The sequence below is a fragment of the Zootermopsis nevadensis genome, unplaced genomic scaffold, assembly GCF_977971745.1.
Source record: "Zootermopsis nevadensis isolate Lab colony 2312 unplaced genomic scaffold, Znev_1.0 Znev_ptg000011l, whole genome shotgun sequence".
In the NCBI taxonomy this organism is placed as follows: Eukaryota; Metazoa; Arthropoda; class Insecta; order Blattodea; family Termopsidae; genus Zootermopsis; species Zootermopsis nevadensis.
In genome coordinates, this window is record NW_028259143.1 from 12,700,736 (window position 1) to 12,844,914 (window position 144,179).

A 144,179-nucleotide genomic window follows, 5' to 3' on the forward strand; every position below is an offset into this window, starting at 1 on the left:
GCAGGAGAAAGTAAAAAATTTTCAGTAGTTGGCCCCCCTGATTTCAAGCTTATATATACCCTTGCATTTCCAACTGACAGTCTCTCACCCACGGTTCTGGAGTTCGCAGGTACAGACGTTGCGACTATAGCTCGCCGAGACCAGCTACGGCCACCGAACAACGGGATCAATAGCTAAGCGCAAATTCTACTCCTGTGAATAACAGCACCTAGTGCAGTGTCACTTCAAAAGTCTTGTCATATACCTTTTCATTTTTAATTCTGAATCTAGTTTGAACCATTTGACTAAATGTATTAATTTCCCTGATGCCACTGATGATGACCTCTTGAGGTCAAAATGCGTATGGCAATAGTGTCCATCATAGTGTTAATATTTGTTGGTTTGTTTACTCTATATTCTAATACACTAGACGGTATGCAAAGTATTAAGACTGGTATAAGTTTACCACAGTTTCAGAGGTCTTTGCTGCCTCCATTATCAGGCCGATGAGTAGCCATCACCTTGATGATGGAGGCAGCAAAGACATCTGAAACTCTGGTAAACGTCTACCAGATTACAAGGTGCTACAATCCAGAAGACAGCCATCTCTGTACTAACCACTGTGAGAGAACCTCACATCCTACAAGGTGGTAATGCTTTCTATGCTGCCACTTTGTCCCCGCAGATTGAGATAGTACGTGTCTGTAGACTCTCTCCATCGTCAGTTGAGAGGTGGCAGTACTTTTGTGTATATGAAAGGCCTTGCCATTCAGCCCTGAAGGTGGAGACTATTTTTCTCTACTGATTCTTGTAAAAAAATAAGGGCTTGAAGATGGTGACAGTATGATTCTCCGATTCTACAGAAGACTTGATACAGCACAAATCTCAGAACAACATCACAGTCATATAAAGGAGAGAGCAAATTTTGAATTGGTTTTCGTAGAATGTTTGTTCTCTGTAATATGGTTTGACCTAAGTACTTTTTGGGGTAATCTTTGGAAGCCAATTGTTAAAAATCTTTGTTCTTATGTATATCATTATGATGGTTTTTCACTTAATTTAACTGGTGTTATTAAATGCATATGGATTTCAATGTTTTTAAAAAGATTATTTTTCTGGTTTGATTACCTATGTAAAAGATATTGATTCTGTTTGTATTGACAAGGAATTGTCATTAGAATTCTGTAATAAATCTTTTGCCTTACATATATTCGCACCATATGGTATGTGTTTATCCCATTCACTGAATACTACGTACCTGTTCATCTGTGTCTAAATGGATGACAAGAGTGATCTGCGGTAGTGTGTTTCCTGTAAATGTCAAAACTAAATCTGCTTTCTTGGTTGTTTGTGTCAACTTGCTGTTACATGAGGTGTCATGGGTTGATGTTCTGTAGGCCGGCACCAAGAATGGTATCCTCTCATCCCAGTCTGGTGCATTAAAAGACCATCCTCGTATGCTACTCAACCATCTTCACATAGTATGCCATGCTGTCTGACGGCAAGCAAATAGGGGTGGTCCATGTCATGTTTATCCCAGCTGATAATCAGAGTTGTCCCTTGTTACTGTGAAGCTCTCTCAGGACCCTGAAGTATCAGCATCTGGTTCCTGGTTCTGTCTTCTCGGATATTGTGCCTTGTAGAAATTTACATATGTTTCAGACGTTCTTACTGGCTCCACTGCCAAGGCAATTATGCTCATCCTAATGATGAAGGTAACAAGCACCTCTGAAACGTCTATCTGTGTCTACCAGACTGCAGGCTGTAACAACTTAGAAAAGTACCATTTTAAGGAAAATAATTGTTTAGAGATAATTTGTTGAGGCATTAAAAGAGTATGCATGACTTTTGATCAGATTAATTGGTTAATATTTTCATTTGATTCAAGAAAGACTGTTTATTGAAGACAAGTTTTTGATAAGTAGTTCTGACTTATGGCTGTTATAATTTCCATACTACCACATCCCTTTAAGTGCCTCAAACAAGCCCTCTTTCAACAGTAAATGTTTACTAATTAATAAGATATTCATTTAACCACAAGGCAAGCATAAAAAGCTGTACTTTGAATTCTCTTTCATGATGGTAACTGATAAAATATTTAATTTAGATTGGTTGCAGATGATAACAAAAACATGCAAATTATAGGAAACACATTTGCTGTTTATTAGCAACTACATACATCTTCATGATATCAAAGATTTGAGGTCGTATCTGCCAAGATTTAATTTGGTAATAATCAGTACTAATGAATGTTATGCACTGAAACCACAAGATTGCATATTATGCAATTATAGTATCCCCACTAGCCTCACCATATAGATTGAAAAACTTGAAGGAGAAAAGGCATCTGAATTTATTTCCTAAACTGCTTCAACAATAACATGGTCACAACTATATTTATAGTAACATTTGGTTTACCTTACATCCTGAGCTCATGAAGAAGCTAGTTATAGACTGGTCAACGGGGATTTGATTACTGTCAGCAACACATATTGATCAGTGAAATAGAGGACCAAGTTCATCACACCCTCATGTAACTTTTGTATGCATAGCATATTTCTAACAGATGTAACCTTGTTCCCACATAACCTTAAATTCTAAATTTACAAAAGTGGTGAAATCTAGTATTAATGCACACCAAACATTATACATTAAAGTAATTAGAATGGGCTGAAGCAATTTAATTCAAATACTAGTCAATAACAAGAATGTCTTGCTTCATTTTGTCAAAACACATAAAGTGCCGTTGATTTTAGTATTGATAAATATTATACTGCCTTTTTGTATAAGCATATGTAGGATTTGTAATCTCGGTGTAGCAAGATTTCATACAAACACAGGCACCGTTTCATTTAATTTACAACACACAATTGAAATATGAATTTTTTTGTGGGCTTAAAACATGGTGTTTGATTTAGAGAAAATGGACGGTTTGCTCTTCATAAACTGAGTCACTCAGCCATTCATGCAATTGCCTACCTTTTAAAGATCACAAACATCTACTACAATGAATCAAATCCTCAGCCAGATGAATCCAATCCACCCATACCCTCATATTCTATGCTTCGCCATGCGCAGTGCATGTGTCCATCCCAAATGATATGACAACACGAATTACACAAAATATTAATGTTCATTATGAAATTTTCTGAAATATCATGTTACTTTTCCATGCTTAGTCCAAATACAACATGAACATATGGACCTACTTTTCTGTGTATGTTATCCTCATTGCGCATTGTAGCCGAGACAGCGTTCCATTGTACCTTACGTTGTTAGCATTAAATTGAAGTACTAGTATTCAAAATATAGTGGAAAAGCGTAGGATATAGTACCCAATATAAGACACGGCCGCGGAAGTGTTATCTCATAGAAACGACCCAAAAACTGTAAGTAATGGGCGACCAAAACCAAACAACGTGAAACAATACAGTAGCTACCATATTCAATAGGTATAGCAAGATGCCACAAGCAAAGAGCATAGACGTCAGTATTAGGTACCATGACCAAAGATAACTCAAACATGGTTGTAGACCACTGCGATATATGTAAGAAGGATGTGAGCAACAACGACAACTCGATAGAATGCGAGCACTGTCAGAGATGGCAGCACTGCGACTGCAGCGGCCTCACCAGAGGGGAATTTGATATAGCAAAAAGAAAGAACTGCAAGCTGACATGGTTATGCTCGGATTGCAAGCCGAAAATAATAAAGATGACTGAGATAGAAGAAAAAATAACAGAAAAGCTGTTATTACAGGTACAGTCCAAACTGGATGCCATGATGACTAACATCAAGGCGGTAATAAAGGAGGAACTAAAAGCTGCAACAAGCCTAGAGCTAAGACCACATAAAGTCCTTTCATCTGACATATGAAATTGAAATTGTGTGCGTGTTCGCTTGTAGCTCGAGAACGGGTAAATCGATTGCATTAAATTTGGGGTATGATATCAGGAAGAGAACACAGAAAGGTTAGAACTCCAGAAAATTGTCCTCAGTTCGAGTCCTGGTCAGGACGCTTCCAGAAGCTCGGAAACCAGGCACAGTTGTTAATTTCGAAGGTGTTCGGTTTAAGAATGATACTTCTTTCTGTGATATTCAAAGTTTTTTTTTCGCCTTTGTTGAATAAAGACTAATAAGAGATGAAAGCATTTATCGAATTTCCGTCCGTAACACTGCGGACATACTGCTAGTTTAATAGTAAATATTAAAAAGTACTAATAATTCCTAAACAATTTTGCAACTTTGAATAAGAAGCCTCACTACAACCAAAAACGAGGTTTTTTTAACCTATCGTTTAACGGGACTCTCCTTAGTAAGTCAGTGTCTTCTATTATATTAATGCCAACTAACATTACTTAAGTATTAGGGCCACGACGTACCTGGAGGCAGATATGAACATAAGCGAAAGTTGGTCTGAACATAAGAGTGAAGCTATTAGTTTTCTAAAAAATTCATTCTAAAAACTGCAGAAGGATAATTCTGCAACCATCAGTTTCAAGGCAGTACAGTGAAGTCTGCTGTCGCTTTCTTAGTTTCGTATCCACAGCAACTACCCAATGTGCGTTTCCATTAGTGCCAATATTTTCAAATAAGATCGTAAACAAATAATATAATGATTTAAATTATGTTTCACATTCAATTATTCACACTGTTTTGGTCATTTCGTTGGATAATCAAATTTGTGATCTAAGGTACTTACTTCATAATTTTTAGTAAAAATTTCCTGAAAATCTGCACATCACTTCGCAACTAATTAAAAGACAGATTGTGCATAAGAGTGTCAAAGTGACTCTATGAAAGGTTAATTAGTGAGCAGTGTTCTGTTTTGAGTGTTTGTGTGTTTTAGTGAAGTGATGTGTTTAAATTTTGTCGATAGTGAAATTCTGGTTGTTTCTTGTGATCAAAATTATGTATCAACATGATGTCCCTGTATAGGACGATTAAAGGTACAGGGACACAGCAGAGGTCCAGAGATAGAAGGTAAGGATCTTCATAGTACAGCAAGACAAAGAAAATAACACCGGTCCCTTGCCAACAGCCGCGATTTCTTTTTGAGACTAATACACCGTGTTACGTGTTCGAATTGGGGGGGGGGGAGCATATAATAAGATGCTGCAATAATTATTCACTATTTAAAATTGTATTTAAGCTGCTAATATAATAGAAAAATGTATGCATTCAGATATAAGATAATAATGCAAACTTATTACCACCAAACTTGGCGAGACAGATGAGGGGAGGGGGAGGGAAATAGGTGAGAACAGACAAAAATGGAGCCTATGTGGGATCTTTAGACAGAATACAAATTGAGGAATGAGGACAGGAAGAAGAAATAAGAAAACGAAACATAATTAAAATATATAATAACAATAATCGAGACTTGCAATAACAGAGGAACCAGCTCTTGTAAGTGCCATCAGGACATCAACATCAAAAATCACATAAAACATGTGGCAGAGGTTTCCTATGGTCTTCGGGGAGTGGATTTCAAGACCACACCAGGCACAGGCCGTCCTCCTGTTCGTAAGGCGTAGCTTGAACTCAGCATCCCCTCTGATCATTTGGCCCAAGTTTCTACTGAGCTAACAAGTATTTATTTAGATTTAGATTTACCCAAAACCGCTTATCGGAAAGTCCTTTTAACCCAAAGCAGGTGAAACACTAACTGCACAGAAAACATATGTGAAAAGTGAAGAGAGATCGGTAAAAAATAGGAAGCAAACAATACTTTTGTTGCAATGTCTTTATTTTAAACATCTCTAAAACATTTGGCAGCCACAACAAATACGATGTGAGGTCTGCTCTGTCTCCAATTGCTTCCAAATTTTGCAGAACTAGTAAATAAGGTGGTTTTGTACTCATTAGCTGGGACCCGGGTGATGTAATATTCATGGTGAATAATTACCAAATTTGTTGGTTCTGCTAAAGTGTTTATAGATGTTTAAAATATATTTTCTGTGCAGTTTGTGTTTTACCTGCATTGGGTAAAAAGGACTTTCTGATAAGCGGTTTTGGGTAATGAAGGGAAAAGGTTTGGGAATCAGTGCCCTAACAACACGAGCCAGAAAGACGACCTCCACCTGAACCAATTATGGAAGTCCCTTATAGACTGTCAGAAGTAACGAAGGAAGCCTCTGACTCAGTGGCATTGCTGTCATGACCTGGTCCTAGGCCAGCAGACATATCATTCGTTTCTTCCAGTTTTCTTTCTATAAGATTTACAAACCGACGGGTCGCTTCTCCCAAGACCAATTCCAAAACTGTAAAGAGAAACAAAGGAATAAGAAAATGGGAAATAAGAGAACGCAAGTGGATGTTACCAAGCAAGAAATATCCACAAATGTACATACCTCAGTAACCACTTTGACTATTATAGAAATTACCTGCTTGCATGAAAACCAAAGGTCCATTGTCATATTCACAAAATACCGCCATTGTGCCCTGTCATGAGTAACGTAAATCTATTCCTCAGCCTCAAGCCATATTTCTTTAAAATATAATATCACCTTCCCAATTAAACTTCTGTTTCTGAAGTAAGAAGTTCTTCACCAGAGATTACATGGGTAGAATTTGGTACGATTTTATCAAATTTTCTATGTCTGCATGCCCTATCAATCTCATATTTGATTTAATCACCCTAATACTACTTGGTGAAAAGTACAACTTATTTCGGCAATTTGTTCTCAAACACTCGAAAGTGATTATAAAACCAAAATCATATCACACTTTCAGGAGTTAAGAATAGTGCAACAAATGCATTAGTATGAGCAGTACTTACGAATAAGATGGTCGGTAATTGTAATGTAGTTTAAGGATGCCTCAATGCTGATATGACTTGTTATATAGTAAATGCACGAGATATCAGTGTACAAATCTTTCAGCAGAATAATCCAGGAAACCCACAGGCCTGTTCGCACCCACTGCGCTTGGCCCTAGAAAACAAAAATATCATATAAGTGAGAATTCATGTTTTCATGACAGCAAGTATTAAGAAGGAAGTCTCGTGGGTTGTTGTGAGGAATAGACTGGTAGAACTTTAATAAGGTTTCAGATATGCTGATGATGGAGGCAACAAGGGCCTCTGAAACGTCATTGGGCACATTACTGACCGTGAATATTCCATACAGCATCATAGATCCTGTCAGGATTCTCACAGCGGCACACAGCAAAGACACATCCTGCACCACCTTACGGACTGGAAGAAAAAAAATCTCGATTTTAGAGTTTACACAAACAGCAATTTACTATAAAATAATGTTAATGACCAAAATATGTTTGTTTACTTCTAACACTTTAGCCTGTGTGCTACTTGACTTGTGTCGTAAAGTTGCAGGTCTGTATCAAAGGAACGCACATCAAATGCGAGTTTAAGTCTCATCACAAAACCGATTACGAGAAAAGCAGAATCACAAATAGTACTGATGAGTTTTTTAAAACTCTATAAGGAGAAATTTGGATAGATTTTGACGTGAAAACGTCTTTAAAATCGATGCCGGGTGTGGGGAGGCAATCGCGCCCAAATGAGCGATAGTTTCTGTCGAAGTAATTTCAAACTTCAATAACTCAGCTAAAAATAGACATAGCGCCGCCATCTTAGTCTCGTTTTAAAGAAGAAGGATGACAATTTGTGCCAGTACCGCTCCGACATTCGTGGCGGCCGGACGTCGCGAACTGCGCACGCGCAAAGTGAACCCACGATTTTCGACTTTCCGGATTCGACACGGGATCATATCTCAGAGACTAATTATCCGATCCGAGTGAACCAAGTGTTGTTTTGAAGAGGAGTGTATATGTTACAACTCATCCTCGCCTCCAAGTGTGTATCTCAAAAACTCAAAAAGATACGAGGCTGTGAATTTGAAAAAGTTTGAAAATTTCCCGATTTTCTTAAAATGTCGCGATATATGAGGGCAAAGTACAACCAGAATTACAAAAATCGGGCACGAATGCGTAGAGCACAAAATTCTAAAGAGAATGACACCGAAAACGCCGGGCCCGGACCGAAAACCAACGCGCAGTACTGCCGCGAATATAGGCAACGTAAGCGCGCTCTGACAACTCAGGCGGCATCTGACGAGCCTGGATGTGGATTTCGTTACTGATGAGATGGAGAGTGCAATGGAGGTCGACCCAGACCCATCGGGCCCACTTGGCATATCCAATATGGCGACGAGGGCCCAAAATTGGACTTGTACCGGGGCCGACAACTACTTTAAAATTTTTGTTTAATTTCAATATACTATACACGATTGACGTTTTCACGAAAATAACTGCGGCAGTGTCCGACACTGCCTATCAATTTTTTTACTCAAGAAGTTAACTGTCGCGCCTTTGTCATTGATGTACAAAATATCGAAGTCTGACCGCAGACAATTTTATGTAATATATTATAATTAATAATTCTCGAATGAAGTGACCTTTTTGGTTATACTTATTTTTGAAACAGCGCAGACCTACTACTTTTTATTAACATCGCTGTAACTGGATCAATGCATTATGGTCTCTCGATACGTCACACCCACAAGCATCATGAAAACATACAAATTTCAACCAAAACGAACGGCTGGGTGGCGAGATTTCAATTGAGACAGAGACTTCATCGCTCTCACAAGCCAGATAACAACTGGCCTTTGGCATGATACAATACGTACCTGGCTGCGGGCCGAAATACTTCTCCCACAAGGATATTTGCCTGTCTGGGCAGACGATGCTGCCATCGGAGAGAAAAATCAAATCACTGTGACCACCTGATAACTCATGGATGGTTTTCCCCTGCACACCAAGAACATATACACTTAGAGATGCTTAATTAGAAAAAAATAATATTCCATACAGTTATGATAATGGTATTTTAATTATGTAATTTTAAATTTGTAATTACGAAAAACAAACACTACCTCCGTTATTTGAGTTCCCTCTAATCAAAGAATGTACAGTAAGCAATAATAAAACAAGCACGTACCAGGGTCAAAACAGCAAAGCAAATTACCAGCAATCTGCAGAAATCTACTTCATTTATGTTTGAATCCGTTTTCTCGGGTTTTCTTTCTAGAAGATTTACAAACCGACGGGTCGCTTCTCCCAAGACCAATTCCAAAACTGTAAAGAGAAACAAAGGAATAAGATAATGGAAAATAAGAGAACGCAAGTGGATGTTACCAAGCAAATAGTATCCACAAATGTACATATCTCAGTAACCACCTTGATCTTCTGCTCGACTATTACAGAAATTACCTGCTTGCATGGAAACCAAAGGTCCATTGTCATATTCACAAAATACCGCCATTGTGCCCTGTCATGAGTAACGTGAATCTATTCCTCAGCCTCAAGCCATATTTCTATAAAATATAATATCACCTTCCCAATTAAACTTCTGTTTCTGAAGTAAGAAGTTCTTCACCAGAGATTACATGGGTAGAATTTGGTACGATTTTATCAAATTTTCTATGTCTGCATGCCCTATCAATCTCATATTTGATTTAATCACCCTAATACTACTTGGTGAAAAGTACAACTTATTTCGGCAATTTGTTCTCAAACACTCGAAAGTGAATAATAAAACCAAAATCATATCACACTTTCAGGAGTTAAGAATAGTGCAACAAATGCTTTAGTATGAGCAGTACTTACGAATAAGATGGTCGGTAATTGTAATGTAGTTTAAGGATGCCTCAATGCTGATATGACTTGTTATATAGTAAATGCACGAGATATCAGTGTACAAATCTTTCAGCAGAATAATCGAGGAAACCCTCAGGCCTGTTCGCACCCACTGCGCTTGGCCCTAGAAAACAAAAATATCATATAAGTGAGAATTCATGTTTTCATGACAGCAAGTATTAAGATGGATGTATCTTGGGTTGTTGTGAGGTATAGACTGGTAGAACTTTAATAAGGTTTCAGATATTCTGATGATGGAGGCAACAAGGGCCTCTGAAACGTCATTGGGCACATTACTCACCCTGTATATTCCTAACAGCATCATAAATCCTGTCACCATTTTCAAAGCGGCATACAGCAAAGACACATCCTGCACCACCTTACGGACTGGAAGAAAAAAAATCTCGATTTTAGAGTTTACACAAACAGCAATTTACGCTAAAAAATGTTAATGACCAAAATTTGTTTGTTTACTTCTAACACTTTATTCTGTGTGCTACTTGACTTGTGTCGTAAAGTTGCAGGTCTGTATCAGAGGAACGCACATCTAATGCGAGTTTAAGTCTCATCACAAAACCGATCACGAGAAGAGAGAATCACAAATAAATAAAATAAGGAGAAATTTGGATGGTTTTTTTACTCAAGAAGTTAACTGTACAAAATATCGAAGTCTGACCGCAGACAGTTTAATGTAGTATATTATAATTAATAATTCTCGAATGAAGTGACCTTTTTGGTTATACTTATTTTTGTAACAGCGCAGATCTACTACTTCTTATTAACATCGCTGTAACTGGATCAATGCATTATGGTCTCTTGATACGTCACACCCACAAGTATTATGAAAACATACAAATTTCAACCAAAACGAACGGCTGGGTGGCGAGATTTCAATTGAGACAGAGACTTCATCGCTCTCACAAGCCAGATAACAACTGGCCTTTGGCATGATACAGTACGTACCTGGCTGCGGGCCGAAATACTTCTCCCACAAGGATATTTGCCTGTCTGGGCTGACGATGCTGCCATCGGAGAGAAAAATCAATTCACTGTGACCAGCTGATAACTCATAGATGTTTTTCCCCTGCGCACCAAGAACATATACACTTAGAGATGCTTAATTAGAAAAAAATAATATTCCATACAGTTATGATAATTATTTTAATTATGTAATTTTAAATTTGTAATTACTAAAAACAAACACTACCTCCGTTATTTGAGTTCCCTCTAATCAAAGAATGTACAGTAAGCAACAATAAAACAAGCACGTACCAGGGTCAAAACAGCAAAGCAAATTGCCAGCAATCTGCAGAAACCTACTTCTGTGAAAAACGACCTCATCTGAAAAAGAACAGTATTTCAGTAAGATACAATGTCTTATTTTTTGTTGCAATGTCAGTTTCTCAAAGTCAAGACATGCGACAAATGAGTTTATAGCGCATGCATTTACAAATACTTTTGTATGGAGTCGATTACTTAATTATAATGTAGCGTGGGTCGGTATACAACCTTGATTGTCAACCCTTAATTTCTTGTGGGGTCTACTACCTCAAATCCGATCTCAGTTGTAAACTTGGTTGGATTGTAAGAGACCACAAAGTCTTCCAGCAATAATGAATTTAATCAACTAAAACGTCTTTACAGCACAAAATTGTCTACTCCACGACGCACTTCTTCTACAACCGATTCACAGCTCAGGTCTTTCCGCAATATTTCTTCCACATTCTCACCTACTACACTACTCTCAAAGCAACCAACCAACCAAAGAAGCTAACTGAGGGCAGAGGCCTGCGCCAGCGCAAGCATCGTCCCTACCTAGGTGAAACCATTCCTGCGCACAAGACGCATTGCTGGAAATGGTAAACGGTCGTAATATAAGAACGGAAATTTTGCTAACGCTAACGGGGTTTCGTCGTGGCGGGAGCCTCGACCATTCAAACTGGGATCTGTTGCTGCTGATGGGAGGTTATCCTGTCAGGCAAGTTGTCGAAGGAATTTGGTTGGTTGGGTCACTGGGGTATGAACCCAGAGAGGGAGGGGCCGTTTCGGCTGAAGGCCTCTGCGGCATGGGGGGAAGATCACTTCAGCTGATGGCCTCCATGATCGGGGGGAAGGGTGGCGGGCCGTGCCCCTATTAAGTTATACCCTGGCATTCGCCTTACAACTGAGGAAAGCACGGAAAACCTCAGTCAGGGTAGCCGAGTAGTCTAACCACTCGTTGTGCTGACTTGGCCGTCTTTTGGGGACGGCCTCGGCTGGCCTGCTGAACATCAGTCGCCCTCGGTTGCCCTTATGCGACCTCTGGCAGCCCTCATTCGGCACGAGTGCCTTCCGAGTTGCCGAACTAAGGGGTTCCCCACACCAGCTAACCTCGAGTCAAACCTCTCAGTTAGTGCTCTGATGTGGTCGGCAAAGAAAGGGACCCCCAGATCCTCATGTATTTGCCTGTTACTAACGTACCAGGGCGCGTTAGTAACAATGCGAAGACACTTGGATTGCAGAACTTGCAGCTTCCGGACGTGGCTGCGGGCAGCTGACCTCCAGATCGGGCATGCGTAATCCATTATGGGACGGATGAGCTGCTTATAGAGTAGTACACCGTTCCTGATTGACAGGCCACTTCTCCTATTGATAAGCGGGCCTAGCACACCTAATCGTTGCGCTGCCTTCTTTCCCACTTGGTTGACGTGCGCCGACCAAGTAAGCCCGGCGTCAAGGGAGACCCCCAGATACTGCGCTGTTTTGACCCATTGGATCGGCTGTCCGAGGAACTGCACTGCTCGGGGCTGTTGGATGTGTCTTCTCGCGGAAATGAAGAGAACCGCGGTGCTCTTCGAGACGTTGATAGCAATCCTCCAGGCCCTGAGCCAGAGCTCAAGTCTACTGAGGTAGGTCTCCAGATACCTGACGAGAAGCGTTGGGCTACGGGACGTGACTACTAGAGCCGTGTCGTCCGCGTATTGTGCTAACTCGACGTGGCGGGACGGTGTGGGTATGTCGTTGACATACAGACTGAAGAGCACAGGGGAGAGAATTCCGCCCTGCACAACTCCAGCCCGCATGGTACGACGTGTGGACGTGGCCGACTGGAAGGATGTCTGGAATGTCCGGTCAGCGAGGTAGGAAGAGATGGTTTTTACCAAGTACGACGGGAAGTTGAGGACGGGAAGTTGAGGACGGTCAGTTTGTATAGGAGGCCTTGGACCCAGACTGTGTCGAAGGCTTTGGCCACGTCCAGGAAAACCGCGCCGGTTAGCCGCTTCTCATCAAGGTTTCTGTTGACCCTTTCGACGAGGCGAGCCAGCTGTAACGATGTGCTGTGTCTGGGTCGAAACCCAAACTGCTCGTCGCGCAGCAGCCCGCGTTACTCTCAAAGCCGATTGTCAATCGGCTTTTATACAATTACAACAATGGCTATGCAACAATGCCAATAAACAGACGCAACAATGTAAACGCAACAATGCTAAACGCAACAATGCATGAATACAACAATGTCATTAAACAGTTCAACAATGCCAACCCCAACACATCACAATAATATAGTTATATCCACAACTAGACGCACCAATATAATCTAGTATTTTGAAATATCAAATCTAAAACTTCTTGACGATGGTGAAGAGTCAATTGAATAAAAATTTACTTGGATATTATCCATCGTCTAGTAAATATAAAACGTAAAAACGTAAAACGACGTTTCGGAGATGGGACTCTATCTTCGTCTTCAGGTTCCTACACAGTTGGGCCCACTAGATAGAGCTAATCCCTATCTCCGGACAAAGTAAATAAAAAGGCATTACCACACCATCCATCCGTGGGACGTAAAAGAATAGTATGTAGAAATCAAAATTCATAAACACGATAAAAAGAACTCACAAAAGGTGGGAATAAATACACATGAATATTAATTCGAAACTCAATGCCCACCTTGACAAATGACAAAATACCGACGTGCCTAATGAAGAAACTCCAGTAAGAAGAGGCACTTTTGACAATTAGTAATAATTAATCCGGGCAACAAATTAAACAACTTTTATGGGTACCGTAGATTAATTTCCCTGTTCATAACAGCTCCTCCCACTCACACACAACGTGACCCAGATAAATGCAGTCCACACCCTGGCATTCTACGTCTTTTAAGATACTTTTTAATATTATCCACCCTGGTGGTATTTTACTTTAGGTCTTCCGACTAAAATTCTATACTCATTTCTCCATTTTTCCCTTGTGTACTACATTCTCCGCATGCCTCGTAAAAACCTTGTAAGTAAAGCTAACTAACCAACTAACTAACTAACTAACTAACTCCCTGGTAGCAGAACCCGCAGGTTCAACACCGACAATACCAAAGACCGCCACCGGCCACGATCCTGAGCCAGCTCCATCCATTAGCCATCGTCACAGCCCAACTCCCGAAGATCCATCTTGATGTTACCCTCCCATCTCCTTCTTGGTCTGTCCGGTGGTCTTTTCCATAAGGATTTCTTACCATAAATCTGCATGCACACCTTGCCTACCCCCCTCCCATGCGCGCTACATGACCACTCCATCGGAGCCTGTTTTCAAACACTTGTAATCTACGTTCTTCCTTCAAGATAAGAGACCACGTTTCACAACCATACAAAATTAGTGTTTTACGTATCCTGACCTTCAGTATTTTGGGTAGTGAATACAATCGAGCGTTTTCCGAATGAATTCTACTCCTAATTTCATCATGGACCTCATTTCTATTTGTTATTGTTGTTCCCATTGCATTTATAAAAATTTAAGCTTCAATTAAACAATAATTGTTTGTCATTAGAACATGCTTTGGCGTCAGTGACCGTCTTCAGGTAACGGGGAACTGACAGCATGACGCACTGGTGCAACGTGCTCAATACACAATGTGGATCATTTTTACTTCATTTTCACAATTATCGTTTAGAGTGGCAGTACTGTTAATTAAATAACCAGGAAATAACTTCACCACCTGGAGCGGAGTCTGCTGTTATGCACAACCTTCAACTCCACAACAATGGCAGCCTTTTGGTTTGTCGACTTTTGGTCAGTGCAGTTGTGCCCTTTCTCCTTCTTATCGCATAAAATGTGCATATTTATCACCGAACAACTAATACGCCGTTGATCATGACCTAGGCGTATTCGTTACGGTCTGGACAATAACATTATAAATCTGATTCAAGTACATTCTCATATGTAAACTACGTAGACATTAAGTATAAAATATCAATGTAATCTATAGAGTCTTAGATGCATCTACTCTGGTGAACCGATTTTAAAAAAAATACGAAAAGAATATGCCATAGAAATTGCGTGACCTTTGATGCAGAACCAGACACTTAACAAATAAATTTTGAAAAAAGAAAATTACGCCTTTTCATAAGCATAAAATTTTCGAGTTATTCTCTCCCTGTAGAACTAAAATTGCTTAAGAGCTTACGTGATTAAGGACTTTCCTGCCTAAGTTACATATTTATATAAACCACGAGCACAAAATGTATTTTAAATTTATCAATTGAACGCGAAAATTACAGTTGGACAGTCACAAAAACTCTAAGTTGTTCTAACGCATGCGTAGATCAGGCCTAAATCACGCTACTCACACACTGCAATGTACAAGATATTCTGTGAAAAGTCGATTGGTACTCGGCTCGTCAAAGAATAGCCCACTTCCTTTACTGAACCAGAAGATTCATTATCGTGTTCACAAAAGCCCGCCACCGGGGTCTATCCTGAGCCAGTTCGCTCCATCGAGTCCCATCTCCCTGAGGTCCATCTTAATGTTATCCTCCCACCTACGCCGAGGTCTTCCCAGAGGTCTCCTCCCTTCAGGCCTTGTAAGCACCACTCTCCTGCCCTCCGCTACCCCCCCCCCCCCCAACAACATCGTGTGAGGAGCTCGTCAAGCACTTTTCTCTATTATCTGTCCCACCCCCATTTTGGGTCCAAACATCTTCCTCAACACTCTGTTGTCAAAGACCCTCAGTCTATGTTCCTCCCTCAAAGTGAAATACCACGTTTTGCACCCATAAATACTTTGCACTCAATAATAGCAAAAATTCCCCGATTTAATCTGCTGTTGTAGGGAGATAATAAGAGAGAGATTCGTCGATACATAGGCTTGTAAAACCGAAATAAAAATTCGAAATAAAACGCTTTAATAATGTATCAAGAACTGTAAAGTGTTAGAATTATTGTTCAGACTATATACCCCACTGTTAGCATCCACGTATTTTTATTAAGATTCTGGGCTGCAAAACACGTTTTATTCCTTTAAAATTGTAAAATGTTAATTGCCTACTGGAATATTATTTTACTATCAATGATGCCGTGAACAAAGAGAAGTCAATCCAATATTACTTGAAATTGTGTTAAAAAGAAGATAAGCCTAATTCTCTTACACGAGTTCACAAATGAAGATGAAAACATTAAATGTGATGAACATTAATAATAATAAATAGGAATCCTTACCTCAAACTTCGCTCAATTGTAAGAGACCACGATGTCCACCCGCAATAACCAAGATTTCTTAATAATTCTTATATAAGTAATTGTGATATTCTAAAACGTTTTTAACAGCACAAAATTATCTACTCCACGACGCACTTCTTCTACAAGTGATTCACAGCTCAGCTCTTTCCGCAATAACTAAAGCCCATTGTTGATGCCAATATATACTAATGCAACAATGCCGAGTAAACAGATGACGCAACAATTAGTTTCTTAGGTAAAGGAATGGAGTGCAATAAGGTTCATTCAGGCTATTATACTGCATGCATAATAAACGAGAAAAGTGCCTTACGGGATGCTCAGGCTAGATTGTTGCAGGTGTGGGTTAGAAATTCCAATTCCTTTTCTTACATTGTTATGCAAGCAGGTGTTCACGTAAAAGCTGACCATTGTCGGTCAATATCTGCATATTGTTGGTAGTTGAAAAAACAAAACAAAGATAATTACTCTAGCTTATAATTTGTTGGTATTCAGTCATAATAGAAAGTACTTTCCCTATAAGGAGAGAATAAATTTAAAAATATTCGGAAGAGACATGAAGAAAAAACTGCATTTCCAATTGCCCTTATTTTAAAATAACGTCCGTTTCAGTATAATTGATTAATTTTAAAGATGATTTTTGAGGGGCCCGGGCGCTGGGCCAAAGATGTTTTATGTTGTTCGGATAGCAAGCACTAGGGACGAATGGCGCTGAGGCAAATTATGTTTTTGTTCCTGGGAAATGATTTGACTGACTAAAGTCACAAGCCCGAAAACTGTCTGAGACTCAGAAGATGAATTTGTAAGAATCTGTCGTATTTCCCCTTAGTAAATACCGCAGTGTTCACTGGTCATGTGTGAATTCAAAATTGAGGGTTGACATTTCTTTACTCGTTCGCTTGTGGCCCGTGAAGAAGAAACATGGCGCGATTATTCCTTAAGACACATGAGAGAACACTGGAAGTTCAGAAGACTGGGAAAAGTGTCCTGAGTTCGATTTCCGGCAAGGGAGCTTCCTTTAGCACCGAAACTAAGCGAGACAGAAGAAGGGCGCCAGGATCAGAGTTTTTGCTTCGAAGAGGAGATTTCGGAAACGAAGGCCTCGACACTGAGTTCGAGTCCCAACAAGGATGGTTTCTGTTGACGGGAACGCTACCGAAATAAAGGAACGGCGCCAAGACAAAATTCTTTCGTTTCGGAGAGGAAATTGCAGGGTCTAAGGTCACAGACAAGAATACACAGTCCTCGGTTCGAGTCTCTGTTAGGATGTTGGTTTCTGGGGTAATTTTACGGCCGTATTAAACGACGCACGTTTAATGATGAGGCCTGTAATTAATATAATTAATCTGCTGATTTTGTGTGGTTATAGTATACCATGTATTTTTATTTATTCACAGTTTATTTCAGTAGCTCCGAGTAGCACACGAGCATTAAATCCATTGATAAATCCTCGTACGTAAATAGTTTTATTATTTGGAAACACAAAAATAGCTTCATTCTGTATTACTGTCGACTAACACGGATGCCACCAGATGTCTCAAAAGTAAAGTGCTGTATAATTTGTAGGGTTACCCAAATATCAGAAAAGTTTTTGTGGTAACATGGCCTCCTTGACTGTTTTCAGGGATCTGCGGACATTGGCCATGAGGGATGAGGTATACGCAGTTTGATGGGTAAACCAGTTAGAAGGCGTTCAACATGACTGAGAATATAGTGATTTATTCTTGTTGCTTCAACACTCTATCAACTGATAATGTTGCGTATACATTATTTAAATATGACAGGATTGTTATGAATGATAAATCGCGGGAGTACATTCTGTGCTTGCTTTAAAGTAACTGAGAAGAACCAGGAAGCTGGGGATGGCTGATACCAACGTGTTAGTTTACTGCGGTTGGATGAAACGGCTATTTTTGACGTGTTTTAAGAGGGGGCAGGAATTGGATCTAATTTTTTCTTTTTAAATTATGGTGCCACAGAGTTTCAATAATCTCACAGGCGGCTTCAAATGGCGGACGCTAAGTTTGTTATGAATTGTGAATGGGACAGGGTGAATGTGTAAATGGATTTTAGGAACTGCTAAGGAATTTGCCTTCGACAAGGTGCTGATTGTGTCGTTGTACAAGATTCGAACTGAATATCGCTTGGATAACCTGTCAGCTTTGTCTTGAGTACGTCATGTTTTTACTTTCGTTAAGTTAGATAATTTTCTGGCGTTGATTCCGATTCTGCCTCAGATAATTCGTTGTTGCGATAATTGTTCCTGTGCCCAAGCGTCATCTTCACGCTTCGGCCTGCTTGACCCTCGATGGTCAGGGAATACCAGGCTAGGTGAGCCCCAGAAACAAGAATGGCTGCAGAGAGGGAGGGAACTTTGGCCCGTAGTCCACACAAAACCAGGATCACGATTGACTATGGCCGCCATATACGGAGTGTTTCGAACAAGAATTCGCGTACAGCCGACAAGGGGTGATTCTGCGACTTGTGGGTTGGACGTGGGGCTAACATTTCCTGATTGTGAGAATAATAAATTGTTCCGAAATGTTGCGCGTGGCTTCTGACTGGGTCGGAATATTTGCAACTTACTAATTTGCTGGACTAAGCCTAATCAAAGATAAAATACAAATGACTTGTTCTTATGCTCATTTGCTCTTTAACCATTTCACGCGGCTGATAGCCCGAGAGGATTTTATTGTAATGTAATATATTTAACATCACATAATTTTGTTCACTAATGTGTATTATTGTGACAGACAACACAAAATCCATTCCATAATAATAATCATGTGGCAGAAGTATGCTACCTCCATCATAATCTCCCTGATGATGGAGGTAGCATACACCTCTGAAACGTCTGTAATCTTCTACCATATGATGGCATTACAACCCACAGGACAGCTACCTTCTTAAAAGGTACGTTTAAACATTTTCAACATGTTAAGTGGCCCGTCCCCTGCAGAATGAAAGGATGTCCAGACATCAAATAGCTGCAAATATACTGGAGGTCAGATGGGGTGCTAGAAGCGCCTCACTGGAAAAGTTCTCGTTAAAAAATGTTACACGTGGCTAATGTCTGGACTAGCTGAGTAAATGCTCAGCTTCTAGAAAATACTGTACTTCAAGGCATGAACAACCCATTATATTACTGATATCACTCTACAGTTCACAGTCATGACCATTATTTTGCTAATTCCTGCCATCTTCATGCACTAAACAAGTTAATAAATAAGGCAGTGTGAATGCTGAATCTTACTTTGTGTACAATACCACAGTTATTTATATTATTTAGTGTTCTGTCTGACGACAGGTCCATATGAACAGGATCCTTCCATCCTTTTCTCGGACTGGGACCTGTTCATATACGTTCTTGGCAGATGATCCAGAAGTGGTTTGCCATTGCCTTCTTCTGTGTGAGTGTGAATGGAGTAATTGTTGGGATGCCACGGAGGAAAACTCCGTGTTGCCTAGACCACGGCCTTGTCCAACACAAGTTATAAATTCGGGCACCGCCGGGAATCGAAAACGAGACCCCCAGGATTACAAGGCCAGCGTTCTAACCGCTAGACCACCGTGGCGTTATATCACAGTTAATGTACACAAATATCAGCCAAGGCCAAATCAGAACAGCAACACCTTTTCTAAAAGTAACAGAACATCAAAAATTAAACCTTATTCTCAAGCAACACAAACTACAATGTTGCAAATTTTTGTGCTGACCTTGAAAGTGTCATCAGTCTCGTGAGACTGTGTGCCCGGTAACCGAGGGTGAGCATCCACGCCAAACTGGTATTCATCATCATCATCGACAATCTTGTCATCGAGAAGCAGGAAGCCCTGATATCAGCCCACGTGGTGTTCTGTAGTACAAATCACAAGCTTTAATGGTATGGTACAGCGTGCTTAGTGCAGACTGAAGCCTGGCAAAGCAGACACGAGAGCACCTCAGTTTAAAATACCTTCCAATCGTCAAGACAGTATGTACAAGAGTCATCAAATGAAGTCTTTTGTGTGAATATAAATTGTGGTGCTCTCTAAGAGTTCTGCAATGCCACATTTACTGAGAGGGAAGTTTCAAGTTGTCAGGACATGCACTGAGAGATTTCTTCTGAAATTCTGACCTCCCTGCAAGTTTTGCAGTTTCTTCCTAACTCTCTTAATGTAATTCTACTGTGTAACTGCCAGTGTTTCCAGAATTATTGCACATGAGATGTTTCATTAGGAGCCATTCCCAGAGGGGCACAGGGCCTGGGTAAAGTAGTCTATGTGGGTCCATTCCATAAGATCAGTATCTGTAAGTTTTACTTTACTTTACTTAAACTGTGCATGTACTCTTGTATCTATCCTATGGTTACAATTAAACCAATATCCTTTGTGTTTATTTTGTATCTATAGGGCGCTCAATTTGTCACTCAGCATGAAATATATCATGCTTCATAATGTCAAAATGTGGGGTTCTGAACACTCACCCCACCCTATGGATAGCCCGCTGCTGGGAACATAAACCACACTTTTCATTTATTTACTGAAGTTCAAAAAAGTAATACCTAGAAACATTGCTAAAAGCCTTAAAACTGCACACTGGGTTTACTTATTAATACAGTACGGTCCCAATTATCTGCTTCATTTTAACAGCCGTCAACTCAGCACGTAACAGAATAAATCACACTTCCTGACCAAGCCCCTTCTACATTTTGTGAAATCAGTTTCTTCAGAGTGCCTTCATAATTGGTTTTGGAGAGAACGTGGCATTAGCAGCGCTACCCTCATCTTTTTCTTCAGGCTTCGTGATTATTTGACAATTTTAATCACCTGATCATCCTTACGTCCTATTTAGATTTGATAATCAGGATTCTAATGTATTAGATCCATGAACAAGACAGTTTAGATCTCAAACATTGATATTTTATGGTAACAGTTGTAGGATAAAAAAATACAGTGTAGAATGGATGCCTCTTCATTTTCCTCGGCACTTGTTCTTCCCTCACCTGAACGTAATTTGGTGTCACTCACTACGAGATTTGCCACTCATGGTAGGAAGTGTTCGAGCACAATCACATCTGTTTTCAGAATTAGACTGCAAAAGAAGATTTAATTAATTTCTCTCCCATCAGAAAGATACATCTCAAATCACATTCCAAAGAGTTTTTCTCATTTTTGTCACTTTCATGATAAATGGCTATTTTAATTTAAGTCTCCAAAGAAGCAAATATTGTTCTTCTACAATAAAATCTGGGAACCATTTCCTTCCCTGTCCCTCACATTGTTTATTCCCTGTATAACCGTAATTACTGATTTCCTGTAGGCCATCAGGTAGTTTTCCGCCTGGATTTTGTTTTCTTTCTTAAAGTTAACTCTCCACATGTAAATGCACCTACCTCACTGGCATTAAAACAGACGACATACATTAACTGGGTCTGTGATAGGGGCAAACTAATAAGTTTAAAACTTGTTTAAAAATTTGCTGTTCCCAGGGAACATGAACATCCAATCTGTTTCCAAATGCTGAGACTCACTCAAATATCATCTGCTGGTTGTTTTCTTCTTCTGCTTCAAAAGGCTTAGCTCTTGACAGCATCTCTTGCGACAAAACCGCACGGCTCCACCAACCAGGTGCCTGCAAGAATCCAATTAGGACAACAGCTGCAATCAGCCACCTTAATTTGTTCACACCTTCCACCACAGACACAATGGCCTCCAGAAACAGAACAATTAAGAATATGATCAAACAGAGTTGTTTATTTCTTGCATCTGATGTTAACTTCAACAATTCTAAGAACAAACAGTTGCTTTCTTCGTAAATCAAAGTGACAAAGTAATTGTAGCCACACATAAACTATGCTGTGTTTTATATGGCTTTTCATGTAAATTTCTTATTCATAAGCTAAAAGTAACTTTCTTAACTTTACTTCTCAATTAATATTACAAAATCATTCTGTATTTACATTTGACATTGATGACCTCAGCAAATGAGTCCGCATTAACAAATATAATGAAAATCCGATCCCGGGTTACTCAATGTGGTTGGACAGACAGCCATCTAACACAAACAAACAAGCAAGCAGGAGTATTTTTTAAAATTTCAGTTGTTTAAGCGCCTATGATTGATGACTCTGGTACGTACTTATCTCACTGCTGCAAGCTTAATTACATTTCTTATCAAAAGAAGTTGTTGCAAATTTTGTTGTGTACTTTAGTACAAGAGGTGAATGTCATACTATATTTAACATTCAAATTTCAGTTTGTGTCTTAGATGTTAACATCTTCCTCTATGTTTTGAAGAATAATGGAGCCAAACATACACAATTACAGCTAATTTTTCTTGCAACACCAGACAAACAAACGTAGAATTAAGAAGCGTTATTGAGTACTTCAGAGTGTCTCCAGTGCTTGTGATTTAAATTCCACTTTCTTACGAATATGCATTAGCCAATCCACCAGATACCAGGCAGGCGACTGCACCAGATTCAGAAACCACTGGTGGTTCAGTTAAATTAAACTGTATCATTATTTTTACATCCTCGTGGAATGGAATAATTACCATGCTGTGCCCCATCCCCTCATTGCTTCAGCGGCCAAGTACTGTGAAGTATGTTGGTTTATCCTGCTGACAAAACAACATCTTGCATAAGCTATATGTGACAGGGCTTCAAGAAAGAGATTCTTCTCACTAGCTGTGGTACTAGAAGCATAACACAGAGAATTGCAAACACTCAAGATTGTCAATGGAAGCAACACACAGCCAGTTCAGTCCATCACCTACCCTCACAACCTTTTTCTCTAACATCCAGCTTAATGTGTATTCCTGTCTCCTTCTTGGTCTTAGTAATTATGTCCTTGAAAGCATACATGAAGCTGAACAGTGACATCTAGGATCTGGATCTACGCCCCCTGCACTGATTCATGAATCATTCATAACGATATGGAAAGGATGAATGATAAAATATCAGGGTAATGATTAAGCTTTTGCTAGACCACTGTTCTGAGAAGGCGTTTAAGAAAGCAGTGAACCATCACAGAAAGATCGATACTGTTGGAAAAATCATTTGTTATTGCTTTAGTTTACAGATAACAAAATCTGTACCTTTTATAATTTTCTTCGGCCATTTGTTATGAATCCCCACTTAATGGTGCCTGCACCTTGTCGTGGTGGTGGGGCTTGAGTACCTCAGTGACCCCAAGAGCTATGCTGGCGGTAGCATTGCTACTGGTAGGGCCTCCCTAGCCAGATTGGTCGAGGGGAAGAGCTCAGACTAAGACAGGTACCCTGGTCCTCCAGGTTGGGGGTTGGTCGCAAGGCTAACAACCTTGCATCGTAAAAAAGAATAAAGCTGAGAATAATTTGATGAATGAAGCCGGACTGTCCTCACGAAGACGAACATTAGCTAGGAACAGGGATAAAAATTTGGTACTACATATTGGAACACGGAATGTGCGCACTCTGCTACAAGTAGGAGCGATGAATGGTATAGCTGATGAAATTATAAAATATAGAATGGAAATTGTCGCTATACAAGAAATTAGATGGAAAAATAAGGGAGTAATAAATAAGGCAAACTTCTCCATATATTATTCTGGGAAAGACGATAGGCAAGGAGAATGTGGAGTAGGATTTATTGTTACCAGGCAAATGCGTAAGGCTGTGCTGGCCTTTACGCCAGTAAGTGAAAGAATATGTACACTTAGAGTAAAAGGGAAATTCCATAATATAACACTTGTTAATGTCTATGCACCAACCGAGGGGACAGAAGAGGTGGCAGTAGATGGTTTCTATGATGAATTGCAGTCTGTATGTGATAAAATTTCGAAACATGACATGATAATAGTACTTGGTGATTATAATGCAAAGCTTGGGAAAGAAGAAGTCTATGTCAAACTATTTGGAAGGAATAGTCTACATGAAGAAACTAATAATTTGCAGCTGCAAATAATTTAAGGGTCATGAGCACATACTTCCCAAGGAAAGATATTCATAAGGGTACTTGGAAAATTCCTGGAACAAATAATTTTAATCAAATAGATCATATATTGGTATCTAGGAGATGGGCGACAGATGTAGAAAATGTGTGCACATTCCGAGGGGCAAATTCTGACTCGGACCATTATTTAGTTGGAATTAGAATGAAGAAAAAAATATGTATGGTTATGAAAGGGAAAATGGAAAGAATTAAAAGATGGAATGTAGACAAATTAGAAGATAGGGGTACAGTACAGGAGTATCAATGTAATTTAAACTTAGAATTACAAAAGATAGAAAAAGGGCCTAATATTGAAGATGAATGGAACTGCATAAAGAATGCCATTTTAAATACAGCACATATAACTGTTGGAGAGACAAGAAGATCAAGAAATGAAGATTGGTATGATGATGAATGTAGATCGGTCGTGGAACAGAAGAAGCAAGCTAGAATGAAATGTTTACAGCGAAATACGAGAGCTAATAGAAATCTTTATAATGAAAAACGGATATTGGCCACCAGAATATGTAGAAAGAAGAAAAGAGAAATGTTAGGAAGAAAGATCGACAGTATGATAGAACACCATCGTAGAAATGAAAGTAGAAAATTGCATAAGGAGCTTAAAGAAGTAACACAAGAATACAGACCGAAAGCTGTAGCATGTAAAGATAGTCAAGGAAATCTATTGACAGAGAACCGTGATATTGTTAATAGATGGAAAGAGTATTTTAGTGGTATCCTGAACGGAAATATAATTGAGACAGAGCAGTCGACATATACTGTGGATAATTACATTGAAGATCCTACGTTTGAAGAAGTGCAAAAAGTAATCAAATGTCTGAAAAATGGTAAAGCACCCGGAAGTGATGGGATTACTGCTGAACTACTAAAAAAAGGGGGAGTCAAGTTATGGGAGATAATACATTATCTGATATTGTTGATCTGGAAAGAAGAAAAGATTCCAGAGGAATGGACCCTAGGAGTAATACAACCTATACATAAAAAAGGAGATAAAATTGAGTGTACCAATTACAGAGGAATTACACTTCTGAATGTAATATATAAAATCTTGTCAAGTACTCTATATAATAGATTGGTTGTATATGTAGAAGAGATGTTAGGAGAGTATCAGTGTGGCTTTAGAGCAGATAGATCAACGATAGACCAGATATTTGTATTGAGACAGATTCAAGAGAAAGCCTATGAATATAATATTGACTTAAATCATTTATATGTGGACTTCAGACAAGCATTTCATAGTCTCAATAGGGACCAAATGTTAAATGATATTCTCCTATTAGGGATACCATCTAAATACGTCAGGCTCATCAGAGCGACGTTGAAAGACTCCAAGGCTGTAGTAAGAGTAGATGGTGAGCTAACTAAACCATTTAATGTCAATATGGGAGTTAGACAAGGAGATGCTCTCTCAACAATGCTCTTTAACCTGACGCTGGAAGCATCTATTCGGAAACTTGAGATCTCTGGACATATAGGCATCAAATCAATACACTTGAGTGCATATGCAGATGATATAGCTATTATTAGCAGGAATAAAGCTGCACTGGAAGAAACAGTATTAAAATTGATAGAAGAAACAGAATTAAGGGGGCTAAAAATAAATGAATCGAAAACAAAATATATGAAAGTTACAAGAGCAGCAAGAAATGTCACAAATAAATTGAGAATAGGACATTATAATTTTAAACATGTGCAGAATTTTAATTACTATAAATTCAGTAACTAATGAAATTAAAGCACGTATTGTGAATGGTAATAGATGTTACTATGCCTATCAAAATTTAATGAAGTCTAAAATACTGGGGAGGGAACTTAAACTGAGAATCTATAAAGTTCTGATAAGACCAGTAGTCACATATGGATGTGAAGCCTGGACATTAACTAGCTTTGATGAGCAACAACTTAGAATATTTGAACGCAAAATATTACGAAAAATCTATGGTTCAATACAGAATAGTGATGGCTCCTGGAGAATTAGGATGAATCATGAACTAGATTGTATCATACAGGGAGTAGATATCGTGAGGCTAATCAAAAGCAAAAGGTTAGCCTGGCTTGGCCATGTTGCAAGAATGGAAGGAAACAGGGTAACTACAAGAGTGATGGAATGGAGACCGATGGGAAGGATGAGAGGGAGACCACGGAAACGATGGATAGACGACGTGGAGGAGGATGTGAGGACGATGGGAGTGAGGGGATGGAGAAGAATTGTGAATGATAGGACAGAATGGAAAAAATTCATCAAACAAGCTAAGACCCACACAGGGTTATAACGCTATAAGAAGAAGAAGAAGACTGTACCTCTGCCGCTGCCAGCAGCTTCCAAACTCTTCATTTCTCACTAAAATGAAAGTAGCATTTTTAAAAATGTTCACTACTCATTAATAGTACCACACTAAAGGAATTGTACAGAAGTGGCACTCGAATCATTGATTGCAAATTACTTTCACTTACTACATCAAAACTTGATGCAGTAACTTCCAGTACAAAATTAACTCATCGTTTTACATTCTGCTTTAGAATAGATTTAAAAATTATATGAATATGCTTTGTGGTAAATCCAATCAGATGTGTAAAACAGCACTAACTACAAATTAAATAGCTGCCTGGAGAATTGGCAAAGACCCGCGTTACAACTGTACACTGCTAGTGCACAAAATAAAACAACTTACAACTCATTTTCCGGCTCCCATGACTTTGTCCGGCAGTTGCCTAGTGACTGCACCATCTTCTATTTCAGTTGCAATTCACTTTCTGCTACTTGGAGTGCCAAAAAATAAACAAAGATTCTGAAAGCAGGAAAACTGGTTGGATTTTCTGACCTTGGTATATGTGAATTAAAAGCTAAGTTATTTTTAAAAGAAGAAAATAAAATTCATGGCTTGAAGGCCACTTAACGTCAACCATCAGCTTATTTGATAGCAAAGTAATGAGTGATATAAAAAATAATTGTTATAGGTGCTTCAAAAGCGATCTCTGACCATCACTGTGGGATAGCATATACGCTGGGGATACTATAATTAAAATGTCTGGATACATATTACATAAGATTTCAGGCTTTTATAGTAACATACGTACATCTTTATCACATTCCATGGATCCATAAGTTAGTCAGATGACATCAGAATGTGGAATAAGTTGTAATAATACATTACACACACATACAAGTGTAACTCGTACTTTTACAAAGATTTAACATTTATACCGACCTGTCATGGCGACTAGGCGCTAAACAATCCGGTCAAACACGCGATAGGCAGGAGAACCCGAAACCTGTCAGATAGTCTTGTCCCTGCACAGCAAAATGCTTGTCTCCCGTGCCGGGGACAAGCATTGCCTGCGTCGCCAACACTCCGACTGCACATACAGCGAATTCGAGCCCAAACAAAATTATTTCTTTGAAGAACGCAAATAATGCCGTCGACAGAGAGACTTTGAAAGAGTCCCAGAATCTCACATTATTTTATTCCGTCTAGCTTCATACTATAATATCTAAATCGAAACTTTCAACTATATAAAAATTCGAATTATAATTTGTATTTCCATCTTCGACCGAGGAGTGAACATTTAAGTTTGTGGTCACCATCAAAACTGCAACAACTAAATATAGCGGATTATTGTCACATTGGTATTAGCGAACTAGCTCGTAGCCCGCTCGATGTCACGGGCTACGAATCGAAGAGACATTCAAATCAAACCTGTTTTTTTCATTCTCACGCCTATCTTCAATTCTTTTTCTTTTTATTCTTCCTTTATATGGTACCAATTCAGTGTTAAGACCGCAATCTTTCGAGATATGCGTACACCCTATTTTACATAAACCCTTAAAAATATAAGGGCATTAACAGCTCCTGTCCTGGAAATGGCGACTGTAAACCAGAACGCTTTCCCATCTGCCACGTAGAATTATGATCCCAGACTTGAGACAATTTACAGAGCCATTAACTAATTTTATATGTACGTATCACATATCACATTATTTGTTCTAGCATTTATTTTCCGTTACAGGTAAAGAGGAGGACTGCTTGTTATTTAGATGTCCTCTAAATTCACATCACGTCTTAAGACATTTGAATCCACATTCACTCGGTAAGGAGTAAGAAATTTGCAAAATATATATTACTTTCATCCACCCAATAACGTAACTTTGAGACTTTCAACGTTTACAAGCACAAATTGATGGACTGTGACGTTGATAATTAGCTCATGAGGGACTTTAATGACGTTTACGACACCACCCACTCACGTACGAGGTGCGATCGGAAAGTTTCTAGACTGCGCCTATAAAAACCCGTACACTTATCTCAGGTATTAAATTCATCCATCACCCTCGAAGTAGTTCCCCTGGGAGTGAACACAACGATCCCAGCGCCGCTGCCAAGACTGGAAGCATCCCTGGAAATCTTTCTTTGTCAGCCTGTCAAGCACCATCTGCGATTCTGCCTGAATCTCTTCTATCGTCTCAAATTTCCTTCCCTTTAGCTGAATTTTCACCTTTGGGAAGAGGAAGAAGTCACACGGCGAATAAGGAGGGTGCGGGATGACGGCCATGGTGTTTGAGGCCAAAAACTGCCGAACTTTGAGGGCGGTGTGCGCTGGCGCGTTGTCATGATGCGTCGCATGTGGAGTTCTTCCTTTAGAATCAGCTGACAGGTCCCATAGCCTATCCCAACAATGTCGCACAAGTCGTTGATGGTACGACGTCGATCTTCGTGAATGGCCTGCCGAATCTTCGTAACATTTTCGGGCGTTGTGCTCGAAGATGGTCGTCCAGAACGCTCGTCATCATCGACAGAGGTTCGGCCATTTTTCAAACGTGAATGCGACACAAAAGTTTGTGCGCGACCCATTGCGGACTCCCCAAATGCTTGCTTTAGCATTTCATAGGTTTCCGTAGCCGTTTTGGCGAGTCTTTGGCAAGAGGTTCAGGCAGAATCGCAGATGGTGCTTGACAGGCTGACAAAGAAAGATTTCCAGGGATGCTTCCAGGCTTGGCAGCGGCGCTGGGATCGTTGTGTTCACTCCCAGGGGAACTACTTCGAGGGTGATGGATGAATTTAATACCTGAGATAAGTGTACGGGTTTTTATACGCGCAGTCTGGAAACCTTCCGATCGCACCTCGTATATTGCAAATGCAGTGACTGGAAACATAATCCCCTTCAACTCGTTAACCAAAATATCACCTAAATATTTTGCTTTGTACCGTAGGATGCGACAATGCCTTGTGCCCTGGTAAGGCTAATTACTCATGTGAAAAGTGCGTTTTGATGTTACTTTTAAAAAGATATTTTAATTCAAACTATCAACCAGTAACCAACCTGAAAGAAGGGCGTATGCTTATGTAACGTTGTCTTGGCTTTCAAGCCTATTTAACACTGCACTCACCGAACACAAAACAATGATTTAGGGCTCATATGTAAGTAATCGCACTAAATTCTTATTGAAACAATTCCAACTTATTACAAGGATAAAGGAACGTTGTAAAAAGAAGCGATGTAAATTATAGCACTGCTAAGTAGTCCATAACATAAAGTAAAGTAAAGTTTGTCCCACTATACGCCAAGTAGGCGCTTGGGGTGAGAGGAGGTATAGCTCCTCTCTTCCTTGACCTTGGCACTAGATGGGGGTGAGTGGTCAGCATCACGCCCCGGCCGGCTTTACCCCCGGGAAAGGACCCCCGGTACCCATTGTAGAGGAGGCTGGGTGGGCCCCAGAGCCGGTCTGGACGCAGAGGCTAGAGGAAAAATCCTCTGCCCCCGTCGGGGATCGAACCCCTGTCGTCCAGCCCGTAGCTAGTCACTATACTCACTGAGTTATCCCGGCTCATAGTCTATAACATAGCAATCTATAATTAATACAAGGAATGTGCTAAAATTATGGACGTGTTCTTGGGCGGCTGAAATATTCGACATACATTTTACGCCCTACACAAATGTTTTATGAAGTGCTCTGAAGACACCCTTAAAACTATCCTTCTGATAGTAAGGAATCCAACAGATATGTTTTACTATACCTGACACTTCCAATACCTGCTCCTATTTAAACACAAAAACATGCAGAGAATATGATCCCCACCCCTCTACCCTCTTTCCCTGTGGTGCGGGTGGCCTCAGAATCTGTCTGAACAACGAACGGTAGAAGACCACTGGAAAGCCTTTCATCTGTAGCCACCCAATTTACTGACTGTTATTTCTCTGACCTCCAATTTAATCTTGAACTTCATAAATGTCTTATCAGTAGCAATGTCGTAGTCCTTTTTTCAAACTTATTTCATAAATACCTGCCAACACAGACTTGCTATATCAAGTTTTGTGATTCCATATAAGATTAACTGCTCGTGTCACAGTATCACGGTAATGATTTATCGTAACGTTTCGTCGCCTAATGATGAGTGGCCTCAAAGCTAATCGATTCACAACGTGTTCGAGAAAGTTTATGGACCTACTAGGTTCAGCAAATAAGCTGTTCAGTGTACAGAGCCCCGTACTTCAATCACGTCGATCTGAGTGCAATTCCCGTCCATGATTTTAATCTTCTGTTTAATCACACGCTTATGTGTGAGTGTAAAATTTGGTCTCTTGCACTGAGAGAAGGACCAGTAAGTTAGATAAAACGATATCATAATGAGGAGCTGCAAAATTTACTTTCTTAAAAAATTATTAAGCTGATCATCAAGTCGGAAAAAATTAACATAGCGCACATGGGGAGATAAACAACGCGTCGTGGAAAGACCAAGACATAGATGGCAATATAATATTAAAATTCAGCTTAAAGATAAACAGTGGAATTGTGTGGACTGCATACATCTGAACACGCTAATGAAATTTCTGCGGCCCACAAAGGGTAGGGATTCTTTACTAGATGAGCAACTATCAGCTTCTCAAGAAGGCCTAAAATATCGCCTATTGAATTCCAAAGCTTGGTCTGAACAGTGGGCCCCAAAACAAATGCATCATTTTGACAGAAAGTAACAGTTAACAAAATTCTGTTTCGCAGCTACTTACGCCACTGTTTCAGCGACAAACTGAAAAAGTGAACACATCCGTGCCGAGTGTTTCTGCAACCAGGAGTACGCAAGATAGCAGGAACAACGACACGAGATCTAATTTCATGTTTCGCTTCTTAGAAAGCAAGTCCTGACAGATCCCGCCCCCACTGGTAGTAACAGCACTATTATTTGTTGCTGAAATTTTCAAAATCGTCTTCTCTACTCCATTATTTTCCTCAGTCGCTTCATTTATTTTTATTCACAATTTTCTTCCGTCACTCCCTTGCCCGAAAAAAGAAACAAAATTAACACAAAGCAAAGTAAATGGAGAAATATAAATAAAAATAAATAATCCACCTAGGGAACACTAATATAATTGTAAAACATTAAAGAAATACAAAAAACAGATAACCGAGCTAGATCTTTTCCCTTATTGAGAACGTTCGCTCAAGATAGACAATGTTTATGCTAAATACGTCCAAAGATTTACATACGTCATTTGCAGCGATGACGCACCTGGCTGAAGGACTGTGTCTTAGCCCACTGCTCACACTAAAAGTAGAAAATTCTCTTACTTGCCTCGCCGGCACACGAATACAAACAGCGTCCATAATGGAATTGCAATTTATTTTGCCCTTAAATACATTAATAAGAAATAACGCATCGAGATGTCGCCGTCTGGAATAAAGTGTTCTAAAATTTAAAGTAGATATGATCAATTCATATTTGTGTGGGATATTAAACTGAAAAAATCTGTAATTGCACAAACTGGCAAATTTTCTTTGAATATTTTTCCAATTTATTAGAACTTGTCTGTGTAAGATTATTCCAAACGACCGAGGCATACTCAAGCTTTGACCTAATTAAAGCATTATATAAAAACAATAAGGCTGTCTAGAGAGGAAAAATTATAAGTAATAAAACGAATAAGCCCTAAGGTTCTTAGTGCCTGGGAATGAACACAATTTACATGACAGTGAAAATACAGTTTACTGTCTAAGAAAACACCGAGATCATTTATACAATTAGTACGCAAGATTAAAAAGTCACTGACAAAGTAATTAAAATGGGTGCTGTTGGTTTTACGTGTGAACGATATAATTTTGGTTTTCTCTAATACAAATAGTTTTAAACCACGGAAAGCAAACGAAAAGTGCACGATATCGGAGATCAGAAATCAAATCACAAAGCACAGAAGCGTTTGCAGAACTATACGACTAATATCTTGATTTCATACTTTATCAATTCCTGTCCGTCGACTGGAAAGTTCCTTGACCAGTCACCATTTGACTGCGAAGAATCCTTAGCCCTTAAATATACTGTGAAATGAGAACGTCTATGAAAAGTGGAACAAGAAGAGAACTTTTGGGTTTTGGGTTATTAAGAGATATTTTTTCTGATATTACTTTCTACGAATAAGTTAAATCGTATTAACACAAACCAGGCTATCTGTAAGGTGAACAGATACTTTTTTCTAAGGTGGCTGATGAGAACTGACGTGGGTCTAAAACTTGTTTTACCGAAAATCGTAATGGAGCGGTTAGCTCTCCTACTTCGTATTCGGAAGTTCCTGGGTTCAGATCTCGATCCGGTGACCGGCTATCCTGACTGAGGTTTTTCATGGTTTTCCTCACTCTCTCCAGGTATATACCGGGATAGTAACTCAATTTAGGCCACGACCGCTTCCTTCAATATTATTTTCAATTCGTTGCTTGCCGACATGCTCTCATCCGACGTTATGCAGTACAGACACTGAAATGTCATTAAATAAAGTATAAAAAATAAATAAATAAAAATCATGTTTAGTCCATTTCTCTGCGCACCTAAACACCAAGGTGTAACCATCATATCAAATAGACCCGAACTTAAATTGTGTTTTGTCTCATAATAACATGTGTTTGTAAACGAACTCAGTTCAAGTAAACAGATATCACACGGACACATTAATAAGTAATAATAAGATGAAGAAGTCCCATCCGGTGGCCAAAAGCAGCACATCCGTCATCAGTGTTACGATCTTCTGAGGCTCTGGTCGACATCCACGTACACACTATCAAACACGACCGAAACATCTGTTATTTAGTCATTATTCGTTGTCGGAGCCTCGTAAATTCAAACGTGGTAACACGAGAAGGCTGAATACACCTTCATTTACACTTTTTCTAATCATAAGTGTAACAAATATTATCAAATTTTACTGATGACGGATTTTATACAACACTGCATAGAACGGAATGGAAGAGAAATGTCGATGGAGGAGTGCAATGCGAGAACATCACAATGACATTAAAGTATACTAATAAACTCAAATATCTGAGTAACGGACTTCATACGGCTGGCACCGCGCAATGAAAACAGATCAGATTTGAAAGCTAGTTTATTGTTATTGACTCAGGAACCGTCTATTGTGACCGCAACCATAGTTGCTATTGCGTGGTTTAATTAACCCTGCAGAAAATGCTATTGAATCAATAATCTCGAGCAACGACAGCTTCAAATACTCTGTCACCCTTTGTCCCACACGATCACGTTTATAATGCCATTTGACTGCAGAATCATTGCTACATTTTGACACCAGATGGTAGCACACGGTGTTATAAACGAAGTAAGAAATCATTACACTGTTCTGTCTTCATATTATCATGCCTCATATAAAATCGAATAGTCACTCTGTTGAATAGAATATATATCGACGCTCTACCAACTATAAGTGTTTTTTATTGCTTGTTTGTTGGATTACTTTACGATGCTCTATCAATTACCGAGAAAAGATAACATAAAATGAAATATGGCAGGGTGGTTCTTACTGATAAATCTGAACTGATTTAACAGAAAACCTGTACAGTTTAAGTTACCATCCCTGTACTATGGAGGGACTGGGTAAAACTATGATAACCTGTCAGAACGGTCGATACTGGGACGTGACTCGAACTGAATGCAAGTCGGGCGCCATGAAACTGCTTGCTCACTGGCTCGCTTTATCACTCACTCATATGCTGAGGTTTCTGAAGACTGCAGCCGACCGCCCAAGACATCCCCTTCAACACAGAATGTAATTTCGTGTATGGGTCGCTTTCAATAGCTGGACAGGACAAGATTTGTTGTTTATTTCCAATTTGGAAGGGGGAAAAGAATGAAGAAAAGGATTTCTTGGTATTCTGGAATTCTACGAAACGAGGGTATAGCAGTTTATAGCAAAAGAATGCGACACGTTGAAGTAACGCTACAACTGTTTTGCGATGTGTTGTATTCAAATAATAAAATTCTCAAACAAAACTTAAGTGCGTTTGCTTATTTTACTGTACAGCATGAACAGATGTAAGCCTGTAGCGTCTAGAACAGCCTACTTTACAGGCATATCCAGTTTAATTTGTGAAATACATAGCTCATTTTAAAAATGCGTATAGCATACGTACGTCTACTTAAATGTATGTTTTACACTGAGTGTACTTTGAGGCCAAGAGCAGTTACTTTAAATATATTGTGATTAATTAATGGATGTTTGTTTTTGAAATTTGTGTGTCTGTGTAAGATGGAATGTTTTTGTAGATGTATGAAACATTGATTTATATTGTCACTAAATTTCAGCCATCTTGAATAAATATATTCTGAGGAAAAAAATGTGGGGCAATATTTAATGAGCGACCCTCGTAGATGTCTAGTTATGTGTGTAGGGTGTTATATGGAGTGTACTTGTTTATATTATATTATTTTGTTGTAATTGTGTAGTGTAAGGACCACTGCCACCGGGTGCAAACCCAATTTCAGTAAATAAACAAAAATAATAATTATGCATCTTACACACATTTCAGTATTTGAGAGTTCATATAACCGTTACCCATGTTCGTCTTCTGGTTTGTAATGCCACGTGGACTTGTAGATGGATACCAACGTTTCGGAGAAACATCTTCAGGGCTGAAATTATGTTTTTCCAAAACGCTGGTATATAACCACGAGTTCGGCGTCGTGAGACGAGAAATTCAAATAGCACATGAGATAGTGTAATTTCTAAGACAGCCTGCTGTTTAGCCTACACGCCTCACCAACGTGTCGGAGAAGTTGCCGTTAACGCACGGCGATGTTCAGGTAACTCGAAGAAGAGCCTACCTGAATGTAATAGGCGAAACGAACCTTTCGTATGGAAACTTAGAGTGTAACTAAAAATTAAGTTGTTTTATTGACGGAATAAACTAACGTGACAATCTGTAGCATTTCAAATACGAAAAATCACGGGCTTGACATTTACAGCCACCGAACGTGAGCGTTTCATACTTTTAAGAAGTTCAACAGATGCTATACCAGATTTCAGCTCTGGAGATAATAGTAATATAAATTTTCAGTTTAAAATATTGTAATGATATTCAGTTCATAATTTAAATGTGCTAATTGAACAGCTTCAGCAGAAGAAGACAGAATAAGTACAAAGTAAAAGAACATTCTAGTCCACCGAGCATAAAATTCTGAAAGCAGCAAAAATGGTAATTAATGATTAATCGATTTAAACAAAAGGTTAACGTTAAAAATGTGCTGTCAAACATGTTGACATTAGGCTTATTGACAGCTGAGGCAACGAACAGACGGACATTTGCTGCGCGAAAAACAGAAGGTATTGAAGTTTGATTTTTCGGCAAAACTCGTACAACCAGCAGTTTCCAGATAGCGCGAAGGTCAGGCAACAAAGCAATTGTAAACGTTCCATATGAATAACACGCGAAAACAGAGCCTTCATTCGTACAATATGCCTAATATTAAGTTATACAAAACGCAGTTTTAACTGTATGCAGAATTATTTGAAAGAAATCTGTTGTAACAAAGTAGAACAATTTTTCTAGATTATTTTAAGTTTTTTTGTTTTGGAGTCGTGGTGGTATGAAAGGCATTTTTATGCTTTTAGCTAACTAGGCTCATCTGGATCAGCATCAGTAATAATAAAAATATTACATAAGGTTTATCAAAAAAGTTCGTTAAAAAAAGAATTTGAAATCACACGTCGAGAGGTACAGCAATTATTGGGACTGAACACAAATTACAGACACATAAAGTATAATTGACTTAATATCATATTAGCCCACAAAGCAAAAATAAATCTGCATTACAGATACACCTTTACCCTGACAATGACGAACTGTTTATGAAATTTATAATTACCCTGGTACACACCTGTAATTATAAATTATTTTAGCCACTGTAGAATATAAAGCAGCATTTACAACAAGAGCAACGACGCATGTGTCTCGTGACGTCACAGAGGTGGTCAATAATGTTATTATTCAAAACAAGTACTGGATTAATAATAAAAGAAACGATAATACGGTCATGCACATGAATCACATACAGAAAACAGAAATTATCCAGCTTCAATCAGAGAGCTCTTCACATCGAGTTATAACCACGTGAAACACAAGACAGTAGCGTAGGTTTTGTTACTTAATGTTATCATTGGCATTTGTTATCCTGTTCACCAGCAACAAATTATATTAAAAAATATTTAAAAACTATATTACAGGTAAAAGCCACAGAAAATATGCATCAAAGCGAGACCCCAGAGCGTACGCCTGCCTCTTACTGTGTATGGAATATAATTTCGTAGGTAAAAGATAAAATAACAGGATATGGAGGGTCTTTAATGTGGAGCATTATTTTCCATCCGTGAAACTCAATGCGAATAAAGTTTACAGAGACCACTGTAAAATAAGGGGTCAATTCTCAATCGCACAACTAAATTTCTCAACAAATATTCAACCAACAGCATGTAATTTTAGTCTGAACAGTTACGAAAGTTCGTGACCTTTATTCCGAAACAATTTTGTGACCGACAAGTCGCGATACAATGCAACGGACACGCGACTCAAACGCGAATGACACGGCGTGTCATTCCGGAAACAGCCACACGCATCGAAATATTTCCGTGGAACACTGACGGTCGATTTCAAATTTGTTCCACCACATTTCCGTTCGTGAGGAAAAGTAGAAGTAAATGCCTTTGGCCCCAACGAAAATACTTTAATTTTTCTCATTTTCGGCGTTTCGACGAGAAGGTGGCAGACAATATTTAAGCCCCTGTACTAAGGGGCTGTCGGCTGGACTGTTAACTCCACGGTCAACGGTTAAGAATATGCTAGTACAACCCTAACACTGACGTAAGGCGCTGAAGGCTAATTCTCTTCCACAAACGTGCCAGCCGGCGTTATCGTACATCAGTATTTTAAAACATCACGAGATATTTAAATTGCACTTACTCAAAAGCAGCATTAACTAAAATTTAGGAATAGAATCACGGTCAAGAATGACAATACATACAAATTCTCTACTGCTGTGCACATTTCTTTCCTTAGTTCAGGTTCCAACCTGAACAACTCAAAGTAGAAAAAAAATACTGAATTATTAATATTTCGTCACCACACCAAATGACACATCCACTATCAATATTTAAAAATGATTTCTTTGTTATCGACAAAAGTAGTTATTCTTTTGTTTATCGTCTTCGTTGGTCCCATGTCTCCACCTATTTAGTAATCTTCAAGCGGACGGACGCTATTTTTTGCACACCGCGACGTACTTGAAGGGATTAGTGACTTAAAGATACTGTGACGCCTTTGGAAACACTTTGGAACTTTAACGTGTATTTCTAAGTATTTCACTAGCAGTTAAGAAACATGAGCTGGTGAGTGAACATCACATTGTATCCTGCTGCGCTGAAATATTAAATTCTTGACACAGTAATCAATATACAGCAGCACACGAAGACCCGAGAAGGTGTTTTACAAACTTCTGTTGATATCGCAATATAAAGTTATTTCTAGACGAAAGACGCGGAATCCTCACGTCAAATCTGAATGGAAAATATGGGAACACGCAGTAACATACCCACAGGTTATGCCTTAAATCTGAAACCACAGGTAATACAAGGGTTTTGGCACAGTTGTTAAAAATATGTTTAATACAGTGTGTATCCACTAAATTCTGAAGCTTGTCGCTGACTGCTATCAACGCACGGAAGAATTACTTACACATGAACATCTATACGCAGCGCCATCACTGAGAACAGTGACGAAGAGAACACGTGGGCTATAGGTGAAGAAGTATGGGGCGTCTGTGGCATTGAGGGTAAATACTGTTCATAATTACACTAATAAAAATTATATTTTGTTACAGTCGCTCGCAAAATACCGCACTGAAAACACAGATACTGCTTTCTTCAGGAGACGTATTTCCCATACAATTGCAGACGTTTTGGAGAGGAATCTATCTCGTAAATAGAGACAGAGTCAGGCCAATATATACAAAAAAAAAACAAATTTAATGCGGGAGTAATTACGAGTAACTTATCAGCCATTTAAAACTTTATCATATAAGAATCATAAATCATGATATAAAGGTAAATATTTATCACAAACGAAAGAACTATTTGTATATATATATATATATATATATATATATATATATATATACATATATATATTCAGATGAGGTAAAATTTTAAGAAATATATAATGTAAACTAGAATTTATGGGTCAACGGAGATCTACCAACCAATGGCTGGAACACACTGCCTCAGCAAAACGTTAATTATCAGCTTTGGAATAATGTTGCGTACAATAATAATATAATTATGAAATTTCATTTTCCTGTACTGAGCATGCAATATCCGAAGTATTACACGAAGATAAAGCAAAGGTTACATTTAACCAACGTGCTAGTATTTCATATTTGCATTCAATAAGATTATTTATAGATGTTTACCTGTCAAACTTAAAAAAACAAATGGCTGGACGGTGTTCTTCGTTTCCAAACCACGCTCACGTCAGAGCGTCGAATATTTTAGAAAAAAATGGTTTAAAATATCAGTCGTATAACATGAATATATTTTATATTTAAAGCAGATCCAACTGCCGTGGCTATTTGTTATTACCAACAAACTAAATGTGAGTTCCAAACTAACAACTGTACTCGATATTAAAGAAATACACGAATATTAAATATGGAAATATTGGAATATCTTCATTGTGTGATTGGTAACACTAACGAGGCCTCGTCATATTTTAGTTCAAAGCCAGACGGTGATTTCCTGCAAGTGTGGTTCAGTTGTAGTTCTCTCGTGCCAAGTGAGCGTACCGTAAATATGACTGCTCCTGTAGAGGTTTTAACCAAGGACAAGTGACATGTCGCGTCTTTCGTGCCCACAGGAAGTAAAGGGGCAGATACCAATTGGAAACTGCCTGCCGAGTATGGACACAATTGTTTACCTGCCACAATGAATCGAATCGTTGAAAAGCAGCTGAACTAATGTTGTAAGGACGCCCATCAAATATCACAGACATACAAAACATGGTGGGTGATCTAGGAATGGTTGTTGGAAACTGTGTGACCACTTTTGCGGGAAATTCTGAAAGATTTGGCATTAATGTTGCTATTCTCTGGAGCAAATATTACGCGTAGCAACAACAGAATTACACTAGCAGCATGTAATTCCCTGACATTAAATTACACTATGACCGGACCTTAGAAGTGTTGATAATCACACAACGCAAATATTTACTCTTTACATTGGTTAGAGAACTGCCCTCTATACGAGATGGAATATAAACAGGAACAGGGCTTAATCAATCGGGAACAGTTAATGGGATTCTCTCCGCAACAAATAAAACTTTTATGAAGCCATGATTATATCTAGAGCGCTGTGTGGCATAAAGATTTACCAAAATTCAGTTCACTCGTTTTGGGATGTATTAAATGTTGGTCATTCGAATACAGTATATAAAAAGGGAATTACAGCCATGAAGTAAAATAGCGTCACGATTTTGAAATATGTAAGTTCACAATATAAATTAATTTAATAAATATTGAAGTGTTGAATTTACATGATTTTAATCAGAAAATCTCAGAGTCAAGGAGCTTAATTTATTTCATTCGAGAAGTTTACCAGAATACAGACCGCAAACCTTCTTCCAGCAGACTTACCGGTCACTCCAGTTACCGACACGCGTTGCATTCCGAGCATGTTGAAAGGCAGTAATGTAAGAGGGTGCCCTGCCTGTGGACCCCTTCATCTTGCGTATGCGATGAACACTGACGATAGTTTAGTGTGACATTATTCGCTTACACACAAGGTGCATACGAACACAAATATGTGTATGTTGTGTTAAATATGGTTTTAAGTCATAATAAGTAAACGACTTTATTTACTGGAGCGAAATAGCATCATACATTATATGACTTCGAGCTTTGATAGAAATTATGGTGTGGAAGAGATGCAACTGTGGTCTATATTTGGAAATATACTACTAATACAGATGACTATCCTCATACACGGGTTTACGTTCCTGTGATTCAAAGTTTATTAACGTTTGAGAAATCCTTATGCTTCAGTCATTAAGACGACGGCTTCTGAAATGTTGGCAAACTTCTACCAGTCTACACGGCGCTATAAACCAGAAGGCAACCATCTTCATTTTCACCACAGTGATAATCTCAAATCAAACAGGGTACTGTATGTGTAGGAATAGTAGATGAAGAATCACCACTGTAATTCGAGTGAAATATTAATCACGCACAAGTATTTTACAGAAAATATTTTATACTACATAAGAGATTAAAAATATGTGATACCTATGTAAATAAACAAATGTGTATGCAGTCGGATAAGCGAGACACAATGAGAAATGTGAATAAATTAGTAAACTTGATACAGAATTAAATTTAATACGTTCAACACTGAAGCAGCATTCTGGTTCACCAGTTCTATTTCCCTGGAATGGCATTTGTGACAACATAGCTCTACACGAAGATTTCTGTCTTCTGGGTTCTTGCGCTGTGTAGTCTGGCCGATGTTTACCAACGCTTCAGAGATCATACTGCCTCCATCATCAGGGCGATGAGTATGAAGATTTCTGTCTTCTGGGTTCTTGCGCTGTGTAGTCTGGTCGATGTTAACCAACGCTTCGGAGGTCATACTACCTCCATCATCAGGGCGATGAGTATGAAGATTTCTGTCTTCTGGGTTGTTGCGCTGTGTAGTCTGGTCGATGTTTACCAACGTTTCAGAGGTCATACTGCCTCCATCATCAGGGAGGTTAGTATGAAGATTTCTGTCTTCTGGGTTCTTGCGCTGTGTAGTCTGGTCGATGTTAACCAACGCTTCAGAAGTCATACTGCCTCCATCATCAGGGCGATGAGTATGAACATTTCTGTCTTCTGGGTTCTTGCGCTGTGTAGTCTGGTTGATGTTTACCAACGTTTCAGAGGTCATACTGCCTCCATCATCAGGGCGATGAATGTGCCAATTGACAGAAATCTTCATACTCACCGCTGTAAAAACCTCAAATCTTACATAGCTGTGCACTTTTGTGCAATTCCAAATCATTCTTTCGCCACTGCACTAATATTCAGAGCGACAGAGAAGTGAAATGTAACAGCCGCAAACCGCATCTGTGCAGCTAACAACTGATCATTAAATTTTGCGAAATTAATCCAACACATCCAACACGCGTTCTATCATGGTTATCTTGTAGCACTTCGCTGAACAACATAAGAGAAACGAAGACGGATACTGCGTGTACACAAATTTCCTAAGTAATAAAGTACCTTATCTTATAAGAAGAATCTCATGCGCAAGTTGACCTAATAGTAACGATTTATAATTATTTTAGACAGATGCTCGGTTACAAACTACACAGAATGAAGTTTTTATGACGTTTTCCAGTCTGTTCATGTAAATTCCAAAAAAAGTGCCTTCACACAAACAGCTACCAGTGTTTTATCTATTCTAACTCACTAACTATTCAGAGCAACCTTTCCATCTGATTAGACGCTATGTCTGCTACGTTTGTAGTTCAAATGTTGCCACTAAATAACTCAAGATTTCAGCAATAGAATCAATCGCTGTTCCTCCTTTTTTCAATTCAATTCTTTATTATTAGTGTGCTGTATCAACAGCCTGATGGCCAATTACAGATACAGCACAAAGATGAGCTCATGAACACAATAAAAGCATAAAAGATAAAACAAGCAGTATATAATATACATTGTTACAGAGGACGTAAATACACAAGAAAATTGCAACTAAATATATTAGGATATTTGTAAAAGTAATTTAAATCAATTAAGTAAATTGTACTATTATAGAATGTGAAGAAGTGTGACAATTTTCGTCTCGAATATGTACAAATCCCTGCAGACAACATTAGCAGTTGATGCGCATCTAGCAGAAGGACTGTTTTTGATCAAAGGGCTAACACTGAACATAGAAAAATCTCTCAGATTCCGAGCAGGGACGCGGAGACCGACAGCTTCCAGAAGGGAAGGACAGCTGTTTTAACGCAAATACTTGAGCAATCGACAATATTTAGTGTTGTTTTCATGTCGCGTCTTCCTCCACACAGCAGACAAGATAACCCTTTAATTTTATGCAAACATAAATGTTATTATTATTTCTTTCTTCAGAAATTTTCTGTTAATATTCCTCTGGAACCAACGATGTAATCCACCAATCAGTCGTCAAGTGTCTGATTGTAGCGCTTTCCTTAAAATGTGTGATGTTCTTAGTACGGCTAATTACTATTGTTTTGCTGCTGTTCTTATCATCACCATCATAATCATCATCATCATCACAATTATTGGGTTTTATTTGGTGTATCACGCATTCCTTTACCACTCCGACAGCCTCTAGGTTTTCATAAAATCCTCGTTAAGAATTCAAAGGAAATTTACAATTTCGGGTTACACCAGATTCTTTAATGGTGTGTGTAATAATAAATATTAAGACATTTTAGTTAGATTAAATTTCTTAACGCTCCATTTAAGGACGAAGCATGTTAATGCTCTTTTTCTTATTAATTTCTATTTAAAAATAATTTTCTCTTTACTATATATCCTGAATTTTATTGTGTTTTTATTTCAGTGCTTGTCTGTAATCGGCATTCAAGCTGTCGTGAAGTACATTCATGAATGAACTGAATTTTCACACCATATAACAAGGTATCGATTCATGATTCCGAGTAAAATGTCTCTGCGGGTAATTTAATAGCAGACACTGCAAAAAAATATATTTGAAACGACTGACCGTTGAGATTATCATGTTTTGCGCTGTTCTCAAAATGGCTGTTTCGTGTACTGTTCCGCATGTATATCATCTAGGTGTTTTATTTTCAGATATTAACGACATCCTTTCAGCTGAACAATAATTATCCCATAATATTCGCCGTCACATTCCATGTGTACTGGATATCAATCCACACGTCACTGTATAAAATATGTCTTGTTAAAATGTTTTACAATACATGTGACACCACACTACTTCCTTCATTTCTTCTCTTGTCCAAGCCACTCTTGTTTTTCTTGATTGATTTTCTTGTGAGTCTTGGGCTTGATGGCTGTGCGTGTCCATGGTTGGCCTGCGTTGAGTTGCCTCGTTGCCGTAACCAACCTCAGCCCTTGGAGTACCTAGGCGACCAGTACTCCAGATCTTTGTCTTTGCATTCTTCGGTAGTAGCTGCACGGGATTATTTATCGAGGTTTACTCCTCTAGATCCGCCGTGGTCTGTTATATGCCAGGGTCACCTCTCGTCGGATGTGGCTCTTCACCACGCACGGACGGTCTTTAGCAAGGAGAGGCTCTTGGATGCCTAGCATCTTTATTGCGCTTCACTTACTCCTGGCTGGGTGAGGACCAGTGTCCAGCATAGTCAGACTATGATGGTGAAAGGTACTACCTCTCCCCATTACCTTAACCCCTTATTATTATTATTATTATTATTATTATGAATTGTTTAATTGGTCCACAAGCATCCAAAGACTTCAGGCGTGTTGCCGTCATGACTCGGATGCTTGCAGCCCAGATGAAACTGTAGTCACGGCTCGAACCACGAGATGGGCGGCTACAGTGTGTTGGGATCGTGCGCACGTAGTAGTCGGAGCGACCCAAGAAGCACGGCCTTTTGCGTCCGGCTGAGTAATGCTTCAGCGTTACGCTGGCATGCCGGAATGAGCTTGATGTTAGCCAGCAGTGACGACTTGACTCCTCCAAGAACTCCAATTATGAGGACGATTAATTTGACAGTAAATCCTGGATACAGCTGCCTTAGCTCAAACACAAGGTCTTGATACTTGGTCCGTTTTTCAGCCTCCTTCACAACTATGTTGGTTTCAGCCGGGGCCGAAAACTCGATGACATACATGGTGCATCCAGAGGTATCGATGAGAACGATGTCAGGCTTAGTAGCTGTTAACTGCCTGGTAGTGGGGAACGAATAGTTCCAATAAATTTTACATTTGTCGTTCTCAACGACGGACTCAATGTCCCCAGGAGCGTACGGCAAAACGGGTGTCTTATCTTTGCCGTAAAAGTGTCTCAGGTGGTAGTAGAGTATACGTAAAGCAGCATTATGTCGATGAATGTAGGCGCAGCTGGCGTAATGTTTACATGCCGACAAAAGATGCATCAACGTCTCTGGTTGCATTCGGCATGCCCTGCAGACAGTATCCGCTACCCCCACACCCATCACCATTCGGCGGTACACAAGTGTGTTTACAACACCATCTTGGCACGCTAAGATGAAACCCTCGGTTTCAGACTTTAGTCCGGCCGACCGTAGAAAGGCGAGCCCATTTTTTCTACGTTTTCGAAGAAGGCCCCATGCATGGGTTTATCTGCATGTTGTTTGAGCAACAAAGTTTGCTCAGCCTTCTTAACAGTGCCCTTGAATTGATCTGACGTCAGCATCGAGAGGGGCAACTGTCTTCGCCGTCTAACTGAACTGATGTCGAAGTCAAGTCCGAGGTCATTTGCTGCTCTCTTTGCCGCCTGGAATATAAACGCCCCTACACCCGCAGACTCATGCGAACATACGAATGTCAAGAGGGGATCAGAGCTATTAATGATGGAATGAGCTGTACCCAGAACTATCCTGTTGTGAAGATTCTTCAGACCCAAGAGACCTCTACCACCAAGATGACGCGGGAGGTATGTGCGTTGGACAGAAGATTTAGGGTGAAGACTTCGGTGCATGGTCATCATTCTTCTGGTGGCCCTGTCCAGGTTTTTCAACTCGTTAACTGTCCACTTCATTGCTCCAAAAGTATAGAGCAGGATCGGAACAGCAAGGATGTTGGTGGCAGTGACTTTGTTTCTACCAGAGATCTCGGAACTCCAAATCTGTCGTAGGGTGTGTCTATACTTGCTGCACAGAGCCTCTTTGACCTTGGAGACATCTTGGACGTAACTCTCACTCACACCAAGATATGTATAGGACTCTTCGGCTTCAAGATGGTGTATGATGCTTCGGTCCACGAGTTGCACGTCTTCGCCGAAATCCCTATTTCTTCCCCTTTTCAAATGCAGAACTGCACACTTGTCCAATCCAAATTCCATGCCGATATCCTGAGTGTATACTTGCACGGTGTTCAGTGCACTTTGAATGCCACTGTCGCTGGCAGCATAAAGCTTTAAGTCATCCATATAAAAAGGTGTGTGACTTTGTGCCTACGGATGGACGGTGCACCGCACATGTAGCCACGCTCACGTCTTAGCACAACGGAAAGAGGAAGTAGCGAGATGCAGAAAAGAAGAGGGCTCAAGCTGTCACCTTGAAACACTCCGCGGTGGTAGCATACCAACTCGGTTGACAATACACGCTTCCCAGATGTTAGAATAAAACGCGTTTTCCAGAGCGGTAGTAGATTTTCAATGTATCTCACTATGTCAGGTTGGACTTTCAGCACTTTGAGCGAGATGACAATCAGCTCATGAGAAGTTGTGTCAAAAGCTTTTTTGTAGTCCACCGAGGCCATTGACAGGTTGCGCTTATAATGGACCGCATCTTGACAGATGCATCTGTCAAGCAACAGATTGTCCTTGCAACCTGCAATGCCACGTTTCGAACCCCGTTGCTCATGTACCTCTTTCCAGATAGGGTCGATATGGTTCAAGATGGAGGTGAACGCCTTGTATACAATATTAAGACTGGTAATAGGTCGGTAGTTTTCCGGATTAGACAAATCTCCTTTCTTCGGAATAAGAACGGTGCGCCCTTCTGTTAACCAAGGTGGAATGGGCTCTGTACCACACAAAAAAGATGTAAAGATACGAGATAGATGTTTGTGTGTGCTCGTAAAAGTTTTCCACCAAAAATTATTGATGGCATCTATTCCAGGAGCAGAAAAATTCTTTTTGCCAGTAAAGGCACGTTTCACATCTTGTTCGGTGATCACTAGGGGCACATCATCATCCTCTAAATGGCGATCGCAGAACTGCCTAAAGAGGCCAATGGTCTGAGAATCTATGTTCAACGGAAATCTAGTTTCGTAGAGTTTCTTCCAGAATGACTCGACCTGCGTTGCTGTTGGTGGGGTATGAACGACTGGAGTGTTCTTGCTGAAGAGACGGGAAGGGCATACACGAAAGATGGTGTTCTCCTTTACGGCTCTATAACGTTTCACTAACTTCTTCCTGTCCGCGGTTAGTGCCCGTATTTTGTCCAGAGAGTGCTGCTTGATGGTCAGCAGCGTATTCTTGTTCAGTGTGTGATACTTGGCCTTGAGAGACCGGGCGATAAGCCTCAGCTTGGTGGTAAATCTCCGACCAGAGTTTACATACTCAATCACGCAGTGAATTCTGGATACCAGTTGCTAAAGGAGCTTATACAAAATTTGTGTCTGTCTTTGAAGAGCCACATTCTGATTCTGGAAAATCTCTTTATTTCTCTCGGATTTTCCAAGTTCGTTCACTCATCTCCCATGATCCTTAAACCATGTGTCTTAATCCTTCGAAGCACCAATTTAATCTTCAGATTTAATATTCAGTCCGTACCGCAAAGAAAACAGCACTTTACTGTTGCAAGAATCATCCACTTAAAGCTGCTTTGATAAATAATGGCTGTTTAGCTCATAAAATTATTCTGTGCGTAAAATACACAGTTACAGGCTGTTAAATGGGTTTTACTTGCAGATGCCACTGAATGTTTTGTATATGTGCATTTCTCATTTGTTCTGTGATTGTTGCTTACGACACCCACCTCGATCTCCTTCATTTGATTACACTTCATAATATTTAATGAGTACACGTTATGATCATCATTATGAAAATTTCTTCCGCATTAAATCTCTGCTAAGTTTTAGATTCAAATACTTCGCAGATCAAAAGAGAGAAAAATTAGTTATAAGACAATAGTAGCCGTCACCAAATGACATGCTTCAAGATCACGCAAAGAACTCCACCCCGCCCCTTTCTGCGAGGCTCAAAGCCACCAGCATAGCGTTGTCAGCTTTGCTACGCTGAGGGTTCTGAGCTGTCTTCGCTCGCCCGGTCTCCGCAGTCCGTGCTGCAAACGTTACACAATTTTTCTGTGACCTTGAAGCATGCAATTTGGAATACCCTGATCAGGGATCTTAATAATTCGTGAACAGTGGTTACGGTCGTGGAATGTTCCAGTGTATAACTCCACTAATTGACTGCAAACTCTAGGGACCTACAAGAATTCACTCAAACAGCAAATGCTGCCACACTACGCAGCTGTTCTCTTAACTCACACCACATTTTTAGACTAAACTCCCAACACCACAGGGTCAATTAGGTAATTGGATGTTGGCAGACGTCATCAAGGCCTCTGTGGCCCTTTCTAGGGCCGGTATAGAAAGAAATACATTTGTCCTTGTCGGGTAAAGAACTCGGTTCTTACAGCCCAAGGTTTAGTTTTTATACTAACGTAGCCATCGCTTATACGAGAATTTACACTCTTGTAACAAATCACTTACATACTAAGAGACCACGTCGTCTCTTCACTTGATCTCACGAATTAAGCAGCATTTAAGATTTCTACTCCGCCGTTGTGTTTCATAAATCATTATTGCAGATTAAAAAAGTTGTCAGTGGAACCACGGTTCCGAAGAATTTGACGTAAATACGTCTATACGGAAAGGAAGTTTATATATTGGCTTTATTCTAAATATTTCCTTTATACATGCTTTACATTTGCGTAAAGTTTGATTAAGACTTTGCTTATTTAACTTGAATTAGTTACGCTTAAGATGACTCTGTGGTAGCTGAATGTAATGTAAAGTAATGTAATATAAGGTAATGTAATGAAATGTAATGTAATGTTTTATAGGTAACAACAATGCCGAGTAAACAGATGACGTTCCCTAAGTACACTTGTTACACTTTTTCGTTCCACTTTCTTGCCGAATGACCCTTCCTCATAGACGTATTTACGTTAAAAAAATTGGGCGGCGAGATCAAGAAGAACTAAATACGTGGACTAGGCACGAATGAATAGGAAAACCTTAAATGAAAAGACCTAGGCACAGATGGAAGAAACATACAAATATGAAACTGAATCTATTATGGTGTGAGGGTACGAAGTGGATTCACCTGATCTAGGATATGAACCAGTGGTGTACTCTCACGAAAACGGTATTATTGGACCTTCGAGACGCATGAGAGAATGCTTGTGGATGATGCAGGAAGAAGTGGCAATAGTTGGTTTAAGGCACTGGAAATATCCCAGTATTTGAATGTAGGGAGGTTCGAGCTACACAGAACCTGAGGCCGGACAGTGGGCCAAATACAAAGCAGAGTCACGCGACGGCGACGTTCGACAGGAAGACGCAAATCTCTGCTAACATTCTGCTGCATTGTATACAGAAACTTGGAGTAGGGACAGCCTACGTGGTGCAGTGAGTAGGCTACGAGCTGGACGGTCTGGACTCGATTCCTTGCAGGGATTTTTATCTTCCAGCCCAATTGTGGGGCCCACCCAACCTTCAGTCCCATGGGTACTTGGGGCTGGGGCGCGAAGCTGACCACTCTCTGAGATAAAGTCTTTTCCTCCAATTCCATCATCTTCACGGTGTGATGTTTAATTAAGCACAAAGACATATCGTCATGACTTGTTGGCTTGATGAAGAACAATGCCAATTTTATCAACAAAGACAGTGAAAGAATGTTCGTGCTATAGAATTGCCCTTAACGCGTAAATAACTGGGTTTAATTACGTCCCAAAAGCAATGTTAGTCGTCCAAGCTTAAACACATTTAAGGTATCATATTTACGTTCGTTAATAAGATAGGTTTATGAAGACAACTTCTGTAAAATTTGTACAATTTAAATCATTACATCCGCATTCTAATAGTAAGAAGTTAACAGAGTCAGTGACGAAAACCATCAACATCTCAAATTTATACAATTTTTATTTTGTCACCATTACTTAAAGAACGGAACTGTTTTCGAGGGGGCTTGACCGCGGGTCACTGGACTACAGCCCTACTGACCTCGCGCCCAAGTTCTCGTCCCGCATGTGAACATTATGCTTGTGAACATTATTCTCCCACTTACCGAGACGTGCTACGCAGGTTTCACCAGCCAGAATTAAACGCACCCAACATTATTGGTTTCAAGCCAGAGATTTCTCGGCGTACGCTTGCAATATGGAACGCAAGGCCACTGACATGGGCGAGCAGGAAATGTCTTTATTTGTAGCGTAGGTGTGCGACCCAGGCAAACATCTGAACACACTAAATTGCAAGTAGGACAAAATTATGTCACCGCAGATTCAGGTAGCTGATTTGAATCACGGCCAGATCATCGACTATCCTAATTACGTTTTACGTGATTCTTCTCAGGTCTTCCAGCAAATACCGGGATAGTACCTTGTGGTTAGTCAAGATCGCTTCTTTGCCAGTTCACAGACAATCTTCTCCTTTTATCTGATTCGGCTTTAAGCAGCACCTTTTAGTACAACGAATCTACAAATAAAGCAGAAAAAAGGCCACGCTAAGAAAGATTGTGACGGCAGCTACGTCACAGTTGTTCATTACGACGGTGTGGAAAGTGGGGTTAGGAGAGGGCAGTCACTGACTACATGACATGTAGCGGGACTAAACGCTACTTCATATAAAATATCATCCAGGAACTCAGAGCTCGGGCTTTCAGTAAACTACTGCAGAAGTCATTAAGATTTTGACAATTGATTGGAGGTCTACTAGAATGACAAAATCGAGACAGGCGGAATTTGAAGCACGCACGATCAGACATCCGTGCAAAACTTTCGTTACATAACCTTAAGGAAAGATACCACTCGGAACGACTAGAGATATATGGGATAATATAAAAATGGATCTCAGAGAAATGGGATGTGAGGGTGTGGAGTGGGTTTGTCTGGCTTAGGACAGGGACTGGTGGCGGGCTCTCGTGAGATGGATACAGAAGCTTTGGTTCCCATAAAAAGACGGGGAATGTCTTGACTGTCAGTTGGTTGATAACTGTAAGTCTCTTGAATATATTTTAAGGAAGCTCAGAGTGTCCGTTGATTTGAACATGGTAAACCCTTTATAATTAGAGCACCTAACTTGAATCGTGGCTGGTCGCTTGAGAATATTCTAACGTTTTTTTACACTTCGGTGAGAACTTCAATTCGTGCGTGGAGACCAACTGTGGTCTTGGAATTTAACTTACATCAACTTAACCGTAACAGAAACAATTCCACTGGCTGCTAATGCTCAAGCAAAAAGAAGAAACGGGTCCTGTTACTGAATACCGCTACGGAAGTGATGTACCAATACTCCCAAAGGTGAGAGTTCTACTACCAAAATATTCCCAGGTCCCTCCCGCCACGTAAATAGAGAGAAAAGCAGCACAGGAAAATTCAAAAGTCTCTGTTCTCCTACAGAACACCTGTGAGAACACACGGTTATAAGCCCTGGAATTGGCAGTGGTCAAGGTCACACAGCCAAGTGACACACACACCAAAAACTACATGCCTTATTGAGAGACTTTTGAACATTGATCAATACCAACATCAAGATCGGTAACTCACCTGTTATAAGTTGGCGACACTAGCGGAAAATGGCGTCAAGTAGATATTACGGTGTATCTATTTTCAGCGATATTGAAACTATTACATTATCTGGCGGTGACAGTTGATATTAATTCAAGGTAGCAGCCACTACCAAGACCTCAGTCGATAACAAAGTTAACCTTCATCTTACCAATCGCCGTGATAGAGGCAGCTAGGACCTCTGAAACGTTGGTAAGCTTCTACCAGACTCACGGAGCTACAGCACAGAAGATAGCCAACTTTAGATTCATCACCATGAAGACCTAAAATCCTACTTCATCAAGCTTGCTCAACCTCTCTTCCTCTGTGCCCCACACAGTAAACCTGATAATGTCTTCTAGGATGTTGCACCATGTAGTCTGGTAGAGATTGACTGCCATTTTAGGGTGATGCCCTGATAAGAGAGGCAGTAAGCACCCACTTCTACCAGACTACACAGTGAAATATCCCAGAAGACGGTCAACTTCATACTCACTACTATGAGAACCTTTGATAAAACCTTTACAAACCTGGTCCCCATTACTACAGAGGAACTTGCTTTTAAAAATGAGAGTATGTAAACTGGAGAAAGTTCCTCAGCCATTCCTTTAAAAAGCACTAAAATAATAATAATAATAAGGGGTTAAGGTAATGGGGAGAGGTAGTACCTTTCACCATCATAGTCTGACTATGCTGGACACTGGTCCTCACCCAGCCAGGAGTTAGTGAAGCGCAATAAAGATGCTAGGCATCCAAGAGCCTCTCCTTGCTCAAGACCGTCCGTGCGTTGTGAAGAGCCACATCCGACAAGAGGTGACCCTGTTATATAACAGAACACGGCGGATCTAGAGGAGTAAACCTCGATAAATAATCCTTTAGTTCAAAGTGTGGACAACCGTGCAGCTACTACCGAAGAATGAAAAGACAAAGATTTGGAGTACAGGTCGCCTAGGTACTCCAAGGGCTGAGGTTGGTTACGGCAACGAAGCAACTCAACGCAGGCCAACCATGGACACGCACAGCCATCAAGCCCAAGACTCACAAGAAAATCAATCAAGAAAAACAAGAGTGGCTTGGACAAGAGAAGGAATGAAGGAAGCAGTTTGGTGTCACATGTATTGTAAAACATTTCATAATACATGTGGCACTTGCTAAAAACAATATGGATCCCAGAAATAGCAGCTGCCCTATGTACCTTAGGGACAAGGTCTGTCTCGGGTACATGGAAGTAAAAACCCCATAAAGTTGTGAAGAGATGGGATAATAATAATAAGAAGAATAAGCGGTTAAGGTAATGGGGAGAGGTAATACCTTTCACCATCATAGTCTGACTATGCTGGACGCTGGCCCTCACCCTGCCCTCATTATTGACTGAATAATAATAACGAACCTTGTTCCGAGATGGTAACACTTCTGGATCTCTCCTCTGAACACATCTGAACTGATTGCTATTTCAAATATGAGAGGTATAAACATCAATAACACCACCTCAACAATAATGTTATATTAACAATATCTAGACACAACTTCCATAAAATATACTGAGAAAGATGATAAAATTATAAAATTGTAAAAACTATAAATAATTGTAATTTGAGTTTAAAAGTTTATAATTTACACCTGATGACGGTTTGATAAACCGAAACATGTTGTGAATGTTCCGATGTAAATCAAAATGCTCGATATGGAACATAAGATGATATTTTAATCATTTTAATTATCTTATCTTACTATTTTATTGTGATTTGACGGTAAACAAATATAATAATTGTTTTAATTAATATCACAATATGACGCAGCTATACTATCTCATAAAATTTTTTGATTACTTTCCTCCCTACATTGTTTTGTCCGGAAAAAATGTAAGGTGTTTTAGTTGGGTTTATAAATAAATTATTTATCTCAAAATACTGCTCTACCAAGTCTGTACTGAATAAGGTTACCTTTTGGAGTTCATTCATGTCCCGACCCATATTCAATATTGATGTGTCATCAGCATACATTAATGCTCTGCCTTGTGTTAGATGTGGGATATCATTTACATATAAAATAAAAAGTAATGGACCAAGGACAGAACCTTGAGGAACTCCATATCTAACTGGAAGGCTACTTGACAAGTATTCTTTCATCTGTTTACTTAGCATTGTTGTTACCTAGGAAATGTTACATTACATTTCAATATATTACATTTCATTACATTACATTAAAATACATTACTTTACATTACATTCATCTACCACAACATTCGTACTGGTTAGTGCAGCAAGTGTTCTCTTTAAAGTATTTATACAATTCTTTGTCTCATTTCTAGCAATGTCATTGGCACCTCCCACAATTACTACATGGTACTGAGAGCCTAATGATGAACAGTGTCTTAAACAGTTCTTCAATACACTTTTTATCTTAGCACTAGGCCTCACTTCACCATACATGGTTTGTTCTGAGCTAGTTGCCTGGCCTGGAGATTCCAGCATCACACTGATGTGTAAGGGTGAAACAGAGACATTGATTTCGCCTACCATTTACTTTCTAATTGTGTTCTCTGTATGTCTTCAATATTGGAGAACTTATCTGTAGCTAGTTTCTTATTTGACTTGTCTTTCAAATTAAAAACAGCTGATCCAGCAATTTGCAGGACCTCTTTTGTCTCCTCAAGAGTGATGGTGTGTTTTGAAATGTTTCTGTGGTTGGTATTAATGATTGCGTCATAACTGAGAAACAGTACAATTCGAGTTTTATTAAGCTTCTGCTTTGATTTAATATCTTCCTTCCTTGACGCCTTTGAAGTTCTTCTTTTAAAAAGGGTTTTATGAAAGTTATATGTACAGTAGGTTCTTATATTTAAGCGCAACATTTTATATGTGAAGGACGAAGCAATTATGAAACAAACATTTTGTGATCCTGGTAATTCTGAAGAAATGTATTATGGTGTAAATATACCTAGTGACGCTGTCTTAGAATCTGATGCACTGAAAATTGTGAAGAAATACAAGGAAGCGAGGTTTAATTCGTTTAAGACAAGACAGGAGGCTGTGGAATTTGCAGTTCAACGACCTGAAATTGTAGTTCCCTTATCTGTGTTAACAGAAAATTTAGAAACCAGCAGTCCTGTAATAGGCGAAAAACCAAGTCCTTTCAGAGCACCTAAATCACAGGATTTGGTTTGGCTGAGGAAAGTGATAGAATGTGGCGACGCTCATACATTCAGAAATACCATCTGGGATAATCCTCGGTACCTAGTGAGTAGTGGAGATACTCCAGCCATTCTTCAGGTATGCAGGTTGCTTTCCTGTAAGTAGTTTTGAAATGTGTGTGTGAATATTCTATATAGAATTCTTAACTTGGTCATCTCTGATTTTAATGCTCTTTCATACACAAAAAATAAATCAGACTGCCCTACCAAAACATTCTGTGCAATAAAATGGTTTCACAACATTAAGAGTCAGCATCAGAAGCAGGGATTTTGAAGTTAGGTGTTTCTTTTATTTTTATATGTGTAGTTGGGAGCCATCTATGAATGACTAAATGAAATCCAGGCTCTTGTATGGGTGATATACACAGAAACCAAAGCTTGTTAAAAATTTTAAGTCCATGGGTTAAGATAGGGTTATGAAAACTGGCATGAGTAATGGTATTTTTTTCCCCCTCTGTTATTTGTGTGTTCAAGGTACAGGGTTGTTTTTTTTTGTATTTGGATAATTATGTAAAAACCCAATTTAGCTTATGTATATATCACAGAGAACTTAAAACAAAAATTATCTGGTGTTGATATTTCTCCAAGGTTTCGTTAATACATACAAAAGAATGTGTTAGAATTGCATAAGAAAATAAGGAGAAGAGAAACTTGATTAGACTATTGCAAGATTAGAGCATTTGTCAAGAAATCACTGGTATATCTAGTCTAGCAATATGATGTTTCGGTCTTCTCAGCATGAACTGCTATAAAATTAATGAAACTTCACCTATTTCTGTAACAACCACGAGACCCAGCTATAATAATACATTTTTGCAACTGGTTTATCCAGACAATGAATGAAGATTCACGGACCCACAAGTATTGTTTTTTACTGACAAAGCCTGGTTTTACTTAATTGGACATATGAACACACAAAATAACTGATTCTGGTGCCCAAAATACCCTGGAGTAATTCAAATAAACAAAAAAACTCCCTCATTTCATGGAATTTGATGGGCCATCACTTTTTCATATAATACTTTTGACCAACTTCCACGTATGCCTAATTATATAAAATTTCTAAACTTTAAAATGGAACCATATACTGTACAGTATTTATAATTTCATTATCACTGACATCTCTAAACACTTTATGCAAAGTGTAGAGAAAAACAGGTTTATATGCACGTAAATGAGTAAATAAATTATTTAAATTTGATCATTTGTCATGTAAATGTGCAGTAATAGTGATTAACTATCACTTATGAATAATAACTGACAATTATGTACAATTCTCTGCTAGCGATATTCTATAATTGCAGGTCATTATTGATAATAATATAATGACAAGAAAAATTATACGGTAAACTGAGACAAAAAAGGTGAATGAATCACTGGGGCCTACGTCCAAGAAGCCTAAAGTTTAATTAGTGAACATTTGGAATTATCTCTATTTGAGCAATTTTTTAAAGAAATACTCTTATTGCTGGCTTCCTTTACTGATCAATTCTTCTTCTTATTCTTTTAAGAGTCTTTTATTCCTTACCTGCATAAAATTTTAAGATCATGTGAAAATATCACATATGTGCTTCCTACATAATAAACTATCCATTGCATTAAAATGTTCTAATATCTGATAATACAAATTTAACAATCCCATTCTTTAAAAGTACAAACATCAGAATTTACTACATCTAGATATAGATAAACATATTTCTAATTATAAAATATAGACTATTAGAATTTCATAAGTATTTTTCTTTTCAACCCCTGATGACTTAATGGTATATGATCCTGTAATTTTGTGCCATGCCTGTGGAGGAGTGGAAGACTGCATACCTTTTTGGTATTGTGAAGAATCTGCGACAGGTATCTGAAGCATTCTAGTTCTTTCTTTAGGCCTCGAAGGAAGAGGACTGGACCATCTGAAAGTTACAAGACATATAATTAAAATGTTTTACCTTCTTAATGTCCATTGACAAATTCTGTCCACCATTTCCACTTCTTTGTAATTCAACCATATTTTCCATAGACATTTAGTTTAAAATTTGAAAAACATGTCTTCTTGTTGATGAAAGACTCGGGTTACAAGCCGCGTCAGGTGGCTGAATGGTGAATATACCATATCTTCTGCCAACGTTTCGAAAACAACCCCTGCTCTCATCCTCAAGGCTGCTGCGTAACAAATCTGAGCCCTGAGGATGAGAACAGAGATTTCTCTCACAATGTTGGCAGAAAATATGGTTCATTCACCATTCAGCCACCTGACATGGCTTGTAACCTGAGAGTCTATCATGAAAGCTTCACTTTATACATGTCTTCTTCTTATTATCCATATGCACATACGAGAAACTCTACTCTGACAAAAAGGAGTTTTACTAAACTTTCTGTGATTATCGAAATACATGAAAAATCTTAAATCAATTTAACAATCACAAACTTCAAAGTGGAACATAACAGAAATATTATTAAAGCTAAAACCATTATCTTGTATGCATAATTACACAATTTAATAATCCATTTACACATGAACATTCCAAACAAGATATTTACTATTTACTTTGAAAGTGAAAACAGATGAAATACTATGGATGGCTAGGAACGTGTTCATAATTCTTTTTTTAAATTTAATTAATATTGTGTACAAAGATAATACAAATACAAACAATGGACAACAAATTGAACTTGTACACTTCATGCAACATAGAGTACTATGGATTGTCCATGGAAAATGCAGTACATACAAAAATTGAATGTTAAATTTTCTGGGAACCTTGGTCAGAAAATAAAAGTTGGAATTATCGTAAATGTAATTTTGATTTATTACTGACTAATTTTATTTACATTAGACACATTACTTACATGGCTCTCACACTTTCAGAGTACAGCAAAACCAAATGTCGCCATCTATAAATGTTAGGATATTCTATAGGGTCTATATTTCAGCCATCCAATGCCTGCATTACAGTGGCATGCAACTTGGTAGGTGAGTCACTAGAAAAAAAAATTATATTTCAATAAGACTATTTTGTGCTCATATACTTAGTATTCTGGGTTGTGATTCTGGGCACTCTTTAAGGTGGTTACAGATTTTTCATCATTAGATCTAAATGTTGCTAACCACATATAAGACTACATGGCAGCACAGGCGTTTGAAAATTACAAGATGAGGAAACAACAAAATACAGCTTCTAGCAATCATTACCATTTTAAGTGATTAAAATTTTACTGTCTACAAAAATTAGGTAACAATTAGTGTGTTTGGGTACTTCACTGTCAGATAAAGATTTCATGAACGACGAACTGCTGACCAGGCAAATTTGAATTCTATGCAGCTGCCAAAAAAACTTTCCCCAACATTATGGTTAAATAAATGTAGCAGCAGTAGTGGGTAGACAAATTATTCCACTCTTTGCTTCATGTGACATTCAGTATTTACCCTGTATAAAAACATCTGGACATTCGTCTGGTGTTAACATTTCAGCATCATCATCATCATCATCGCAGTATGAATGTACTTCATTTCTGCTGAGTTTTTCAGGTGTTGATGGTGGTGTGAAATATTCATCATCATCATCTGGAATACAAATAAAACTCACATGCATAAGACATGATTTGTTAGAGGCTACCATCTATACATTTCATAAAATTATATGGTCTATGATCTATAATCATCTTTCAAATTCACACAAAGAACTAATATTAAAACAGAATTTATCAACACATAGCATTTGAAATTACACATGAATGAATAAGTTGGTGTTCAAATAAGTTACTTCAAGAAGATTTATGTCTTCTGGCTTGTTGCGCTGTGTAGTCTGGTCGATGTTAACCAACGTTTCAGAGGTCATACTGCCTCCGTCATCCCCTGATGATGGAGGCAGTATGACCTCTGAAATGTTGGTATCCATCGACCAGACTACACAGCAGAACAACCCACATGGCAGAAAGATTCATACTCACAGCTGTGAAAACCTCAAATCTTACAAGTTACTTCAAATTTGCAAACTAGTAATAGAAATACATTCATCAGCCAATCCTACATAATAAATAAATATTCTGACCAGTTAAAAGTGTAATGTCTTCACTTCTGAGCCCAGTAAAGTCCTGGGTTAGAGGTAATTGCCAGAGTAAACCAAAGAACTCAGAGAAAAACATGTCTCACTGTTACTTTGCGACAATGCCCTGGAAATGAACCCAGGCCTCTGAAGTATGAAGTTAAGAATTGTATGTAGAATATTAACACACACATTTCAAAACTTCTTACAAGAAAGCAACCTGCATACCTGAAGAATGGCTGGAGTATCTCCACTACTCACTAGGTACCGAGGATTATCCCAGATGGTAGTTCTGAATGTATGAGCATCACCACATTCTATCAGTTTCCTGAGCCAAACCAAACCCTGTGATTTAGGTGCTCTGAAAGGACTTGATTTTTCTCCTGTTACAGGACTGCTGGTTTCTGAATTATCAGATAACACAGATATGGGAACTACAATTTCAGGTCGTTGAACTGCAAACTCCACAGCCTCCTGTCTTGTCTTAAACGATTTAAACCTCGCTTTCTTGTATTTCTTCATAATTTTCAGTGCATCAGATTCTAAGACAGCGTCACTAGATATATTTACACCATAATACATTTCTTCAGAATTAACAGGATCACAAAATGTTTGTTTCATAATTGCTTCGTCCTTCACATATAAAATGTTGCGTTTAAATATAAGAACCTACTGTACATATAACTTTCATAAAACCCTTCTTAAAACAAGAACTTCAAAGGCGTCGAGGTAGGTAGACGTTAAATCAAAGTAGAAGCTTGATAAAACTGGAATTCAACTGTTTTTCAGTTATGACGCATTACTAATACCAACCACAGAGACGTAGCAACCTCGGGATGATAGACGCCATTTCACGGACTGTAAAATGTTGGTATTATCTGTGGTAGTATATACATCATGCCTGATGAAATTTAAGGTTCTCACGGCTTGAGTGCAATTGGTTCAGTACTTGGGTATTCATATGCTAATGGCAGATTAAGTACAGGAGCTTATAAAAGTGTGAAGGAGTGAATTAATTGCATATATGAGGTTCTCACAGTAGTGAGCAGCATTGTTGGTCTTTGGTTTTAATGCTGTATGGGGTTGTTGGTATATAATAATAATAATAATAATTCAATTCATTTCATTTCATTTATTAGAGTGCTTGCAAAATCCAAAAGAGGCCAATAACAGCCAAGCACTAACAATAAACATAACAATACAAAAACAAACAAACAATAAACTAAATATATAGATGTACAATATAATAATGATAATATATCTATTCATTAATTTGTTACAAAATAATCAACAAGCAAATGAGCTGAATAATATGCCTAGGTATATAATAATTAAATTAAAAACAGTTAAATATAAATAATACATACAAAATGAAACTTTAGTAAAAAAAGAAAAAGAAAAGGAAATTGGCTAAATAAAATGCCTAAGAAAAATATTCTCCTTGTTAAAAATGTTGATGCGCTGACAGACTGCATTAACAGCAGAAGCACACCTAAACAAGGAACTAGCTTTAAGACTATGATAAACAAAGAAACGAGAAGTAGTCTCTAATGGATCTGGAGGGTACGCACAAAGAAACTGAATCCAAAACGGATGGGCAGCAAATTTTACCTTTAAATATATTAATGAGAAAGAGAGCATCAAGATGGCTCCTCCGCAGGTGCAGTCAAAGAAAATTTATCCTAACTGAAACGTCTTCATAATTATAGTCACTTAGGCCATTAAAAAATCTGGCGTGACATAAAGCAGCAAATTTCCTTTGAATTCTTTCAACTTTGGTAGAATCAGTGGAAGTAATAGAATTCCAAGTAACAGATCCATACTCCAATTTAGACCAAACAAGACTATTGTACAAAACCAATAAGCTATCTAAAGTAGAAAAAAAAGACATAATATACCTAATAAAATTTAGCATTCTAAGGGCTTGTGAACATATGTAATCAATATGTTGGTGAAAATAAAGCTTGCAGTCCATAATAAAATAAAATACTTTATTCCCTGTATATCAAAAATACATGGATATAGGAAATGTCAATCTACATTATACATTATCAATATTTTTAATATACCAATTAGGCATGATTTAATAAAAGAATCAGTAGTCAATAAGGAAATTAGGAAAGTAAATATGGACATAAAGAAGCTATGGAAAAGATTTAGAAATGTCAAACTGCTATATTTAAGGAATATAAGTAGAGGTTATCATACATGGCATGGACAGCATTTAAATAGAGTAGGTAAAGAGTATGTCACTCAAGAAATAAGTAAAATAATAGGTAATAATAGAGAAATCACCTCTGAAGTGATAGCCTTAGGTTTTTTAAGTCATGGAAACTAATAAAAAAGACTGTACCACAATGGCTCCAGTCATTACAAAATAAAAGAACTCAATCCAGGCAACAATTTAAAATTATACATCAAAATGCACATTATCTCAGAAATAAAACTGAGCTATTTACAGCATTCCTCCAAACTACTGCACCAGATATCTTGGCCATTTCCGAACATGGCCTTAAAGATAATGAAATAATTCAATGTACATTAGAAGGTTACACTGTAGCTTCATACTTCTGTAAAAAAGAACATAAAGGGGGTGGGATAGCTATTTATATCTCTAAGAATATATTACATTATAAAACAGTGAAATGGATTACAGGAAAAAGTATAGAATAAACTTTTGAGGTTGCTGGTATAGAACTAATTTGTGAAAGAAAAAGTTGTCAGTGGAACCACGGTTCCGGAGAATTTGACCATTGTTGCACCGTTTCGTTACACTTTTTTGCCGAATGACCCTTCCTTATAGACATATTTACGTCAAAAAAAATTATTGCATTATATCGATCACCAAGCGGTGTATTACATGAATTTTTCATACAGTCAACAGGTATTCTTGAGCAATTAGTACAGAAAGATTGTTATATTATAATAGTAGGTGATTTTAACATAAATACTCAAGAAGATGGGTGTGACCACAAACAGTTACTAGATGTTATAAATGCGTTTAATCTGACTATGACAATAAATATACCCACTCGAGTAACTGAAAGTACGGCAACAATTTTAGACCAAATCATTACTAACATGCCTTCACACTGCTATTCAACTTATGTAATAAACAGCCTACTTTCACATCACTATGCTCAATGTATAACTATTAATATGACTATACCACAACAAATTAGATGCTATAGAGAGGGCAGGAATGTATCAGAAGCCAATGTACTAGGCCTTTGCTCTTTAATATAAAATGAAACTTGGACTGAAGTGTTCTGGAATAATGATGTAAAGAAAAAATGGGATTCTTTCTCTAGTATTTTTAACTATTATTTTAATATAGCCTGTCCAAAAGTTAGAAGAAATATTGTAAGTGCTTTAAATGTTCAATTTAATTCAATTCAATTCTTTATTATTTGTGTGCTGTATCAACAGCCAGATGGCCAATTACAGATACAGCACAAAGATGAGCTCATGAACACAATAAAAGCATAAAAGATAAAACAAGCAGTATATAATATACATTGTTACGGAGGACATAAATACACAAGAAAATTGCAACTAAATATATTAGGATATTTGTAAAAATAATTTAAATCAATTAAGTAAATTATACTATTATAGAATGTGAAGAAGTGTGACAATTTTCGTCTCGAATATGTCCAAATCCCTGCAGACAACATTAGCAGCTGATGCGCATCTAGCAGAAGGACTGTTTTTGATCAAAGGGCTAACACTGAACATAGAAAAATCTCTCAGATTCCGAGCAGGGATGCGGAGACCGACAGCTTCCAGAAGGGAAGGACAGTGTTTAAAACCGCGGTAAACCTGCGCAAGGAACAGTGCATCACTGCAATGCCTTCTCTTACGCAGGGTATGGAGTTTTAAATATTCTAAAGCATCAGCATAGCTATAATGCACTTGGGGAAGGAAACGATAGTAGCAAAGGGCTGCAAACTTCTGCTGGATACGTTCCAGTTTGTTGGCATCAGTAGTCGTAATAGAATTCCAAACGACTGAGGCGTACTCGAGCTTGGATCTAACTAAGGTTACATATAACATATACAGGCAATCGAGAGAAGAGAATGAAAAGGTTAATGTGCGAACAAGACCCAGCAACTTAATACAATGTGAAAATATGTGGTCAACATGGTTGTGAAATCGGAGCTTGGAGTCAAAAAATATTCCCAGGTCTTTAATAGTGTCGGTACGTGTTATGGAGGACTGAAAAAGTTTGTAATCAAAGATAAAAGTAGTGGTTTTCCTGGAGAAGGAAATTACTTTAGTTTTACTAATATTGAGTTTCATGAAGTTAGCAGTGCACCAACCTTGTACCGAGTCAATGTCAGTTTGAAGTTCATTGCAGTCGTTGGGAGATTTAATGGCACGAAAAATTTTGATATCATCAGCGAAAAGAAGGCATTTAGAATGATTAATTACTTGGCATATGTCATCAATAAACAAGTTGAAAAGTAGAGGACCCAAAACAGATCCCTGTGGAACACCATAGAGGAGACGAAAGAGTTCCAGAAATGCGAACCTGGGATTGTCTGTTGGTTAAGTAACTACGAAACCAGTGTACATAACCATCAGCGAGTCCAAAAGCACTGAGCTTGTTGAGTAATAGATTATGAGGGACAAGATCAAATGCACTGCTAAGATCAAAATAAACAGCATCAGCTTGACCCTGGGAGCCAACTATTGGATTAATAAAATCAAGATAGGTTACGAGATTAGTAACTGTAGATTTAGATTTAGTAAAACCATGCTGACAAGGATTTAATTTACACTTTATGTAATGTGAGATATGATCATAAATAACAAGTTCAAATAATTTGGAAAAAGTATTAAGTATAGAAATGGGTCTGTAGTTACTAACAGTGGCAGAGTTACCTTTTTTAAAAACAGGAACTACTGCTGCCTGTTTCCATAAAATAGGGAAATAATTCTGCGTTAAACTTATATTGAAGATGTGCTTGAGAACAGGAACAAAGATCTCCGAACAACCCTTTATAACAAAGCTAGGAATGTCATCAAGTCCGACAGATTTGGAAGGTCTCAGACGACGAATTGCTTTACAAATGTCCAATTCGGAGATAGGGGCTAAAGACAAGAAGTCAGAGGACTCCACAGGGGAAGGGGATATGCCTAAAGAGGTACTGCAGACCGACTGAAAATGCTTAGCAAATGCATCGGCAACAGAATGGGGTTCAGCCAAATGAGTGTCGTTAACCTCAAGCTGAATACGGGTGGAATTTCTTTTTCTACGTGACGCCACGTATTTCCAAAATTGCTTGGGTTGCGACTTTAAATTGTCGTCAATCGACTTCAACCAAATATGTCTGTCAGACTTGATTGTAGCCTTCACTAGCTTGCGATAGAAGGAAAATTTACTATAAAAATAATCAGAGTTATTCTTTTTAAAACGTCCGTAAAAGAAATCTTTCTTCCAGATGTAGTACCGTAAAGCACTCAAAAATCAGTGAGGGAATTTTGAATTTCTGATATACCCGCGGGGAATAGCTTTATCCTTGGATAAATAATGATGTTATTACAGCAAGAACAAAATTAAAAAAATTACAGTAGGGCCCCGCTTTTCGGCGCTCAACAGCTGAGTCAGAGAAGTGTGTCCAGCGCCATTTTCTCGTCGCTGATTCAGTCTGTTTACAGCTTTTGTGCGCTCCGCGTCTCTCTGTATTTCTGGCAATTTTTCAGTTATTACAAACTGTATATTTATATAATATTTTTGTGTTACTACAGTGTAATTACAATGGCGTCTAAGGGTAGTAGCGATAAAAAGAGGAGTCGTAAGCCTCTTACTTTAAATGCCAAGTTAGAGATGATTAAACTTCGTGAACAAGGCATGTCTATGGCTTCCGAACCATCACCAAAACGAATAGGATTCGTTGAAGAGTCACATGATGAAGATGCGCCATCTCCATCATCCTTCCTACTATAAGCATATCAATTTTCAAATTTATATTCACCAATCACTATAAGCTGAGGACAATGTGTGTATTACTGATATTCATTTAACTTTCATATCATTTTCTTAGGCCTAGCGCTATTGTGCACTTACTATATGATAGTGTAACATCTTATTACGCTTTGATATGCATTTGCAAGTGAAATAAGGCAAAGATCCGCTTTTCGGCGATTTTCGCTTTACGGCGGGGGTCTGGTCCCTAACCCGCCGTATAAGCGGTGCCCTACTGTATATGAACTTTACATTCAAAGTAAGATTCATGAACATAGAGACAAGTAATATATAAGAAATATATAAAAAGGAATATAATGTAATAAAAAATGCAAAAGCAAACTACATCCAGCACATTATAACTAGTGCAAATAACACTCCTAGTGTATTGTGGAAATTTGTAAATAGAGAAAGAGGTTCTTTAAATAATGCATTGACTTGCAATATTCACCTGCAAGCAGGAAATGAAACAGTTACAAGTCCGCACAGAATACGTAATATTTTTAATGGTACTTTCTTAGAAACTGTAAGTAAACTCATACTTGATAATAACTGACAATTATGTACAATTCTCTGCTAGCGATATTCTATAATTGCAGGTCATTATTGATAATAATATAATGACAAGAAAAATTATACAGTAAACTGAGACAAAAAAGGTGAATGAATCACTGGGTCCTACGTCCAAGAAGCCTAAAGCTTAATTTGTGAATATTTGGAATTATCTCTATTTCAGCAATTTTTTAAAGAAATACTCTTATTGCTGACTTCCTTTACTGATCAATTCTTCTTCTTATTCTTTTAAGAGTCTTTTATTCCTTACCTGCATAAAATTTTAAGATCATGTGAAAATATCCCATATGTGCTTCCTACATAATAAACTATCCATTGCATTAAAATGTTCTAATATCTGATAATACAAATTTAACAATCCCATTCTTTAAAAGTACAAACATCAGAATTTACTACATCTAGATATATTATTATTATTATTATTATTATTTATTATTGACTGCAAATGGGTTTATACCCGGTGGCAGTGACCTACAATAAGATACAAAACAATAAGACACAACAAAACAATGAGAAACATCAACACAATGAGACAGAACAAAACAATAAAAAAAAGAGAACCAAAACAAAAAGACACAACAAAACAACACATCCCACTCAAAATAAAACAACTCATAAGATTACAAAACCATCTAACCTAAAGTACTTAACTTAAAAATTAATACCACCTAGACATAAGACAATAATAGTAATGAATTACAAGAGTCATCAACTGATGCACTCACACAAAAAAAAATTGAGACACACAATACAAAAACACACATCCACTAATTAATCACAATACTTAGATTAGAATATAAAGTCTACTCTCAGTACATGAAAATTTTATCCCAAAGAACTACAGCCCTTCATCACTTGGAGACTAAGAAACTTCACTTCCCTTATCACCATCTAATCCCCACTTAATAACCCCTTGCTTGTAATTACTTTTCTGACCCTCTTTCTAAAGGTGCCTAATTTACAGGGGAAAGACACTAGCACGCCTGCAGGTAATTGGTTCCATAGATAAACATATTTCTAATTATAAAATATAGACTATTATAATTCCATAAGTATTTTTCTTTCCAACCGCTGATGACTTAATGGTGAATATGATCCTGTAATTCTGTGCCATGCCTGTGGAGGAGTGGAAGACTGCATACCTTTTTGGTATTGTGAAGAATCTGCGGCAGGTGTCTGAAGCATTCTAGTTCTTTCTTTAGGCCTCGAAGGAAGAGGACTGGACCATCTGAAAGTTACAAGACATATAATTAAAATGTTTTACCTTCTTAATGTCCATTGACAAATTCTGTCCACCATTTCCACTTCTTTGTAATTCAACTTTATTTTCCATAGACATTTAGTTTAAAATTTGAAAAACATGTCTTCTTGTTGATGAAAGACTCGGGTTACAAGTCGCGTCAGGTGGCTGAATGGTGAATAGGCCATATCTTCTGCCAACGTTTCGAAAACAAACCCTGCTCTCATCCTCAAGGCTGCTGCGTAACAAATCTGAGCCCTGAGGATGAGAACAGAGATTTCTCTCACAATGTTGGCAGAAAATATGGTTCATTCACCATTCAGCCATCTGACATGGCTTGTAACCAGAGAGTCTATCATGAAAGCTTCACTTTATACATGTCTTCTTCTTATTATCCATATGCACATATGAGAAACTCTTCTCTGACAAAAATGAGTTTTAAGAAACTTTCTGTGTTTATCGAAATACAAGAAAAATCTTAAATCAATTTAACAATCACAAACTTCAAAGTGGAACATAACAGAAATATTATTAAAGCTAAAACCATTATCTTGTAAGCATAATTACACAATTTAACAATCCATTTCCACATGAACATTCCAAACAAGATATTTACTATTTACTTTGAAAGTGAAAACAGATGAAATACTATGGATGGCTAGGAACGTGTGCATAATTTTTTTTTAAATTTAATTAATATTGTGTACAAAGATAATACAAATACAAACAATGGACAACAAATTGAACTTGTACACTTCATGCAACATAGAGTACTATGGATTGTCCATGGAAAATGCAGTACATACAAAAATTGAATGTTAAATTTTCTGCGAACCATGGTCAGAAAATAAAAGTTGGAATTATTGTAAATGTAATTTTGATTTATTACTGACTAATTTTATTTACATTAGACACATTACTTACATGGCTCTCACACTTTCAGAGTACAGCAAAACCAAATGTCGCCATCTATAAATGTTAGGATATTCTATAGGGTCTATATTTAAGCCATCCAATGCCTGCATTACAGTGGCATCCAACTTGGTAGGTGAGTCACTAGAAAAAAAAATTATATTTAAATAAGACTATTTTGTGCTCATATACTTAGTATTCTGGGTTGTGATTCTGGGCACTTTTAAGGTGGTTACAGATTTTTCATCATTAGATCTAAATGTTGCTAACCACATATAAGACTACATGGCAGCACAGGCGTTTGAAAATTACAAGATGAGGAAACAACAAAATACAGCTTCTAGCAATCATTACCACTTTAAGTGATTAAAATTTTACTGTCTACAAAAATTAGGTAACAATTAGTGTGTTTGGGTACTTCACTGTGAGATAAAGATTTCATGAATGACGAACTGCTGACCAGGCAAATATGAATTCTATGCAGCTGGCAAAAAAACTTTCCCCAACATTTTGGTTAAATAAATGTAGCAGCAGTAGTGGGTAGACAAATTATTCTACTCTTTGCTTTATGTGACATTCAGTATTTACCCTTGTATAAAAACATCTGGCCATTCGACTGGTGTTAACATTTCAGCGTCATCGCCATCATCATCATCGCAGTATGAATGTACTTCATTTCTGCTGAGTTTTTCAGGTGTTGATGGTGGTGTGAAATATTCATCATCATCATCATCTGGAATACAAAGAAAACTCACATGCATAAGACATGATCTGTTAGAGGCTACCATCTATACATTTCATAAAATTATATGGTCTATGGTCTATAATCATCTTCCAAATTCACACAAAGAACTAATATTAAAACAGAATTTATCAACACATAGCATTTGAAATTACACATGAATGAATATGTTGGTGTGCAAATAAGTTACTTCAAGAAGATTTATGTCTTCTGGCTTGTTGCGCTGTGTAGTCTGGTCGATGTTAACCAACGTTTCAGAGGTCATACTGCCTCCGTCATCCCCTGATGATGGAGGCAGTATGACCTCTGAAATGTTGGTATCCATCGACCAGACTATACAACAGAACAACCCACATGGCAGAAAGATTCATACTCACTGCTGTGAAAACCTCAAATCTTACAAGTAACTTCAAATTTGCAAACTAGTAATAGAAATACATTCATCAGCCAATACTACATAATAAATAAATATTCTGACCAGTTAAAAGTGTAATGTCTTCACTTCTGAGTCCAGTAAAGTCCTGGGTCAGAGGTAATTGCCAGAGTAAACCAAAGAACTCAGAGAAAAACATGTCTCACTGTTACTTTGCGACAATGCCCTGGAAGTGAACCCAGGCCTCTGAAGTATGAGGCGCTATGAGCATGATACATCATGAAAAATGTAGGCTACCAAATACACAAGATCATGCACATCATCATAAATACATGGAAATACATTCAAGAGAAGTCTAAAGGTTTTTGATGAAGACGCATCATTAAACTGACACAACAGTGTACATTATCTTTCATCTATAAATTAGAAAAAAATTATAAAACTATACAACCTAACAATTGAATAAAAATTTCCTTGGATATTATCCATCGTCAAGAAGTTTTAGATTTGATATATACAACCTAACAGTTTCACCTAATGATGGAAGCAGAGCTAGCTTCTGAAACATGGGTGTTTTAAATTTACAGATGAAGGAAACTGTCGAATAACACACATCAGTTTAACATCTTCAAGGAACTTCCTTTGCGCTTCGAACTGTATCCAGTTACAGTATTTAATTATGTAGCACACTGCCTTCCTTATTCCTCCCCTGCCAAATCCACAGAGGAGGAGCCCTTTCTTGCTTCAGCACCATACCCCTTAATCTATTCTCTTAACTCTTGATGATCTACAACAAGTTTTCCCAACCTGGTATCTGTGCCCTGCCCACATTTTTTAATAATGTACCATGATAAATTAATTTTTCCTGTGTGAAGATTCCTGTCTTCTGGGTTGTTGCTCCATGTAGTCTGGTTGAAGTTTACTAACATTTCAGAGGTGCGATGATGGAGGTAGCAAATACTTCTGAAACGCCTGTAAACTTCTACCAGACTATACACAGTGCAACAACCCAGAAGACAGGCATCTTCATACTCACTGCCATATGAAAATAAAATCTCACTAATTTTAAGTGATTAATAAAACCAACATCAACAAATTTATAAATACAATTATTTAATATGTGGAACTGTTGGTGTTAGTATAATTTTCAATAAACTAACATGAAAGTTAAAATTGTTGTCAGTTACAATATGTAGCCCCTAAGTCAATAAGAAAGGATAAATGTAGTTCCAGGGTCTTCAAAGGTTGACAATCCATGCTTTACATCACATGGGCATAGACAGGGAGAAAAATAATGACACTTAGTTTCTCTGTACTATTATAAAATGGGGACCACATATTTTCTGAGAATATTGACACCACATATATCTGAAATTGTATGGACAGGAACAGGTGTAAACTGACTTTCATATTACATCAACAAACATGGCAAATTTTATTAAATTATTATATTAAATATTTGCAATATTTCTTGTTATCACTCAACAGTGCCAAATGAAACATATTCTTTATTTTCAGGATACTGCACTACTATAATTCCAAATAAATTTCAGAATTTTCTGGTCATAAATTTTGTAGATGGAGATAATTTTCCTGGTTGTCCATGTGTTCAAATCCTTATCTGTAACACGGCTGCAATGTATAAAATTTAAAACATAGAACACAGCACTGGATTTATAACATTTCCATTATTTAAATACAGAAATGAATCTTCTCATGCTTTAGAGGAAACCAAAAATTAATGGAACATCTTTCTGATCTGTGCATGATTTCTATTATTAATTCCCTCCCAAATTTAGGGGATCGATTTTACGTGTTTGTCAGAACCCCTACATTCTGTAAATTACAACTAGTCCCTTCAGGTCTTTATACAGGGCTAGTCTAAATGATGTTCCCGATTTGAAACACATGTTACTCACGTTTAATGAAATTCAGATGCACAAAATTGGTACCGATGGAAAGAGAAACTCTCCAAGTTTATGTTGGTATACTTCGCGGCCGCATAGTAACACTTTTCGCCGCCAGGGGCGATATGACAGAAAATTACTTCCAACGAAGGCAGAGGAGCCTTTTGTGTCCTGGATTTCCACATTCACCGGACCTGACGCCCTGCGATTTTTTTCTGTAGGAGTTCATCAAAGATATTCTTCATGCCACCCTCACCACAGACCTTGCCAGAAGCCATTACAGCAATCGATCATGATATGCTGCAACGTGTCTGGGAGGAACTCGACTACAGGTTGGATGTGTGCCGAGTTACCAAGGGGGCTCGCATTGAACACCTGTGATGTACTGAAACAAAACTTGGAGAGTTTCTCTTTCCATTGGTACCAATTTTGTGCATCTGAATTTCATTGAACGTATTATTTCTTTCATATCGTGAACATCACTTAGACTAGCCCTGTATTCCACTAAACCAGGGTTCTTACCCTTTTTCGCTAGCATACCACTAGTTCTAATTTAACACACTAAATGTACCATAACCAAATTCGTTCAGGGAAATCTTATTTATGTTAATATTATCTTCTGCTTTTCTTACTTAGTTCGCATACCACCAGTGGTACGTGTACCACAGGTTGAGTAACGCTGCAATATACAATATTCAGTCTCCAGCACTTATATTAGCATAAATTTCCATTTTAAAAAGACATGTACATAAAAACACGGATCAGAAATCTTACCTTCTGAAAACTCACCACCTGATGATATGTACGTCATTTTATGTAACTTATTAGTTTCTGAATTATATGTCTGTCTCTTTTTAAAGCTGCTCACTTTCAGATTACAGTGTGTTTCATCAATGGAACCTTCCATCTCACTAATTCTTGTACTATCACACTGCTGGTCAGAATCTAGTGGAAAGTACATAATTAATTAGCTTCATTATTTATTATAATGTAAAATATGCTAATAGGATCAACAATAATGAATATGAGGAAGGAGATCAATTGTAACAGTAACTATATTGTCTAAAATCCTTTGAGTGTCACAGAAGAAGAATAGAATGCAATGGTATTTACAGCATTCACAGCACCATCTACTGAAGTAAAATATTGGTACTGCTAAAAATCTCTTTTTAGACATTCTAAACTTGTATGATTTTTCAAGAACAAATTGATTCTACAGACTCCACTCACTGGAAACCCTAACACTTGGAGGACTTATGTTTTCAAGAAAGAGACCAGTATATGCAACGAGTATAGGCGTGAATGGATAAAAATTTGATTTGTTACAAAGGTCGCTCAGTTACATTTGGGAGTGTCAAAGACTTCAACCTACATCACACGAACTGATTCCAACAAAAAATCTGTAATTCTCCTGCTTCATATTTGGGGCATATGATTTAAATCTTAGCCTGGAGACTAGTTATCCTAAGGTTTTTCATGGTTTTACTCAGGTCTTCCCTGCAAATTCTCGGATCAGACCATGTCCACCTTCTTCCATATCCTTTCAAATTCATTATTCATTACTCATCTCATCTCTTGATGCTAAGTAATCTGAACTACTGACAGTATCATTGAATAAACCACAAATAAATAAATACATACATAAACAATTTTTAGTCACATTCAGCATTTACTTACTTTAGTTCAGAGGTTCAAATAATGAAGAATTATCACTAGATGGAACTGAAATGGTGATGGATATATATTTATTTTCAGTGCTTTGTTAATCCCCGAGTATCACTACATTTTTAAGGTGGAATAAAGGTACCTTACATAAACTAATATAATTTCTACAAGTAATAAATAAAATTAAATTCTACAGACCAACACACCATGACATATATTTTATGCAAACAACGTAACAAATATGCATGTGTCAAAAACTCACCATTATCTTCTACAAATGTAAGTCGTCTTGTAATTCCATCTGATGAAGATTGTGTGTTAGCTTTGTCAGATGTATACCGCACATGATTTCTCTTGAAGGACCAACCTTTCCTAGAATTTCTCATAAAATTATGATTTTGTCTGAAGCATAAGCACTGTGAACCATCAGACCAAATCCTCATACATTCTTCTTCTGTTCGGACATGGATATCTTTCTTAGCACCACTGGTTTTGTCTGTGTCTTTATCATTTTCTTGTATTTCTAAGGCGCAAAGAATATACTCGGCAATACATTTTACCTGATTACGTTCACAATTGGTTTTTCTTTGGTGTTCATCATATGCATGTGCATCACGGTAACATATGCTCACATCATCCTCTTCATCTGAATAAGAACATGACAATGGGGAAACTGTAGATTGAAGGCCAGCCACGACAAATTCCAGTTCATCACTAGTAAGCTCAATAAGCTTTGCTGCTACGATTACGGCGATTCGAGAGTGAACGAGATTAAAATCGACAGATGCGAATCTGGCGTCATCTTTAAAACTGCTGACAAGATCTTGGAGATGCCTAATTTCTGGATGAAGCATGTCAGGCACTGAATCACTAACCCGTACACTACGACCAACAAACGCGAGTCCATCAAACATTCGTTTAGCGAACACACAACAAGATTTTTCTACACATAAGAATGGGCTAAGACCTGGATTCAACAGAGTTTCATCTTCCATGCCAGCATTTGCATCCACTTTTCGATGACTGTACACATTTGATTTGGTCTTAAACGCATTCTCTACTAGTGGTTTAACTGGACTGGTGTCAGACAGACTGCACGCTTTAAAAGCAAGGCACAGATTTGACACTGGACTAATCTCATCATCAACTGACTGATTTTCACTATACTCTGTTAAAGATGATACACAACCATTCACTACACATTCTGAACTATCATAACACTCCTTGGTTGAATATGGTTTCTGTGCAGCCTCCTGAAATCTGTTCTTCAGATAAGCCTCAAGTTTCTGAAGCCCATCCTCAGAGGCCAAATTTGTAAATGTATCAAGAAATGGCCAATATTCATTCCAACCAACCCTGAATTCCTCAGCCAGGTCCCTGTAAAAAATCACAGGCACAAAATATATTATACTTTCGGGCAAAGTAAAGCAGATATTTTCCTCCTTTGCATTATGCTTCATGGTCAACATTTTCTTTGGCCAATAACATCAAGCTACTAACTGAAACTGTTTGAGCAGGACACCATTCTACTACCAAAACAAATATACTAATATTATTTCATGTGAAAATAGTAAAAACATTTTCTTGCATCCAATTATTTTTATATGGAAAAACTGAGGAACACTGTCAACAAAACTGAATGAATGATAAGAGGCAGAGAAACAGCATAAAGTAGAATAAAACACGCATCTAAATACAGAAAGATAAAATGGAAGGAAAGAATAAATGGCTTTGTAATTTACCATCAACAATGCTTGATATTACTTATGATTGGCTGATGTGTGAGTAGTGGAGTCAGCATTTTCCTGTCTCGTGAGGTTCTAAATTTTAAAATGTATACATTCAGTAACAGTAACATATCATTTTGCTTCATAACCTAAACTTCATTTGAAATTACATATGCACAATATTCGGTTTTAGAGGTTAACTGGGACGTGCAAGGCTAAAGGTTCATAAGGGGCACCAAATACTCTTGCCCTTTCTCAGGTCATAGTGCATGTTATCTTATAATACATAAGAATATAACTGTTTGTTGAGTAAAATAATTTCTATATTTGAAACTCTGACTTCAAGAACCACTTAGATTTGGGCAAACAGTGTCTCACTACAGCAAAGTGAAAGAAACATAAGCTTGAAGTCGTCCGTATCTCCCACCTGCCAACTCTTTCTAATCCTTTCTCAACATCCAGCAGTCTAAATGCATGACAACTCAGACTTCCTGTATATGCCTGTCTGCAGGCATTCTGGTTTGGAGTCCGAGGCATCCGAGGAGGAGTCTTCCACTTCTTCCGAAACACGATTGCTTTTTCATGATTCATTGGTCCTGCATAAGCCCGGATTTCCATTCTTCCATTAAGTGGATCAGCTTTTAATACCTGATGAATAAACATTTTAGAAACATTTTAGAACAAACAGTAAATTAATAGAATGACGTCTCCTCTGATGATGAGCCATGTTTGTATGAAGTTAATTTTCTGCATTTCACAGACTGTGTCTGCCTCCAACACCAGAGACTGACAGGTTGATTTGATTGGTGATTGGGTGGGTGTAGTATAGATATATATGCACTGTCAGCTCATGGAGCCCAGTCTCCTTGATCAAGAATGGACCAAGGGGATAACAGTAGGTGGTGTATGGTGATCACCCTACCTAAAAGGACACAGTCCCTAGATTATTTCCTATAGAACTGAAAACTGAAACACAAAGACAAATAAAAATAACAAGAAATAAATTCAGAAGGCATTCAAAATATAATAAAGTCAAGATACAATTAAATAATGGAAAACAGCTATTAAGCACATAAAAACAGAACATCTACAAAAAAATTCAAAAAAGCTTTAATCAAGGTGTTTTGAGAGGAACACATTTAATCTGTACTCTTCGGTGCTAGGCAATATGATGAATAACCCATTATGACGGAAAAAAAATTGTGACAAAACATTTCACGTTAAGTAAAACATTTTACAAACTGTTATATTTGATAGCTTTGGTTACATATGAAGTACATACACAATACATGAGACAGAACATATAAACCTCCTAGCATCCATCAAATAAGCAGTGTGTGGGGTCTAAACATGGTAACAGAAGTAACTGTCAACATTCCCGCTAGAAATGAATCTCCAGACATCCTGTGAACACCCTGAATTGTCTCAGCTTCACTTTGCAATTGACACCTTGTCAACTACGTGCTCTTATATGAGAGAATTCTCTGACTAAATTAAATTTCTCAACAGGACCCTGCATAGTGGATACATGTGTAAAAACAATTTATTACCAACCAAAGGGCAAGCAGGAGAGAATGGATCACCAACAGTAGGCTGTACAGAATTATCCTCTGATCTAAGTACAGGAACATAAAACATGTCATCCAGTAAATTTGACAGTTTTTGCCTTAGACTTTCATCTGGAGAGGAAACACGACTGCAGATAACCTGGAAAAAAAGAAGAAGGAGAAATCATGAGTATGGTAAGTAAGATAGAAATAACGTTATGTACATATAACCACACTATTTTAATTGTTTCAGCTATGTAAAATGCTACATCTCAGCAAGCAGACTGGTCCTCTGGCAGCACTCCACATTTGTATTAGGGAGGTTAGCTAGTTTGAATCTTGACCAGTCTAATCACTATCCGGATTGTCATTTTTCTGTTTGTGAGTCTCTCCAGGCAATTTCATGGAACTGACATAAGCCATGACTGTATATTCCCAGATTCTTATCTATTCACAATTCATAATTATCGTCACATCACATTCAATTATATAAACTTTCTAAACTTCAAAATGGAATCATATACTGTACAGTATTTATAATTTCATTATCCTTGGTAAAACTCTAAAAGAAAGGCCTTCACAAATTCTTACAAACAATATTTTAAAATGTCAATGTGCTAAATACTTTATGATATACACAATTTAATTTTTTATGAAAATCAATAACACTGGGTGTGAACTAAATTTCTGGGTTATACTATCACTGAAAAATATTTTGGACCAACTAACTCCAAGGTAGAGGACTTTTCATTAAAAATGTCTGTCATTCAAATAGTCAAAAAATTCCCTCATTTCATGGAATTTGATGCGCCATCACTTTTTCAAATAATACTTTTGACCAACTTCCACCTATGCCTTGACCTCTTGTCCTACGGTTTCCCAAACAAAACTTTGTACATATTTCTTGATTCTCCCATCATACTACATTCCCAACCAATCACATTCTTCTTAGTTGAAGCACAAAGAATAACATAAACATTTTATACCAAGTACTCACTCCTGAAGAATACTGTGATGTATATATGATAATGAAAATACATGTTACTTGCATCTCTTGGTGTTTGTCCATATTTATTCCTCACATGTCTATCACATTGTGGATAAGACACCAATACATCTACAACTGAAACAGCTCCCAATTTAACTGCAAAATGTATCGGAGTCTCATTGAGGGCCTTATCAGGAGTATTCAGGTAAAGATCCAACAAGATACGAGCTCGGTCCTGACAGTTGGCAGCATCATCATCTCCATACAGCAACTGAATAAATGCAACATTGCTCACTGTCTGTAGAATTAGATCACATATTTGTGCGTCACAAGCCTTGGCTGCTACATGCATTGCGTTATACCGTGAGCCTTCCTAAACCCGGAAAAGACAAAGAAACAGTAAATAAATTATTTAAATTTCATCATTTGTCACGTAAATGTGCAGTAATAGAGATTAAATATCACTTATAAATAATAACTGACAATTATGTACAATTCTCTGCTAGCGATATTCTATAATTGCTGGTCATTATTGATAATGAATAGATTATTCACTTTTACCATAAATTAAATATTACCAATATGATTGTCAGGCAGAACAAAGCATAATGATTTATAAGTTTATACAGTAAATTACAGCTAATGTAAAATAAATAAATAATATATAAATAAAAGACTGTGACAGATCTTAGTGTAGTTCCCGGTGCAATTAAGGTTGAAAGTACCCAGAAAAAATGGTAAATCCCCATAAGAGTTGAAATCAAAGAAGAACATGGATGTTTTTCTGTTTTACATTTGGATCTCAAGATAAATGTCAAAGAACAACACTGACTTTTATTTTAATAAAAATGCACAGCAAAGCACACTCCAGTTCACACACTGCTGCTTGTTGGGAAAATCTTGAATATTGCTTCCTCAATATTTTCTTTGATTTATTTTATGCACTTTGTCTTTCAAGCTACCCCATAAATAAAAATCACACAGTGTGAGGTCTGGGAAACAAGTTGGTCATAAACTTTCATTAATACATTTTTCACCAAACATGTCAGTTATTGTGGCCACAGAGTTATCGGTTGTGTTCACCTTTACTGAATCCTGCTAAAAGTAACCATACACCTCCTTTTTTTCTGTTAGCTTAAGGAAAATCCTTTTCAAAATCTAATTAACATAGCTTCCTGAGTGAAGACTATCCATAAAAGAAAAACAGACAATTATTCACCATACACTGATTCCACACCAAACACCAACTTCTGGATGTTGAAGTAGAATATCATGAATGACTCCACGGTATTTTGAGCACCAGAATCAGTTATTTTGTGTGTTCATGTGTCCAATTAAGTAAAACCAGGCTTTGTCAGTAAAAAACAATACTTGTGGGTCAGTGAATCTTCATTCATTGTCTGGATAAACCAGTTGCAAAAATGTATTATTATAGCTGGGTCTCGTGGTTGTTACAGAAATAGGTGAAGTTTCATTAATTTTATAGCAGTTCATGCTGAGAAGACCGAAACATCATATTGCTAGACTAGATATACCAGTGATTTCTTGACAAATGCTCTAATCTTGCAATAGTATAATCAAGTTTTTCTTCTCTTTATTTTCTTATGCAATTCTAACCTATACTTTTGAATGTATTAACGAAACCTTGGAGAAATATCAACACCAGATAATTTTTGTTTTAAGTTCTCTGTGATATATACATAAGCTAAATTGGTTTTTTACATAATTATCCAAATACAAAATAACAACCCTGTATCTTGAACACACAAATAACAGAGGAAAAAGAAAAAACATTACTCATGCCAGTTTTCATAACCCTTTCTTAACCCATGGACTTAAAATTTTTAACAAACTTTGGTTTCTGTATATAATCACCCATACAAGAGCCTGGATTTCATTTAGTCATTCATAGATGGCTCCCAACTACACATATAAAAATAAAAAAAACACCTAACTTCAAAATCCCCTGCTTCTGATGCTCACTCTTAATGTTGTGAAACCATTTTATTGCACAGAATGTTTTGGTAGGGCAGTCTGATTTATTTTTTGTGTATGAAAAGAGCATTAAAATCAGAGATGACCGAGTTAGGAATTCTATGTAGAATACTAACACATACATTTCAAAACTATTTACAAGAAAGCAATCTGCATACCTGAAGAATAGCTGGAGTATCTCCACTGCTCACTAGGTAGCGAGGATTATCCCAGATGGTGGTTCTGAATGTGTGAGCGTCACCACATTCTATCAATTTCCTCAGCCAAACCAAGTCCTGCGATTTAGGTCCTCTGAAAGGACTTGGTTTTTCGCCTATTACAGGACTGCTGGTTTCTAAATTTTCTGTTAACACAGATAAGGGAACTACAATTTCAGGAGCTTGAACTGCAAATTCCATAGCCTCCTGTCTTGTCTTAAACGATTTTAACCTCGCTTCCTTGTATTTCTTCATAATTGTCAGTGCTTCTGATTTGTCATTATAGACATGCAGAGTGTCTGAAAAATAAAGCAAAAATGTTTATATATACAAATGCTGCATAAATCTGTCAATGGAAATGAGTGGATACTGTATGGAAATTCAACAGACAGTAATTAACTATTTTACATCCAAAAGAAAATAATTAAAATAATGACAGGTATTAAAAGCAGAGGCTCTTCTAGAAAATTAGTTAGAAAATTTTCTACGCTTTCATTTGCAAGTGAATAAATACTCTCCTTACTATCATTTATGGTGAAAAACTTGGACAAATTTCAAATAAATAAAGATGTACACAATCTAAACATAAGATGTACATATGACCTTCAAATGCCAAATCCTAACCTCACTACATACCAAAAAGGAGTATATTATACAGGTATCAAGTCATTCAATAATCTTCCACATACAATTAAGAGTTTAAATCATGATATAAAAGTAATCAAGTCTGCATTACCTCTTAACCTACTCCTACTCTGTAGATGATTTTACCTCTGTTGACACTTCTTAAGCTTTAGGTATATCTATATGTAAATAAGGTTTTGTTGCAAGATTTGAGGTTTCACAGCGGTGAGTATGAAGATTTCTGTCTTCTGGGTTGTTGTTGTATTTAAAATTCATAAGTTCTGTACTTATATTATTATCCGTGGAATGTAAATACACTATGTCTACAATTCAAAATCTTAAAACTAACTTTCGAATGCACCTACTTACCATCAGATTCTAAGGCAGCGTTTCTAGGTATATTTACACCGTAATACATTTTTTCAAAATTATCAGGATTACAAAATTTTTGTTTCGAAATTGCCGCGTCCTTCACATATAAAACGTTGCGTTTAAATAAAAAATCTACTCTACACATAACATTCATAAAACCCTTCTTAAAACAAGAACTTCAAAGGAGTCAAGGTAGGAAGACGTTAAATCAAAGCATAAGCTTTATAAAACTCGAATTCAACTGTTTTTCCGTTATGATGCATTTACTAATACCAACCACAGAGACCTACCAACCTCGGGATGATAGACACCATTTCACGGACTGTAAAATGCTATTACCTTTGGTAGTATATACATCATGCCTGATGAAATCTAAGGTTCTCACGGCTTGAGTGCAATTGATTCAGTACTTGGGCATTCATATGCTAATGGAGGATTAAGTACAGGAGCTTATAAAAGTGTGAAGGAGTGAATTAATTGCATATATGAGGTTCTCACAGCAGGTAGCAGCATTGTTGGTCTTTGGTTTTAATGCTGTATGGGTTTCTTGGTAAATAATAATAATAATAATAATTCAATTCATTTCATTTATTACAGTGCTTGGCAACATCCAAAAGAGGTCAATAACAGCCAAGCACTAACAATAAACATAACAATACAAAAACAAACAAACAATAAACTAAATATATAGATGTACAATATAATAATGATAATATATCAATTCATTAATTTGTTACAAAATAATCAACAAGCAAATGAGCTGAATAATATGCCTAGGTATATAATAATTAAATTAAAAACAGTTAAATATAAATAATACATACAAAATGAAACTTTAGTAAAAAAAGAAAAAGAAAAGGAAATTGGCTAAATAAAATGCCTAAGAAAAATATTCTCCTTGTTAAAAATGTTGATGCGCTGACAGACTGCATTAACAGCAGAAGCACACCTAAACAAGGAACTAGCTTTAAGACTACGATAAACAAAGAAACGAGAAGTAGTCTCTAATGCATCTGGAGGGCACGCGCAAAGAAACTGAATCCAAAACGGATGGGCAGCAAATTTTACCTTTAAATATATTAATGAGAAAGAGAGCATCAAGATGGCTCCTCCGCAGGTGCAGTCAAAGAAAATTTATCCTAACTGAAACGTCTTCATAATTATAGTCACTTAGGCCATTAAAAAATCTGGCGTGACATAAAGCAGCAAATTTCCTTTGAATTCTTTCAACTTTGGTGAATCAGTGGAAGTAATAGAATTCCAAGTAACAGATCCATACTCCAATTTAGACCAAACAAGACTATTGTACAAAACCAATAAGCTATCTAAAGTAGAAAAAAACAAGACGTAATATACCTAATAAAATTTAGCATTCTATCTAGTCTAGCAATAAGATGTTTCAGTCTTCTTGGCAAGAACTGCTATAAAATTAATAAAACTTCACCTTTTTCTGTAACAACCACGAGACCCAGCTATAATAATACATTTTTGCAACTGGTTTATCCAGACAATGAATGAAGATTCGCTGACCCACAACTATTGTTTTTTACTGACAAAGCCTGGTTTTACTTAATTGGACATATGAACACACAAAATAACTGATTCTGGTGCTCAAAATACCCTGGAGTCATTCAAATAGTCAAAAAATTCCCTCATTTCATGGGCCATCACTTTTTCATATAATACTTTTGACCAATGCCTAATTATATAAAATTTCTAAACTTTAAAATGGAATCATATACTGTACAGTATTTATAATTTCATTATCACTGACATCTCTAAACACTTTATGCAAAGTGTAGAGAAAAACAGGTTTATATGCACGTAAGTGAGTAAATAAATTATTTAAATTTGATCTTTTGTCATGTAAATGTGCAGTAATAGTGATTAAATATCACTTATGAATAATAACTGACAATTATGTACAATTCTCTGCTAGCGATATTCTATAATTGCAGGTCATTATTGATAATAATATAATTACAAGAAAAATCATACAGTAAACTGAGACAAAAAAGGTGAATGAATCAGTGGGTCCTACGTCCAAGAAGCCTAAAGTTTAATTTGTGAACATATGGAATTATCTCTATTTGAGAAATTTTTTTTTAAGAAATACTCTTATTGCTGACTTCCTTTACTGATCAATTCTTCTTCTTATTCTTTTAAGAATCTTTTATTCCTTACCTGCATAAAATTTTAACATCATGTGAAAATATCCCATATGTGCTTCCTACATAATAAACTATCCATTGCATTAAAATGTTCTAATATCTGATATTAAAAATTTAACAATCCCATTCTTTATAAGTACAAACATCAGAATTTACTACATCTAGATATAGATAAACATATTTCTAATTATAAAATATAGGCTATTAGAATTTCATAAGTATTTTTCTTTCCAACCGCTCATGACTCAATGGTGAATATGATCCTGTAATTCTGTGCCATGCCTGTGGAGGAGTGGAAGACTGCATACCTTTTTGGTATTGTGAAGAATCTGCGACAGGTGTCTGAAGCATTCTAGTTCTTTCTTTAGGCCTCGAAGGAAGAGGACTGGACCATCTGAAAGTTACAAGACATATAATTAAAATGTTTTACCTTCTTAATGTCCATTGACAAATTCTGTCCACCATTTCCACTTCTTTGTAATTCAACTTTATTTTCCATAGACATTTAGTTTAAAATTTGAAAAACATGTCTTCTTGTTGATGAAAGACTCGGGTTACAAGTCGCGTCAGGTGGCTGAATGGTGAATAGACCATATCTTCTGCCAACGTTTCGAAAACAACCCCTGCTCTCATCCTCAAGGCTGCTGCGTAACAAATCTGAGCCCTGAGGATGAGAACAGAGATTTCTCTCACAATGTTGGCAGAAAATATGGTTCATTCACCATTCAGCCATCTGACATGGCTTGTAACCTGAGAGTCTATCATGAAAGCTTCACTTTATACATGTCTTCTTCTTATTATCCATATGCACATATTAGAAACTCTTCTCTGACAAAAAGGAGTTTTACAAAACTTTCTGTGTTTATTGAAATACATGAAAAATCTTAAATCAATTTAACAATCACAAACTTCAAAGTGGAACATAACAGAAATATTATTAATGCTAAAACCATTCTCTTGTAAGCATAATTACACAATTTAACAATCCATTTCCAAATGAACATTCCAAACAAGATATTTACTATTTAGTTTGAAAGTGAAAACAGATGAAATACTATGGATGGCTAGGAACGTGTTCATAATTCTTTTTTAATTTAATTAATATTGTGTACAAAGATAATACAAATACAAACAATGGACAACAAATTGAACTTGTACACTTCATACAACATAGAGTACTATGGATTGTCCATGGTGCCTACAGATGTCTGAATAGTCTAAACGTCGTTATGTTGATATAGTAAAAAGTGCAGTTATGTTGACAGACGTGTAAGTGTTATCAAGTTGAAAATTCGACACAACGTGGATCTAAATTATAAATTTCCTATTAGGAATGGATTATTTGGTTTTATTCTTAAATATGGGCGTGTCTGACGAGCCAAACTGTATATATGTCAGCAAGGCGCACTTTTGAGACTGAATCTTATTAAATAATAATTCTGCCTTCCAAGGAAAAATAACTAGCGACCATGGGAAGAAACATATATCTCAAACACCGTTGGTCTCATAGGTAAATATTAAGCGTCCGCCCCAATTACGCGAAGTTTCACGTAAAGAGTAAAAAGAGGCTTGTTCCTTAAGATTTGTCCCAAATAAATGGCCGCCCCGATTAACCGACGGCACAATTAACCGGAATCTACTGTATTAACGTTAAGACTTTTGAAAGACCATGATAGTCGGGACGAATCTGTTCGTTCCACGTCCGTCAGAAGTTAATGTTAAGGAAGGGGGAGGGTAGCAAATGAGGAAGTGTTTACTGTCAGTACTGAAAACATTAACTTCAGCGGTATTACTTTTTAGCTCACTGTTCTGCTTCGTACGTCGGTAATATCTTTGGTTTGCGTAGTACGTGCGTTGGTTCCCTTCTACCCCCCCCCCGCCCCCCAAAGTATGACGTTGGCGAAACGCACGGTTGGGTACCGACTACTGTACATTTGTTTTTAACTGTATACTTGTGTCGATGGTAAAACTTGGTGTGGTATTTTTACAACAGCAAGTGTCCTGAAATTTTTTTATTTTTATTTTTAGTGTTCTGTCTGACGACAGGTCCATATGAACAGGATCCTTCCATCCTTTTCTCTTCTCGGACTGGGACCTGTTCATATACGTTCTTGGCAGATGATCCAGAAGTGGTTTGCCATTGCCTTCTTCTGTGTGTGAATGGAGTAATTGTTGGGATGCCACGGAGAAACCGAGGAAGCCCCCGGAGGAAAACTCCGTGTTACCTAGACCACGGCCTTGCCCAACACAAGTTATAAATTATGAAATATGACTGGAAAAATTATAATAGACAATCTTGATTGTCAGCAACGATTAAAACGGCTTGCGGGCAATTCTCTCTGGCTTCTTACTTACTTAATTGTCGGAAATGTAATTCATTCTGTAAAATATCTTGTGCTTAATATCTGTTGCACGTTCATTTGAAGTTATCAGCCTTTTAATACGAACCCAGAAAACGTTTTACAAAAACATTAAATACGTACGATATTTCAGTTTTACCAGTGTGGCAAGGCATTACTCAGCGCTCCACTCTAGTTGTGCACATGCGATATCACGGGCAACAATGATCGGACTTACATTGTTGACAAAACAGGACAGCAGTTTTTTATTTCTTGGAACAAATAGATGCAACTTCATTATAAATTAAAGATAAGAATATTTTCTGTTGCTTTCACGTTAGAAACGTAAAATAGATCCATCTTATTATTTTACGTAAATACGTCTATAGGGAAGGATCATTCGGCAAAACAGCGTTAGGGAAGTGTGTAAGATCCATATCAACAATGAGTAAATATGGAACCAACCAACCAACCAAAAATCTAACTGAGGGCGGAGGCCTGCGCAAGCGCAAGCATCGTCCCTACCTAGGTGAAACCATTCCTGCGCACAAGGCGCATTGCTGGAAATGGTAAACGGTCGTAATATAAGAACGGAAATTTTGCTAACGCTAACGGGGTTTCGTCGTGGCGGGAGCCTCGACCATTCAAACTGGGATCTGTTGCTGCTGATGGGAGGTCATCCCGTCAGGCAAGTTGTCCAAGGAATTTGGTTGGTTGGATCTCCGGGGTTTGAACCCAGAGAGGGAGGGGCCGTTTCGGCTGAAGGCCTCTGCGGCATGGGGGGAAGATCACTTCAGCTGATGGCCTCCGTGATCGGGGTGGGGGTGGCGGGCCGTGCCCCTATTAAGTTATACCCTGGCATTCGCCTTACAACTGAGGAAAAGCACGGAAAACCTCAGTCAGGGTAGCCGAGAAGTCTAACCACTCATTGTGCCGACTTGGCCGTCTTTTGGGGACGGCCTCGGCTGGCCTGCTGAACATCGGTCGCCCTCGGTTGCCCTTGGGCGACCTCTGGCAGCCCTCGTTCATCACGAGTCCCACTGGACACAACCAAAAAGCTAACTGAGGGCGGAGGCCTGCGCAAGCGCAAGCATCGTCCCTACCTCTCTCCAGGCTGTGCCGGTGGGGGTCTCGTCCACTCCCAATCACTCCTACCACTCACTCACTACCAACTCGCTCACCAATCAACTCTCCCAATCTACCTCAATCTGCGTTTCAATATACCATATATCCTGCGTTCTATAACAATGCTTTACTGCTTTACCTAAGAAACTAATTGTTACGTCATCTGTTTACTCGGCATTATTGTTTCATTATTGCTGTCAACAATCCGCTTTTGTTATTGCGGAAAGAGCTGTGCTGTGAATCGCTTGTAGAAGAAGTTTTACTTGACGCTAGTAGAAATTTGGGGATGAGTGAGGATTTCCGAGCTTTTCCTCAGTTGTAAGGCAAATACAACAGCATAGTTCAAAAGGAGGACGGCCCGCCAACCCCAAATCATTGAGGCCTTCAGCTGACGTGAACCTTCCCCCCTCGCCCAACTCGCAGAGCGACCTCTGGGTTCAAATTCCAAACAACTCTCCAATCAAAATCCTTTCCAAGAAGGACGAGTTGCCTCACGCGATATGTACCTCACATCAGCAGCAACAGACCGTCAAGGCTTCCGCCCGACAAAACCCTCCTGTCAGTTATAAGGCTCATTTACCATTTCCAGCAATGCGTTTCTTACGCAGGAATGGTGTTTTCTAGCAAGGGACGATGTCTCGCGCATGCGCAGGACTCTGCCCTTATTTGCCCTTAGCTTTTTGGTACTGCTAGGTCCAGAAACAGGGACTAGCTCTACGGATTGGGCCCAACTGAGTCGGATTTCTACTTGGAGACGGAGAAAGACTTCAGTCTTCAAAACGCCATTTTTATTGGTTTTTGGTCTTGGACTTTGCATTAGGTCGAAAAAAATAATTTGCTTCAACATCTTAAGAGAGACTCGGGTCTGTGACCTTAGATGCTGTAATTTCCTCTGCGAAACGAAAGAATGTTGATTCGGCGTCGTTCTTTTATCGCTGCTAATTTCCTGTCAACAGAAACAATCCTTGTCAGGACTCGAATCCAGTGTCGACGCCTGTTTCTGTAATTTCCTCTCCGAAACGAAAGAATTTTGCCTTGGCGTCGTTCCTTTATCGCGGTTGCGTTCCCGTCAACCGAAACCATCCTTGTCGGGACTCGAACTCAGTGCCGAGGCCTTCGTTTCCGAAATCTCCTCTTCGAAGCAAAAACTCGGATCCTGGCGCCCTTCTTCTGTCTCGCTTAGTTTCGGTGCTAAAGGAAGCTCCCTTGCCGGAAATCGAACTCAGGACACTTTTCCCAGTCTTCTAAACTTCCTGTTTTTTCTCATGTGTCTTAAGGAATAATCGCGCCATGTTTCTTCTTCACGGGCCACAAGCGAACGAGTAAAGAAATGTCAACCCTCAATTTCGAGTTCCACAGTATTTACTAAGGAGGAAATACGACAGCTTCTTACAAATTCATCTTCTGGGTCTCAGACAGTCTTCGGGCTTGTGACTTTAGTCAGTCAAATCATTTTCCAGGAGAAAGACAGAATTTGCCTCAGCGCCATTCGTCCCTAGTGCTTGCTATCCGAGCAACAGAAAACATGTTTCCCGGGATTCGAACGAAGGAAACATTTTTCTCTGGCCCATCGCCCGGGACCCTCAAAAATCATCTTTAAAATTAATCAACTACACTGAAACCGCACGTTATTTTAAATAAGGGCAATGGAATTGAAATTCTTTCTTACGCCTCTTCTCATTATTTCTAAATGTTCGCGTATTCTGTTCTTATAGGGAAAGTACTTAATATTAATTATTGACTTCTTATATTCATGACTGAATGTAACTAAATTATAACTTAGAGTAATTATCTTTGTTTTGTTTTTTTAACTACCAACAATGTGCAGATATTGACCGACAATGGTCAGCTTTTACGTGAACACCTGCTTGCATAACAATGTAAGAAAAGGCATTGGAATTTCTAATCCACACCTGCAACAATCTAGCCTGAGCATCCCGTAAGGCTCTTTTCTCGTTTATTAAGCATGCAGTATAATAGCCTGAATGAACCCTATTGCACTCCATTACTTTACCTAAGAAACTAATTGTTGCGTCATCTCTTTACTCGGCATTGTTGTGTTACATTCCTGCCGTCAACAATCCGCTTTCGTTATTGCGGAAAGAGCTGAGCTGTGAATCACTTGTAGAAGAAGTGCGTCGTGGAGTAGATAATTTTGTGCTGTTAAAAACGTTTTAGAATATCACAATTACTTATATAAGAATTATTAAGAAATCTTGGTTATTGCGGGTGGACATCGTGGTCTCTTACAATTGAGCGAAGTTTGAGGTAAGGATTCCTATTTATTATTATTAATGTTCATCACATTTAATGTTTTCATCTTCATTTGTGAACTCGTGTAAGAGAATTAGGCTTGTCTTCTTTTTAACACAATTTCGAGTAATATTCGATTGACTTCTGTTTGTTCACGGCATCATTGATAGTAAAATAATATTCCATTAGGCAATTATCATTTTAAAGGAATAAAACGTGATTCGTAGCCCAGAATCTTAATAAAATAAATGGATCTTAAGAAGTGGGTTATATATTCTGAATAACAATCTTATAACTTTTTATCTCTTGATACATCGACATTATTAAAGCGTTTTGGGAAACTGTGAAGAATTTTTATTTCGGTTTTACAAGCCAAATTATCGACGAATCTTCCTCTTATTATCTCCCTACAACAGCAGATTAAATCGGGGATTGCTTGCTATTATTGAGTGCAAAGTATTTATGGGTGCAAAACGTGGTCTTTCACTTTGAGGGAGGAACATAGACTGAGGGTCTTTGACAACAGAGTGTTGAGGAAGATGTCTGGACCCAAAATGGGGGTGGGACAGATAATAGAGAAAAGTGCTTGACGAGCTCCTCACACGATGTTGTTGGGGGGAGGGGTAGCGGAGGGCAGGAGAGTGGTGCTTACAAGGCCTGAAGGGAGGAGACCTCTGGGAAGACCTCGGCGTAGGTGGGAGGATAACATTAAGATGGACCTCAGGGAGATGGGACTCGATGGAGCGAACTGGCTCAGGATAGACCCCGGTGGCGGGCTTTTGTGAACACGATAATGAATCTTCTGGTTCAGTAAAGGAAGTGGGCTATTCTTTGACGAACCGAGTACCAATCGACTTTTCACAGAATATCTTGTACATTGCAGTGTGTGAGTAGCGTGATTTAGGCCTGATCTACGCATGCGTTAGAACAACTTAGAGTTTTTGTGACTGTCCAACTGTAATTTTCGCGTTCAATTGATAAATTTAAAATACATTTTGTGCTCGTGGTTTATATAAATATGTAACTTAGGCAGGAAAGTCCTTAATCACGTAAGCTCTTAAGCACTTTTAGTTCTACAGAGAGAGAATAACTCGAAAATTTTATGCTTCTGAAAAGGCGTAATTTTCTTTTTTCAAAATTTATTTGTTAAGTGTCTGGTTCTGCATCAAAGGTCACGCAATTTCTATGGCATATTCTTTTCGTATTTTTTTTAAAATCGGTTCACCAGAGTAGATGCATCTAAGACTTTATAGATTACATTGATATTTTTTACGTAATGTCAACGTAGTTTACATATGAGAATGTATTTGAATCAGATTTATAATGTTATTGTCAGTTTTAGGCGATAAGAAGGAGAAAGGGCACAACTGCACTGACCAAAAGTCGACAAACCCAAAAGCTGCCATTGTTGTGGAGTTGAAGGTTGTGCATAACACCAGACTCCGCTCCAGGTGGTGAAGTTATTTCCTGGTTATTTAATTAACAGTACTGCCACTCTAAACGATAATTGTGAAAATGAAGTAAAAATGATCCACATTGTGTATTGAGCCCGTTGCACCAGTGCGTCATGCTGTCAGTTCCCCGTTACCTGAAGACGGTCACTGACGCCAAAGCATGTTGTAATGACAACTCTTGAACAAATAATTATTGTTTAATTGAAGCTTAAATTTTTATAAATGCAATGGGAACTACAATAACAAATAGAAATGAGGTCCATGATGAAATTAGGAGTAGAATTCATTCGGAAAACGCTCGATTGTATTCACTACCCAAAATACTGAAGGTCAGGATACATAAAACACTAATTTTGTATGGTTGTGAAACGTGGTCTCTTATCTTGAAGGAAGAACGTAGATTACAAGTGTTTGAAAACAGGCTCCGATGGACTGGACATGTAGCGCGCAAGGGAGGGGGGTAGGCAAGGTGTGCATGCAGATTTATGGTAAGAAATACTTATGGAAAAGACCACCGGACAGACCAAGAAGGAGATGGGAGGGTAACATCAAGATGGATCTTCGGGAGTTGGGCTGTGACGATGGCTAATGGATGGAGCTGGCTCAGGATCGTGGCCGGTGGCGGTCTTTGATATTGTCGGTGTTGAACCTGCGGGTTCTGCTACCAGGGAGTTAGTTAGTTAGTTAGTTGGTTAGTTAGCTTTACTTACAAGATTTTTACGAGGCATGCGGAGAATGTAGTACACAAGGGAAAAATGGAGAAATGAGTATAGAATTTTAGTCGGAAGACCTAAAGTAAAATACCACCAGGGTGGATAATATTAAAAAGTATCTTAAAAGACGTAGAATGCCAGGGTGTGGACTTCATTTATCTGGGTCACGTTGTGTGTGAGTGGGAGGAGCTGTTATGAACAGGGAAATTAATCTACGGTACCCATAAAAGTTGTTTAATTTGTTGCCCGGATTAATTATTACTAATTGTCAAAAATGCCTCTTCTTACTGGAGTTTCTTCATTAGGCACGTCGGTATTTTGTCATGAGCTGAGTTTGTAAGATCGCGATTAATCTTACGTCCGCATTTATCAGTTTTCTAGTTGAGAAAATTAATGAACATGGCTCCAGGGCGTCTGAATCTGAACAGACGTTTGCTGCCATTTTATCTCCTGCTTTACTTTTATTTACTTTAATTAGTTTAGTTTAGCGTATCTCAACTTCAAATGGTCTTCCACGGTTTATAAACACGTAAACTTACGTCACTGAAATTGTATTTATGAATATTGCAGTTGTGAGTGATTTTGGTACAATTCACCTCTTCTTCGGTTCATGTTGGGGTCAACCATTTTTATATTTAATAAAATAATGGCAAAGACCTTTCTTTTTCTTATACATTTCTTATATTCACAATTTTTTAATATTTTTATTTGCATTTTTCTCGTGCGATTGTTTTGTAGCCACATCAGCATCAATTAGATATTAACCATTTATAGCTTAAAGTCGCCTAAATAATATTTGAACATTCAGTGGTAAATCAAAGAAGACAACTCAGCCATTACAAGGGTTAAAGTTTTTGAAGTAAATAATCGCTGTTTACGCTGCAGAACTCCGAATTGTTTATTTTTAAAGCAGATTGTGTTTGTAGGTGTCACTAGGTCTGTTCCGTTTATGTGCTAGAGAGTTGCACTACATGGCGTAATGATACTTCCATTAACAAAGTTGACATGAGCTATGAGTACATGTACTTCGATACTGGGAGTGCCATGGACAAAACACGTTAAACAGACGTCTATCTAACATTGGATGCGTCTTTTAAACGAGGTGACTATTATGCAGAAATTATGCAGTGACGGTTCGTGTTAATTTGATTTTGCGTATTCAAATGACTTGTGTCTTTAATGTCCGCACGGAATAATTAGTCTGTAGTTCCATGATGATGCTGTAAGTGTAAGTGAAATATTTATTACTGTGTTGTGGTTTTAGATCTTGCGTTTCAAAGTGGCAAGCCAGAAAATCATTATTTTATATTACGGTCATTAAATAGGACTAATTGTTTATATTTATACACAATCAAGCTGACTCCAGAGAGATGTTGGCAGAACACTGAGCTAGGTTTTGATACTTGTATGATAAAATAAAAAATAAAAATTGCTTGCATCATCATAACCTCAAATCCTACATAGAACGAAAGTTGACTGGTAATAAGACAAACGCGGAGGTGTGCGTTGTTAAACTGTGGGCAAAATTAAGCATGACACACATAAGCGAAAAGTGATTAAAATTTTGAGCCTTTTCGTTTGTTTTGGATCTCCTATTCAGAGTCCGAAGTTTCAGTCATGTAGTGTAAGTAGCAGCGACCATTTGTTATCTTGAGAATGTTGAAATAAAAAATATTCCCCCACACCAGAATATTATTGCTAAATGTTTCAGTACACATACTCATGTATTGCGATACCAATCTCTTCCTGGTCTTTTCGAAGTGTGCATTTGCCAGTAGTGAGTGACCAGCCGCTGCCTCCGCACAATTTCTACTCTGTCCTTATTTTTGTCTGCTAGAGCCATCTATTTAACAAAAAACTTTAACCAATTTTCTAAAAACAATTTAAGTATTTAACTGAAAACAATTTAACTATTAAGTTTTAATTATTCTAAATTGAAATTGTCATGATATCTCCCACAGTAGTTGCAAACTGAATATCGTCCATTTCTGGAATCTGGAAAGGAAATAAACATTTGGATCAGAACAGGAACTGGAATTATGGGTAACAAGTATGGAAACTGATGCAGCGAATATCTCGCGTTAGGCGATCTCTACGGATGCAGGTTTTGAAGGAATTTGTGACGAAGCTCACGGTGAAAGACACTGGGCTTATTCTAGTTGCTGGGACTTTTATATAAATTACAGGCTTCAACCTGATTCAGCAGTTTTTGGGGTAACTTCTGGAGATAGCTCAGTCAGTATAGTGACTAGCTACGGGCTGGACGACCGGGGTTCGATCCCCGACGGTGGCAGAGGATTTTTCCTCTAGCCTCTGCGTCCAGACCGGCTCTGGGGCCCACCCAGCCTCCTCTACAATGGGTACCGGGGTCCTTTCCCGGGGGTAAAGCCCCCATCTAGTGCCGAGGTCAAGGAAGAGAGGAGCTATACCTCCACTCACCCCAAACGCCTACATGGCGTATAGTGGGACAAACTTTACTTTTTAAGTGGAATATTGGATGTTTAAATTTCTTTTAAGTTGCTTGTGTTTAACATGGATGTAAAAACGTTTATTAGGATGTAATTATATAATGAGAATACCTTGATAAATATTGCAATTGCAACTGTCTACTAACAAGCCAGTGTTACTTAAAAAAGTGTTTTCGGAATTTAGTTCCTAAGAATGAATTAAAAGAGATCCAATTCTGATTTGTGATTTAACATTGCGTAGAAATGTCTTTGAATATTACAAATTTATAACTAACTAGAGACGTAGGTTGCAGTGATTAACATCTTTTTTGTCTGGAGGTATTAGAAACTAAGCTTGGGAGCCCTAATTCAGACGTTTAGGCTAGACTGCCTTGATATTACCGGCTACAAAATTTAATATGCTAAAGAATAAGCAATACATTTGCTAAGTTCAAATATTTAGAAGCAATAACAAATAATCAAAATTGTATTCTTGAATAAATTAGGGACAGATTGTATTCTGAGAATGTCTGCTACCTCGAAGTTCAGAATCTTTTGTGCTCCCATAATTTGTGTATAAGATTAAAGATGATCTACACAAAACACAGCTCTACTAATTGCTGTGGTTGGGTGTGAAACTGCTCAGGATATGATAAAATAGCAGTGTTTTTTTAATATAGTAACGACAATAGAGATTCATTAAAAGAAAGGGATTTCTTGAGCAGACGAGTGTCAGTTTTGTCAAGGGAGACCACAATATGAAGTTCGCTTAAATGATCGTACTAATAGTCTAAATATTCTTAAGATAGTGTAATTGCGTCATATTGTGAATTTTCTAACAATTATTTATTTTAATCCGTCTTATCACAATATTTAAAATTTCTTATAATTAAGATAATAAAATATCATTGATGTTCCATATCGATTGATCGATTTACATTTTAGAACATCCTTTACACAACATGTTTCAGTTTTTATAAAACCATCATCAGGTGTATAATATTTACGAACTTAAAACTCAAATATGATTCCATTTGGTGATGTTTCATGCCATTTGTTTTTCAATTTTGGGCGAGGTGTTGTCTTTTCTTAAATTTTATCAGATGTACATAAGAAAAGACAACACCTCGCCCAAAATTGAAAAACAAACGGCATGAAACATCACCAAATGGAATCATATTTGAGTTTTAAGTTCGTAAATATTATACACCTGATGATGGTTTTATAAAAACTGAAACATGTTGTGTAAAGAATGTTCTAAAATGTAAATCGATCAATCGATATGGAACATCAATGATATTTTATTATCTTAATTATAAGAAATTTTAAATATTGTGATAAGACGGATTAAAATAAATAATTGCTAAATATTCTGTTGCAGTTATATTGTTGTTACAAGGACCAGCACCTTCGATCATTGCCTACAAAGACGAAGTACCAGCAGGGATGATAACTTTTCTACCCAGCTGCATCTGCTCCACTAAAGTAGTCTGCTACCTGTTCATGATGTTTATGATTTTATGTGTTTTTAGGGTAGGCACAATGTCTCTCTATCTGACTGAACATGTCAGAATAAAGTCCTGGGGTGTATATATGGTGTAAGTGGCAAGTAGAGAAAATTACATAATGAGTTACTTGACAGTTTGTAAACTTTTAGATTAGCCCAATCAAGCAGAGGATTTATTTGCTACGAAGGAAAGAAAGAAGGGCTATGCAGTTTTCTTTGGATGATAATGAAAGTGAGAACTTTGTAAATACACATGCGTGGATGTAGGTTAACACAGAAATAAAAATTAGGGACAATTTAAACATGTGAAGTTTAGTAATCTCACTCCTCAAGATGCAGTGATGTGTCTTGGTCATCATGATAAATCTGGGGAGCTGTTGAAGTGTCAAGAGTGAATTTTATGTGTCAGCTAACTGACATTTTTAGAGGTCCTTGCTACTTCTGTCAACAGGGAAAAGGATCAAAACTGATGTGTCAATTAACGTCCTAGGAGACAGTCATATTCATACTTGTTGCTGTGAGAACCTAAAATATCACCAATGTCAGAGATGACCATGCACCAGATATTTAAGCAGTTTCTTAGAGATTAGACAAGCACTAGTCCAATCAGAGGGTGATAATCTTTGTATCAAAATGAATTGCACTTATATTTTGACAAGAAATATTCATTTTGGTACCACTGATCCAAAATAAGGTATGCATTTATAGGAAGTGTATTTTTTGAGGGCTGGTGTACACACATGCTTTAAGTATTGCTGACCAATTCATTTCTAAAACAAAACAGAATAAATGCATGTTTGTGTACATATATAGGACTAATCAACAAACCAACTAATTGCAATTTGTTGGTTGCTTCTGAATGTCTTGTCCCTCTATTTCATTTAGGCTGTTTTGACACATGTTAAAATTCACGAGTTGCCAACAGTGCTGGCTTAGCACTCAACTTTACAGGTCTGTTGTGAAGAAATGTTATAGTAAAGTGTTTGGCACCCCTGTTTCATATTGAGGAAGTTCTGTGCTGAAATCTCAGCCTGCATATTTTTGTTTTGCCAAATTCATTGAAGACCTTTCCATAAATAACAGATTACTGTGACATACAAGTGTAAATGTTATTTTCTCTTGGTGGCAGATCATTATACCAGAGATGAAAGTGATGTACCATGTGACTGTCGCAAACATAAATGACTTTCTTGAGACACTGAGATGGATACTCCATAAAGAAGATGCAGTGCATGTGCGGTTGGTAAGTGTGGAGCTCTTTGCTATCATCATTTTTCAGGGTGTATGGAATAAATATCAAACTTAGTCAAAATTAATACTTTTTAAATAATCAGATGCATACAGCAAGCAATATTTAAACTGCCATACTCTTTTATGAGTGCTGTAATTATCAGACTTATTGAAGATTTTTACACTGGTAACAGAGTATTATCACACAAGCCTGTAAATGTTATTTTCTCCTGGTACTACGGCTCCAAATAATTTGCAATGAATATTAATGGGCTGAATCATGCATGATATTTACACCTGTACTTAATTAGACACAAAGGATGTTCTTGAGTACTAGGGAATGATGGAATTGACAGTTGATTTGGTTATGTGACCTTTTCAAAATCCTTACTTTTGAAATATTTTAATATAATTATAAAAACAGTAGATAGAAGTAATTGTAACAATTAAAATATATATTAATATTCAGAGAAAAGAAGAGCATATAGGCTTGGTCACAGAAACATCTTGGATTCCCATTCATGTGGAAATGGAGAATAGAGAAACATGTCAAGACTGTAATGCAAATCTGTATGTAGTTTTGAACTGCTGAACATTAATGTGATATCTGGTACTCGCAGTTCATGAGGTCAGAGGCTACTGTTATTCACTTTGCATATGTTTGTACATAAGTTTTCAACTTAACGTTTGTTTGGGGTGCATCTTTTTTTAAAACAGTTGGCGACAAATGCAGGAGCTTTCAAATAATTCATTTATAGTATATCCATTTACATTTACATAGGTGAGATTATTTTGAGGAAGTTAACAGTTTCAGAAATTTTTTAATTTTATTCATTATTTGCTTTACAATTCTATGAACTCTACATGGAACACTTCTGATATAACCTCAACATCTGATGCAATGCAAGGTGGAGATTTTTTTTAAAAAGAAGTGTGTTCTAAAGCCTTGGAATATTTTCTCTCAAGTATGAACTTCAGGTGCATATTCTGTTGCAATGAAAGAGACATTTACCTCTTTCACTTGAAGTTGGGAAGTGCACTGTGTTTTATTTTGACATGAACCAGTTTTACAGAAAACTAGACAGACTTATGGGCCAAACATTTTGTTCTGTTCACCACATGCAGTCCATGGGCTCTATGTTGCATACCTCTCACTTACTGGCTAGAACAGCCTTTATATCATTATCATATAGGTTTTAGTTACCAATGTCATCAAATTTAATCCACTTACAACAGAATCAAATACGTAGAGCAATGTGAACATGTCCTTGTCTATGTAAGTACTGTAAATACCAAATTTAATTGACATCTTACAACAAATATCAGACACGTGTGTAAATGTTGTTTTCTCCTGGTTGTAGATTCGCAGCCAAGAGCTACCGATACATGATATGATACGTTGGATTGAATCACTGATGCGGGTAGTTGAAGAGCAGCGATCAGTATATCAGCAATCAGTATGTATAGAACCCTTACTGCCTTTTTCTCCACGCTATCACATAAATGCTTTATAACCCTTTATACTTTTAGCGATAATCACTACACATAGTGTTATGTTCCTCAAAAATGTCATAGTTGAATCATAGGGGTTTTTGAAGTACTATTTTAGGAATTCCCTCACTACATGTCATGGGTAGTAATTTTAACATAGAATGAAATATATTTTGTTAGATACAGTGCTGTTTTTATAAGTTGCCACTGTGAGCTGAATTTGCATTGATGACAGTAGCTAGTTCCTTGTAGTCTGTTTCTTAAAGGCCATTTGGCAATAGAAGGGAATGAGCCGTGGCCAGTATTTGCCAAAGAGTTGTCAGATTTAGGCTAGACTGAACGCTACTTTCATGGGTTTGAATTCCGCTCAGTTTATGCATATTTATGTGTGTGCTTATTTAACAGTGACCAAGCTTACTCATTGCCATATACCTCTCAGTGTGTTAATTCTGACATGAGTCATTTTTTTCTTGACACTTGAGTCTTAAAAACTATTGCAGGTGATTGCAAAGAGTCGTCAAACCAAGGAACTCATAGGGAATTGTCAGATGTAAAAGAAAGAAAGCCTGAAATTATTACCAAGTTTTATACTTTTCCTCTGGTTATGTTCACAATCGGTAGCTCTAAGAGTTATGCCTATTAGTTTTACCTTCTTTATCTTTCTGCATGTAAAAACTCAAGAGCCTCTGAACAGATATTCATAAGAAGTGTGTTCTAAAGCCTTCAAATATTTTCTCTCAAGTATGAACTTCAGGTGCACATTCTGTTGCAATGAAAGAGACATTTACCTCTTTCACTTGAAGTTGGGAAGTGCACTGTGTTTTATTTTGACATGAACCAGTTTTACAGAAAACTAGACAGACTCATGGGCCAAATATTTTGTTCTGTTCACCACATGCAGTCCATGGGCTCTAGGTTGCATACCTCTCACTTACTGGCTAGAACATCCTTCATATAGGTTTTAGTTACCAATGTCATCAAATTTAATCCACTTACAACAGAATCAAATACGTAGAGCAATGTCAACATGTCCTTGTCTATGTAAGTACTGTAAATACCAAATTTAATTGACATCTTACAACAAATATCAGACAAGTGTGTAAATGTTGTTTTCTCCTGGTTGTAGATTTGCAGCCAAGGGCAACAGATAGATGATATGACACGTCGCATTGAATCACTGATGCGGGTAGTTGAAGAGCAGCGATCACTATATCAGCAATCAGTATGTATAGAACCCTTACTGCCTTTTTGTCCACGCTATCACATAAATGCTTTATAACCCTTTATACTTTTAGCTATAATCACTACACATAGTGTTATGTTCCTCAAAAATGTCATAGTTGAATCATAGGGGTATTTGAAGTACTATTTTAGGAATTCCCTCACTACATGTCATGGGTAGTAATTTTAACATAGAATGAAATATATTTTGTTAGATACAGTGCTGTTTTTATAAGTGGCCACTGTGAGCTGAATTTGCATTGATGACAGTAGCTAGTTCCTTGTAGTCTGTTTCTTAAAGGCCATTTGGCAATAGAAGGGAATGAGCCGTGGCCAGTATTTACCAAAGAGTTGTCAGATTTAGGCTGGAGTGAACGCTACTTTCATGGGTTTGAATTCCGCTCAGTTTATGCATATTTATGTGTGTGCTTATTTAACACTGACCAAGCTTACTCATTGCCATATACCTCTCAGTGTGTTAATTCTGCCATGAGTCATTTTTTTCTTGACACTTGAGTCTTAAAAACTATTGCAGGTGATTGCAAAGAGTTGTCAAACCAAGGAACTCATAGGGAATTGTCAGATGTAAGAGAAAGAAAGCCTGAAATTATTACCAAGTTTTATACTTTTCCTCTGGTTATGTTCACAATCGGTAGCTCTAAGAGTTATGCCTATTAGTTTTACCTTCTTTATCTTTCTGCATGTAAAAACTCAAGAGCCTCTGAACAGATATTCATAAGAAGTGTGTTCTAAAGCCTTCAAATATTTTCTCTCAAGTATGAACTTCAGGTGCATATTCTGTTGCAATGAAAGAGACATTTACCTCTTTCACTTGAAGTTGGGAAGTGCACTGTGTTTTATTTTGACATGAACCAGTTTTACAGAAAACTAGACACACTCATGGGCCAAATATTTTGTTCTGTTCACCACATGCAGTCCATGGGCTCTATGTTGCATACCTCTCACTTACTGGCTAGAACATCCTTGATATCATTATCATATAGGTTTTAGTTACCAATGTCATCAAATTTAATCCACTTACAACAGAATCAAATACGTAGAGCAATGTGAACATGTCCTTGTCTATGTAAGTACTGTAAATACCAAATTTAATTGACATCTTACAACAAATATCAGACACGTGTGTAAATGTTGTTTTCTCCTGGTTGTAGATTTGCAGCCAAGGGCAACAGATAGATATGACACGTTGCATTGAATCACTGATACGGGTAGTTGAAGAGCAGCAATCACTATATCAGCAATCAGTATGTATAGAACCCTTACTGCCTTTTTGTCCACACTATCACATAAATGCCTTATAACCCTTTAAACTTTTAGCAATAATCAGACCACATACTGTTATTTTCTCCAAAATTGTCATAGTTGAAACATAGGGGATTTTGAAGTACTATTTTAGGAATTCTGTCACTACATGTCATGGGTAGTAATTTTAACATGGAATGAAATATCTTTTGTTAGATACAGTGCTGTTTTTATAAGTGGCCACTGTGAGCTGAATTTGCATTGATGACAGTAGCTAGTTCCTTGTAGTCTGTTTCTTAAAGGCCACTTGGCAATAGAAGGGAATGAGCCGTGGCCAGTATTTCCCAAAGAGTTGTCAGATTTAGGCTGGAGTGAACGCTACTTTCATCGGTTTGAATTCCGCTCAGTTTATGCATATTTATGTGTGTGCTTATTCAACAGTGACCAAGCTTACTCATTGCCATATACCTCTCAGTGTGTTAATTCTGACATGAGTCATTTTTTTCTTGACACTTGAGTCTTAAAAACTATTGCAGGTGATTGCAAAGAGTCGTCAAACCAAGGAACTCATAGAGAATTGTCAGATGTAAAAGAAAGAAAGCCTGAAATTATTACCAAGTTTTATACTTTTCCTCTGGTTATGTTCACAATCGGTAGCTCTAAGAGTTATGCCTATTAGTTTTACCTTCTTTATCTTTCTGCATGTAAAAACTCAAGAGCCTCTGAACAGATATTCATAAGAAGTGTGTTCTAAAGCCTTCAAATATTTTCTCTCAAGTATGAACTTCAGGTGCACATTCTGTTGCAATGAAAGAGACATTTACCTCTTTCACTTGAAGTTGGGAAGTGCACTGTGTTTTATTTTGACATGAACCAGTTTTACAGAAAACTAGACAGACTCATGGGCCAAATATTTTGTTCTGTTCACCACATGCAGTCCATGGGCTCTAGGTTGCATACCTCTCACTTACTGGCTAGAACATCCTTCATATAGGTTTTAGTTACCAATGTCATCAAATTTAATCCACTTACAACAGAATCAAATACGTAGAGCAATGTCAACATGTCCTTGTCTATGTAAGTACTGTAAATACCAAATTTAATTGACATCTTACAACAAATATCAGACAAGTGTGTAAATGTTGTTTTCTCCTGGTTGTAGATTTGCAGCCAAGGGCAACAGATAGATGATATGACACGTCGCATTGAATCACTGATGCGGGTAGTTGAAGAGCAGCGATCACTATATCAGCAATCAGTATGTATAGAACCCTTACTGCCTTTTTGTCCACGCTATCACATAAATGCTTTATAACCCTTTATACTTTTAGCTATAATCACTACACATAGTGTTATGTTCCTCAAAAATGTCATAGTTGAATCATAGGGGTATTTGAAGTACTATTTTAGGAATTCCCTCACTACATGTCATGGGTAGTAATTTTAACATAGAATGAAATATATTTTGTTAGATACAGTGCTGTTTTTATAAGTGGCCACTGTGAGCTGAATTTGCATTGATGACAGTAGCTAGTTCCTTGTAGTCTGTTTCTTAAAGGCCATTTGGCAATAGAAGGGAATGAGCCGTGGCCAGTATTTACCAAAGAGTTGTCAGATTTAGGCTGGAGTGAACGCTACTTTCATGGGTTTGAATTCCGCTCAGTTTATGCATATTTATGTGTGTGCTTATTTAACAGTGACCAAGCTTACTCATTGCCATATACCTCTCAGTGTGTTAATTCTGCCATGAGTCATTTTTTTCTTGACACTTGAGTCTTAAAAACTATTGCAGGTGATTGCAAAGAGTTGTCAAACCAAGGAACTCATAGGGAATTGTCAGATGTAAAAGAAAGAAAGCCTGAAATTATTACCAAGTTTTATACTTTTCCTCTGGTTATGTTCACAATCGGTAGCTCTAAGAGTTATGCCTATTAGTTTTACCTTCTTTATCTTTCTGCATGTAAAAACTCAAGAGCCTCTGAACAGATATTCATAAGAAGTGTGTTCTAAAGCCTTCAAATATTTTCTCTCAAGTATGAACTTCAGGTGCATATTCTGTTGCAATGAAAGAGACATTTACCTCTTTCACTTGAAGTTGGGAAGTGCACTGTGTTTTATTTTGACATGAACCAGTTTTACAGAAAACTAGACACACTCATGGGCCAAATATTTTGTTCTGTTCACCACATGCAGTCCATGGGCTCTATGTTGCATACCTCTCACTTACTGGCTAGAACATCCTTGATATCATTATCATATAGGTTTTAGTTACCAATGTCATCAAATTTAATCCACTTACAACAGAATCAAATACGTAGAGCAATGTGAACATGTCCTTGTCTATGTAAGTACTGTAAATACCAAATTTAATTGACATCTTACAACAAATATCAGACAAGTGTGTAAATGTTGTTTTCTCCTGGTTGTAGATTTGCAGCCAAGGGCAACAGATAGATATGACACGTTGCATTGAATCACTGTACAGGTAGTTGAAGAGCAGCAATCACTATATCAGCAATCAGTATGTATAGAACCCTTACTGCCTTTTTGTCCACACTATCACATAAATGCCTTATAACCCTTTAAACTTTTAGCAATAATCAGACCACATACTGTTATTTTCTCCAAAATTGTCATAGTTGAAACATAGGGGATTTTGAAGTACTATTTTAGGAATTCTGTCACTACATGTCATGGGTAGTAATTTTAACATGGAATGAAATATCTTTTGTTAGATACAGTGCTGTTTTTATAAGTGGCCACTGTGAGCTGAATTTGCATTGATGACAGTAGCTAGTTCCTTGTAGTCTGTTTCTTAAAGGCCACTTGGCAATAGAAGGGAATGAGCCGTGGCCAGTATTTCCCAAAGAGTTGTCAGATTTAGGCTGGAGTGAACGCTACTTTCATCGGTTTGAATTCCGCTCAGTTTATGCATATTTATGTGTGTGCTTATTCAACAGTGACCAAGCTTACTCATTGCCATATACCTCTCAGTGTGTTAATTCTGACATGAGTCATTTTTTTCTTGACACTTGAGTCTTAAAAACTATTGCAGGTGATTACAAAGAGTCGTCAAACCAAGGAACTCATAGAGAATTGTCAGATGTAAAAGAAAGAAAGCCTGAAATTATTACCAAGTTTTATACTTTTCCTCTGGTTATGTTCACAATCGGTAGCTCTAAGAGTTATGCCTATTAGTTTTACCTTCTTTATCTTTCTGCATGTAAAAACTCAAGAGCCTCTGAACAGATATTCATAAGAAGTGTGTTCTAAAGCCTTCAAATATTTTCTCTCAAGTATGAACTTCAGGTGCACATTCTGTTGCAATGAAAGAGACATTTACCTCTTTCACTTGAAGTTGGGAAGTGCACTGTGTTTTATTTTGACATGAACCAGTTTTACAGAAAACTAGACCCACTCATGGGCCAAATATTTTGTTCTGTTCACCACATGCAGTCCATGGGCTCTATGTTGCATACCTCTCACTTACTGGCTAGAACATCCTTCATATAGGTTTTAGTTACCAATGTCATCAAATTTAATCCACTTACAACAGAATCAAATACGTAGAGCAATGTCAACATGTCCTTGTCTATGTAAGTACTGTAAATATCAAATTTAATTGACATCTTACAACAAATATCAGACACGTGTGTAAATGTTGTTTTCTCCTGGTTGTAGATTTGCAGCCAAGGGCAACAGATAGATGATATGACACGTCGCATTGAATCACTGATGCGGGTAGTTGAAGAGCAGCAATCATTACATCAGCAATCAGTATGTATAGAACCCTTACTGCCTTTTTCTCCACGCTATCACATAAATGCTTTATAACCCTTTATACTTTTAGCGGTAATCACTACACATAGTGTTATGTTCCTCAAAAATGTCATAGTTGAATCATAGGGGTTTTTGAAGTACTATTTTAGGAATTACCTCACTACATGTCATGGGTAGTAATTTTAACATGGAATGAGATATCTTTTGTTAGATACAGTGCTGTTTTTATAAGTGGCCACTGTGAGCTGAATTTGCATTGATGACAATAGCTAGTTCCTTGTAGTCTGTTTCTTAAAGGCCATTTGGCAATAGAAGGGAATGAGCCGTGGCCAGTATTTCCCAAAGAGTTGTCAGATTTAGGCTGGAATGAACGCTACTTTCATGGGTTTGAATTCCGCTCAGTTTATGCATATTTATGTGTGTGCTTATTTAACAGTGACCAAGCTTACTCATTGCCATATACCTCTCAGTGTGTTAATTCTGCCATGAGTTATTTCTTTTCTTGACACTTGAGTCTTAAAAACTATTGCAGGTGATTGCAAAGAGTCGTCAAACCAAGGAACTCATAGGGAATTGTCAGATGTAAAAGAAAGAAAGCCTGAAATTATTACTAAGTTTTATACTTTTTCTCTGGTTATGTTCAAAATCGGTAGCTCTAAGAGTTATGCCTATTAGTTTTACCTTCTTTATCTTTCTGCATGTAAAAACTCAAGAGCCTCTGAACAGATATTCATAAGATTAGTTATTGGAGAGTTTTATTGAAATGTATCTGCACATTTCAATTTTGTTTGAATGTAGAAAATAACAAAAACTTAACATTACTACCTACATGTTTCCTAAGTGGAAATTCATGCAGCTTAGAGAAACATTGGGGAATCCTGTGTTATGATATCAACTAACCAACATACTCCTATGTGAAAGTTAATACCCCAAACAGTAGTCTACCAACACTGATGCCATTTGCAAAGTTTACATTCTGCGGTGCAAATAGAACTATTGTTCTATGCATACATTTTCTAACATGTTAATTTCTTCGAGCAGAAAATAACAAACTTTCAGTATTCTGCATGCATGATCAAGTAGTTCCACCCATAACAATGTTTGGTAATATCTAAAATATTTCACTCTTCCAGGAGAATAAGCTGATTATATATAAAGGAATAGTAGAGGGAGATACTGAAATCATAAAATATTACAGAGATACCCTGCAAAGTATTTTCTGTGGCATTCTGAATGACCAATCTCAGTTCGTGTCTGATGCGGATATCGATGTAAACAGTGGAGGTAATGAAGTGGAAAATGGAAATTGTGTGACAGAAGATGATGACAGTGAATCCGAGAAGGAATACACCGATGATAATCAGGTGAGTGAGACAGAGCAAAGACGAACAACTAGCAACAGAATCTGAGTTTAGAATATAGTGTAACTGAAATTGTATTTGATATGAGGCTGTGACACAGGTTTTGCCATAATTCCATTTTCCCTTGTCAGTATTATTCTGCCACTGATGCATATTGAATCATTTTGCCATCTGGTAGGTGGACAAAGGGCTTGTTAGGGTTTGCAGTTCCACAGAGATGTAATCTCACCCCATTCCATTCTGAAAAGAGGTCACTGGAGTTCATTTCTCCATGAAGATAAAATTTGTAGTTCCACATAGGTACTGTGTGATCGAAAAGTCACTCGCCCCATACTAACATTTGTACTGATGTAGCAATTCAATACATTTGGATGGATTAGTAAATGCACAATATTGCTGCAACTATACAAGTGCTCACGCACGTCATATTGTGTTATGAGCTGCTCATGCCAGTCCATCAGTTGTTTTTCAACAAATTCCAGTACAAGAAGCATGCGTTGTTGAACACTACCTAGTATTTTGTTCCTACTGAACTTTGCAGAATAAGGTTAAAGGTGCACTTCCTGATAATCCTCTGGCATATAAATTGACAATTTTTTGTGTGGTGCACTGTTTCTTTGACAAAATTACTCTTGATCTTGTTGCCCTGAACTACAGTAAAATTCTATCTGTAAATCAATGTAGTTCTTGTTGTAAGTAGTCATGTACTATGTCTTTCCACTTTGTGAAATACTTCGCGAGAAAGACAAATTGTATGGGACAGTAATTGTGAAACTCTAGAAACAGTTTTTCTGTTTTAAACTGATCCTAGCAATAGTAGACAATGCCTATAATGATCTGCAGAAATATTGTGGCACTGTTCAAGTTCTGAATTAGTTGTGGGAATGTGTTTCACTGTTATTTATTTTGTAAATTGTTTGAAAATGAAAGTAATAATTACGTTTATAGCAGTTAGGAAATAATGCCCCTGGTTCAGTGAAGCTGTATGAAGTATCTGTTCATCCATCTGTTCAACTTTAAAATGCATTAATCAATCTTGTACATGTGGCCTGATAGAGGCAGCAGTTCCAGAAAGATGTAATTTAATCTCACCCCACTGAATTAGGATCCAGAAAACAGGACAGTGGACTTCATTTCTCTATGAAGATGAAATGTGCAGTTCCACGTGGGTACAGTGTGTTGAAAATTCATACATCCCTTATTAAAATATTTCGTATTGGTTGCTGTTCGGTGTAATCAAACTGGATTAGTAATTACACTATGTTGCTATTGAAAATGAAGGTAATAATTACTTTTATAGCAATTAAGGAATAACGCACCTGCTTTAGAAAAGCCCTCTTTAAGAGCTGTATGAAGTGTCCGTTAATCCATTTCACCAACATTAAAATGCATTAATCAATCTTGTAAATTTTAATTTATGTTACAGGAGAATATGTTTTGTTTAAATGAAGAAATAATAGAGGGAGAGGAAGAAATTTGCAGCAATGACAGAGAAATCTTGCAAAAGACTGGCTCAAATGAGTTAAGTGACCAATCCACATTCATTAATGGAGTGGATATTCACTTAATTCGAGAAGGTAATGAAGAAGCAACTCGACAGCGGCTGAAAGAGGACGATGGCGAAACAGGGGTGGTAAGAGACATTTTAAGTGTAGAATATAGCATAACTAAAATGGCATTTGAAAAGAACCGCTCGCCCAAGTTACTCTCCCCTAGTTGCTCTGTTTTTCCCTGTCAATACTCCACCACTGCACCATATTACAACATATATCATTACGGGATGTGGACATGTGGCCTGATAGAGGCAGCAGTTCCAGAAAGATGTAATTTAATCTCACCCCACTGAATTAGGATCCAGAAAACAGGACAGTGGACTTCATTTCTCTATGAAGATGAAATGTGCAGTTCCACGTGGGTACAGTGTGTTGAAAATTCATACATCCCTTATTAAAATATTTCGTATTGGTTGATGTTCGGTGTAATCAAACTGGATTAGTAATTACACTATGTTGCTATTGAAAATGAAGGTAATAATTACTTTTATAGCAATTAAGGAATAACGCACCTGCTTTAGAAGAGCCCTCTTTAAGAGCTGTATGAAGTGTCTGTTAATCCATTTCACCAACATTAAAATGCATTAATCAATCTTGTAAATTTTAATTTATGTTTGGGAAATTGTTATAAATACTCGCATACTCACCAGTCCTGCAGTCCAACTGAGCAACAAAAAACTGTAAATTTCTGAGGTCAGAGCAACTATACCCAAATTCAGTTTGACGCATGTTTGAAAAAATATGCGACCTTAACAATATTCTGATTTAGCAGATTTAAAAAACAGAATGTGATGAACACAGGGAGAAGATAAATAAATTACAGTAAAGTGATAGTTCTGCTAGTATGGTTATAGACACATTTACTAGTAGTATTGGAATGTGTCTAGAATTTCAATGAAGTGCATCATGTGAGCTTCATGTTTTCTCAATATATCATTCCTTAAGGACAACTCTGCTGTCACTGATGCCATCTGCATTTTTCACATTCTGGCAAAGCACAGAAATGTAATACTATTTATACATTTCCTAACTTGTTAGCTTCATGGAACAGAAAAAACTGTAGTACTATTATCTACACTTTCTGAAATAGTTCCTCCCATAAGTCTTTGGTAATATTTCACTCTTTCATAAGAAGATATCGTGTTTAATGGGAAAAATGATAAAGACACAGGATAAAATTGGCAGCGATGACAGAGAAAGGAAGGTAATAATTACTTTTATAGTAATTTAGAAAAGCCCTCTTTGACCCTTTGCGGTTCCTTTTAAATACCACTATGGCTCTTTTCTGGTCTATTTAAACACCACAAACTGTATAAATTCAACTACTATTATGAACAGGTTTGATTTTCTTTTATAACTTGCATAAAACAGAAGAAACTTTGCTAAATATGGTGAAAATATGTTTTGAGAGGATGACAGTTTTGTTTGAATACTGACCGTGTGAAATATTTTTCGCGAACTGTACCACTGTCCCTATTGAGATGTGTAATAAGTGTTGCCTTTCTGCTTGCTGTCGTTCAGTAGAGAATAAAGCAAGTCCAAGTCAATAGACATGACTTTGGCGACATCTAAACATCTCTTATTGCATGCAGATATAAGATGTATTAGCATTGGATTTCATAATCTCAGAACTGCGCTTCCTGTCGCACCGATTATGTTCAGAAGATCAAGACCAGTTCAGCACCATAAAAGTGTAAACGATGAAGTCACTACACATGAAGAATGCTTGATAAGAAGACGAATGAATATGCATATGTCAGTGGTGGATTGCTCTATGCGTCAAAGATAATTAAAAAAATATAATTCCCTACTAGGAAGAAGGGATATTTGTTTATAACTTGATCAGATATAAAATACTTCTATTCTAAGTAAATATGACAGCAACACACCCGATGGTATTCCTTCACTATAAGATGTATGGCAAAACACTTGGTGTGGAGTCCTGGCTTCTTTGGACACATGTCAGAATAAGATGACGTTTCTCCGCTGCCTTCTTTCACTATTATAAGGTACACACAGTCTTACAAGGAAAACTATGATTGAATTAGTGCAAAGAAGAAGGCTTGAATGATATGCTGACACTGTTTGGCAGCCTTAGTTTGACTCCAGATAACGTAAAAAATTCGTAAAATATGTGGCGGACTCAGTCCGACATCAGACCGGAACTCCGATTTTTAAATGTCGGACTCAGCCCAACGTATGACCGCAAAGGGTTAAGAGCTGTGTGAAGTGTCCATTAATCCATCTCTCCAACTTTAAAATGCATTAATCAATCTTGTAAATTTTAATTCATGTTTGGAAAATTGTTGTAAATACTCTCATACTCTCTAGTGCTGCAGTCCATCAGAGCAAAAGAGCTCTGTAAATTTCTGAGGTGCTAGCAACTATACCCAAATTCAGTTTGACGCATGTTTGAAAATATAAGCAACTTTTCTTGTGCCTGTATGGTTATATACACATTTACTATTTGTATTGATACTTAAGTACAATTTCTGTCTATGGCATGAGAAATGTGTCATGTGAACAGCAAATTCTTTCTGTATATCGATTCTGCCAGACAACTCTGTCGTCAATGAACATAGTTGTTAATATGACATTTTTAGAATTGTGTGCATACATTTCATAACTTGCTGACTTATAGGAACAGAAAAGAACTGTTATGATATTCTGTGTACTTGGTAAAATTGTTCCATCCATAACATTGTTGGGTCATGCTTAAAATGTTTCAATGTTACAGAAGTTTGTCCCCAAGCCAACAATAATGGAGGAAAGAAATGAAGTTTATTCATCTTCTTCTGAATCCTCTGTACCATCAGTGATGCAGAAGAGCAGGAGGGAGATACAAGAGAAGAGGATGCATCTTCTTGTGAATCTGCCATGCCAGTGACGATGCAGAAGGAAGATAAAATAGAGGAGAGTGTTTCTTCTTTTGTATCCCCCATGTCAGCAGTTGTACAGGAAAAAAATAAGAAGAGGAAAAACCTTTTCGCCTGGTTCCCCCATAAACGTAAACATGCAGGAGCGAAACAAAAAGAATAGTGAAGGGGATTGTTTTTGTTTGGAATCTTACATGCCAACAATAATGGAAGATCATGATGCATCATATTGTTGCAGACAGAAACAGTGCTTATTACTTTACACAATACAATCACCGCCACAAGAGTGATAATAAAGTAATAAGCACTGTTTCTGTCTGCACAAACCATATATTTATAATACATTAAAGATGGTTGTCTTCTGGGATTTGTGCAGCACTAGTCTAGTAGAAGCCTATTGAAGTTTCAGGTCGGTTTCCTGCCTCTGTTGTGAGGTACTTTTCTCTCTAGACTGCTTCCCTATTCAGTGTTAAGGTGGAAATAAATATGGGTGTCTTCTGGGTTGTAGTACTGTATACTCTGGTATAAACAAACCAATAACTATTAACACTATAATGGACACTATTGCCATACGCGTTTCAACCTCAAGAGGTCATCATCAGTGGCATTAAGGAAATTAATACATTTAGTCAAATGGTTCAAACTAGATTTAGAATTAAAAATGAAAAGGTATATGACAAGACTTTTGAAGTGACACTGCACTAGATGCTGTTATTCACAGGAGTAGAATTTGCGCTTAGCTATTGATCCCTTTGTTCGGTGGCCGTAGCTGGTCTCGGCGAGCTATAGTCGCGTCGTCTGTACCTTCGAACTCCAGAACTGTGGGTGAGAGACTGTCAGTTGGAAATGCAAGGGTATATATAAGCTTGAAATCAGAGGGCCAACTACTGAAAAAATTTTACTTTCTCCTGCTTAATGCTAGGTCAGATAATATGTTAGAATCTTTGGTGTTTTGTTCGTTAACAATGGCCTTGTGTATACTACTTTTGTGTATATGGAATTTTTCTAAAATATCTAGCATTTTACCCTTTGGAGCTATTCTTAATATGTTCATGATATCATCTATGGGGCCGTATTCATGTCCGTGTTCTGCATATTTCGATTTTGTTAAATTGAATCTAATTTCGTGGACGTGTTCTTTAAATCTAGTTTTAAAATCCCTACCGGTTTGGCCAATATAGACCTGCTCGTAGCTTCCGCATTTTAATTGGTACACACCACTATTATTGTATTTGTTATCTTGTTTTCTTGAAATGCATTTGAATTTTACTGTGTTGTTAACTTTGTATGCTACTTTTACAAGACTGAGTGTGGTAATTACCGAGGAATTTCTCTGCTATCAACCTCTTACAAAATTCTGTAAAACATTCTTTTGGCAAGATTAACTCCATATGCGAATGAAATTATTGAGGATAATTAGTGTGGGTTCAGACGAAACAGATCAACGATTGATCAGATCTTTTGCATTCGTCAGATACTAGAGAAAAAATGGGAGTTCGGTGGGACCGTACATCGATTATTTATAGATTTCAAAAAAGCCTATGACTCTGTGAAGAGAGAAGTGCTATATAATATTCTTATTGAATTTGGTATACAAAACAAGCTAGTAAGTCTAATAAAAATGTGCTTAAATGAAAGCTGTAGCAAAATTCGTGTAGGTAAATATTTATCTGAGACATTCATCATCAAGAACGGTCTAGAATATGCTATCAGGAATGTCCAAGATAGGCAGGAGGGTTTGCAATTGAACGGGACACATCAGCTATTGGCATATGCTGCTGATGTTAATTTATTGGAGGACGATATGAATACAATAAAGAGGAACGCAAAAGTTTTACTAGAGGCTGGTAGACAGGTGGGGCTAGAAGAAAATTCAGGAAGAACTAAGTACATGTTAGTACCTCGTCGACAGTTAGGCAACAGAATTATCTTAGGGTGGCTAATAAATCCTTTGAAAGTGTTACATAGTTCAAATACTTGGGAACGATAATAACAAATCAAAATGATACTCATTAGGAAGTTAGGAGGAGATTAAATTCTGGAAATGCTTGCTACTTCTCAGTTCAAAATATTTTGTCTTCCCGTCTGATTTCTATGAACCTGAAAATTAAAGTGTACAAAACAATAATCTTGCCTGTTGTTTTGTATGGGTGCGAAACATGGTCTCTCACTCAGAGGGAGAAACACACATTGCAGGTGTTTGAGAATCGGGTGTTGAGGAGGATATTTGGGCCTAAGAGGGAAGACGATGGAGGTGGAGAAAACTACATAATGATGAGCTTAAAAATCTGTACTCCTCCCCCAGTATTGTCAGGGTGATTAAGTCGAGAAGAATGAGATTGGCTGGGCATTTAGCGCGCATGGATGGGACAAGAGGTGTGCACCCGGTACTGGTTGGGAAACCTGAAGGGAAGAGACCGCTGGGGAGACCTAGACGTAGATGGGAGGATAATCTCAGGTGGTATCTATGGGAGATAGGAGTTGAAGGAAACTGGATTTTGTTGGCCCAGGACAGGGTCCGCTGGAGGGCTTTGATTAATTCGGTGATGAACCTTCGGGTTTGGTAAGCCATCTAGTTAGTTAGCATTAGAACACTCACTAAGATATTCAAAAACACAAACGTAAAAGTAGCATACAAAGTTAACAACACAGTAAAAATCAAATGCAGTTCAAGAAAACAAGATAACAAATACAATAATAGTGGTGTGTACCAATTAAAATGCGGAAGCTGCGAGCAGGTCTATATTGGCCAAACCGGTAGGGATTTTAAAACTAGATTTAAAGAACACGTCCACGAAATTAGATTCAATTTAACAAAATCGAAATATGCAGAACACGGACATGAATACGGCCCCATAGATGATATCATGAACATATTAAGAATAGCTCCAAAGGGTAAAATGCTAGATATTTTAGAAAAATTCCATATACACAAAAGTAGTATACACAAGGCCATTGTTAACGAACAAAACACCAAAGATTCTAACGTATTATCTGACCTAGCATTAAGCAGGAGAAAGTAAAAAATTTTCAGTAGTTGGCCCCCCTGATTTCAAGCTTATACATATATACCCTTGCATTTCCAACTGACAGTCTCTCACCCACGGTTCTGGAGTTCGCAGGTACAGACGTTGCGACTATAGCTCGCCGAGACCAGCTACGGCCACCGAACAACGGGATCAATAGCTAAGCGCAAATTCTACTCCTGTGAATAACAGCACCTAGTGCAGTGTCACTTCAAAAGTCTTGTCATATACCTTTTCATTTTTAATTCTGAATCTAGTTTGAACCATTTGACTAAATGTATTAATTTCCCTGATGCCACTGATGATGACCTCTTGAGGTCAAAATGCGTATGGCAATAGTGTCCATCATAGTGTTAATATTTGTTGGTTTGTTTACTCTATATTCTAATACACTAGACGGTATGCAAAGTATTAAGACTGGTATAAGTTTACCACAGTTTCAGAGGTTTTTGCTGCCTCCATTATGAGGCCGATGAGTAGCCATCACCTTGATGATGGAGGCAGCAAAGACATCTGAAACTCTGGTAAACGTCTACCAGATTACAAGGTGCTACAATCCAGAAGACAGCCATCTCTGTACTAACCACTGTGAGAGAACCTCACATCCTACAAGGTGGTAATGCTTTCTATGCTGCCACTTTGTCCCCGCAGATTGAGATAGTACGTGTCTGTAGACTCTCTCCATCGTCAGTTGAGAGGTGGCAGTACTTTTGTGTATATGAAAGGCCTTGCCATTCAGCCCTGAAGGTGGAGACTATTTTTCTCTACTGATTCTTGTAAAAAAATAAGGGCTTGAAGATGGTGACAGTATGATTCTCCGATTCTACAGAAGACTTGATACAGCACAAATCTCAGAACAACATCACAGTCATATAAAGGAGAGAGCAAATTTTGAATTGGTTTTCGTAGAATGTTTGTTCTCTGTAATATGGTTTGACCTAAGTACTTTTTGGGGTAATCTTTGGAAGCCAATTGTTAAAAATCTTTGTTCTTATGTATATCATTATGATGGTTTTTCACTTAATTTAACTGGTGTTATTAAATGCATATGGATTTCAATGTTTTTAAAAAGATTATTTTTCTGGTTTGATTACCTATGTAAAAGATATTGATTCTGTTTGTATTGACAAGGAATTGTCATTAGAATTCTGTAATAAATCTTTTGCCTTACATATATTCGCACCATATGGTATGTGTTTATCCCATTCACTGAATACTACGTACCTGTTCATCTGTGTCTAAATGGATGACAAGAGTGATCTGCGGTAGTGTGTTTCCTGTAAATGTCAAAACTAAATCTGCTTTCTTGGTTGTTTGTGTCAACTTGCTGTTACATGAGGTGTCATGGGTTGATGTTCTGTAGGCCGGCACCAAGAATGGTATCCTCTCATCCCAGTCTGGTGCATTAAAAGACCATCCTCGTATGCTACTCAACCATCTTCACATAGTATGCCATGCTGTCTGACGGCAAGCAAATAGGGGTGGTCCATGTCATGTTTATCCCAGCTGATAATCAGAGTTGTCCCTTGTTACTGTGAAGCTCTCTCAGGACCCTGAAGTATCAGCATCTGGTTCCTGGTTCTGTCTTCTCGGATATTGTGCCTTGTAGAAATTTACATATGTTTCAGACGTTCTTACTGGCTCTACTGCCAAGGCAATTATGCTCATCCTAATGATGAAGGTAACAAGCACCTCTGAAACGTCTATCTGTGTCTACCAGACTGCAGGCTGTAACAACTTAGAAAAGTACCATTTTAAGGAAAATAATTGTTTAGAGATAATTTGTTGAGGCATTAAAAGAGTATGCATGACTTTTGATCAGATTAATTGGTTAATATTTTCATTTGATTCAAGAAAGACTGTTTATTGAAGACAAGTTTTTGATAAGTAGTTCTGACTTATGGCTGTTATAATTTCCATACTACCACATCCCTTTAAGTGCCTCAAACAAGCCCTCTTTCAACAGTAAATGTTTACTAATTAATAAGATATTCATTTAACCACAAGGCAAGCATAAAAAGCTGTACTTTGAATTCTCTTTCATGATGGTAACTGATAAAATATTTAATTTAGATTGGTTGCAGATGATAACAAAAACATGCAAATTATAGGAAACACATTTGCTGTTTATTAGCAACTACATACATCTTCATGATATCAAAGATTTGAGGTCGTATCTGCCAAGATTTAATTTGGTAATAATCAGTACTAATGAATGTTATGCACTGAAACCACAAGATTGCATATTATGCAATTATAGTATCCCCACTAGCCTCACCATATAGATTGAAAAACTTGAAGGAGAAAAGGCATCTGAATTTATTTCCTAAACTGCTTCAACAATAACATGGTCACAACTATATTTATAGTAACATTTGGTTTACCTTACATCCTGAGCTCATGAAGAAGCTAGTTATAGACTGGTCAACGGGGATTTGATTACTGTCAGCAACACATATTGATCAGTGAAATAGAGGACCAAGTTCATCACACCCTCATGTAACTTTTGTATGCATAGCATATTTCTAACAGATGTAACCTTGTTCCCACATAACCTTAAATTCTAAATTTACAAAAGTGGTGAAATCTAGTATTAATGCACACCAAACATTATACATTAAAGTAATTAGAATGGGCTGAAGCAATTTAATTCAAATACTAGTCAATAACAAGAATGTCTTGCTTCATTTTGTCAAAACACATAAAGTGCCGTTGATTTTAGTATTGATAAATATTATACTGCCTTTTTGTATAAGCATATGTAGGATTTGTAATCTCGGTGTAGCAAGATTTCATACAAACACAGGCACCGTTTCATTTAATTTACAACACACAATTGAAATATGAATTTTTTTGTGGGCTTAAAACATGGTGTTTGATTTAGAGAAAATGGACGGTTTGCTCTTCATAAACTGAGTCACTCAGCCATTCATGCAATTGCCTACCTTTTAAAGATCACAAACATCTACTACAATGAATCAAATCCTCAGCCAGATGAATCCAATCCACCCATACCCTCATATTCTATGCTTCGCCATGCGCAGTGCATGTGTCCATCCCAAATGATATGACAACACGAATTACACAAAATATTAATGTTCATTATGAAATTTTCTGAAATATCATGTTACTTTTCCATGCTTAGTCCAAATACAACATGAACATATGGACCTACTTTTCTGTGTATGTTATCCTCATTGCGCATTGTAGCCGAGACAGCGTTCCATTGTACCTTACGTTGTTAGCATTAAATTGAAGTACTAGTATTCAAAATATAGTGGAAAAGCGTAGGATATAGTACCCAATATAAGACACGGCCGCGGAAGTGTTATCTCATAGAAACGACCCAAAAACTGTAAGTAATGGGCGACCAAAACCAAACAACGTGAAACAATACAGTAGCTACCATATTCAATAGGTATAGCAAGATGCCACAAGCAAAGAGCATAGACGTCAGTATTAGGTACCATGACCAAAGATAACTCAAACATGGTTGTAGACCACTGCGATATATGTAAGAAGGATGTGAGCAACAACGACAACTCGATAGAATGCGAGCACTGTCAGAGATGGCAGCACTGCGACTGCAGCGGCCTCACCAGAGGGGAATTTGATATAGCAAAAAGAAAGAACTGCAAGCTGACATGGTTATGCTCGGATTGCAAGCCGAAAATAATAAAGATGACTGAGATAGAAGAAAAAATAACAGAAAAGCTGTTATTACAGGTACAGTCCAAACTGGATGCCATGATGACTAACATCAAGGCGGTAATAAAGGAGGAACTAAAAGCTGCAACAAGCCTAGAGCTAAGACCACATAAAGTCCTTTCATCTGACATATGAAATTGAAATTGTGTGCGTGTTCGCTTGTAGCTCGAGAACGGGTAAATCGATTGCATTAAATTTGGGGTATGATATCAGGAAGAGAACACAGAAAGGTTAGAACTCCAGAAAATTGTCCTCAGTTCGAGTCCTGGTCAGGACGCTTCCAGAAGCTCGGAAACCAGGCACAGTTGTTAATTTCGAAGGTGTTCGGTTTAAGAATGATACTTCTTTCTGTGATATTCAAAGTTTTTTTTTCGCCTTTGTTGAATAAAGACTAATAAGAGATGAAAGCATTTATCGAATTTCCGTCCGTAACACTGCGGACATACTGCTAGTTTAATAGTAAATATTAAAAAGTACTAATAATTCCTAAACAATTTTGCAACTTTGAATAAGAAGCCTCACTACAACCAAAAACGAGGTTTTTTTAACCTATCGTTTAACGGGACTCTCCTTAGTAAGTCAGTGTCTTCTATTATATTAATGCCAACTAACATTACTTAAGTATTAGGGCCACGACGTACCTGGAGGCAGATATGAACATAAGCGAAAGTTGGTCTGAACATAAGAGTGAAGCTATTAGTTTTCTAAAAAATTCATTCTAAAAACTGCAGAAGGATAATTCTGCAACCATCAGTTTCAAGGCAGTACAGTGAAGTCTGCTGTCGCTTTCTTAGTTTCGTATCCACAGCAACTACCCAATGTGCGTTTCCATTAGTGCCAATATTTTCAAATAAGATCGTAAACAAATAATATAATGATTTAAATTATGTTTCACATTCAATTATTCACACTGTTTTGGTCATTTCGTTGGATAATCAAATTTGTGATCTAAGGTACTTACTTCATAATTTTTAGTAAAAATTTCCTGAAAATCTGCACATCACTTCGCAACTAATTAAAAGACAGATTGTGCATAAGAGTGTCAAAGTGACTCTATGAAAGGTTAATTAGTGAGCAGTGTTCTGTTTTGAGTGTTTGTGTGTTTTAGTGAAGTGATGTGTTTAAATTTTGTCGATAGTGAAATTCTGGTTGTTTCTTGTGATCAAAATTATGTATCAACATGATGTCCCTGTATAGGACGATTAAAGGTACAGGGACACAGCAGAGGTCCAGAGATAGAAGGTAAGGATCTTCATAGTACAGCAAGACAAAGAAAATAACACCGGTCCCTTGCCAACAGCCGCGATTTCTTTTTGAGACTAATACACCGTGTTACGTGTTCGAATTGGGGGGGGGGGGGGAGCATATAATAAGATGCTGCAATAATTATTCACTATTTAAAATTGTATTTAAGCTGCTAATATAATAGAAAAATGTATGCATTCAGATATAAGATAATAATGCAAACTTATTACCACCAAACTTGGCGAGACAGATGAGGGGAGGGGGAGGGAAATAGGTGAGAACAGACAAAAATGGAGCCTATGTGGGATCTTTAGACAGAATACAAATTGAGGAATGAGGACAGGAAGAAGAAATAAGAAAACGAAACATAATTAAAATATATAATAACAATAATCGAGACTTGCAATAACAGAGGAACCAGCTCTTGTAAGTGCCATCAGGACATCAACATCAAAAATCACATAAAACATGTGGCAGAGGTTTCCTATGGTCTTCGGGGAGTGGATTTCAAGACCACACCAGGCACAGGCCGTCCTCCTGTTCGTAAGGCGTAGCTTGAACTCAGCATCCCCTCTGATCATTTGGCCCAAGTTTCTACTGAGCTAACAAGTATTTATTTAGATTTAGATTTACCCAAAACCGCTTATCGGAAAGTCCTTTTAACCCAAAGCAGGTGAAACACTAACTGCACAGAAAACATATGTGAAAAGTGAAGAGAGATCGGTAAAAAATAGGAAGCAAACAATACTTTTGTTGCAATGTCTTTATTTTAAACATCTCTAAAACATTTGGCAGCCACAACAAATACGATGTGAGGTCTGCTCTGTCTCCAATTGCTTCCAAATTTTGCAGAACTAGTAAATAAGGTGGTTTTGTACTCATTAGCTGGGACCCGGGTGATGTAATATTCATGGTGAATAATTACCAAATTTGTTGGTTCTGCTAAAGTGTTTATAGATGTTTAAAATATATTTTCTGTGCAGTTTGTGTTTTACCTGCATTGGGTAAAAAGGACTTTCTGATAAGCGGTTTTGGGTAATGAAGGGAAAAGGTTTGGGAATCAGTGCCCTAACAACACGAGCCAGAAAGACGACCTCCACCTGAACCAATTATGGAAGTCCCTTATAGACTGTCAGAAGTAACGAAGGAAGCCTCTGACTCAGTGGCATTGCTGTCATGACCTGGTCCTAGGCCAGCAGACATATCATTCGTTTCTTCCAGTTTTCTTTCTATAAGATTTACAAACCGACGGGTCGCTTCTCCCAAGACCAATTCCAAAACTGTAAAGAGAAACAAAGGAATAAGAAAATGGGAAATAAGAGAACGCAAGTGGATGTTACCAAGCAAGAAATATCCACAAATGTACATACCTCAGTAACCACTTTGACTATTATAGAAATTACCTGCTTGCATGAAAACCAAAGGTCCATTGTCATATTCACAAAATACCGCCATTGTGCCCTGTCATGAGTAACGTAAATCTATTCCTCAGCCTCAAGCCATATTTCTTTAAAATATAATATCACCTTCCCAATTAAACTTCTGTTTCTGAAGTAAGAAGTTCTTCACCAGAGATTACATGGGTAGAATTTGGTACGATTTTATCAAATTTTCTATGTCTGCATGCCCTATCAATCTCATATTTGATTTAATCACCCTAATACTACTTGGTGAAAAGTACAACTTATTTCGGCAATTTGTTCTCAAACACTCGAAAGTGATTATAAAACCAAAATCATATCACACTTTCAGGAGTTAAGAATAGTGCAACAAATGCATTAGTATGAGCAGTACTTACGAATAAGATGGTCGGTAATTGTAATGTAGTTTAAGGATGCCTCAATGCTGATATGACTTGTTATATAGTAAATGCACGAGATATCAGTGTACAAATCTTTCAGCAGAATAATCCAGGAAACCCACAGGCCTGTTCGCACCCACTGCGCTTGGCCCTAGAAAACAAAAATATCATATAAGTGAGAATTCATGTTTTCATGACAGCAAGTATTAAGAAGGAAGTCTCGTGGGTTGTTGTGAGGAATAGACTGGTAGAACTTTAATAAGGTTTCAGATATGCTGATGATGGAGGCAACAAGGGCCTCTGAAACGTCATTGGGCACATTACTGACCGTGAATATTCCATACAGCATCATAGATCCTGTCAGGATTCTCACAGCGGCACACAGCAAAGACACATCCTGCACCACCTTACGGACTGGAAGAAAAAAAATCTCGATTTTAGAGTTTACACAAACAGCAATTTACTATAAAATAATGTTAATGACCAAAATATGTTTGTTTACTTCTAACACTTTAGCCTGTGTGCTACTTGACTTGTGTCGTAAAGTTGCAGGTCTGTATCAAAGGAACGCACATCAAATGCGAGTTTAAGTCTCATCACAAAACCGATTACGAGAAAAGCAGAATCACAAATAGTACTGATGAGTTTTTTAAAACTCTATAAGGAGAAATTTGGATAGATTTTGACGTGAAAACGTCTTTAAAATCGATGCCGGGTGTGGGGAGGCAATCGCGCCCAAATGAGCGATAGTTTCTGTCGAAGTAATTTCAAACTTCAATAACTCAGCTAAAAATAGACATAGCGCCGCCATCTTAGTCTCGTTTTAAAGAAGAAGGATGACAATTTGTGCCAGTACCGCTCCGACATTCGTGGCGGCCGGACGTCGCGAACTGCGCACGCGCAAAGTGAACCCACGATTTTCGACTTTCCGGATTCGACACGGGATCATATCTCAGAGACTAATTATCCGATCCGAGTGAACCAAGTGTTGTTTTGAAGAGGAGTGTATATGTTACAACTCATCCTCGCCTCCAAGTGTGTATCTCAAAAACTCAAAAAGATACGAGGCTGTGAATTTGAAAAAGTTTGAAAATTTCCCGATTTTCTTAAAATGTCGCGATATATGAGGGCAAAGTACAACCAGAATTACAAAAATCGGGCACGAATGCGTAGAGCACAAAATTCTAAAAAGAATGACACCGAAAACGCCGGGCCCGGACCGAAAACCAACGCGCAGTACTGCCGCGAATATAGGCAACGTAAGCGCGCTCTGACAACTCAGGCGGCATCTGACGAGCCTGGATGTGGATTTCGTTACTGATGAGATGGAGAGTGCAATGGAGGTCGACCCAGACCCATCGGGCCCACTTGGCATATCCAATATGGCGACGAGGGCCCAAAATTGGACTTGTACCGGGGCCGACAACTACTTTAAAATTTTTGTTTAATTTCAATATACTATACACGATTGACGTTTTCACGAAAATAACTGCGGCAGTGTCCGACACTGCCTATCAATTTTTTTACTCAAGAAGTTAACTGTCGCGCCTTTGTCATTGATGTACAAAATATCGAAGTCTGACCGCAGACAATTTTATGTAATATATTATAATTAATAATTCTCGAATGAAGTGACCTTTTTGGTTATACTTATTTTTGAAACAGCGCAGACCTACTACTTTTTATTAACATCGCTGTAACTGGATCAATGCATTATGGTCTCTCGATACGTCACACCCACAAGCATCATGAAAACATACAAATTTCAACCAAAACGAACGGCTGGGTGGCGAGATTTCAATTGAGACAGAGACTTCATCGCTCTCACAAGCCAGATAACAACTGGCCTTTGGCATGATACAATACGTACCTGGCTGCGGGCCGAAATACTTCTTCCACAAGGATATTTGCCTGTCTGGGCAGACGATGCTGCCATCGGAGAGAAAAATCAAATCACTGTGACCACCTGATAACTCATGGATGGTTTTCCCCTGCACACCAAGAACATATACACTTAGAGATGCTTAATTAGAAAAAAATAATATTCCATACAGTTATGATAATGGTATTTTAATTATGTAATTTTAAATTTGTAATTACGAAAAACAAACACTACCTCCGTTATTTGAGTTCCCTCTAATCAAAGAATGTACAGTAAGCAATAATAAAACAAGCACGTACCAGGGTCAAAACAGCAAAGCAAATTACCAGCAATCTGCAGAAATCTACTTCATTTATGTTTGAATCCGTTTTCTCGGGTTTTCTTTCTAGAAGATTTACAAACCGACGGGTCGCTTCTCCCAAGACCAATTCCAAAACTGTAAAGAGAAACAAAGGAATAAGATAATGGAAAATAAGAGAACGCAAGTGGATGTTACCAAGCAAATAGTATCCACAAATGTACATATCTCAGTAACCACCTTGATCTTCTGCTCGACTATTACAGAAATTACCTGCTTGCATGGAAACCAAAGGTCCATTGTCATATTCACAAAATACCGCCATTGTGCCCTGTCATGAGTAACGTGAATCTATTCCTCAGCCTCAAGCCATATTTCTATAAAATATAATATCACCTTCCCAATTAAACTTCTGTTTCTGAAGTAAGAAGTTCTTCACCAGAGATTACATGGGTAGAATTTGGTACGATTTTATCAAATTTTCTATGTCTGCATGCCCTATCAATCTCATATTTGATTTAATCACCCTAATACTACTTGGTGAAAAGTACAACTTATTTCGGCAATTTGTTCTCAAACACTCGAAAGTGAATAATAAAACCAAAATCATATCACACTTTCAGGAGTTAAGAATAGTGCAACAAATGCTTTAGTATGAGCAGTACTTACGAATAAGATGGTCGGTAATTGTAATGTAGTTTAAGGATGCCTCAATGCTGATATGACTTGTTATATAGTAAATGCACGAGATATCAGTGTACAAATCTTTCAGCAGAATAATCGAGGAAACCCTCAGGCCTGTTCGCACCCACTGCGCTTGGCCCTAGAAAACAAAAATATCATATAAGTGAGAATTCATGTTTTCATGACAGCAAGTATTAAGATGGATGTATCTTGGGTTGTTGTGAGGTATAGACTGGTAGAACTTTAATAAGGTTTCAGATATTCTGATGATGGAGGCAACAAGGGCCTCTGAAACGTCATTGGGCACATTACTCACCCTGTATATTCCTAACAGCATCATAAATCCTGTCACCATTTTCAAAGCGGCATACAGCAAAGACACATCCTGCACCACCTTACGGACTGGAAGAAAAAAAATCTCGATTTTAGAGTTTACACAAACAGCAATTTACGCTAAAAAATGTTAATGACCAAAATTTGTTTGTTTACTTCTAACACTTTATTCTGTGTGCTACTTGACTTGTGTCGTAAAGTTGCAGGTCTGTATCAGAGGAACGCACATCTAATGCGAGTTTAAGTCTCATCACAAAACCGATCACGAGAAGAGAGAATCACAAATAAATAAAATAAGGAGAAATTTGGATGGTTTTTTTACTCAAGAAGTTAACTGTACAAAATATCGAAGTCTGACCGCAGACAGTTTAATGTAGTATATTATAATTAATAATTCTCGAATGAAGTGACCTTTTTGGTTATACTTATTTTTGTAACAGCGCAGATCTACTACTTCTTATTAACATCGCTGTAACTGGATCAATGCATTATGGTCTCTTGATACGTCACACCCACAAGTATTATGAAAACATACAAATTTCAACCAAAACGAACGGCTGGGTGGCGAGATTTCAATTGAGACAGAGACTTCATCGCTCTCACAAGCCAGATAACAACTGGCCTTTGGCATGATACAGTACGTACCTGGCTGCGGGCCGAAATACTTCTCCCACAAGGATATTTGCCTGTCTGGGCTGACGATGCTGCCATCGGAGAGAAAAATCAATTCACTGTGACCAGCTGATAACTCATAGATGTTTTTCCCCTGCGCACCAAGAACATATACACTTAGAGATGCTTAATTAGAAAAAAATAATATTCCATACAGTTATGATAATTATTTTAATTATGTAATTTTAAATTTGTAATTACTAAAAACAAACACTACCTCCGTTATTTGAGTTCCCTCTAATCAAAGAATGTACAGTAAGCAACAATAAAACAAGCACGTACCAGGGTCAAAACAGCAAAGCAAATTGCCAGCAATCTGCAGAAACCTACTTCTGTGAAAAACGACCTCATCTGAAAAAGAACAGTATTTCAGTAAGATACAATGTCTTATTTTTTGTTGCAATGTCAGTTTCTCAAAGTCAAGACATGCGACAAATGAGTTTATAGCGCATGCATTTACAAATACTTTTGTATGGAGTCGATTACTTAATTATAATGTAGCGTGGGTCGGTATACAACCTTGATTGTCAACCCTTAATTTCTTGTGGGGTCTACTACCTCAAATCCGATCTCAGTTGTAAACTTGGTTGGATTGTAAGAGACCACAAAGTCTTCCAGCAATAATGAATTTAATCAACTAAAACGTCTTTACAGCACAAAATTGTCTACTCCACGACGCACTTCTTCTACAACCGATTCACAGCTCAGGTCTTTCCGCAATATTTCTTCCACACTCTCACCTACTACACTACTCTCAAAGCAACCAACCAACCAAAGAAGCTAACTGAGGGCAGAGGCCTGCGCCAGCGCAAGCATCGTCCCTACCTAGGTGAAACCATTCCTGCGCACAAGACGCATTGCTGGAAATGGTAAACGGTCGTAATATAAGAACGGAAATTTTGCTAACGCTAACGGGGTTTCGTCGTGGCGGGAGCCTCGACCATTCAAACTGGGATCTGTTGCTGCTGATGGGAGGTTATCCTGTCAGGCAAGTTGTCGAAGGAATTTGGTTGGTTGGGTCACTGGGGTATGAACCCAGAGAGGGAGGGGCCGTTTCGGCTGAAGGCCTCTGCGGCATGGGGGGAAGATCACTTCAGCTGATGGCCTCCATGATCGGGGGGAAGGGTGGCGGGCCGTGCCCCTATTAAGTTATACCCTGGCATTCGCCTTACAACTGAGGAAAGCACGGAAAACCTCAGTCAGGGTAGCCGAGTAGTCTAACCACTCGTTGTGCTGACTTGGCCGTCTTTTGGGGACGGCCTCGGCTGGCCTGCTGAACATCAGTCGCCCTCGGTTGCCCTTATGCGACCTCTGGCAGCCCTCATTCGGCACGAGTGCCTTCCGAGTTGCCGAACTAAGGGGTTCCCCACACCAGCTAACCTCGAGTCAAACCTCTCAGTTAGTGCTCTGATGTGGTCGGCAAAGAAAGGGACCCCCAGATCCTCATGTATTTGCCTGTTACTAACGTACCAGGGCGCGTTAGTAACAATGCGAAGACACTTGGATTGCAGAACTTGCAGCTTCCGGACGTGGCTGCGGGCAGCTGACCTCCAGATCGGGCATGCGTAATCCATTATGGGACGGATGAGCTGCTTATAGAGTAGTACACCGTTCCTGATTGACAGGCCACTTCTCCTATTGATAAGCGGGCCTAGCACACCTAATCGTTGCGCTGCCTTCTTTCCCACTTGGTTGACGTGCGCCGACCAAGTAAGCCCGGCGTCAAGGGAGACCCCCAGATACTGCGCTGTTTTGACCCATTGGATCGGCTGTCCGAGGAACTGCACTGCTCGGGGCTGTTGGATGTGTCTTCTCGCGGAAATGAAGAGAACCGCGGTGCTCTTCGAGACGTTGATAGCAATCCTCCAGGCCCTGAGCCAGAGCTCAAGTCTACTGAGGTAGGTCTCCAGATACCTGACGAGAAGCGTTGGGCTACGGGACGTGACTACTAGAGCCGTGTCGTCCGCGTATTGTGCTAACTCGACGTGGCGGGACGGTGTGGGTATGTCGTTGACATACAGACTGAAGAGCACAGGGGAGAGAATTCCGCCCTGCACAACTCCAGCCCGCATGGTACGACGTGTGGACGTGGCCGACTGGAAGGATGTCTGGAATGTCCGGTCAGCGAGGTAGGAAGAGATGGTTTTTACCAAGTACGACGGGAAGTTGAGGACGGGAAGTTGAGGACGGTCAGTTTGTATAGGAGGCCTTGGACCCAGACTGTGTCGAAGGCTTTGGCCACGTCCAGGAAAACCGCGCCGGTTAGCCGCTTCTCATCAAGGTTTCTGTTGACCCTTTCGACGAGGCGAGCCAGCTGTAACGATGTGCTGTGTCTGGGTCGAAACCCAAACTGCTCGTCGCGCAGCAGCCCGCGTTACTCTCAAAGCCGATTGTCAATCGGCTTTTATACAATTACAACAATGGCTATGCAACAATGCCAATAAACAGACGCAACAATGTAAACGCAACAATGCTAAACGCAACAATGCATGAATACAACAATGTCATTAAACAGTTCAACAATGCCAACCCCAACACATCACAATAATATAGTTATATCCACAACTAGACGCACCAATATAATCTAGTATTTTGAAATATCAAATCTAAAACTTCTTGACGATGGTGAAGAGTCAATTGAATAAAAATTTACTTGGATATTATCCATCGTCTAGTAAATATAAAACGTAAAAACGTAAAACGACGTTTCGGAGATGGGACTCTATCTTCGTCTTCAGGTTCCTACACAGTTGGGCCCACTAGATAGAGCTAATCCCTATCTCCGGACAAAGTAAATAAAAAGGCATTACCACACCATCCATCCGTGGGACGTAAAAGAATAGTATGTAGAAATCAAAATTCATAAACACGATAAAAAGAACTCACAAAAGGTGGGAATAAATACACATGAATATTAATTCGAAACTCAATGCCCACCTTGACAAATGACAAAATACCGACGTGCCTAATGAAGAAACTCCAGTAAGAAGAGGCACTTTTGACAATTAGTAATAATTAATCCGGGCAACAAATTAAACAACTTTTATGGGTACCGTAGATTAATTTCCCTGTTCATAACAGCTCCTCCCACTCACACACAACGTGACCCAGATAAATGCAGTCCACACCCTGGCATTCTACGTCTTTTAAGATACTTTTTAATATTATCCACCCTGGTGGTATTTTACTTTAGGTCTTCCGACTAAAATTCTATACTCATTTCTCCATTTTTCCCTTGTGTACTACATTCTCCGCATGCCTCGTAAAAACCTTGTAAGTAAAGCTAACTAACCAACTAACTAACTAACTAACTAACTCCCTGGTAGCAGAACCCGCAGGTTCAACACCGACAATACCAAAGACCGCCACCGGCCACGATCCTGAGCCAGCTCCATCCATTAGCCATCGTCACAGCCCAACTCCCGAAGATCCATCTTGATGTTACCCTCCCATCTCCTTCTTGGTCTGTCCGGTGGTCTTTTCCATAAGGATTTCTTACCATAAATCTGCATGCACACCTTGCCTACCCCCCTCCCATGCGCGCTACATGACCACTCCATCGGAGCCTGTTTTCAAACACTTGTAATCTACGTTCTTCCTTCAAGATAAGAGACCACGTTTCACAACCATACAAAATTAGTGTTTTACGTATCCTGACCTTCAGTATTTTGGGTAGTGAATACAATCGAGCGTTTTCCGAATGAATTCTACTCCTAATTTCATCATGGACCTCATTTCTATTTGTTATTGTTGTTCCCATTGCATTTATAAAAATTTAAGCTTCAATTAAACAATAATTGTTTGTCATTAGAACATGCTTTGGCGTCAGTGACCGTCTTCAGGTAACGGGGAACTGACAGCATGACGCACTGGTGCAACGTGCTCAATACACAATGTGGATCATTTTTACTTCATTTTCACAATTATCGTTTAGAGTGGCAGTACTGTTAATTAAATAACCAGGAAATAACTTCACCACCTGGAGCGGAGTCTGCTGTTATGCACAACCTTCAACTCCACAACAATGGCAGCCTTTTGGTTTGTCGACTTTTGGTCAGTGCAGTTGTGCCCTTTCTCCTTCTTATCGCATAAAATGTGCATATTTATCACCGAACAACTAATACGCCGTTGATCATGACCTAGGCGTATTCGTTACGGTCTGGACAATAACATTATAAATCTGATTCAAGTACATTCTCATATGTAAACTACGTAGACATTAAGTATAAAATATCAATGTAATCTATAGAGTCTTAGATGCATCTACTCTGGTGAACCGATTTTAAAAAAAATACGAAAAGAATATGCCATAGAAATTGCGTGACCTTTGATGCAGAACCAGACACTTAACAAATAAATTTTGAAAAAAGAAAATTACGCCTTTTCATAAGCATAAAATTTTCGAGTTATTCTCTCCCTGTAGAACTAAAATTGCTTAAGAGCTTACGTGATTAAGGACTTTCCTGCCTAAGTTACATATTTATATAAACCACGAGCACAAAATGTATTTTAAATTTATCAATTGAACGCGAAAATTACAGTTGGACAGTCACAAAAACTCTAAGTTGTTCTAACGCATGCGTAGATCAGGCCTAAATCACGCTACTCACACACTGCAATGTACAAGATATTCTGTGAAAAGTCGATTGGTACTCGGCTCGTCAAAGAATAGCCCACTTCCTTTACTGAACCAGAAGATTCATTATCGTGTTCACAAAAGCCCGCCACCGGGGTCTATCCTGAGCCAGTTCGCTCCATCGAGTCCCATCTCCCTGAGGTCCATCTTAATGTTATCCTCCCACCTACGCCGAGGTCTTCCCAGAGGTCTCCTCCCTTCAGGCCTTGTAAGCACCACTCTCCTGCCCTCCGCTACCCCTCCCCCCAACAACATCGTGTGAGGAGCTCGTCAAGCACTTTTCTCTATTATCTGTCCCACCCCCATTTTGGGTCCAAACATCTTCCTCAACACTCTGTTGTCAAAGACCCTCAGTCTATGTTCCTCCCTCAAAGTGAAATACCACGTTTTGCACCCATAAATACTTTGCACTCAATAATAGCAAAAATTCCCCGATTTAATCTGCTGTTGTAGGGAGATAATAAGAGAGAGATTCGTCGATACATAGGCTTGTAAAACCGAAATAAAAATTCGAAATAAAACGCTTTAATAATGTATCAAGAACTGTAAAGTGTTAGAATTATTGTTCAGACTATATACCCCACTGTTAGCATCCACGTATTTTTATTAAGATTCTGGGCTGCAAAACACGTTTTATTCCTTTAAAATTGTAAAATGTTAATTGCCTACTGGAATATTATTTTACTATCAATGATGCCGTGAACAAAGAGAAGTCAATCCAATATTACTTGAAATTGTGTTAAAAAGAAGATAAGCCTAATTCTCTTACACGAGTTCACAAATGAAGATGAAAACATTAAATGTGATGAACATTAATAATAATAAATAGGAATCCTTACCTCAAACTTCGCTCAATTGTAAGAGACCACGATGTCCACCCGCAATAACCAAGATTTCTTAATAATTCTTATATAAGTAATTGTGATATTCTAAAACGTTTTTAACAGCACAAAATTATCTACTCCACGACGCACTTCTTCTACAAGTGATTCACAGCTCAGCTCTTTCCGCAATAACTAAAGCCCATTGTTGATGCCAATATATACTAATGCAACAATGCCGAGTAAACAGATGACGCAACAATTAGTTTCTTAGGTAAAGGAATGGAGTGCAATAAGGTTCATTCAGGCTATTATACTGCATGCATAATAAACGAGAAAAGTGCCTTACGGGATGCTCAGGCTAGATTGTTGCAGGTGTGGGTTAGAAATTCCAATTCCTTTTCTTACATTGTTATGCAAGCAGGTGTTCACGTAAAAGCTGACCATTGTCGGTCAATATCTGCACATTGTTGGTAGTTGAAAAAACAAAACAAAGATAATTACTCTAGCTTATAATTTGTTGGTATTCAGTCATAATAGAAAGTACTTTCCCTATAAGGAGAGAATAAATTTAAAAATATTCGGAAGAGACATGAAGAAAAAACTGCATTTCCAATTGCCCTTATTTTAAAATAACGTCCGTTTCAGTATAATTGATTAATTTTAAAGATGATTTTTGAGGGGCCCGGGCGCTGGGCCAAAGATGTTTTATGTTGTTCGGATAGCAAGCACTAGGGACGAATGGCGCTGAGGCAAATTATGTTTTTGTTCCTGGGAAATGATTTGACTGACTAAAGTCACAAGCCCGAAAACTGTCTGAGACTCAGAAGATGAATTTGTAAGAATCTGTCGTATTTCCCCTTAGTAAATACCGCAGTGTTCACTGGTCATGTGTGAATTCAAAATTGAGGGTTGACATTTCTTTACTCGTTCGCTTGTGGCCCGTGAAGAAGAAACATGGCGCGATTATTCCTTAAGACACATGAGAGAACACTGGAAGTTCAGAAGACTGGGAAAAGTGTCCTGAGTTCGATTTCCGGCAAGGGAGCTTCCTTTAGCACCGAAACTAAGCGAGACAGAAGAAGGGCGCCAGGATCAGAGTTTTTGCTTCGAAGAGGAGATTTCGGAAACGAAGGCCTCGACACTGAGTTCGAGTCCCAACAAGGATGGTTTCTGTTGACGGGAACGCTACCGAAATAAAGGAACGGCGCCAAGACAAAATTCTTTCGTTTCGGAGAGGAAATTGCAGGGTCTAAGGTCACAGACAAGAATACACAGTCCTCGGTTCGAGTCTCTGTTAGGATGTTGGTTTCTGGGGTAATTTTACGGCCGTATTAAACGACGCACGTTTAATGATGAGGCCTGTAATTAATATAATTAATCTGCTGATTTTGTGTGGTTATAGTATACCATGTATTTTTATTTATTCACAGTTTATTTCAGTAGCTCCGAGTAGCACACGAGCATTAAATCCATTGATAAATCCTCGTACGTAAATAGTTTTATTATTTGGAAACACAAAAATAGCTTCATTCTGTATTACTGTCGACTAACACGGATGCCACCAGATGTCTCAAAAGTAAAGTGCTGTATAATTTGTAGGGTTACCCAAATATCAGAAAAGTTTTTGTGGTAACATGGCCTCCTTGACTGTTTTCAGGGATCTGCGGACATTGGCCATGAGGGATGAGGTATACGCAGTTTGATGGGTAAACCAGTTAGAAGGCGTTCAACATGACTGAGAATATAGTGATTTATTCTTGTTGCTTCAACACTCTATCAACTGATAATGTTGCGTATACATTATTTAAATATGACAGGATTGTTATGAATGATAAATCGCGGGAGTACATTCTGTGCTTGCTTTAAAGTAACTGAGAAGAACCAGGAAGCTGGGGATGGCTGATACCAACGTGTTAGTTTACTGCGGTTGGATGAAACGGCTATTTTTGACGTGTTTTAAGAGGGGGCAGGAATTGGATCTAATTTTTTCTTTTTAAATTATGGTGCCACAGAGTTTCAATAATCTCACAGGCGGCTTCAAATGGCGGACGCTAAGTTTGTTATGAATTGTGAATGGGACAGGGTGAATGTGTAAATGGATTTTAGGAACTGCTAAGGAATTTGCCTTCGACAAGGTGCTGATTGTGTCGTTGTACAAGATTCGAACTGAATATCGCTTGGATAACCTGTCAGCTTTGTCTTGAGTACGTCATGTTTTTACTTTCGTTAAGTTAGATAATTTTCTGGCGTTGATTCCGATTCTGCCTCAGATAATTCGTTGTTGCGATAATTGTTCCTGTGCCCAAGCGTCATCTTCACGCTTCGGCCTGCTTGACCCTCGATGGTCAGGGAATACCAGGCTAGGTGAGCCCCAGAAACAAGAATGGCTGCAGAGAGGGAGGGAACTTTGGCCCGTAGTCCACACAAAACCAGGATCACGATTGACTATGGCCGCCATATACGGAGTGTTTCGAACAAGAATTCGCGTACAGCCGACAAGGGGTGATTCTGCGACTTGTGGGTTGGACGTGGGGCTAACATTTCCTGATTGTGAGAATAATAAATTGTTCCGAAATGTTGCGCGTGGCTTCTGACTGGGTCGGAATATTTGCAACTTACTAATTTGCTGGACTAAGCCTAATCAAAGATAAAATACAAATGACTTGTTCTTATGCTCATTTGCTCTTTAACCATTTCACGCGGCTGATAGCCCGAGAGGATTTTATTGTAATGTAATATATTTAACATCACATAATTTTGTTCACTAATGTGTATTATTGTGACAGACAACACAAAATCCATTCCATAATAATAATCATGTGGCAGAAGTATGCTACCTCCATCATAATCTCCCTGATGATGGAGGTAGCATACACCTCTGAAACGTCTGTAATCTTCTACCATATGATGGCATTACAACCCACAGGACAGCTACCTTCTTAAAAGGTACGTTTAAACATTTTCAACATGTTAAGTGGCCCGTCCCCTGCAGAATGAAAGGATGTCCAGACATCAAATAGCTGCAAATATACTGGAGGTCAGATGGGGTGCTAGAAGCGCCTCACTGGAAAAGTTCTCGTTAAAAAATGTTACACGTGGCTAATGTCTGGACTAGCTGAGTAAATGCTCAGCTTCTAGAAAATACTGTACTTCAAGGCATGAACAACCCATTATATTACTGATATCACTCTACAGTTCACAGTCATGACCATTATTTTGCTAATTCCTGCCATCTTCATGCACTAAACAAGTTAATAAATAAGGCAGTGTGAATGCTGAATCTTACTTTGTGTACAATACCACAGTTATTTATATTATTTAGTGTTCTGTCTGACGACAGGTCCATATGAACAGGATCCTTCCATCCTTTTCTCGGACTGGGACCTGTTCATATACGTTCTTGGCAGATGATCCAGAAGTGGTTTGCCATTGCCTTCTTCTGTGTGAGTGTGAATGGAGTAATTGTTGGGATGCCACGGAGGAAAACTCCGTGTTGCCTAGACCACGGCCTTGTCCAACACAAGTTATAAATTCGGGCACCGCCGGGAATCGAAAACGAGACCCCCAGGATTACAAGGCCAGCGTTCTAACCGCTAGACCACCGTGGCGTTATATCACAGTTAATGTACACAAATATCAGCCAAGGCCAAATCAGAACAGCAACACCTTTTCTAAAAGTAACAGAACATCAAAAATTAAACCTTATTCTCAAGCAACACAAACTACAATGTTGCAAATTTTTGTGCTGACCTTGAAAGTGTCATCAGTCTCGTGAGACTGTGTGCCCGGTAACCGAGGGTGAGCATCCACGCCAAACTGGTATTCATCATCATCATCGACAATCTTGTCATCGAGAAGCAGGAAGCCCTGATATCAGCCCACGTGGTGTTCTGTAGTACAAATCACAAGCTTTAATGGTATGGTACAACGTGCTTAGTGCAGACTGAAGCCTGGCAAAGCAGACACGAGAGCACCTCAGTTTAAAATACCTTCCAATCGTCAAGACAGTATGTACAAGAGTCATCAAATGATGTCTTTTGTGTGAATATAAATTGTGGTGCTCTCTAAGAGTTCTGCAATGCCACATTTACTGAGAGGGAAGTTTCAAGTTGTCAGGACATGCACTGAGAGATTTCTTCTGAAATTCTGACCTCCCTGCAAGTTTTGCAGTTTCTTCCTAACTCTCTTAATGTAATTCTACTGTGTAACTGCCAGTGTTTCCAGAATTATTGCACATGAGATGTTTCATTAGGAGCCATTCCCAGAGGGGCACAGGGCCTGGGTAAAGTAGTCTATGTGGGTCCATTCCATAAGATCAGTATCTGTAAGTTTTACTTTACTTTACTTAAACTGTGCATGTACTCTTGTATCTATCCTATGGTTACAATTAAACCAATATCCTTTGTGTTTATTTTGTATCTATAGGGCGCTCAATTTGTCACTCAGCATGAAATATATCATGCTTCATAATGTCAAAATGTGGGGTTCTGAACACTCACCCCACCCTATGGATAGCCCGCTGCTGGGAACATAAACCACACTTTTCATTTATTTACTGAAGTTCAAAAAAGTAATACCTAGAAACATTGCTAAAAGCCTTAAAACTGCACACTGGGTTTACTTATTAATACAGTACGGTCCCAATTATCTGCTTCATTTTAACAGCCGTCAACTCAGCACGTAACAGAATAAATCACACTTCCTGACCAAGCCCCTTCTACATTTTGTGAAATCAGTTTCTTCAGAGTGCCTTCATAATTGGTTTTGGAGAGAACGTGGCATTAGCAGCGCTACCCTCATCTTTTTCTTCAGGCTTCGTGATTATTTGACAATTTTAATCACCTGATCATCCTTACGTCCTATTTAGATTTGATAATCAGGATTCTAATGTATTAGATCCATGAACAAGACAGTTTAGATCTCAAACATTGATATTTTATGGTAACAGTTGTAGGATAAAAAAATACAGTGTAGAATGGATGCCTCTTCATTTTCCTCGGCACTTGTTCTTCCCTCACCTGAACGTAATTTGGTGTCACTCACTACGAGATTTGCCACTCATGGTAGGAAGTGTTCGAGCACAATCACATCTGTTTTCAGAATTAGACTGCAAAAGAAGATTTAATTAATTTCTCTCCCATCAGAAAGATACATCTCAAATCACATTCCAAAGAGTTTTTCTCATTTTTGTCACTTTCATGATAAATGGCTATTTTAATTTAAGTCTCCAAAGAAGCAAATATTGTTCTTCTACAATAAAATCTGGGAACCATTTCCTTCCCTGTCCCTCACATTGTTTATTCCCTGTATAACCGTAATTACTGATTTCCTGTAGGCCATCAGGTAGTTTTCCGCCTGGATTTTGTTTTCTTTCTTAAAGTTAACTCTCCACATGTAAATGCACCTACCTCACTGGCATTAAAACAGACGACATACATTAACTGGGTCTGTGATAGGGGCAAACTAATAAGTTTAAAACTTGTTTAAAAATTTGCTGTTCCCAGGGAACATGAACATCCAATCTGTTTCCAAATGCTGAGACTCACTCAAATATCATCTGCTGGTTGTTTTCTTCTTCTGCTTCAAAAGGCTTAGCTCTTGACAGCATCTCTTGCGACAAAACCGCACGGCTCCACCAACCAGGTGCCTGCAAGAATCCAATTAGGACAACAGCTGCAATCAGCCACCTTAATTTGTTCACACCTTCCACCACAGACACAATGGCCTCCAGAAACAGAACAATTAAGAATATGATCAAACAGAGTTGTTTATTTCTTGCATCTGATGTTAACTTCAACAATTCTAAGAACAAACAGTTGCTTTCTTCGTAAATCAAAGTGACAAAGTAATTGTAGCCACACATAAACTATGCTGTGTTTTATATGGCTTTTCATGTAAATTTCTTATTCATAAGCTAAAAGTAACTTTCTTAACTTTACTTCTCAATTAATATTACAAAATCATTCTGTATTTACATTTGACATTGATGACCTCAGCAAATGAGTCCGCATTAACAAATATAATGAAAATCCGATCCCGGGTTACTCAATGTGGTTGGACAGACAGCCATCTAACACAAACAAACAAGCAAGCAGGAGTATTTTTTAAAATTTCAGTTGTTTAAGCGCCTATGATTGATGACTCTGGTACGTACTTATCTCACTGCTGCAAGCTTAATTACATTTCTTATCAAAAGAAGTTGTTGCAAATTTTGTTGTGTACTTTAGTACAAGAGGTGAATGTCATACTATATTTAACATTCAAATTTCAGTTTGTGTCTTAGATGTTAACATCTTCCTCTATGTTTTGAAGAATAATGGAGCCAAACATACACAATTACAGCTAATTTTTCTTGCAACACCAGACAAACAAACGTAGAATTAAGAAGCGTTATTGAGTACTTCAGAGTGTCTCCAGTGCTTGTGATTTAAATTCCACTTTCTTACGAATATGCATTAGCCAATCCACCAGATACCAGGCAGGCGACTGCACCAGATTCAGAAACCACTGGTGGTTCAGTTAAATTAAACTGTATCATTATTTTTACATCCTCGTGGAATGGAATAATTACCATGCTGTGCCCCATCCCCTCATTGCTTCAGCGGCCAAGTACTGTGAAGTATGTTGGTTTATCCTGCTGACAAAACAACATCTTGCATAAGCTATATGTGACAGGGCTTCAAGAAAGAGATTCTTCTCACTAGCTGTGGTACTAGAAGCATAACACAGAGAATTGCAAACACTCAAGATTGTCAATGGAAGCAACACACAGCCAGTTCAGTCCATCACCTACCCTCACAACCTTTTTCTCTAACATCCAGCTTAATGTGTATTCCTGTCTCCTTCTTGGTCTTAGTAATTATGTCCTTGAAAGCATACATGAAGCTGAACAGTGACATCTAGGATCTGGATCTACGCCCCCTGCACTGATTCATGAATCATTCATAACGATATGGAAAGGATGAATGATAAAATATCAGGGTAATGATTAAGCTTTTGCTAGACCACTGTTCTGAGAAGGCGTTTAAGAAAGCAGTGAACCATCACAGAAAGATCGATACTGTTGGAAAAATCATTTGTTATTGCTTTAGTTTACAGATAACAAAATCTGTACCTTTTATAATTTTCTTCGGCCATTTGTTATGAATCCCCACTTAATGGTGCCTGCACCTTGTCGTGGTGGTGGGGCTTGAGTACCTCAGTGACCCCAAGAGCTATGCTGGCGGTAGCATTGCTACTGGTAGGGCCTCCCTAGCCAGATTGGTCGAGGGGAAGAGCTCAGACTAAGACAGGTACCCTGGTCCTCCAGGTTGGGGGTTGGTCGCAAGGCTAACAACCTTGCATCGTAAAAAAGAATAAAGCTGAGAATAATTTGATGAATGAAGCCGGACTGTCCTCACGAAGACGAACATTAGCTAGGAACAGGGATAAAAATTTGGTACTACATATTGGAACACGGAATGTGCGCACTCTGCTACAAGTAGGAGCGATGAATGGTATAGCTGATGAAATTATAAAATATAGAATGGAAATTGTCGCTATACAAGAAATTAGATGGAAAAATAAGGGAGTAATAAATAAGGCAAACTTCTCCATATATTATTCTGGGAAAGACGATAGGCAAGGAGAATGTGGAGTAGGATTTATTGTTACCAGGCAAATGCGTAAGGCTGTGCTGGCCTTTACGCCAGTAAGTGAAAGAATATGTACACTTAGAGTAAAAGGGAAATTCCATAATATAACACTTGTTAATGTCTATGCACCAACCGAGGGGACAGAAGAGGTGGCAGTAGATGGTTTCTATGATGAATTGCAGTCTGTATGTGATAAAATTTCGAAACATGACATGATAATAGTACTTGGTGATTATAATGCAAAGCTTGGGAAAGAAGAAGTCTATGTCAAACTATTTGGAAGGAATAGTCTACATGAAGAAACTAATAATTTGCAGCTGCAAATAATTTAAGGGTCATGAGCACATACTTCCCAAGGAAAGATATTCATAAGGGTACTTGGAAAATTCCTGGAACAAATAATTTTAATCAAATAGATCATATATTGGTATCTAGGAGATGGGCGACAGATGTAGAAAATGTGTGCACATTCCGAGGGGCAAATTCTGACTCGGACCATTATTTAGTTGGAATTAGAATGAAGAAAAAAATATGTATGGTTATGAAAGGGAAAATGGAAAGAATTAAAAGATGGAATGTAGACAAATTAGAAGATAGGGGTACAGTACAGGAGTATCAATGTAATTTAAACTTAGAATTACAAAAGATAGAAAAAGGGCCTAATATTGAAGATGAATGGAACTGCATAAAGAATGCCATTTTAAATACAGCACATATAACTGTTGGAGAGACAAGAAGATCAAGAAATGAAGATTGGTATGATGATGAATGTAGATCGGTCGTGGAACAGAAGAAGCAAGCTAGAATGAAATGTTTACAGCGAAATACGAGAGCTAATAGAAATCTTTATAATGAAAAACGGATATTGGCCACCAGAATATGTAGAAAGAAGAAAAGAGAAATGTTAGGAAGAAAGATCGACAGTATGATAGAACACCATCGTAGAAATGAAAGTAGAAAATTGCATAAGGAGCTTAAAGAAGTAACACAAGAATACAGACCGAAAGCTGTAGCATGTAAAGATAGTCAAGGAAATCTATTGACAGAGAACCGTGATATTGTTAATAGATGGAAAGAGTATTTTAGTGGTATCCTGACCGGAAATATAATTGAGACAGAGCAGTCGACATATACTGTGGATAATTACATTGAAGATCCTACGTTTGAAGAAGTGCAAAAAGTAATCAAATGTCTGAAAAATGGTAAAGCACCCGGAAGTGATGGGATTACTGCTGAACTACTAAAAAAAGGGGGAGTCAAGTTATGGGAGATAATACATTATCTGATATTGTTGATCTGGAAAGAAGAAAAGATTCCAGAGGAATGGACCCTAGGAGTAATACAACCTATACATAAAAAAGGAGATAAAATTGAGTGTACCAATTACAGAGGAATTACACTTCTGAATGTAATATATAAAATCTTGTCAAGTACTCTATATAATAGATTGGTTGTATATGTAGAAGAGATGTTAGGAGAGTATCAGTGTGGCTTTAGAGCAGATAGATCAACGATAGACCAGATATTTGTATTGAGACAGATTCAAGAGAAAGCCTATGAATATAATATTGACTTAAATCATTTATATGTGGACTTCAGACAAGCATTTCATAGTCTCAATAGGGACCAAATGTTAAATGATATTCTCCTATTAGGGATACCATCTAAATACGTCAGGCTCATCAGAGCGACGTTGAAAGACTCCAAGGCTGTAGTAAGAGTAGATGGTGAGCTAACTAAACCATTTAATGTCAATATGGGAGTTAGACAAGGAGATGCTCTCTCAACAATGCTCTTTAACCTGACGCTGGAAGCATCTATTCGGAAACTTGAGATCTCTGGACATATAGGCATCAAATCAATACACTTGAGTGCATATGCAGATGATATAGCTATTATTAGCAGGAATAAAGCTGCACTGGAAGAAACAGTATTAAAATTGATAGAAGAAACAGAATTAAGGGGGCTAAAAATAAATGAATCGAAAACAAAATATATGAAAGTTACAAGAGCAGCAAGAAATGTCACAAATAAATTGAGAATAGGACATTATAATTTTAAACATGTGCAGAATTTTAATTACTATAAATTCAGTAACTAATGAAATTAAAGCACGTATTGTGAATGGTAATAGATGTTACTATGCCTATCAAAATTTAATGAAGTCTAAAATACTGGGGAGGGAACTTAAACTGAGAATCTATAAAGTTCTGATAAGACCAGTAGTCACATATGGATGTGAAGCCTGGACATTAACTAGCTTTGATGAGCAACAACTTAGAATATTTGAACGCAAAATATTACGAAAAATCTATGGTTCAATACAGAATAGTGATGGCTCCTGGAGAATTAGGATGAATCATGAACTAGATTGTATCATACAGGGAGTAGATATCGTGAGGCTAATCAAAAGCAAAAGGTTAGCCTGGCTTGGCCATGTTGCAAGAATGGAAGGAAACAGGGTAACTACAAGAGTGATGGAATGGAGACCGATGGGAAGGATGAGAGGGAGACCACGGAAACGATGGATAGACGACGTGGAGGAGGATGTGAGGACGATGGGAGTGAGGGGATGGAGAAGAATTGTGAATGATAGGACAGAATGGAAAAAATTCATCAAACAAGCTAAGACCCACACAGGGTTATAACGCTATAAGAAGAAGAAGAAGACTGTACCTCTGCCGCTGCCAGCAGCTTCCAAACTCTTCATTTCTCACTAAAATGAAAGTAGCATTTTTAAAAATGTTCACTACTCATTAATAGTACCACACTAAAGGAATTGTACAGAAGTGGCACTCGAATCATTGATTGCAAATTACTTTCACTTACTACATCAAAACTTGATGCAGTAACTTCCAGTACAAAATTAACTCATCGTTTTACATTCTGCTTTAGAATAGATTTAAAAATTATATGAATATGCTTTGTGGTAAATCCAATCAGATGTGTAAAACAGCACTAACTACAAATTAAATAGCTGCCTGGAGAATTGGCAAAGACCCGCGTTACAACTGTACACTGCTAGTGCACAAAATAAAACAACTTACAACTCATTTTCCGGCTCCCATGACTTTGTCCGGCAGTTGCCTAGTGACTGCACCATCTTCTATTTCAGTTGCAATTCACTTTCTGCTACTTGGAGTGCCAAAAAATAAACAAAGATTCTGAAAGCAGGAAAACTGGTTGGATTTTCTGACCTTGGTATATGTGAATTAAAAGCTAAGTTATTTTTAAAAGAAGCAAATAAAATTCATGGCTTGAAGGCCACTTAACGTCAACCATCAGCTTATTTGATAGCAAAGTAATGAGTGATATAAAAAATAATTGTTATAGGTGCTTCAAAAGCGATCTCTGACCATCACTGTGGGATAGCATATACGCTGGGGATACTATAATTAAAATGTCTGGATACATATTACATAAGATTTCAGGCTTTTATAGTAACATACGTACATCTTTATCACATTCCATGGATCCATAAGTTAGTCAGATGACATCAGAATGTGGAATAAGTTGTAATAATACATTACACACACATACAAGTGTAACTCGTACTTTTACAAAGATTTAACATTTATACCGACCTGTCATGGCGACTAGGCGCTAAACAATCCGGTCAAACACGCGATAGGCAGGAGAACCCGAAACCTGTCAGATAGTCTTGTCCCTGCACAGCAAAATGCTTGTCTCCCGTGCCGGGGACAAGCATTGCCTGCGTCGCCAACACTCCGACTGCACATACAGCGAATTCGAGCCCAAACAAAATTATTTCTTTGAAGAACGCAAATAATGCCGTCGACAGAGAGACTTTGAAAGAGTCCCAGAATCTCACATTATTTTATTCCGTCTAGCTTCATACTATAATATCTAAATCGAAACTTTCAACTATATAAAAATTCGAATTATAATTTGTATTTCCATCTTCGACCGAGGAGTGAACATTTAAGTTTGTGGTCACCATCAAAACTGCAACAACTAAATATAGCGGAGTATTGTCACATTGGTATTAGCGAACTAGCTCGTAGCCCGCTCGATGTCACGGGCTACGAATCGAAGAGACATTCAAATCAAACCTGTTTTTTTCATTCTCACGCCTATCTTCAATTCTTTTTCTTTTTATTCTTCCTTTATATGGTACCAATTCAGTGTTAAGACCGCAATCTTTCGAGATATGCGTACACCCTATTTTACATAAACCCTTAAAAATATAAGGGCATTAACAGCTCCTGTCCTGGAAATGGCGACTGTAAACCAGAACGCTTTCCCATCTGCCACGTAGAATTATGATCCCAGACTTGAGACAATTTACAGAGCCATTAACTAATTTTATATGTACGTATCACATATCACATTATTTGTTCTAGCATTTATTTTCCGTTACAGGTAAAGAGGAGGACTGCTTGTTATTTAGATGTCCTCTAAATTCACATCACGTCTTAAGACATTTGAATCCACACTCACTCGGTAAGGAGTAAGAAATTTGCAAAATATATATTACTTTCATCCACCCAATAACGTAACTTTGAGACTTTCAACGTTTACAAGCACAAATTGATGGACTGTGACGTTGATAATTAGCTCATGAGGGACTTTAATGACGTTTACGACACCACCCACTCACGTACGAGGTGCGATCGGAAAGTTTCTAGACTGCGCCTATAAAAACCCGTACACTTATCTCAGGTATTAAATTCATCCATCACCCTCGAAGTAGTTCCCCTGGGAGTGAACACAACGATCCCAGCGCCGCTGCCAAGACTGGAAGCATCCCTGGAAATCTTTCTTTGTCAGCCTGTCAAGCACCATCTGCGATTCTGCCTGAATCTCTTCTATCGTCTCAAATTTCCTTCCCTTTAGCTGAATTTTCACCTTTGGGAAGAGGAAGAAGTCACACGGCGAATAAGGAGGGTGCGGGATGACGGCCATGGTGTTTGAGGCCAAAAACTGCCGAACTTTGAGGGCGGTGTGCGCTGGCGCGTTGTCATGATGCGTCGCATGTGGAGTTCTTCCTTTAGAATCAGCTGACAGGTCCCATAGCCTATCCCAACAATGTCGCACAAGTCGTTGATGGTACGACGTCGATCTTCGTGAATGGCCTGCCGAATCTTCGTAACATTTTCGGGCGTTGTGCTCGAAGATGGTCGTCCAGAACGCTCGTCATCATCGACAGAGGTTCGGCCATTTTTCAAACGTGAATGCGACACAAAAGTTTGTGCGCGACCCATTGCGGACTCCCCAAATGCTTGCTTTAGCATTTCATAGGTTTCCGTAGCCGTTTTGGCGAGTCTTTGGCAAGAGATTCAGGCAGAATCGCAGATGGTGCTTGACAGGCTGACAAAGAAAGATTTCCAGGGATGCTTCCAGGCTTGGCAGCGGCGCTGGGATCGTTGTGTTCACTCCCAGGGGAACTACTTCGAGGGTGATGGATGAATTTAATACCTGAGATAAGTGTACGGGTTTTTATACGCGCAGTCTGGAAACCTTCCGATCGCACCTCGTATATTGCAAATGCAGTGACTGGAAACATAATCCCCTTCAACTCGTTAACCAAAATATCACCTAAATATTTTGCTTTGTACCGTAGGATGCGACAATGCCTTGTGCCCTGGTAAGGCTAATTACTCATGTGAAAAGTGCGTTTTGATGTTACTTTTAAAAAGATATTTTAATTCAAACTATCAACCAGTAACCAACCTGAAAGAAGGGCGTATGCTTATGTAACGTTGTCTTGGCTTTCAAGCCTATTTAACACTGCACTCACCGAACACAAAACAATGATTTAGGGCTCATATGTAAGTAATCGCACTAAATTCTTATTGAAACAATTCCAACTTATTACAAGGATAAAGGAACGTTGTAAAAAGAAGCGATGTAAATTATAGCACTGCTAAGTAGTCCATAACATAAAGTAAAGTAAAGTTTGTCCCACTATACGCCAAGTAGGCGCTTGGGGTGAGAGGAGGTATAGCTCCTCTCTTCCTTGACCTTGGCACTAGATGGGGGTGAGTGGTCAGCATCACGCCCCGGCCGGCTTTACCCCCGGGAAAGGACCCCCGGTACCCATTGTAGAGGAGGCTGGGTGGGCCCCAGAGCCGGTCTGGACGCAGAGGCTAGAGGAAAAATCCTCTGCCCCCGTCGGGGATCGAACCCCTGTCGTCCAGCCCGTAGCTAGTCACTATACTCACTGAGTTATCCCGGCTCATAGTCTATAACATAGCAATCTATAATTAATACAAGGAATGTGCTAAAATTATGGACGTGTTCTTGGGCGGCTGAAATATTCGACATACATTTTACGCCCTACACAAATGTTTTATGAAGTGCTCTGAAGACACCCTTAAAACTATCCTTCTGATAGTAAGGAATCCAACAGATATGTTTTACTATACCTGACACTTCCAATACCTGCTCCTATTTAAACACAAAAACATGCAGAGAATATGATCCCCACCCCTCTACCCTCTTTCCCTGTGGTGCGGGTGGCCTCAGAATCTGTCTGAACAACGAACGGTAGAAGACCACTGGAAAGCCTTTCATCTGTAGCCACCCAATTTACTGACTGTTATTTCTCTGACCTCCAATTTAATCTTGAACTTCATAAATGTCTTATCAGTAGCAATGTCGTAGTCCTTTTTTCAAACTTATTTCATAAATACCTGCCAACACAGACTTGCTATATCAAGTTTTGTGATTCCATATAAGATTAACTGCTCGTGTCACAGTATCACGGTAATGATTTATCGTAACGTTTCGTCGCCTAATGATGAGTGGCCTCAAAGCTAATCGATTCACAACGTGTTCGAGAAAGTTTATGGACCTACTAGGTTCAGCAAATAAGCTGTTCAGTGTACAGAGCCCCGTACTTCAATCACGTCGATCTGAGTGCAATTCCCGTCCATGATTTTAATCTTCTGTTTAATCACACGCTTATGTGTGAGTGTAAAATTTGGTCTCTTGCACTGAGAGAAGGACCAGTAAGTTAGATAAAACGATATCATAATGAGGAGCTGCAAAATTTACTTTCTTAAAAAATTATTAAGCTGATCATCAAGTCGGAAAAAATTAACATAGCGCACATGGGGAGATAAACAACGCGTCGTGGAAAGACCAAGACATAGATGGCAATATAATATTAAAATTCAGCTTAAAGATAAACAGTGGAATTGTGTGGACTGCATACATCTGAACACGCTAATGAAATTTCTGCGGCCCACAAAGGATAGGGATTCTTTACTAGATGAGCAACTATCAGCTTCTCAAGAAGGCCTAAAATATCGCCTATTGAATTCCAAAGCTTGGTCTGAACAGTGGGCCCCAAAACAAATGCATCATTTTGACAGAAAGTAACAGTTAACAAAATTCTGTTTCGCAGCTACTTACGCCACTGTTTCAGCGACAAACTGAAAAAGTGAACACATCCGTGCCGAGTGTTTCTGCAACCAGGAGTACGCAAGATAGCAGGAACAACGACACGAGATCTAATTTCATGTTTCGCTTCTTAGAAAGCAAGTCCTGACAGATCCCGCCCCCACTGGTAGTAACAGCACTATTATTTGTTGCTGAAATTTTCAAAATCGTCTTCTCTACTCCATTATTTTCCTCAATCGCTTCATTTATTTTTATTCACAATTTTCTTCCGTCACTCCCTTGCCCGAAAAAAGAAACAAAATTAACACAAAGCAAAGTAAATGGAGAAATATAAATAAAAATAAATAATCCACCTAGGGAACACTAATATAATTGTAAAACATTAAAGAAATACAAAAAACAGATAACCGAGCTAGATCTTTTCCCTTATTGAGAACGTTCGCTCAAGATAGACAATGTTTATGCTAAATACGTCCAAAGATTTACATACGTCATTTGCAGCGATGACGCACCTGGCTGAAGGACTGTGTCTTAGCCCACTGCTCACACTAAAAGTAGAAAATTCTCTTACTTGCCTCGCCGGCACACGAATACAAACAGCGTCCATAATGGAATTGCAATTTATTTTGCCCTTAAATACATTAATAAGAAATAACGCATCGAGATGTCGCCGTCTGGAATAAAGTGTTCTAAAATTTAAAGTAGATATGATCAATTCATATTTGTGTGGGATATTAAACTGAAAAAATCTGTAATTGCACAAACTGGCAAATTTTCTTTGAATATTTTCCAATTTATTAGAACTTGTCTGTGTAAGATTATTCCAAACGACCGAGGCATACTCAAGCTTTGACCTAATTAAAGCATTATATAAAAACAATAAGGCTGTCTAGAGAGGAAAAATTATAAGTAATAAAACGAATAAGCCCTAAGGTTCTTAGTGCCTGGGAATGAACACAATTTACATGACAGTGAAAATACAGTTTACTGTCTAAGAAAACACCGAGATCATTTATACAATTAGTACGCAAGATTAAAAAGTCACTGACAAAGTAATTAAAATGGGTGCTGTTGGTTTTACGTGTGAACGATATAATTTTGGTTTTCTCTAATACAAATAGTTTTAAACCACGGAAAGCAAACGAAAAGTGCACGATATCGGAGATCAGAAATCAAATCACAAAGCACAGAAGCGTTTGCAGAACTATACGACTAATATCTTGATTTCATACTTTATCAATTCCTGTCCGTCGACTGGAAAGTTCCTTGACCAGTCACCATTTGACTGCGAAGAATCCTTAGCCCTTAAATATACTGTGAAATGAGAACGTCTATGAAAAGTGGAACAAGAAGAGAACTTTTGGGTTTTGGGTTATTAAGAGATATTTTTTCTGATATTACTTTCTACGAATAAGTTAAATCGTATTAACACAAACCAGGCTATCTGTAAGGTGAACAGATACTTTTTTCTAAGGTGGCTGATGAGAACTGACGTGGGTCTAAAACTTGTTTTACCGAAAATCGTAATGGAGCGGTTAGCTCTCCTACTTCGTATTCGGAAGTTCCTGGGTTCAGATCTCGATCCGGTGACCGGCTATCCTGACTGAGGTTTTTCATGGTTTTCCTCACTCTCTCCAGGTATATACCGGGATAGTAACTCAATTTAGGCCACGACCGCTTCCTTCAATATTATTTTCAATTCGTTGCTTGCCGACATGCTCTCATCCGACGTTATGCAGTACAGACACTGAAATGTCATTAAATAAAGTATAAAAAATAAATAAATAAAAATCATGTTTAGTCCATTTCTCTGCGCACCTAAACACCAAGGTGTAACCATCATATCAAATAGACCCGAACTTAAATTGTGTTTTGTCTCATAATAACATGTGTTTGTAAACGAACTCAGTTCAAGTAAACAGATATCACACGGACACATTAATAAGTAATAATAAGATGAAGAAGTCCCATCCGGTGGCCAAAAGCAGCACATCCGTCATCAGTGTTACGATCTTCTGAGGCTCTGGTCGACATCCACGTACACACTATCAAACACGACCGAAACATCTGTTATTTAGTCATTATTCGTTGTCGGAGCCTCGTAAATTCAAACGTGGTAACACGAGAAGGCTGAATACACCTTCATTTACACTTTTTCTAATCATAAGTGTAACAAATATTATCAAATTTTACTGATGACGGATTTTATACAACACTGCATAGAACGGAATGGAAGAGAAATGTCGATGGAGGAGTGCAATGCGAGAACATCACAATGACATTAAAGTATACTAATAAACTCAAATATCTGAGTAA

The 144,179-nt window shown here is 38.0% G+C and overlaps 8 protein-coding genes and 3 long non-coding RNA genes across 14 annotated transcripts; 2 read left to right on the forward strand and 9 right to left on the reverse strand.

Moving 5' to 3' along the window:
* Window positions 1–1,147: 1,147 nt before the first annotated feature.
* Window positions 1,148–3,579, reverse strand: LOC147874093 (uncharacterized). The gene is made up of 2 exons (XR_015534783.1): window positions 3,189–3,579; window positions 1,148–1,750 (listed from the first exon to the last, which is right to left on the reverse strand). It is a non-coding gene; the product is annotated as an uncharacterized LOC147874093 (long non-coding RNA).
* Window positions 3,580–5,329: 1,750 nt separating this feature from the next.
* Window positions 5,330–16,270, reverse strand: LOC147874094 (uncharacterized). Its single transcript, XM_087347350.1, has 10 exons — window positions 16,112–16,270; window positions 10,916–10,984; window positions 10,607–10,727; window positions 9,945–10,030; window positions 9,614–9,767; window positions 8,946–9,082; window positions 8,635–8,755; window positions 7,093–7,178; window positions 6,762–6,915; window positions 5,330–6,243 (listed from the first exon to the last, which is right to left on the reverse strand). Exons 2-10 carry the CDS (start codon window positions 10,982–10,984, stop codon window positions 6,086–6,088), a joined length of 1,086 nt encoding a protein of 361 aa, XP_087203476.1. The 5' UTR covers window positions 16,112–16,270; the 3' UTR covers window positions 5,330–6,085.
* Window positions 16,271–19,376: 3,106 nt separating this feature from the next.
* LOC110835106 (uncharacterized) lies at window positions 19,377–23,131 on the reverse strand. 3 transcript variants are annotated; one of them, XR_015534784.1, is made up of 5 exons: window positions 22,668–23,131; window positions 22,072–22,166; window positions 21,643–21,743; window positions 21,115–21,203; window positions 19,377–19,986 (listed from the first exon to the last, which is right to left on the reverse strand). XR_015534784.1 is itself a non-coding variant. In XM_087347351.1 (4 exons), exons 1-3 carry the CDS (start codon window positions 22,680–22,682, stop codon window positions 21,155–21,157), a joined length of 165 nt encoding a protein of 54 aa, XP_087203477.1. In that variant the 5' UTR covers window positions 22,683–23,131; the 3' UTR covers window positions 19,377–19,986; window positions 21,115–21,154. The 3 variants fall into 3 exon arrangements, 1 of the variants encoding a protein (XP_087203477.1); XR_015534785.1 differs by lacking the exon at window positions 21,115–21,203; XM_087347351.1 differs by lacking the exon at window positions 22,072–22,166.
* A 29,889-nt stretch (window positions 23,132–53,020) lies between these two features.
* On the reverse strand, window positions 53,021–58,987 carry LOC147874095 (ankyrin repeat and LEM domain-containing protein 2-like). 2 transcript variants are annotated; one of them, XM_087347354.1, is made up of 5 exons: window positions 58,397–58,987; window positions 57,517–57,654; window positions 56,940–57,071; window positions 55,917–56,002; window positions 53,021–54,191 (listed from the first exon to the last, which is right to left on the reverse strand). In XM_087347354.1, exons 1-2 carry the CDS (start codon window positions 58,754–58,756, stop codon window positions 57,550–57,552), a joined length of 465 nt encoding a protein of 154 aa, XP_087203480.1. In that variant the 5' UTR covers window positions 58,757–58,987; the 3' UTR covers window positions 53,021–54,191; window positions 55,917–56,002; window positions 56,940–57,071; window positions 57,517–57,549. The 2 variants fall into 2 exon arrangements, with proteins under 2 accessions (XP_087203480.1, XP_087203479.1); XM_087347353.1 differs by having other exon boundaries at window positions 58,364–58,986.
* Window positions 58,988–60,105: 1,118 nt separating this feature from the next.
* On the reverse strand, window positions 60,106–67,853 carry LOC147874096 (ankyrin repeat and LEM domain-containing protein 2-like). The gene is made up of 3 exons (XM_087347352.1): window positions 67,420–67,853; window positions 66,844–66,975; window positions 60,106–65,907 (listed from the first exon to the last, which is right to left on the reverse strand). The coding sequence occupies exons 1-3, from the start codon at window positions 67,617–67,619 to the stop codon at window positions 65,718–65,720; spliced, it is 522 nt and encodes a 173-aa protein (XP_087203478.1). The 5' UTR covers window positions 67,620–67,853; the 3' UTR covers window positions 60,106–65,717.
* Window positions 67,854–68,937: 1,084 nt separating this feature from the next.
* Window positions 68,938–79,263, reverse strand: LOC147874097 (ankyrin repeat and LEM domain-containing protein 2 homolog). The gene is made up of 7 exons (XM_087347356.1): window positions 78,966–79,263; window positions 77,934–78,271; window positions 75,842–76,153; window positions 74,800–74,952; window positions 73,673–73,893; window positions 71,781–72,895; window positions 68,938–70,798 (listed from the first exon to the last, which is right to left on the reverse strand). Exons 1-7 carry the CDS (start codon window positions 79,120–79,122, stop codon window positions 70,563–70,565), a joined length of 2,532 nt encoding a protein of 843 aa, XP_087203482.1. The 5' UTR covers window positions 79,123–79,263; the 3' UTR covers window positions 68,938–70,562.
* Window positions 79,264–79,541: 278 nt separating this feature from the next.
* LOC147874098 (uncharacterized) lies at window positions 79,542–83,756 on the reverse strand. Its single transcript, XR_015534786.1, has 2 exons — window positions 83,623–83,756; window positions 79,542–81,533 (listed from the first exon to the last, which is right to left on the reverse strand). It is a non-coding gene; the product is annotated as an uncharacterized LOC147874098 (long non-coding RNA).
* Window positions 83,757–93,945: 10,189 nt separating this feature from the next.
* Window positions 93,946–101,959, forward strand: LOC147874099 (uncharacterized). The gene is made up of 7 exons (XM_087347357.1): window positions 93,946–94,220; window positions 95,569–95,664; window positions 96,825–96,920; window positions 98,092–98,184; window positions 99,345–99,440; window positions 100,612–100,703; window positions 101,864–101,959. The coding sequence occupies exons 1-6, from the start codon at window positions 94,122–94,124 to the stop codon at window positions 100,669–100,671; spliced, it is 540 nt and encodes a 179-aa protein (XP_087203483.1). The 5' UTR covers window positions 93,946–94,121; the 3' UTR covers window positions 100,672–100,703; window positions 101,864–101,959.
* A 965-nt stretch (window positions 101,960–102,924) lies between these two features.
* On the forward strand, window positions 102,925–108,624 carry LOC147874100 (uncharacterized). Its single transcript, XM_087347358.1, has 3 exons — window positions 102,925–103,326; window positions 104,750–104,956; window positions 107,614–108,624. Exons 2-3 carry the CDS (start codon window positions 104,756–104,758, stop codon window positions 107,761–107,763), a joined length of 351 nt encoding a protein of 116 aa, XP_087203484.1. The 5' UTR covers window positions 102,925–103,326; window positions 104,750–104,755; the 3' UTR covers window positions 107,764–108,624.
* Window positions 108,625–111,912: 3,288 nt separating this feature from the next.
* On the reverse strand, window positions 111,913–114,344 carry LOC147874101 (uncharacterized). The gene is made up of 2 exons (XR_015534787.1): window positions 113,954–114,344; window positions 111,913–112,515 (listed from the first exon to the last, which is right to left on the reverse strand). It is a non-coding gene; the product is annotated as an uncharacterized LOC147874101 (long non-coding RNA).
* Window positions 114,345–116,097: 1,753 nt separating this feature from the next.
* On the reverse strand, window positions 116,098–127,035 carry LOC147874102 (uncharacterized). The gene is made up of 10 exons (XM_087347359.1): window positions 126,877–127,035; window positions 121,684–121,752; window positions 121,375–121,495; window positions 120,713–120,798; window positions 120,382–120,535; window positions 119,714–119,850; window positions 119,403–119,523; window positions 117,861–117,946; window positions 117,530–117,683; window positions 116,098–117,011 (listed from the first exon to the last, which is right to left on the reverse strand). The coding sequence occupies exons 2-10, from the start codon at window positions 121,750–121,752 to the stop codon at window positions 116,854–116,856; spliced, it is 1,086 nt and encodes a 361-aa protein (XP_087203485.1). The 5' UTR covers window positions 126,877–127,035; the 3' UTR covers window positions 116,098–116,853.
* Between the last annotated feature and the right edge of the window lie 17,144 nt (window positions 127,036–144,179).

Coding starts and splice junctions, on each gene's coding strand:
- LOC147874094 (XM_087347350.1), bottom strand. CDS start 10,984: ATGAGGTCGTTTTTCACAGAAGTAGGTTTCTGCAGATTGCTGGCAATT. Junction 9,083..9,613: donor AATTACCGACCATCTTATTC/GTAAGTACTGCT, acceptor TTCTCTTTACAG/TTTTGGAATTGGTCTTGGGA. Junction 6,916..7,092: donor TGCTGTATGGAATATTCACG/GTCAGTAATGTG, acceptor TTTGTTTTCTAG/GGCCAAGCGCAGTGGGTGCG.
- LOC110835106 (XM_087347351.1), bottom strand. Junction 21,204..21,642: donor AACCAGCAGATGATATTTGA/GTGAGTCTCAGC, acceptor CTTCTTTTGCAG/TCTAATTCTGAAAACAGATG.
- LOC147874095 (XM_087347353.1), bottom strand. CDS start 58,756: ATGAAACAAACATTTTGTGATCCTGTTAATTCTGAAGAAATGTATTAT. Junction 57,655..58,363: donor ATACTCCAGCCATTCTTCAG/GTATGCAGGTTG, acceptor TTTGTATTCCAG/ATGATGATGATGAATATTTC.
- LOC147874096 (XM_087347352.1), bottom strand. CDS start 67,619: ATGGTAGCCTCTAACAGATCATGTCTTATGCATGTGAGTTTTCTTTGT. Junction 66,976..67,419: donor CCAGATGTTTTTATACAAGG/GTAAATACTGAA, acceptor TTTTTTTTCTAG/TGACTCACCTACCAAGTTGG. Junction 65,908..66,843: donor TCTGAAAGTGTGAGAGCCAT/GTAAGTAATGTG, acceptor TGTAACTTTCAG/ATGGTCCAGTCCTCTTCCTT.
- LOC147874097 (XM_087347356.1), bottom strand. CDS start 79,122: ATGAATGTTATGTGTAGAGTAGATTTTTTATTTAAACGCAACGTTTTA. Junction 78,272..78,965: donor CGCTGCCTTAGAATCTGATG/GTAAGTAGGTGC, acceptor TTTATTTTTCAG/ACACTCTGCATGTCTATAAT. Junction 72,896..73,672: donor GGATTAGAAAGAGTTGGCAG/GTGGGAGATACG, acceptor GATTTTTTACAG/GGACCTGGCTGAGGAATTCA.
- LOC147874099 (XM_087347357.1), top strand. CDS start 94,122: ATGAAAGTGATGTACCATGTGACTGTCGCAAACATAAATGACTTTCTT. Junction 94,221..95,568: donor ATGCAGTGCATGTGCGGTTG/GTAAGTGTGGAG, acceptor TCCTGGTTGTAG/ATTCGCAGCCAAGAGCTACC. Junction 99,441..100,611: donor GATCACTATATCAGCAATCA/GTATGTATAGAA, acceptor TCCTGGTTGTAG/ATTTGCAGCCAAGGGCAACA.
- LOC147874100 (XM_087347358.1), top strand. CDS start 104,756: ATGTTTTGTTTAAATGAAGAAATAATAGAGGGAGAGGAAGAAATTTGC. Junction 104,957..107,613: donor ACGATGGCGAAACAGGGGTG/GTAAGAGACATT, acceptor TCAATGTTACAG/AAGTTTGTCCCCAAGCCAAC.
- LOC147874102 (XM_087347359.1), bottom strand. CDS start 121,752: ATGAGGTCGTTTTTCACAGAAGTAGGTTTCTGCAGATTGCTGGCAATT. Junction 117,947..119,402: donor GTATTTCGGCCCGCAGCCAG/GTACGTATTGTA, acceptor TTTTTCTTCCAG/TCCGTAAGGTGGTGCAGGAT. Junction 117,684..117,860: donor TGCTGTATGGAATATTCACG/GTCAGTAATGTG, acceptor TTTGTTTTCTAG/GGCCAAGCGCAGTGGGTGCG.